A 101,500-nucleotide genomic window follows, 5' to 3' on the forward strand; every position below is an offset into this window, starting at 1 on the left:
GAAGATATTTGTTTTAGCTCATAAAATTTATACAAATTACCCGGCCAGAATATAATTTACATTGCTGGAATTCTTACAATTTGATGATCATTTTGAATATAAACATCATAGATTTTGCATTAAACATACAAATTTTAGATTAATGTAAGTATTTTGTTTACTCTGAATAAATATGTTATCTTTTGTGCAAAATATGACATTTATATTCAAAATATTCCTGGTCTTACAAGGAATTCAGCAATGTCAATTATATTATCCTAACTTTAATCTGAGGTATTATTTATTATTTACTAAATGTTAAAATTTAGTGGTTTTCCCCCCAAAATTTCTCAGAGAGGGAAGAGCCAGCGAGTGTAATGTGAGAAGAGGGGTAGGGAGTTGAGTCCATTATTTGAATGGACATTAACTTGGCGACTATATTTCTCTATTTCTCTTAAGTGTTAATTGTGTGCATGTACCATCATAAAATTAAGATGTTATTTTTACTAGAACATAGGTATTGTGTCGGAAAAAGTAGAGTTTGGGGGTCGGGCCAGTCTCTATTGGAATTAATCCCGTATGTTCTGTTGTTCACTTTACGCGGATTTCACTTAACACGGTACCCTGTGGGTTCAATTGACTGCGTAAATCGGGGTACTACTGTATGTATATATGTATATGTATATATATATATATATGTCTATATATATATATATATATATATATATATATATATATATATATATATATATATATATATATATATATATATATATATATATATATATATATATATATATATATATATATATATATATATATATAATAGACATGATTACCAGAAGATTAGACACCCCATCTTATTTCACCTGAAAATTAGATACTCGGAGGTTAGTTTAGCGGAAGGTTAATTCAGGTTAAAGTTAGATTAGGTTAAATTAGTGTAACATTAGGTTAGTTTAGCTTAGCGTTAAGTTAGTTTAGTACCGTATAGCGTTACCCAACCTAACTTACAGCTTATTCTACCTGAAGATTAGACACCCTGACATATCCCCAACCTAACTTAATGCTAACCTAACATCTTCAGGTAGTGTTAAGGTGTTTAATTAATCACAAGGCAAAATAAACTGGGGTGCCTGAACTTGGGCATAAATGGGACTGCCCAGTATGGGCCAATAGGCCCAATGCAGTTTCCTCCATTCTTATGTTCTTAACCCAGCAACTGACAGGTGAAACACACACATTTTCTTGAGGACACTTTGCTAGTGATGCTTGAGGATGTGCCCATTAGAATACATCAACTGTGGTACATGCATCATCGTGATCCAGCTCATTTTGCTCAAGTAACACAGTAAATCCTAAATGTTGGATATCCTGGCAGGTGGCTAGGGTGTGCCAGCCCTGTCCCATGGCCACCTTGATCCATTTGACTTCTTTTTGTGGGGCCACGTTAAAAGCAATGTGTATGCTACAGAGGTTCCGACTCATAGGGAATTGTGGAGCCGAGTACAACACAGTGCCACAAGCATTCACAATATGCCTGGAGTCATCAAACGTGTACAACAGCCACTTTTGCAACGGACTGAAGCCTGCATTCAGGAAGAGGGCTGGAACTTTGAGCATTTACTGTGAAAACCTTATTAGATTGCAAATGATTGTAAATAATTTGTACCGTACTAGCAACACTGGATATTTTATTTATACTCCGTAGATTTTATCACATTCCATCCCCAACTCAGCTTGTAGTACAAGCTGAGTCCTGCTGAAGTTACAGTGTACAGGCTTAAGTTACAGTGTACTGGATTATCAAGAGAATCGCCAGAATTTAAATTAATTATTTTCTCTATACTGTATGCATCACAACATAAGAGAGAAAGCATAAAATTTTTATCACAGAAAACTGCATCAGGTTACTTGTGCTCTACATGTAAACATACTTGTGACACTTTAAAGAAAGTGGGAAAGAAGGGTAGGTTGGATTAAGTCCCTCTCATACCTACTCTTCCATTTAAAGCCTCTACACACTCTAAAAATATTAAAATAGTTTTCAAAGTCTCTTTTGAAAATCACATTTATATGATAATGAAAATCCATTTTGTACTGAATCACACACCTTCACCTGAGGTCAGTTTAAGGAGTCATAATGTTCTTTACTGTTTTCAGAAACTTAACACCAGATCCACTCAGTTCTACTTCGTCAAGACATTCTCCCAGGTTTTCTTCTTGGCCGCTGTTAGGTCTTCTAATATTATCACCAATGTCACCAGGAACATTACTATCATTCAAACTTGAATTTATCGATTCTTCCAAGACATTCTTAACTTGAAAGAAGAACTCATCTGTAACATCTATTGTACTTGTGTCAGCATGGTTGGGTTCATCAGGTCCCCTTGGTGGTGGAGTGTCTTCAGGAGCTTCTACATAGTTCTCATTTACAGACTCACTGCTGGAGTGACTCTGAGCAGAACTGGAGGAATTCCTCCTGACTCTGTTTATGCTGACACTACTGGGACAATGTTGTTCCACCTGCCTGTCACCTGGCTTATATAGACTAACAGTGCTACTAGTCTCACTGGGAACAGGGCTCTTACTGCTACAACTTTCCTGCCTCAGTGACAAAACCTTCTTCCTGGGAGAACCTGTCAGTCGGTAGTGTATGACATCAGTAGATATATTGAGAGCTTTTGGATCTTCCTTTTTATCTCTTGCAACCACTTCCAAACTTGTCTTTACTTCCATGTTGTCCTGAGATAGATCATTTCTCAGAGGAGTTGATGTCACAGTGAAAACCCCAGAATCATTGTGGGTTGTTTCTTGATTACCAGGAGGGGGTTGTACTGCAGCCATGGAAGTAATACCTCCCGTGGGTATAAGGTTTGCCAACTTGGTGGAGATAAGATGCTCCAGCTGATTCTCCAGGATGCTGGATGACGTGAACATTAACGGCTGAATACCCCCCATCTGGAAAAATGAGAGGAGTATGAAGAGTTATAGATTACATAAATCCTTTTATTTAAATATTATTACTTAAAGCAGTGCACAACAAAAATAATTTCCTAAAAACAAGTACAACTAAGTCCTGCGACATCCTGTAGTTATGACCACAATAAAATTCCATTTTTAATTCAAATTGGTCCTTATTAGATCATAAGGCCTCTGGGGTTGTAATGGCTATTGGACAACAATATTACTGACACACTAGGATGTGGGTTCATTCTTTAAACTTACCCAAGACACAATGATATCTCTCTCTCTCTCGTATATTTATGGTTTAATTAAGTCAGGTTTAACTTGGTTTATGGTAAATTAATAATTTCACTTGACAAATCAAACAGATAATAACTTAATGCGAGAATTTTATATACTCCTGTAGTAAAATGTCATTTTCTTCTGACTGAAAAAAAAAAGATTCTGGGCGAGGTCTATGATATTTTGGAGTGAGACCGAGACACTAACAGACCACACAGCTGAGGAGGGCAGGTAGTGTCGGTGTTTACCTATACAGTACATAACTTGTCTGGTCACATCTACATTCTTAGTTTCTTGTGTTTGTGTTGTCATATTGTGCACAAAGTGGATACCATAAGGGTTAAAGCTCTGTAATGGACTGAAAGCATTATATATATAGATATATACAGTAATACCCCGCTTTACGCAGGGTTTTTTTACGCGTTTCTAAAATTACGTGGTACCCTGCCAGAACCGGAATTCCCACTTTACGCGGTGCATCTACTCATATACGCGGGTGAAGTATAATTTTTTTATTTAGCTCATAAAATTCATACAAATTACCCAGCCAGAATATAATTTACATTGCTGGAATTCTTACAATTTGATGATCATTTTGAATATAAACATCATAGATTTTGCATTAGACATACAAATTTTAGATCTAATGTAAGTACAGTCATGCGCCGGTTAACGTCCGACCGAACAACGTCCGATCGCATATACGTCCGTGGCCCCCCCCCACCAAACCAAAAAAAAAAAAAAAAAAGTGACGCCTGCTGGACCACCACTCCACGACCCCCTGACGGAGACATGATGATCCTCCCCATACTGGTCAGATATTATGTGCTAAAGGAATATACTTCCTTACTTAGGCTTTTTTAAGCATTTGCCTACAGGTGAAATGTTAACCTACATCTATTGAGGATAAAATCTTTCACCGACAAATTGACAATAACACATTTGCTGTAATCAGACATATCTAGTTGCCTCAACAATTGCAAGTTGCAATTGGGGTTGCAATTGGGGTTGCAATTTCAAATTCTGTGGCATTACTAAAAATAGTAAAGTTTCTCGTGCACTCTAAGATTAAGAGAGAAAACGGAGGACTCAGGCGTCCTGATGTGAGAGAAAACGGACTCGTATGACGGGGGACCAAATAAAAAAAGCATAGCTACATGTTTTGTGGACTACAGTATTAAGCGTACCCTTTTCATCACTTTGTAATAAACCTAGCCATGCCTATGTGTGTTTATGATATTTACCATAACATTATATATATATTTAGTGGGTCTAAATGGTCGTAAAATGGGAAACTTGGGGTTGGGTCTTGGGTAAATGAACCAATTAGAATAAATCCCATAGGTTCTGTACTTTCGTTATCGGCGGGGTCCCAATTAGGCGCGATAACCAAGGGATGACTGTACTGTACTGTATATACTTGTGACACTGGCCAGTTGCTTCTGGTGTTATGGTACAGGGGTACCAAGTGACAGCACTAGGATCCCGCTTCCTCTATCAAGGAATAAACAATTAAAATTTAAATTGAAAAAAAAAAAACATTCAAATAAATTACTATCTTACAAGAATCCCTCCAATGTAAGTTATATTCACCCAGGTCGTTTGGGTGGAAAATTATGAGAAGAGCTTAGTCACTCTTAAGTAATGATAAATAAACAAGCAGGCAGGCCTTCAGCGCCAACTGTCAAATCTTATCTCAAATAAATAAACAAACAAACGGCAGACATTCTGTCACCTCACCTCCCGCCCCCTCCCCCCGTCTTCCCATCACCCTCGTGTTCCAGATAAAAGATTGGTGATTTCTTTATGTTTATTTTATATAATATCTCAGACTAAAGTTAGGATAATATAATTTGCATTGCTGAAATCCTTGCAAGACAGATTAATTTGAATATAAGCGTCATATATTTTGCTCAAGATATAAAAAATGTAGTACATTAGTGTACAATACTGTAGTACATTTTATAAAAAAAAATTCTATTGTATTTTTGGGTAGATTTACATAAATTTCTTCATTTATTTTCATACATTTACATGCACACACCATACTAAAAGAAACATAAAAGAAATACTGTAAATGACTTTAGTGCAAAGCTGGAGTGCACATGTACTAATTTGATTACGGTACTAAAATTGTTATGTCTAGTGCGAATTACAACATGTTTATATTCAAATAAACCAGTATCTTACAAGAATCCCAGCTATATTAATTATATTCACCCAGGTCATTTCACTAGCTTTTTATAAGAGAGAAGCTTAGTCACCTAAGAACTGATAAATATACACGCGTTAGACCTGGGCCTGTGCCAACTGTCAAACGTACTACCTCACCTCCCCTTCCCCCACACCCCCTCGCTCGCTCCCACCCTCTCCCCCATCTGCTCGGCGTTGCTGGAATCCTTGTGAAACAGTGAATAATTTTAATATAAACGTCATGTATTTTGCACAAGAGATAAAAATTAATCACCTGTATCACATTACAGTAGTGATTTAACAGTAAAAGTGTATATGTACGTATATAGTATTCCACATACACATAAGTATAAATAAAAAGTTTATGTGATGCTCGGACAACGTCCATTTCGGTTAACGTCACGTTTCCAAGAACGTATCTAGGACATTAACCGGCGCATGACTGTATTTTGCTTACTCAGAGCAAATATGTTATCTTTTGTGCAAAATATATGACATGTATATTCAAAATATTCCTGGTCTTGCAAGGAATCCAGCAATGTCAATTATATTATCCTAACTTTAGTTTGAGGTATTATTTATTACTATACCTTAAAAGCTAGTGTTTTCCCCCAAACATTTCTCAGAGAGGGAGGAGCCAGCGAGTGTGAGAAGAGGAGGGGGGGGAGTTGAGTCCATTATTTGAATGGACATTAACTTGGCGACTGTATTTCTCTATTTCTCTTAAATATTAATTGTGTGTGCGTACCATCATAAAATTAAGATGTTATTTTTACTAGAACATAGGTATTGTGTCGGGAAAAAATGCAGTTTGGGGGTCGGCCCGATCTCTATTTCAATTAATCCCATATGTTATGTTGTTCACTTTATGCGTTTCTCACTTTACGCGGGCCTCCGTGGGTTCAATTGACCGCGTAAAGCGAGGGTTCACTGTATATGAAAGAGAGAGAGAGAGAGAGAGAGAGAGAGACCGGCCAATCATAGCATCACTTGAGTATCGGAATAAAGTGTATGTGTAAACTATGAGTTGGTCTGGCTTTGTATAAGTGTGTGTTTGTTTATGTTGCAGTAGGCAGCTATCAAACAGGGAGGTACTGCAGCCAGGGAAGATATTGGAAGCATAATGTGTTGTCTAATGGTAGACCCTGCTGCTATATGTGACCAAGTCCCAGGTTGATGATCTGACTTTTTGCCTCATTTACACACAATTGCAGGGTCTCAATTGTTTCTCTTACTTTGACAACACAACATACATATCTTTTTTTGTGCGTGTATTTATTTATTGTCCTTTATTAGTACAGGTACACCACCGATTATCTGGGAACTGATGGTCCGGCACCTCCTTTAGTCCGGACAAATGTATGAGAGGGACTTAACTTCCATCCCTCTCTCCCTCCCAGCCTGGGTGAAGGTAGTTTTAGGCTTAAAGTTTTTATCTTATAAAATGTAGCTGACTAGACTTAGCAGAATATAAATTGCATTGCTGGAATCCTTGTAAGATAGTAAATTAATTTAAGAATAAACATCACATAGTTTGCACAAGAGATAAAAAATGTAGTCTAGAGTAGTACATTTGAATACAAAATGTGTACAGTAATGTTGCTCAAAATTATGGCTTTTTCACATTTAATCTACATTTCATATTTGTTTAATTTAAGTTTCTAGCAGTCCATGATGCTTTAGAGACACAGTGGTGTATAATTAGTGGGCCAGAGGTGTATAGTTGAATTATTATTACCTAACCTCCACTGGTCCGACAAAATGGATAATCCAGCAAGGCTTTGGAACCAAGGGTGCCGGAAAATCGGTGATGTACCTATATTCTTCTTCTTATTATTATTATACTGTATTGTATTGTATTATTATACTGTATTGTATTATTAATATTTTTTTTAACTTTTTTACTAATTTGTATTATTATTATTATTTTCCCCCCAGACCTGTGCCCTGGTAGGCTAATCCCAATTAAAAAAAAAATAATAAAATAAAATGATGTAGTATAGATACAGTTGTAACTAACCATTCATGGATGTTGACTACCACCAAACAACTGGTTCGTGCACCACACACCCCCTCACAATCTATTACACTGTATAGTTACAAAAAAATTATCTTTACAAAATTGTGTTGAAAATAAATGACACAACAGATGAAGAATTTTGGCATCCCTACTGAGACAACAGGAGATGCCGTGTTCATTTTAAAATACATCAACTCCCCTAAGTAGACAGTTTTGGAGTAAATGTACATGGTCTTACACCTGGCTGCCTTGGTCATAAAATACAGTTAAATACCACATATTTTACAAAGATTTACCACAAACTGAATGTATGTACAGTCAGGGTCAAAAGTCCTGTCACCTCTCCTGCTGCTCCATGAACAAGATTCAGACTGTGAACCCAAAGCAGGAGACACTGATGCATTATTCTGACCAAGGAGGCTTCGGGTTCAAGAGTCTGAATCTTTGGGTTGGTGGAGCAGCAGGAGTGCTGACAGGACTTCTGACCCTGACTGTACAGTGTGGTAGTTATGGTCTCAGTGTTAAATCTGATGTTATTTGAGACAATATCTTGGTCTTTTAGTTAAGGTCAAAGAGTTAACCCAATTATTATATTTTTCACTGGTTAAGACTTGGTTAACTGGAGTCATTCTTTAAGAGCTTAATAGATTTTTGTAGCAGCTTAAACCGAGTAATGGAATCGGCACAACCAAGGTCAGTCTATCAGGTAATGCCCTTAAGAAACTGTCATGATATGGTGAGGGATGAATCCACACTACACTACTGTATTTACCGAGCTTAGTTTCCTTTACACCTCACCACTGCACTCAGTAATCAAGTCACTCTACAGCTTTGCACATATGAATATTTTCAAATGTATTTTTTGAGAAGCACATGAACAAATAAATTTAATGAGATCTCTATAGTATACAATGGACTGTGGGAGAGTGTAGTCCATTATATCAAGGTCCAAAAGATGTGACACCTCCATATAACACACTATGTGGGAAAGTGTAGTCCATTATATCAAGGTCCAATAGATATAACACCTGCGTACAACACATTATGTGAGAGAGTGTAGTCCATTATATCAGGGTCCAATAGATATGACACCTCCGTACAACACACTATGCCCAACAGAGAGGTGCCTGTTAAATGGAGGGTTTTCAGTATCAAATCCCATTGATTACTGGAGACAGAAGGACAAGATAACAAATAATAAAAACAATGAGGAACCACAGCTGAATATCGTGCAAGATGAAGCAAAAGCGATTAAGAATGTAAAAAATTAGCCATAATAAAAGATGAGAAGGAGAGACAAGGAGAAAGATAAATGTGTGATGGACCAACAATATTAGGGTGTGACAGTTGCCCCAACTTTGTCCTACAATGCTGTTCAAATTTTGGTGTTGCATATTGACATAAAAAATACCCACATGCAATTTTTGGAAGATTCATGCATATTTGAGTGAGCACCAGCAATTTGAAAAATAGCAATTTTGCTTATACGGCATATGCGCCGATATATGAGATTACACAACCATCATAAGGGATATTAACACAAATCATTTGCCTGTCTTAATTAAAAGCTGTTATCACTAACACAAAAAAGTTAATCATTCATATTCTCTCATGGTACATTAAGGGGTTTTATCATATATTCACAAGGTATTATTTCTCTAGAGCAAGAAACCGTGATTTCTGTTCGGAAACAGATGATCGTTTGCGCTGATTAGGAACGCGGAGTCTGTCATTTTCAACTACTTGAAGGACTTCTTGAAAGCACTCCTCATCCCTGGCAACATTAAGAAAGTCATGGCAAAGTTTTACACCACGGTCTGCAGCCTCATTGACGACCTGAAGCTTGTCCACAACCCGTTTCATGTTCAGGTAGTCGTTATGATCCGCCCATTCATTGGCTGGACTGTGGAGAAAGTGATAGGGCATGCCTAAAATGGTGAAGAACCGGCTTGAGTCAGGCCCAATTAGGTCCACCAGGGCAGTGCCACTTTCTGGGAAAGGGGGAAGATATGGCTTTCCATAGCCCCAATGATTGCGCCCCACTCTCTTAGTAACTTCAGTGCCTTCATGGCACTTGGGGTGAGAACAAAGCCAGTGGGGCCAACTCCTCAGTTAGGTACCAAGTGTGTCTACCGAGTGCCACACGTGCTTTGTCAACTATTGTGGCATCAAATGGGGCAAATTCGGCCAAGGTTTCGACCAAATTCAAGTCATTCAGTGGCTCACTTGCTGGAACGGGGCAAACAATCCACCATGGGACATATACAGCGACTGTGAACACAGCAAACCGTTCTAACTTGCTGATTTGACTTTTAGTCACAACCTCGGCTTTGGGAAACTGCTCTTTGATCTGGCCTGACAAAAGAACAATCTTGAGGGTATAGAGCAGTTTAGTCATCCACCTTGCTTTGTGAAGTGCGCCGGGGTAGACTATCGTGAAGTTCACTGGCTCGGATCCTTTAGTTACAAGCAGCAGACAAAGCTCTACCAGATCTTTGTAGTTGCCACGTGTAAATGGTTGGGCTAGAGATTCACGGAAGAAGTCAGCCATCTCCTGCTGGCGCTCCTCAAACACTCAAGGCATTGCGGGGTACAGTAGTAGTATTTCTTTTTTTCATTGTACGCCAGTTGAGAGAAATGGGTCTTGAACCTAGAAATGCAATTATTGGGATTATTGTATTTCGTACTAAACTATAATATTGTTTTAGGGGTATTAAGATTGATAAGATCGATCATTTGCTTGGTGGTAGTATATCTTATAAGTCTAATAAAAGAAATTCCACTAAATTTGTTCATTAGATAATAATATTCCTTGTTATTTTGTAAAGCCGACGGTGCTAGCTCAAACATGCACCGATCTTCAAGAAAATTTACAGGGGTGTTTCCAAGATAAATACACAACACTAAAACTTTGAACAGCATTGTAGGACCATTTTTTTTATTTTTGGAGGGCAACGGTCACACCCTAACCAACATGAAATAAAGAGAAGCAGTTTTATATTACATTACTTCACCATACACCCGGTAGGATAAACTGCACAACAAGATCGCACCTTCTGAATAAAGTGCTAGAATGGGAAGAGGTGACCCTTGTGAACACTAAGTCACGTACGACGCTCACTGAGCCACTTCCTGAAAAATCAGAAACCATATTGTCTCATGTGGTTACTTTTGCCACTAAGTCCTTTATTATATTCTGTGAGCCTTCAAAATGTTCATCTAATTCCTAAAAGATAATATAGAATATAAGTAAATTATACTTCAGGGAGCTACAGTGGGGTAGTGTTATATGAGAAAATTCCTTAGAAAAAATAATAAAGGATTTAGACACCATATTATTAGTTCCCAACAGCTGATGGAAAGGTGAAGCATTACTGTAGGATACACATGGAGAAATGGATGATGTAGCACAACTCTCTGGTCCATAGCACATTTTCCAAAAGCAAGTCCTGACACAACACAGGGCATAACAGAGTACCAAAGCCTCTTCCAGGAGTTAGAACCATGAGAAAGGATAACAAGAAGACCCTGTAAACTGAAAACATGAGAAGTGGTGCACACAGTTTGTGACCCATAATCTGACACACAAACCACTAGTTCATGGTCTCTGTTGTAACATCTCTTGAAGCACACAAGAAGAAGGACAGAGACTAAACTTACCCCAAGTACTACAGCCAAAACAGTGAGTCATTCTGTGGTACTAAACCTTCAACACTTCTAAAACTGTACAAGCCTGACAACTCTCAGGAATCCTTCATAATTTGCATCATCCTACAGCTGTTAGTAAGAATGGCTAAATTTATCAATCTCTCTTGATATTAATGAAGGAAAAATCTTCTTTGCAGTTGCTCCTTTTCTTCCTCTCACCTACTCACCAGGTACCCCTCTGTGTCACAATATTTCCTTAGTCTTCTCCACTAAAGTTAATATTTCACAAAGTAGAAATAACAATAATATTATAAGCTTTTTTTATTACTTGATTAATGTCTAAAAAACAATAGATTTCCATTTCTGAAATTCTAATTTCTTGGAATCCTGTAATCTTGTACAAATTGATTTTTAACATGCTGATACTTGGCCCACCTCTAATGTTTCTTATGGCCAAAACTAATTCAGAAGCAAGATTATCATATAATAAGCCATAAATTATTATTAACAATATAATATTGGCTAGTTTTTATTCATAGAAAGTTACTGCAACTGTCTCACCTGTGGGTAACATCGATGAAGTATAACTAATGTAACAGACACAGCCAAAGGGTTAAGGTCTTAATGCCTTCGCTAGGAGACGAGACCCTGAGCAAAATATCCAGACTACAACCGTACAACTCCCTAGTCTTTCCCTCTCATCCAGGATCTACTCTTTCCTTTATTTTATCATTACAGTCAACCCTCACTTTACGCGGTCCCACATTCCGCGTTTCCACGTTAACGCGGTGCCCTGCCAGAACCTAATGTGCTCACATTACGCGGTGCGTGAACCCCATTACGCGGAGAGTGTCCGGCGCGACGCTATTCTTAGATTCGCCCCACCCGCCTGCCTGCCTGTGCTCTCGCCTCTCCCTCCTCCTCCCTCCGTTTGGGCAAGCCGCGCGGTAAGGTTGCGCAGTGTGTGTCTTTGTTGCGTTATCACTGACGTCATATGACGTATCGGACTGTGATTGGCCATGCATCCCTACCCCCCTCTGCTGCTAGCTGTAATTGGCTTAAAGTATTATGACGTGTCCACCTGGGGGAGTGAGGGAGGGAGGGAGGGAGGGAGGAAAGACGATCCTTGACCTAGCCACGCCAGTTTCATCCCTCCACGCCAGACCGTGTAAACGTGCATCCATTGTTCTCTAAAATGGCTTCCGCCGGACCACCACCCCCAGAGAGAAACCTTTCCTTACCTGGACCCAGCGGCACTAAGCCAAAGAAGACACGACGTTCCTTAAGCTACAAGGTGAAGTATACCATCATCCAAGAGGTGGAGAAAGGAACAAGGCAGGTTGATTTGGCGCGCCAGCATGGTGTGAATGAATCTACGATTCGAACAATAAAGAAGGATGCAGCCAAGATAAAGGAGCACATGAAGATCACAAAGTCTACAGGTGCTTCTATGATCAAGTATTTTCACAACCAGGTGCTTCTCAAGACAGAAAAATTACTTGTGAGGTACTTGGTGCGTCAGGCGCAACGGAACATGGCGGTCGACACGCGCTCTGTTAAGGAGTACGCACGTGAACTGTACATTGCAGTGGCACGAAAGATGGGAATTACAGAGCCCAAACCCTTTAATGCTTCCTCTGGGTGGTTACAGAGGTTTAAGATCCGGAACAAGATCACCAATATAAACATTGGTGGTGAAGAAGCGAGTGCTGACCGTGCTGCGGCTAGGGAATTTCCTCCGTTTTTACGTGAGATTATGGAGGAAGGACAGTACAGTGACGACCAGGTGTTTAACATGGACGAATCTGGTCTTTTCTGGAAAAAGCTACCTTCCAAGTCCTTCGTTGTAAAGAATGCCAGCAAGATTCGGGGCCGGAAGATGCAGAAGGAACGCATCACCGTCCTGTTTACCACCAATGCCTCCGGTACCAGTAAGCTCAAGTTATCGGTGATCCACACAGCACGCAAGCCGCACGCCTACAAAACCATGGACATGACCAAGCTAAATGTCCACTGGCTGACTGCACGTAAGGCGTGGATGTTCTCTACACTGTCCCTCTCCTGGTTTGATGACTGTTTTGTTCCCGATGTAAAGAAATTCTGTGAGCGACAGAATGTGCCATTCAAGATTTTGTTGCTGCTGGACAACGCACCAGGACACTCGCCCCTACTGTTAGATCGTCACCCCAACGTAAAAGTGGTCTTCCTTCCTCCCAACACTACGTCTATATTACAGCCCATGGACCAAGAGTTAATCTGTAATGTAAAAGCTGCATTCTCTATGAAAAAATTCAAACTCCTGAACGACTACACCAACACCAGGGAAGAGTTGCGAACCTGAGTGACACCACCACCGATAGCAAGAGCGAAGAAGATGAGGATCAACAGTTGGCACAGCAAAAAATACTGTTCAAACAATTCTGGAGAGTATTTAACATCAAGAAAGCTGTGGACTTCTTGGTGGAGTCATGGGATCAGCTGTCTATTGCTACAATTCGTCACGCATGGAGACATGTGTTGCATGGAATACCAGGTGAGAGGAGGAGTCAATCTGTGACTGGTGAGGTTCAGACTGTTGCAGTAGCAGTGGACCTTGCCAGAGAAGCTGCGCAGACTGTTACAGTTCCAGGCTTCTCCGAGACCACCAATGACGACATCCTGGAGGTGATAATGGAACCTGCTGTGACTACCGACGAGATGGTAGATGATGATGACGACGTCAGTGAAGAGGCAGGTGGTGCGTCATCCCAAGAAGAACAACACTTATCCCATAGTAATGTTAGGGGTGCCATCGAGTGTATCGAGAAAGCCAAGCTCCTCCTTTCCGACGACCCTGACGCAAACAGGTATGAAATCTTCACTACCCAGCTGTTGCAGACTATGGAGCCCTACATCAAGGTGTATCACGATAACATCAACACCAGCCGTCAGCAAAGCATAACAGATTTCTTCGCCCGCAACCCACCACAGCCAGCCCAAGCCAGTGATAGTGACAGTGAAGATGACTTTGAGGGATTTGTCAGGGAAGCCCTGACAACTGTAAGTGACAGTGATGGTGATGCACCTAGTAATGGTGATTCACCTGAGGGCCAGTAGCCTGCCCTCTGCCTCAGAACCAGCCTCCATCCCCGTACGCCGACCCATCTCTTCTACTAACGTAAGTGTTCCACGAAACTTTTAGTTTTCCTAACCTAACCTTTATTTTTCCTATGTTAACCTTTATTTTTCCTAACCTAACCTCTTCTATATTACTTGTTTTTTCATACCATCATAAAGTTAAGATAAAATTTTTACTGCAACATAGTTGTGTGTCGTCAAAAAGTGGAGTTTGGGGGTCGGCCTGGACTCTATTTCAATTAATCCCATATGTTATGTTATTCACTTTACGCGTTCCTCACTTTCCGCGGGACCCTGCGGGTTACATTAACCGCGTAAAGTGAGGGTTGACTGTACATTATTAATCAACATTTGGATGGATATTCTTTAATCATTCGAGGAGCACCTTAATCGTCTAAGAGCCAATAACACCAGTATTTGACCCGTTTCCCACATTTACCCTTTAATAAAGATATCTTGCTTTTATTCACAAATAGACTGTCATAATGTAACAATCTAACAGTGTCTTCCCTGTCAGCTCACACTCCTCACACCTAGTACAGTTGCTGTAATAGCTAAGCCTCCTCCACCATAATATCTACAGGTCTTCAAGTGTACAGCTGAAGGTACTGTAGCTCCTAATATGTAGTATTATCAAAATTCTTTTCTCCAAGTTAAACAGCAAGCTGTACTTAAATGTAGATTAGTGTTAGCCACACCATTATGTAAGTCACTATAGTACTTATAGTCCATCTCCTACTACTACTACTTACTATCAAGAAAGCACCAAGTGTGCTTCCTGTTTCTGTTAACAGTACTGTACTGTATAGTGAAAGAGGTTATGGATGAAGGGGTTAAATCAATGGTAATGGTAAGTGATGTTACTGGATAATAAAGGTACCATGCAGTATACTTCCAGTTATTGGAGAATGTTATATAAAAGAAGAAGTAAGAAGATGAATCAAGTAAAGCGAACATTAAAAGGGTATAATGTACAGGTAAATAATACACTCCTCATGCTGGATGACTATAACTTAGGACACATAAAGCACAGCATAGTACTAGGTTTAGAGAGTGATAAGGATGACAACTGACAAGCTTAAAAACCTAAATATGTATCCTTGGGTTTAGTTTAAGGATCTCTCATCTATCTGAAGGTCTCCCCTGATCCATGTTGCTTCTTAACCCTTAGGCCCCGGGGGACGTTCCAGAACGTCCGTCTATTTTCCAGCCATTTTTTATGGAAAAGTTTATTTTTTTCTAGATTTAACCCCCCCTGGGGGGGGGGGGGTAGGGGTACTGCCAGCAGCATCCTAACCCGGGGCTTAAGGGTTAAACAGGTGAAGGTATGTAACTTGTCTTTATATTTCAATCAGTGTGTTTAATTTTAATACTATAAGGTATATTTTCACTACAGTTGAGTTACTTATGATGAAAACACATCTATCTAACATCAATAAAATACACAAACTACTGTACTGTAATGCTCCCTCTCTCTCACACACATGCATGCGCACACACACACACTTATATTACATCTTAGACAAAGTTCACCCCACCTGACTCTGAGTTGATATTGCCGCTCTGGTGATATCTGTCAGCATAGTGCGGGACTCTTGCAAGAACCTCTCCCGGTCCTGGTTCAGTTGTGCGATGGCCTGCAATAACTCAGTCATTAGCCTAAAAGAACTAAGGTACTATTCATAATCATTAGCCCCTTAAATTAATTAAATCTGGATGATAAACAAATACAGAGTGGGTGAGAGGCAGAAAAGCATATACAGTGGTCCCTCGATTAACGAGCACAATAGGTTCCACAGTCGTTCGTTAACCAAAAATTTTGTTCACTGAATCTATTATTTCAATGGGATATTGGGTAATTGGTTCCAACTCCCAGAAAAAGTACATACAAAGTACTGTATACTGGTAATAGAATTAACAAAACATTAAATATAAACTAAATACAGTTCTGTACTGTACAGTATACTGTACAATAATAAATAAAAAAACAATAGAATACTGTATTTTAACTTACTTTGAGGTGTGTATGTCATACTCCCAGCAGCTTTGTTTACATATCAAACACCTGATTGTGGAGGCAGTTGATGATGGCATGCCATATTCTTTACAGAATGCATTGGTTCTAATGCCTTCTTCATGTTTCATAATAATTTCTGCACTGTATATTATCAATATGTGAACTAAATTAGAATGACCAACAATTTTAATACAAAAAATGCAAAAATATTCAAGAGCACAACTTTCTTGATATTTACTCCACTGGAAACGAATGTAAACACAGAACCGATTACTGTATTGGCGGACTGGCCAATCAGTTGATGCGCACAACAAAGCGTACTTCTCGTAAGGCTTTCGTTAATTGAAGTTTTGTTCATTATTGGAATTGAAAATCATTATGGGAGTTAATTCGTCAACCGAAATTTTGTTAATCGAGGGACCACTATACTGTAATGAATGCATCTTGTGCCACACGTCCTCAACTAAAGCACCACGTGAAAAAAAATAAGTTTTCTTTATTATATCTCAATTCAGCCCCATGTTTATTATTATCCTTGTCTCCTATCTCTTATTTTCATCAACATAGTTCTTCTCTATTGCTTCATTAATTTATTAACATCATTAAAATGGCCATAAAGTAGTAATAATAATGATGATGATGATGATGATAATGATGATTTTCTGTATTAACCTTGCAAGTGTCACCTGAGTGAAACATAAATAATACAATTACATGGGGTAAATGATATAAAGACAAACCATTGGAAAACTCCCATGAAACCACCATCAAACACAATGGTAGGTCATATTGTTCAAAGTCGACACATAACTGAACCAAATGAAAACCTACTTTACTTCCTGTGATTAATTTCCTTGACAATAACTTATTTTTGTTTTGTAATTCTGTCGTGCAATAACCTGGGGTTATTGGTCAAGTGAGAGAAATAGAACGATACTGGCCATGAGACCCCACAAGAAAGACCATTAGCCACTCCCATCTCCTGAACCCTTCCACCCAGATTAGTTTCAGAGTGGTAAAACTTCACGCTACGGCTCAAAGCTTCCAATAAGCACTTGGAGTTAATCTTCTAGTTGAAAATTACCACTGGTCAGGTCTTGGCCACACCACTGGACAATGGGAGGAGAGTTATAGTCAATAATATAACCAACTTAATTATAACCAGTTGGAGCTACAGAACCACCAGATGATGTGCAGGTTATAACAGCAACAAAAAAGCAGAGGTCATTACAACAAAAATAATAATATGATGCAACAATAACAACAAGAGGCTACAACAATAACAAGAGGCTACAACAATAACTCATACAACAACGAGGTTAAAACAACAACAACAATAAGAGGCTACAGCAATAACATCAAGAGGCTTTAACAACAACAACAACAGCATGAGGCTACAACAACAATAACAACAACAACAACAACAAGAGGCTACAACAACAATGAGGCTACAACAATAATAACATGAGGCTACAACAATAATAAGAAGCTACAAAAACAAGAGGCTATAACAACATGAGGCTACAACAACAACAATAAGCTACAACAAGAGGCTATAACAACAACATGAGGCTACAACAACAACAAGAAGCTACAACAAGAGGCTATAACAACAACATGAGGCTACAACAACAAGAAGCTACAACAAGAGGCTATAACAACAACATGAGGCTACAACAATAACAAGAAGCTACAACAACAATAACAAGAGGCTACAACAACAACATGAAGCTACAGCAATAACAAGAAGCTACAACAACAATAACAAGAGGCTACAACAACAACATGAGGCTACAACAATAACAAGAAGCTACAACAACAATAACAAGAGGCTACAACAACAATAACAAGAAGCTACAACAACAATAACAAGAGGCTACAACAACAATAACAAGAGGCTACAACAATAACAAGAGGCTACAACAACAATAACAAGAGGCTACAACAACAATAACAAGAGGCTACAACAATAACAAGAGGCTACAACAATAACAAGAGGCTACAACAATAACAACAAACAATAACAAGGCTACAACAATAGCAACAGAGCTACAACAATAACAAGAAGAAGCTACAACAATAACAACAAGGGGCTACAACAACAAGAGGCTACAACAATAACAAGAAAAATTTCTATATAATAACAAGAAGGCTACAACAATAACAAGAAGAGGCTACAACAATAACAAGAAGAGGCTACAACCAGCCAACAAGAAGTACAACAATAACAAGAAGAGGCTACAACAATAACAAGGAGGCTACAACAATAACAACAAGAGGCTACAACAATAACAACAAGAGGCTACAACAATAACAACAAGAGGCTACAACAATAACAACAAGAGGCTACAACAATAACAACAAGAGGCTACAACAATAACAACAAGAGGCTACAACAATAACAACAAGAGGCTACAACAATAACAACAAGAGGCTACAACAATAACAACAAGAGGCTACAACAATAACAACAAGAGGCTACAACAATAACAACAAGAGGCTACAACAATAACAACAAGAGGCTACAACAATAACAATAAGAGGCTACAACAACAATAACAAGAGGCTACAACAATAACAACAAGAGGCTACAACAACAACAAGAGGCTACAACAATAACAACAAGAGGCTACAACAATAAAAAGAGGCTACAACAACAACAACAAGAGGCTACAACAATAACAAGAGGCTACAACAACAACAAGAGGCTACAGCACTAACAAGAGGCTACAACAATTACAAAAAAGGCTATAACAACAACAAGAGGCTATATGTTACCGCCGACGGGAAACCACTTGGACGGTGTTAATAACTTGTTAGAAAAAAGCTTTGGTTACAAGGTAGTGAAGATATGAGAGAGAGGAGTGAAGCAAACTCTGTGGCTGTTTACCCTGAGCTACCCTGGTATTTACTGAATACACGATTCTGCAGATGACATGGCCATGTCTGCGCAAAGGGATACACCGAGACTTCCCGGTCAGACTACTTCTTACAGAAATACTGTGAACAGCTAAGACCTCTGCTGGCATCAGACTCTTAACACATAGGTATGATTGTGATGTAATAAATATGTGTCTACAATAATTATGGTAAGACTTTATATCATGTGTTGAGGAATTGATTCATTGATAGCTTAATGTGGTTCTGTCAGGGTGATTAATGTGAAGATGAAATAAGCAGTAGGTTAGGTTAGGTTGAGATAGGTGTATGTTTATGTATGTATATTTTGTATGTATATTATGTATGTGCTCCATTTATATACTATTTATTCAGCCTAGCTAGTAGCGTGTGGCAATGTATTTATCAATGTCCCACATGCCTAATTAATGTGCCTGGCGACATATGGAAGCTGTTAATGTATCACTTACCATACGTCGCCTAGAGAGCAGTTGACCAGCAGACAGAGTAAGGAACGCTACTCCCCTTGTGTACATATCTCTTATCCAGTAAATAGAACCTACAAACTATACAGGTGTTTGTGTTCGCTCCTGTATACAGAACTTAATACCCAGAACACGAACATGGCGCAGTGTGTACTTTTACTGGATAATTACGAGTGAAGTGTAAAGTTTGTGGGAAGCGGGCTTATGGACGTCCTTCTCTGCGTCAACTCACCGCAGCTGTCTCCTCAAAGAATTTAGCAACTTTGAGCAGTGTCAGTGACAGTGATTTTCTGTGCAGTTTTTAGTGCATTGTGTGTTTCGTGCCATAAATGTGTGACCTTGTTCTAAAGGATTCCCAAGGTACAAGGCATGGTCTGGGCATTTGCAAGGAATAGACTTGAGTACACCTCCCCTCGCGAAGCCTGGAGGGTAACTGACGCTAGTCGTCGTCTCCACCCCCCTCACAGCGTCGTCTCCACACCCCTTCACAGCTCAAGGAGAGTGCTCTCGCCCGCCCAACACACACACACACACACTGACTGCGGCTATCCCTTTATTTATATTTTATATATATAATCTACTTATCTGTGTATTTAATTAATTTTTTGTCTGAGATCTTGTTGATACGACGGGCTGACCGGTCAACACTGATTTAAGACACAGTACACAGATGATGTAGTAATGTCTCGTGCCTTACGCAGTCGTGGAGCCAACGCCCGGATGAGTCAATCGGATGACAGCTCTACAGAGATGGATGACCAGGCTGACCATGACGCTCCAGCTCCCACCACATCGCGCAGCCCTTCACCTCGAAATTCAGCATTGTCGCCAGAGATAATTGCTTTAATGAAGTTTATGAGAGATGAACGGCGTCACGACTTTGCTAAAAGACGTGTGGAGGACGAAGAAAGAAGACAAGCAGAAGCAGAGAGAGACCACCAACGAAGATTGGAAGACAGTGCACGGTTTGAAGCTTTGATATCTCGCCTCACTGTTAACCAAGCCCCTGGCTCTAACACTGCCTCGGTACTGACTGGTTCAGATACCTCACGCCCCCCAGCCCCACCTAAAGCGGCTGCTCAAACACCGCCCGTTTTGAAGCCTGATGTGAATTTCCAGACTTTTCGTGAATGGAGGCGACGGTGGACTGATTATGCTACAATGGTGGATCTCCAGAGTTTGTCACAGCCTAAACAACTCATTCAGCTGCGCATGTGCCTGTCCTTGGAAACTCAGCGTGTCTTAGTACATACGTTGCAGGTACCTCCGACCTCTTCGTTGTCTGTAGAGGAGGTACTGGACATTCTACAACGGTACATCAAAGGGCAGCGGAATGAAGCTCTACGCAGGAGGGAATTGTTTAGCTGCAGACAGATGGAGGGCGAGACTTTTGATGCCTTTTATGTACGACTCAAGAGAGCCTCGGAAGAGGTACATATATGTCCAGGTAATCACCAGCAGTGCGAGGAGACCCAGTTGAAGCAGGTGATCCTGATGGGTGTTAAGGACGAGGAACTTGTCCAATGCCTCACCTCCCTCGACTCTTCCTCTTCTCTCTAGGATGTGTTGACGATATGTCGCTCCTATGAGGCTGCCAGGTGTGCCACCTCTGCCATCCGAGCTCCCCCTACAGTTGTACGCGCTGTGTCCCGGTACAAGAAGGACAAGAAGTCTGCTCCTACGCCTTCGCCCACCACGTCTACGCCCGGTTCATTTTGTAACAACTGTGGTAAGCAGCACGGAACACAGGTGTGTCCAGCTGCTGAGTCTACCTGCAACAGTTGTGACCGTAAGGGCCACTGGTCACTCACAGTACGGTGCCAAGCTAAACGCGTCCAGTGCAATGTGTGCGGTCGTCTGGGCCACTATGACAAGTGTTGCCCTACCAACAAACCCAAGGGACAGCGTCGGCGGAAGCTTCAGCGCCCTTCCACCAGTGAGGGCCGCCCACAGTCTTCCAATCAGAAGCATGACAACCCTGGACAACGCTCGAGCCACATTAGGAATGTGTGCTCCCCCTCGCGTCCCAGGACCAAAGTCCCCCAGTACATCAGTGTCATCGTGACCTACGGCAGTGTGTCATCCCGTCTTCAGATGTTGCCCGACACCGGCGCTGATGCTACAGTCATCGGTCCCCAGCATTTGCAATGCTTGGGGCTCTCTCCAAGTGATCTAGGGCCGCCCCCCAAGGATCTCCGCTTCACAGCAGATGGTTCACAGATGGCCCCAGCCCTAGGTTCACTCCAAGCACAAGTCACCTTTGGCAACAGGTCGTGTCAAGCCTGGATTGATGTGCATAACGGTGTCCCGACTCCTTTGCTGTCCTACAGACATTGTCAAGAGTTGGCCATCATCTCCCAGGGCTTCCCCAAACCTATTCTCGAGGTAAAACACGCCAACAGGGTGCAAGAAGGGAGCAGCAACGACCCTGCTGCCGCCCTACCCCTGCCTATTGCCAGTGACACCTCTCCTTCGGATGCTCGGAAGTACTTCCTGAAGGAATTCAGCGACGTTCTGGTTACCAAGTCTGCTCTGGAATCCAAGCCTCTCAAGAAGATGGTAGGCCCCCCCATGAGGATCCACTTGAGGGACGACGCGAAGCTCTTCGCTATCTACACCCCTCGACTGGTCCCCCTGGCCTTCTGCGAGGCGGTCAAAAACGAGCTGGACTCCATGGTCGCCCAAGAAATTATTGCACCAGCCGGCGATGACCCGTCTCCATGGTGTCACCCTATGGTAATCGTCACAAAACCCAAAGGTGGTGTTCGGGTCACCACTGACCTCTCCAAGCTCAACGGCCAGGTGTCTCGTCCTGTGCACCCTTCTCCCACGCCCTTTGCAGCTATACGCAGTGTGAACCCGAAGGCGCGCTTCTTCACGACGATGGACGCCCTGTGTGGATACTGGCAGATAGAGCTTGCCGAAGAAGACCGACCACTTACAACTTTCATTACCCCGCATGGACGTTACAGTTATTGCCGTGGCCCCATGGGATTCGCCGCTACAGGAGACGCTTTCTGTCTTCGAGGTGATATGGCTCTACAAGGTCTGGCAAACTGCGTGAAAGTGGTCGACGACATACTCGTGTACGATGAGGATTACATGGATCACCTCTGCCGTATCTACGAGGTACTCAACAGGTGCCGGAAGCACGGCATCACCCTAAATGCCGACAAGTTTGTTCTGGCCAGCTCTTCAGTGGACTTTTGTGGGTACACCCTCTCAGGGAATGGTATCGCAGCTGACACGGAAAAGGTCCGCGCCATCACGGATTTTCCCACCCCTGCTAACCTCACCTACTTGAGGTCCTTCATCGGTCTCGTCAACCAGTTAGCAGAATTTCGTCGGACATCTCCGCAGCTGCCCAATCACTTCGCCCCCTGATTAGCCCCAAGAGGACATTCCTGTGGACCCCAGACAACGACAAGGCCTTACAGCAAGTGAAACAGGCCCTGTCTAGTCCACCTGTCCTCGCCACGTTTGACCCAGCCTTGCCGACGGTTCTGCAGACAGATGCCTCACGCTTGTACGGCGTGGGATACGCCCTACTGCAGGATCATGGTGGAGGGCAGTTCCGGCTCGTCCAGTGTGGCTCGTGTTTCCTCTCTGACACCGAGACGCGCTACGCGACTATTGAGTTGGAGCTGTTGGCTGTGGTTTGGGCGATGTCCAAGTGCAGGTTTTACCTCATAGGCCTGCAACACTTTCACCTAGTGACCGACCATCGCCCGCTTGTTCCGATCCTCAACCACTACACGCTGGACGCCGTTGAGAACCCTCGCCTCCAGCGTCTGAAAGAGAAGCTCTCGGCGTACATCTTCACAGCAGTGTGGCGCACTGGCAAAGAGCTCTGCATCCCTGATGCCTTATCCTGCTCTCCTGTCAGCCGCCCTACTCCAGAAGACCATGTGCTCGACGCCGACCTCGCTCTTTCCGTCAGGACTGTGGTCACTCTACACGCCGTCCAATCCCTTCGTTCGGACCTGTCAACAGATGACGACAAGGCAATGGAGGACCTTCGAACAGCGGCCCGAGATGACCCTTCCTACGTCCGACTCGTCGAGTGTGTGAGGAATGGATTTCCTAGCAACCGCTACGACCTTCACAACACCCTGCTCCCGTATTGGAAACTCCGCGATGAACTCTACTGCGACGGAGACCTTGTTCTGTACGGAGCACGTGTAGTTGTCCCTGCTGCCTCACGTCCCCACGTCTTGGCTCGCCTTCACGACAATCACCGTGGAGCTGAGGCCACCAAACGACGTTCACTACAGACTGTGTTCTGGCCCGGCCTCGACTCCGACATCTCCAATGTTGTCCGTGCGTGTGAGCCCTGCCAAGTATTACAACCCAGCCAGCAGCAGGAACCCTTCATGAGTGACGACAACCCCACCCGCCCCTTTGGGTCTGTGTCGGCCGACTTTTTCTCTGTGTCAGGAAAGTCCTTACTTGTTATCGTCGACCGTCTCTCTGGTTGGCCGGTTGTCATCAAGTGCGGTAATGACACGACGTCTGCCGCCAGCATCAGCAAGTTCCGCCACTACTTCCGTGACGTGGGCATTCCTGTGCGCCTGGGAACCGACGGAGGGCCTCAGTTCACAAGCCGGGACTTTGCTGCGTTCCTTGACCGATGGGGAGTCCGGCATGTGCTGTCATCGCCCCATTACCCGCAGTCCAACGACCACGCTGAGGCTGCTGTCAAATCCTTGAAGCACCTCATCCTTAAGGTGGCCCCTTCTGGGAATATCGACTGCGAGGCCTTCGACCGGGGTCTTCTTGAACTCCGCAACACACCTAACTACACCGGACGCTCCCCTGCCGAGCCGCCGAACGTGTTCAGGACATTTTCGCCCGCTACAACGATCACGCCCGTTCTCTCCCCAGGTTGAGTGTCGGCACCCAAGTCCGTGTTCAGGACCCGACCTCCCTACGTTGGGACAAAGTAGGCGTAGTCATGGGTCTCGGTAGGTCATGGGACTACCAGGTGCGATTAGCCAGTGGTCGTGTGTGGTGGAGGAACCGCCGTTTTCTCCGCCCCGTAACAACGCCTTCTGCTGACCCCGCCACCAGTGTTGAGTCCCATACCCTTCCCAGTGATCAAGTCCCTCGACACTCAGAACGGATCCAAAAGAAAAGGTCCGCTCAAGACTTTGCTATGAGCGTACAGGGGGAAGGGAGGTGTATGTATATGTATGTATATTATGTATGTGCTCCATTTATATACTATTTATTCAGCCTAGCTAGTAGCGTGAGGCAATGTATTTATCAATGTCCCACATGCCTAATTAATGTGCCTGGCGACATATGGAAGCTGTTAATGTATCACTTACCATACGTCGCCTAGAGAGCAGTTGACCAGCGGACTGAGTAAGGAGCGCTACTCCCCTTGTGTACATATCTCTTATCCAGTAAATAGAACCTATAAAACTATACAGGTGTTTGTGTTCGCTCCTGTATATAGAACCAGATACCCAGAACACGAACAATAGGTTAGGTTTATGTAAGGTTGATTAATGTTTAGATGAAATAAGCTGTGGGTTAGGTTAAGTTAAGTTAATGTTAGGGTGATTAATGTTAAGATGAAATAAGCTGTGGGTTAGGTTAAGTTAAGTTAATGTTAGGGTGATTAATGGTAAGATGAAATTAGCGGGTGGGGGCAGCTAATCTTCAGGTGATCCATGGATTTTAATCTTGTGGTGTACAAAAGTAGAAGGTTGATTGAGGGAGAAGATCAATATTTACACTTCGGTCAGATCACATTACCTCTTTCACTGTTCCACTCGTAGCATGCAACTAAGCGTAAATAAATAAATTAATAACTACAGTACATTACAAAATAAAAGTATTTATTTTTAATCATCCAGGACTTGATGAGAAAAAGCACACACTTGTAACAATGAGGCAACAGCAGACATAACAAAGCAGCAGACATAACATACAGCAGCAGACATAAAATACAGCAGCAGACATAACACAGCAGCAGACATAACACAGCAGCAGACATAACATACAGCAGCAGACATAAAACAGCAGCAGACATAATAGTATACTACTACTTTTTTTTTTAAATACAATGGCCTCCAGCCTCCCCCAATAGCCACACCTTTGCCACCATTTAATTACCTTAATATTAAATATCCTATTACATAAGTAGCTATCCTATCTGTGTTAAATTAGTTGAGCCGCAGATCTATGCGGCATTCAGTGACAGTAGCCTCATAGTCAATATCTGCAGCAGTTGACGGAGTAGGGGCAGAAGCTCTCGTTCCCCTGAGGCAGAGCAAAGCCGACCGAAGGAGAAAGAAAGACAGTCGACATCTCATCCAGGCTGTAACATAACTTCTGGGCTGCTGCTTCTGTTCGGAGATCACCTCTGCGAGTCTGGCGTAGAAACATCTTGCACTTGGTCCCATCCCACCAGAGGTTGTGAACACTAGAGGAGTGAAGCTGCCTTGATCAACGTTTTGAATTCTCTCCCCATATACCCTTCTCTTGTCGTTCTCGTTCCTCCTATGTGCAGCATCGAGAGCTAGGTTACGGTGACATGCGGCCATGGGATAAAAAATCCTGATGTCGAAGAATGCTCGCTGTCCCCGCATCCAGAATCCTCGAGCACAGACGTCCACACGGGCTTCGTTAGATGTGTTTGAAATCCTGTGTTGGCAGATCTCACCATCCAATGGAAGGATGGTCGGTTCTACCATGACATCCCAGCAGATTTCCTTCAACATATTTGCTGTGAGGTCCCTTACCTCGTCATGCCTCATGCATATGAAGCCCCCTTTCTTGCACACCATGGCGTGATCGCCATCATAGGAAGAGCCACACACGCATTGGGAGGGCAAACCTTCTACTGGCCGACCGTACCTTCGAGCAATGGCATCTGTAAATTCTTGTTTATTAAGACTGAAACCATTTGCCCTTATCGGTAACGTAGTCAACCAGTTCGAGGTGCCCACCTCCTGCGCTATAGCTACTTTTTTTTTTAATTTTTTGGTGCCTGCAGCAACAGTTGCTGCAACTTATCATTTTGGCAGTGTTGTCGATCTGTCGTAATGGACCTACGAATCTTATTTACTTCACTGGTATCCACTACTACTACTACTACTACTAATAATAATAATAATAATAACAATAATACAGTGGGGTATGCAATAACGAACGGATCCAACTACGAATATTCCTATAACGAACGGTTTTACCTATAAAATTGAGAATGCTATAACGAACGCAACTCCTACAACGAACACAGATGAATATGGGACTATTTCGTCTGGCGCATGAATATTGTTGTACCGCGATCCACAACAAGAGCGTCAGGCGCCATCTTTGTCTCATTGCGTAGCCAGTGCAAAACTGTTATTGTTGAAATTTCGTCTTTTGATGTGGAAATAGAGTTATTTGTATAAATATTTTGTTATACAAGTGTACAATTGTGACAATAAATCGTCCAAAGCGAGTGAGAAAGCTCATAACTCTTGAAACTAATAAAGAAATCATAAAGAAACGTGAGAATGGAACAAGAATTGCGAAACTTAGTGATGAATATGGGATGGCTAAATCGACTATATGTACGATTTTGAAGAATAAAGAGGAGTTGAAAACTGTGCAAGTGGCTAAGGGAATCTCTAGACTTAGCAAAGCAAGGTGTAATGTGATTGAGGAGACGGAAAATTTACTCTGAGTGTGGATAAAGGAGAAAGAAATGGAAGGTGATAGCATTAGTGAAGCTAAAATTTGTGAGAAGGCCAGACAATTGTTTGAGGACCTTAAATCCAAGACTCCCAGTGGAAGTGATAGTGATGTGCCAGTGTTTAGGGGTACCAAGGGGTGGTTTACTGGTTTCAGAAGGAGAAATAAATTACACAGTGTTGTGAGACATGGTGATGCTGCTAGTGCAGATAAGGAAGCAGCTAAGGAACACCATGACATTTTTTTGAATGTGATTAAAGAGGGAGGCTTTGTTTCTCAGCAGGTATTCAACTGTGATGAAACTGGACTTTTTTGGAAAAAAATGCCTCGCCATACATACATTACCAGGGAGGAAACTTCTGTCCCTGGCCATAAGCCAATGAAAGACAGGCTTACCCTCCTTCTTTGTGCTAATGCTTCTGGTGACTGCAAAATAAAGCCACTCCTTGTGTACCATGCAGAAAACCCCAGAGCTTTCAAAAACATTAGGAAGACCCGCCTTGGTGTTATGTGGCGGTCAAACCCAAAGGCTTGGGTGACCAGGAGTTTATTCTCTGAGTGGGTGATTGAGGTGTTTGGACCCAGTGTTTGGGAATAACTCAGGGAGAATAATCTTCCACTGAAAGCTTTGTTGGTGATGGACAATGCACCAGCCCACCCTCCTAATTTGATGGTTGAATTGCCAGAGGAGTTCAACTTCATCACTGTGCACTTCTTGCCACCCAACACACCACCTCTCATCCAGCCCATGGATCAACAGGTAATTTCTAACTTTAAGAAGCTGTACACAAAGGCACTGTTTAGAAAATGTTTTGCGTCCACTTCTTCCAGTGATGTTAGTTTGAAGGAATTTTGGAAGAATCACTTCAATATAGCAGACGCTGTGTTTTTAATTGCGTCAGCCTGGAAAGAGGTTACTATGAGGTGTCTTTGTGCTGCTTGGAGGCCATTGTGGCCTGAATGTGTGCTTCAAAGAAACTTTGAAGGCTTCAAAGAGTTAGAGGAAGAGGCTGTTGTACATGAAATTGTGTCTCTGGGCAATTCCATGGGCCTGGAAGTGGATGATAATGATGTTGAGGAGTTGGTGGAAGAGCACAGTAAGGAGCTGTCCACTGAGGAGCTGCATGAGCTTCACAAAGAAGAAAATGAGACACTGAAGCGGAGCTTAACTTCTGAGGAGTCAGGGGAGGATGAGGACAAGGAGGAAAGCCGCATCATTCCAGCCAAAGATCTCAAGGATGCGTTCTTTTGCTGGAGCAAACTGTCTAAGCTTGCTGAGGATTATCATCCTGATGTTGGTTCTGTGGAAAAGGCCATCAGTGTGTTTAATGACACTGTGATGAACTACTTTTGGAAGGTCCAGAAATCAAGGTTGAAGCAGCCAACCCTGGATTCCTTCTTTAAAAAAGTAGCAAAAGACCCTACAGACAAAGTGCCTGTAAGACAGTCACCAAAGAGGGCTAGGAAGGATGACTCCTCTCCTTCCACCTCTTCTCCACAATTCTCTCCTCCCCCCTCCTCCTCTGCCTCCTGTCCTACATGCTGAACAACACTAAGGTAAGATAAAGTACCATATTCTTTACATTTTCCACAGAAAATTTTCAGTGTTAAGTGGTTGTATTTGGGGGCCTGGGACAGATTAATCCTATAACGAACGAATGCTATAACGAACGAGGTTCTAGAACCAATTAGATATGCTATAGCATACCCCACTGTATAGGCGGCCCCTAAGTTACGTACATCCGACTTATGAACATCTGCTGATACGAAGGAGGACTCAGCAAGTTACTTTAAATTTATTTGTTATTTATTTATTTTTTTACGGGGATAGGCTCACCGAGGCACATTAGACAACACATTATGCTTACAATATCTTCCCAAGCAGTAGTACCTCCCTGTTTGATAGTTGTTGACTTTTATTTGCTGTAGTACAGTCATGCGCCGGTTAACGTCCGTGGCCCCCACCCCCCCCCAAAAAAACAAAAAAAACACGTGACACCTGCTGGACCACCACTGCACGACCCCCTGACGGAGACACGATGATCCTCCCCATACTGGTCAGATATTATGTGTTAAAGGAATATGCTTCCTTCCTTAGGCTTTTCTAAGCATTTGCCTACAGGTGAAATGTTAACCTACATCTATTGAGGTTAAAATCTTTCGCCTACAAATTGACAATAACACATTTGCTGTAATCAGACATATCTAGTTGCCTCAACAATTGCAAGTTGCAATTGGGGTTGCAATTTCAAATTCTGTGGCATTACTAAAAATAGTAAAGTTTCTGGTGCACTCTAAGATTAAGAGAGAAAACGGAGGACTCAGGTGTCCTGGTGTGAGAAAAAACGGACTCGTATGACGGGGGACCAAATAAAAAAAGCATAGCTACATGTTTTGTGGACTTACAGTAAGCGTACCACTTTTCATCACTTTGTAATAAACCTAGCCATGCCTATGTGTGTTTATGGTATTTACCATAACATTATACAGTAAAAGTCAAAATCGGATGCCAGGAATCGGACCACCGGAAATCCGGACTTTTGAAAACTCAACTTTTTAAATTTAGGGGCTTTTGTGGGTTATGTGAATGAATGGAGTTGTTTTAAAAATTAATTTACATAATTCTAATAATAAAATTAATTGTAAATTATGGGTAGCTAATTTTGTTAGTTTTGTAATTAGCTTGAACTGAAATGTAAAATTTGAGGCACTATAAATCTTTTGTGTATGTGTGCATGTGTGAATACAGCTGCACAGTGACAACAAACGACCACCATTCATACTTTAAAACAAGCAATCAAACTGTGACAACGTATGTAATTTTGAGTCTACTCTTTCCATGTACAGAGTACAAGCTCATAATAATGGCTAAAGTAGATAAACCGTTGTGTGAAGAGAAAAGAAGAACACATTGGAATTGAGTGACAAACTTCAAATAATTAAGAAACTAGAATGTAATGTGAGCAATGCTGTTCTAATGGAAACATACAACATTGGAAAGCCTACAATTTATGATATAAAAAGGCAAAGAATAAAATTCTAGAATTCACAGCTTCTTCTGAGCCTTATATTAAAATTGCTGAAAAGAAAAAGTTTATATTGGCCAAAATTAGAAAATCTTGATAAAGTGTTGCAAGAATGGTTTTTGTTAAAAGCGATCAGAAGGTATGGCAATTTCTGGGCGATGCTTATTGCAAAGCAAAGTCTTTTAAGGAGCAAATGAACATTGAATCAGAGTGCGCATTTAGTGATGGATGGCTTAGGAATTTCAAGACTCGTCATGGTATTAGACAGTTTGTTTATATTTTGTCTAGTGTTGACTTTATTTTTCTTTAAAACTGCTCATTTTGATGAATGAAGCATGCTTTATTTGATAATGAATAAACTATCAAAATGTACCTGTTCATCTTTTCTTTATTCCTCCTTAAATTTTAATTTTAAAAGTACTGCCTGAGAATCAGGAAAATCCGAAATCGGACCGACCAATCCCCAAGCAGTAGGATTTTTGGACTTCTATATATATTTAGTGGGTCTAAATGGTAGTAAACTGGGTGATTGAACCAATTAGAGTAAATCCCATAGGTTCTGTACTTTCGTTATCGGCGGGGTCCCAATTAGGCATAATAACCGGGATGACTGTACAGTGGTCCCTCGGTTAATAACGCCTCAGATGCTGAAATTTAGGTTAACGAACTGCCTCCCATAAGATTCTTAAATTCGGTTAACGAATTTCTTACGAACCGACCTCAACATGTTTTCGCTTGCACTGACCGGGCAACCAGCTTTAGTATCAGTCCGCCAATACATTAATCGGTTCTAGGGCTTAAATTCCTTAATATTTTAGTAAATGTCAAGAAGTTTATACTATTCAATAATTTTAAAAGTTTAATATTAACTTTTTAGTCATTTTAACAATTATTGAACATAATTGAAGGTAAAGAAACTAGTTTCTGGCGTGCCATCCAGCCTGTTAACACACCAGACAGGCGTTAGTCTCTCTCTGTTTTCAGTGGAGGTAACATCTTGCTTGAGACTCTCTTCAACTAAATGCTTTTTTCTGTGTTCCCAAGCAAATTATTGGTCATTTTGAAATATATTTTACATATTGACAATATATAATGCAGTGCAGTGTTGATTTAAAGAAAATAATCTTGAAATACACCAAGAGAACTAAAATTTTATGGATGAAATGGTGCCATGGGGTGCCTTTTCTTCTTCCTTCTCCTCCACCCCCATTCTAATTCCCATCATCATCATCATCATCATCCAGGAGCCTTCTACATACACACCTCAAAGTAAGTGAACTTTTCTACCATTTTTGTTGAATTTAGGAAATTTTCGGTGAGCTGGAACCAATTACCCAAAATCCCATTGAAACGAACTTTTCGGTTAACGAACGGCCTTCTGGAACGGATTGAGTTCGTTAACCAAGGGGTCACTGTACATTAGTGTACAATACTGTAGTACATTTTATAAAAAGTTTTTCAACTGTATTTTTGGATAGATTTACATAAATTTCTTCATTACTTTCACCCATTCACATTCACACACCATACTAACATAAACGTAAAGTAAATTAGTGCAAAGCTGGACTGCACATGTACTAATTTGATTACCGGGCTAAAATTGTTATGTCTAGTGTGAATTACAACATGTTTATATTCAAATAAATCAGTATCTTACAAGGATCCCAGCTATGTTAATTCTATTCACCCAGGTCATATCACTGGCATTTTAAAATGAGAGAAGCTTAGTAGGACTGTTAAATAAACACACAGAGACCTTCGCCTCACTTTTCACCTCAACCCCCCACCCCCCCAACCCCCCGCTGGGTGGCGTGGCTGGTTCCATCAGTCCCTCCCTCCCGCCCCTCCAGCCAGGCTTTTAGGCTTACAGTTTTTATCTTATATAATATCTCAGACTAAAGTTAGGAGATTATAATTTGCATTGCTGGAATCCTTGCAAGACAGCCAATAATTTGAATATAAACATCATATATTTTGCTCAAGAGATAAAAAATTTTGTACATTAGTGTACAGTACTGTAGTACATTTTATAAAAAAGTTTTCAACTGTATTTTTTGGGTACATTTACAATGATTTCTTAGTGCAAAGCTGGAGTGTACATGTACTAACTTGATTACGGTACTAAAATTGTTTTGTCTAGTGCAAATTATAGCATGTTTATATTCAAATTAATCAGTATGTTACAAGAATCCCAGCTATGTTAATTATATTCACCCAGGTCATTTCACTGGCTATTTATAAGAGAGAAGTTTAGTCACCTAAGAACTGATAAATATACACGCGTTGGACCTGGGCCTGTGCCAACTGTCAAACGTACTACCTCACCTCCCCTTCCCCCACACCCCCTCGCTCGCTCCCACCCTCTCTCTCCCCATCTGCTGGCGTTGCTGGAATCCTTGTAAAACAGTGAATAATTTTAATATAAAGGTCAGGTATTTTGCACAAGAGATAAAAATTAATCACCTGTATCACATTACAGTAGTGATTTAAGAGTAAAAGTGTATATGTGCGTATATAGTATTCCACATACACGTAAGTATAAATAAAAAGTTTATGTGATGATCAGACAACGTCCATTTCGGTTAACGTCACATTTCCAAGAACGTATCTAGGACGTTAACCGGCCCATGACTGTATTTTGTAATTCTATTTATTCATTTCTTTTAAATGAAGTGATTTTAGATTTACAGTATATAAAGACTTAGGCTATAATAATAAAACCTCGATAAACCGGACCAACTGGTGCAGCCTCAAGTCCGAAAAATGCAAAAGTCCGAGAAAAAAGTATGAATATGGAGATAACAATAACAAAATTATATGAAACAACTCTCTGGCTTGAAAATCAGACACATGAGTATGGTTATCAACAGCTGTTGTCACTAAGATGAATGTTATTTACTGTAAAGTGTTATATAAGAGTAACCATAGAATTTGTCTTATGAATAAAGAGAAAACTGTATACTGTACTGTACAGTACTATAAAGATAAAAATAAGAACAAATAAATGTCGGAGTATATTCAGAGTTGTAAAATAACTAGATAAATATGCTCGAGTACAGTCGGCCCTTAACATACGCGGGTTTAACACACACGGATTTGCAAATATGCGGATTGCCGCCGGAGGAATATACAGTACATTCAAATCGCGCGCGACAACACACACTGCACACCGCCCGCCACGCCACCCTGCGTTCCCGCGCTCCCGGCAGTAGTGACGATGTGGAGGCGGAAGGATAGAGCGGGGACGAGTGGTGACGCTCTGGAGGCGGGAGCAGGGACGAGTGGAGATGCCAGCCAGTATATTATTAATTGTTTTTATAGCTCTTTTTGCATTTTAATATTACCGTATATACTCGTCTATAACCCTCCCTCGTTTATAGGTTGACCCAAATTTTTTGACCAAAAAATCGTTAATTTATAGTACAGCTAGACCCCGACTTACGACGGGGTTAGGGACCCAAATCCAGGTCGTAAGTCGAGATAATTACGTCAAGTCCGACATACATACATACATGCATATATGCAGCCATCACCACGACCTCATCTGCAAATTGGTAAAGAAGCTTCTACACTGCATCCCGACACACGGCTCCTACTACCACCTGAGATCCCTTGTCCGAGAATTGCTGTTCGACACCACAACCGCATCCAGCCCATACGTGCACGAACTGATCGCTATAAGAACAGTCCAGTCCCAACCATTGTAAAAATTATCAATAACTTGTAATAAATCAGTGTATTCACTCCCAGTAAACACTGCTCCTTACACTGTCACTATGTTGAAATGAACTGTAGTTTGAGCTTTTCCACATCTAGTTATTATATGTCTTATTTGTGTCACTTATGTTACTTATATATTATTTGTAATTCGTAACCCATTCCCCAAATATGTAACTGTATATTTTCAGCCTTCTGGCTGCCAAGCTCTTTCAATAAACCGTTAATTATTATTATTATTATTATTATTACATACATACATACATACATACACACACACACACACATATATATATATATATATATATATATATATATATATATATATATATATATATATATATATATATATATATATATATATAACTATATATATATATATATATATATATATATATATATATATATATATAGTGATGGGTTGTCAGACCACAGCTTACATCTCAGAAACAGTCCAGACTTGACCCGACATTAGGGGGGGTCAAATGTAAGGGTACCCCTCGCAACCACTCAAGGAGTTACAAATCAACTGGCTCCCCTCCCATGTCACACGGCCCCAACAAACATGTAAGAAGGCACCGGCCGACTCTCTCCCAATATACACAATAACCTACACCGCAGAAGAAGTCCAGACCTAACCTCACATTAGCCAGGTCAAATGTAACCCTCGAGCCCAAGTCAAGGGGCCACAAATCAACCAGGGCCTCTCATGTCACACGGCCCCATCTGAAGATTTCTCCAGAATATACAACTTATAGTCTCTGAAAAAGTCCAGACCTGACCCTACATTAGCGAGGGCAAATGTAAGGAGACCCTTCGCCGCCCCCCCGATCAGCTCAACCTGACGGCTCGCCTCCCAATATATAGGACGTCCTAGTCCTCCCTCTGCCCAGAGAGAGACAGAGAGAGAGTGTGTCTTGTAACCAAGAAGGGCCAGCTACCACGTCCCCAGTCCTGCTCGAGAGAAGTCAGGGGCCGGAGGCAAGCCGCCTCCGGTCGCCTCCGGTCGGGAGCGAGTTGCCCTCGACACACCGGTGCCCAGCTAAGCAGTCTCCCATAGAGACAACCCAGGACCACCTGCTAGGCCTCCCCTAGGTCACGTGAGTTTTTGTCAGAGCTTTCCATGGGATGAGTTACTTACGTGGGAAGTGTATTCATTTCATGTTCGTGTCCGAGAATCAGTGTCTAGTAACGTAATATGATGTCCTAGTAACGTAAATATAATGTCCTAGTAACTTCAATAGAAGGTGTTATTAATGTGTCCATGTCATGTTCGTAATTAATAAAGAGTTGTAACGAAGCGGTGTTTGAGAAGTCGCCCTTAAGACGTAATAGATGTGTATTGACGTATAAGATACGATAAGTGTAAGTCCAGAGAGTAAATAACTCTCACGGCCACGCTACCAAAATCTTCCTCTCTTTTATACTCTTATACTATCAATATTCTACCTATATGTAATCTTCTTATCAGAGTGCCTCATTATATTGGTGGCAGCGTACTATAACGTTAACTCACGCCCTCCTCGTCCCTTGTTATTGGTAACAGTGTACTTAACGTAAACCCATGCCCTCCCTCATTTAGCCATAACACCTGGCTCGTTGTTTGAGTATTGTTCGAAAGTGCGTGATAAGGAGTTCCTGCATAGTAGCGTGAAAAGTGTCCTAGTGTGTCACCGTTACAGCTCAAGTAAATGTCTCTCGTCGTGGTATGCGCGAATTTTTTCTAGAAATATGTTCAGTGCTTAACGTGATTTCTCAGTGTCCCCCGCGATCTGTGACATTCTCAGTAGCCCAAGTGCAGTTTGATTGTTGGTCAGTGTTGAACGTAGAAATTGTGTTTCAGTGATGAAAGCGGTGTCTGTACTAACTGTTATAACTTAACATGTCTTTTAACCTACATCCTCCTCCCTGTCCTAATCCTCACCTCACCCTCCTTACCCTTCCTCCCATCCCTGCCCCGCCCTGCCGTTCCGTGCCCCGCCGTTCCGTACCCCGCCCCGCAAAGCCCCGGCCTGGCCCGATCAACCACGCCTCGGCTCCTCCCCACTACACTTAACTACGCCTCACCCGCCCCGCCTCACCCGCCCTGCCTCACCCGCTCCGCCTCACCCGCCCCGCCTCCACCCGCCTCGCACCGTCCAGTGTGACCACCAATCCCCATATGTTTTGTCCTGTGAGTTATGCTTCGAAATCGGTGGTTAGTGTTACTTAATATTGCGATAATTACAGAGCTTCACTCAGTGTGTTTTTATGCTAGTATGATTTGTAATGTACTCTTTGATGCGTAGTGATAAATAATATTCAATGTAGTGAGCAGAGCTTTACTCCCCGATCCAGCCTAATGAGAATATTGTCGTGACGGAAACTATAGTTGCCAAACATTGACGTAACGTATAAAGTAAATATTTGATTTTCTTTACGGATACACTTCCAACTAATCCATCATCCCTTTCGGATTGTACATACATACATACTGTATATATATATATATATATATATATATATATATATATATATATATATATATATATATATATATATATATATATATATATATATATATATATATATATATATATATCTTGATAAAATCACACGGGAAAATGGAAACAACGGAGTACCTTAGCTTTTCTTTATTCAAGACATCTTCAGAGGCAACTAGATTACATGGACAGAGAGGCTTAAATATACAGGGTGACCTAAAAACATGAGGTCAGGTCATAATGATGACATCCACTAATCCCCACACACGGGGATTAGTGGATGTCATCATTATGACCTGACCTCATGTTTTTAGGTCACCCTGTATATTTAAGCCTCTCTGTCCATGTAATCTAGTTGCTCTGAAGATGTCTTGAATAAAGACGAAAGCTAAGGTATCGCTGTTTCCATTTTCCCGGTGATTTATCAAGATTTATCTTATCCACGCCATTGTGGATTTACATGAAATATATATATATATATATACAGTATTACCCCGCCTAACGCGGTTTCACTTAGCGCGTTTTACCGTATACGCGGTGCCTCGCCAGAGCTGAATTTTCACTTAACGCGGGTTTTTTCCACGTATACGCGGTGAGTGTCCGGCTCGAGAGCTATTTTTAGATTCGCCCCACCTCCCACCCGCCACCCTGCCTGACTGCCTGTTTTAGCTCATAAAATTCATACAAATTACCCAGCCAGAATATAATTTACATTGCTGGAATTCTTACAATATGATGATCATTTTGAATATAAACATCATAGATTTTGCATTAGACATACAAATTTTAGATATAAAGTTTATTCTGAGTAAATATGTTATTTTTTGTGCAAAATATATGACATATGTATTCAAAATATTCCTGGGCTTACAAGGAATCCAGCAATGTCAATTATATTATCCTAACTTTAGTTTGAGGTATTATTTATTACTAAAAAGGTAAATATTCTGGTTTTCCCACACATCTGGTGGGACGGTTGGTGGGGGGGAGGGAGGGACCGACCGACCATCTGTTACAGTGTGAAGAATACAGTATTTTTTTTATTTTATTAACTGAAGATATTTGTTTTAGCTCATAAAATTCATACAAATTACCCGGTCAGAATATAATTTACATTGCTGGAATTCTTATAATTTGATGATCATTTTGAATATAAACATCATAGATTTTGCATTAGATATACAAATTTTAGATGTAATGTTTACTCTTGAGTAAATATGTTATCTTTTGTGCAAAATATATGACATTTATATTCAAAATATTCCTGGTCTTACAAGGAATCCAGCAATGTCAATTATATTATCCTAACTTTAATCTGAGGTTTTATTTAATACTAAATTTTAAAATTTAGTTTTTCACCCAACATCTCTTGAAGGGAGGATTGGTGGGGGGTGGGGGGAGGGTTGGGACTGACCTTGTGGTTGGAAGAGGGGGGAAGGCAAGTTGGGGTACTTTGATTGACAGATAGTGTTGTGAAGAATATTTTTTTTTTTATTAACTGAAGATATTTGTTTTAGCTCATAAAATTCATACAAATTACCCGGCCAGAATATAATTTACATTGCTGGAATTCTTACAATTTGGTGATCATTTTGAATATAAACATCATAGATTTTGCATTAGACATACAAATTTTAGATATAAAGTTTACTCTGAGTAAATATGTTATTTTTTGTGCAAAATATATGACATTTGTATTCAAAATATTCCTGGTCTTACAAGGAATCCAGCAATGTCAATTGTATTATCCTAACTTTAGTTTGAGGTATTATTTATTAAAATTTAGTGGTTTTCCCCCAAAAATTTCTCAGAGAGGGAAGAGCCAGCAGTGTTGTGTGAGAAGAGGGGGAGGGAGTTGAGTCCATTATTTGAATGGACATTAACTTGGCGACTGTATTTCTCTATTTCTCTTAAGTATTAATTGTGTGCATGTACCATCATAAAATTAAGATGTTATTTTTACTAGGACATAGGTATTGTGTCGGAAAAAGTGGAGTTTGGGGATGGGCCAGTTTCTATTGGAATTAATCCCATATGTTCTGTTGTTCACTTAGCGCGGTTTTCACTTAACACGGTACCCTGTGGGTTTTATTGACCGCGTTAAGCGGGGTACTACTGTATATATATATATACAACAAAATATATGTACAAAAATTAAATGTTAAATGAATGAATTATTTATGGTGCATTAGGGTACCGGTACTGGTCACTTCAGACACAAAGACGGGCTATAAATAGCCCATCTCCCCCTCTTCTTACAGCTGCCAATGGGAAGCGTCTTGGTAATTAAATTTGATGTTTATTTTTATTGTCTAATTTATAATGTATCAAAGTAATATTACTAAAAATTGTGTAGGTAGTAGGCAGCTACCAAACAGGTAGATACTACCGCCTGGGAAGATATTGGAAGCATAATGTGTTGTCTAATGGTAGACCCTGCTGCCATATGGCATCACGAAAATTGTGACCAAGTCCCAGGTTCAGCGCTGACCTGACTTTCTGCCTCATTTACACACAATTGCAGTTTGAATTGTTCCTCTAACTTTGACAACACAACATACATACAGTATATTATTTCTCACTTTTGATCTTTTTTTACTTTTTGTATTTATTTATGGTTAGTTACTTAAAATAAGGCCAATTCACTTCAAGTAATGGCATCAAATGTTACCAGCTGGTGTAGTGTAAACACTAGTGACGTCACTTAAGCGTCTGTATTTAACTGTCAGTAGTTTCAAGAATTAATGCAGTCATTTACTGAATATTCCTTGTAAAAAAATAAATTTTAAATTAATTATTTATAGGAGAAGTATTATTATCAGTAAATATACCGATATGCATTACTGACCACCTCCACGGCTAAAAATAGCCCAATCTCGCGGTCACTTTTCCTTTCTTGTCTCCTCACTGGCAAATGGGGGGGGCGTGGGGAGGGGTGTGTGATGATAGCTGTGTTTATTACAGGGGTATAATTCTCTTTTACGGTATGTTAGACAGGTTTATAATACATTTTTATTATTTTAATATACCGGTAATCTTAATTTGAATCCAGCTTGCCAAACGTAAGTTTCAGTATAAAATAATTAGTGGTAAGACCTTGTGAGTGGCTTACGATGTTTTCATCACCACTCTTGACACACTAAACCACAATATTTAAGAGGTAAGAATTTTAAACTTGGTGGTTTAGACGACCCCCTAACTTTGGGCAGATTTTTTTAATGTTCAAATTTCGTCTTATAGGCCGTGATATACGGTATTCCTCGTTTATAGTTCGACCCACGTTTTTAAGGGTATTGGAACAACAAAACCTTCAGTAAAAACACTCTACGTCCTATAAACTGAAGCTCACCATGCCTGAAACACAGAGTGCCGAAGGCAAATTGTTTACCATTTATTCGACACTACACTGAAACGCGGGTAGTTTCAACAAAAATATTGTATATTTCCATTCAAGTATTTATTCAAGTCAATTAGGAGGGAATATTATTGTAATACAATAGTTTTTTAACTGAAAACCATTCGAAAAGCGATTCCGGTAACATCTTTTGAACGAAAGAAAGGGAAAGTCATTGTTTTCGTCACGATTTTATCCTACTTTCCACTGTAATACGTACGTCATTTCAGCAAAAAATATTACATTTCCGTGAATGTATTGTATCAAGCACAGTATGAATAGAATATCACTAATATAACAGTATTTTAACCGAAAACTACTAAAAAAACGAGTAACATATCTTGAACATCGGAAGGTTAGGTAAAGTCTTTTGTTTTCATGTAGTTTATCCTAATTTACATTGAAATGCATTACGTTTCAGCAAAACTACTATTTATTTCTGAGAATATGGAAATGTAATATTTTGCTGAAATGACGTACGTATTACAGTGGAAAGTGACGAAAGCAATGACTCGCTTTCTTTCGTTCAAAAGATGTTACCATAATCGCTTTTCGAATGGTTTTCAGTTAAAAAACTGTTGCATTACAATAATATTCTATCCTAATTCACTTGTGATGCAACAGTTTTTTAACTGAAAACGATTCGAAAAACACGTGTACCATCTAGCTGATACGGCAGAGCCCTGGTCGCCCTGGTCGCAATCAGACCAGAAATTGTGGTGAAATCTTTTAAGAAATGTGGCATTTCGAATGCTCTTGATGGAACAGAAGACGACTTGTTGTGGGATTATGAGGCTAATGAGAGCGTGATTGAGGATGAAGATATTGATGATCCTATGGCTGATGATGGTGTTGATCCATATGACGATACTGTTCAAGGAGAGGACTGGGAGTAGCTGTTTGGTGCTGATGACAAGGAAAATGATTTTGATGGATTTTAATGAAAATATTCAGAAATATGGTATCGTAGTATTTATTCAAGTGAATTAGGATAGAATATTATTGTAATACAGTACAACAATTTTTTAACTGAAAACCATTTGAAAAGCGATTATGGTAAAATCTTTTGAACAAGGAAAGAAAGCGAAAGTCATTGTTTTTGTCATGATTTTATCCCACTTTCCACTGTAATACGTACGTCATTTTAGCAAAAACATTACATTTCCATATTTATTTCTGAGAATATATTCATTCAGTCACAGCTAAGGTAAAATATACTTGTGATGTAATATTTTAATGAAAATTCCCGGTATTGAGAAATACGGTATCGTAGTTTTCTTTTGTTTCAAATTTAATTAACAAAGATTGATGTTTCAAATGTAATGAACAAAAATTTATGTATGTATAAATAAACTTTAAAAAATGAATACTTTATGTTTTACATAGTCCGGTGCTACCATACCATGCATTTGGCAACTTTGGGCTTGCTATGATGACGCAAGAGATCTGCCCTGGCACTTTACCAACACTCACAGCTGGTGGTGCGTCGTTTCCATTGTTTACTGGTAGTTACTGGTAAATATTTTTCAACCTAACGAAACTGTTACCCGTTTAGAGGTCGACCCCCAATTTTTTGCTAAAAAATTTGGTCTTCAAAACTAGAACTACACACAGGTATATACGGTAAATAAGGACATGGGGGGCCAGGGGTGTTTTCAGGGGGAGGGGCAGCAAAAATACGCGGATTCTTAACATTCACGGGTATCTCTGTTACCTAACCCCCGCGTATGTTAAGGGCCAACTGTATTTAATGTATTTTATGGGGCAAAGGGAGGCTGGGGAACGTAACTAGCATATTTTATCTATTTCTTATGGGGAAAATTGATTCCACTAACGTTGTGTTTTCAAGAACGTAACCATGACGTTATGCGGCAACTTACTGTACAATATGAAGAGCTAGTGAAATACTAACTAAAGTATAATAGTTGTGGATAATAAAGCATCCATATAAACTTAACATGGTAATGTTTGAGTCCTTTCACGTCTAATACTCGTGCGCCAAGGAAGAAATGGACAGGTATTTTCCTGAAAACATCGATCTCGGGAAGTATAGCTGGATCAAGAATGTGTTCAGTGAGAATGTCAGTGAAGTCAGAGAAAATATTCCAGGATTTCAAGAAGAACTTATAGACCTCCAGGAAAATCAAGTACAGAAGCAACCCTTTGAAAGCCTCCAGTACAGTCTCTCCTCGACTTACAACAGGGTTCCGTCCCGACGACCAGGTAGTAAGGCGATTTGGTCTTAAGTCGAAAAGGCGAAAATAATACATAGAAATTCTAAAATGAAATAAAGTACAGTAGTGCCCGATTTACGCGGTCAATTGAACCCATGGGGTACCGTGGAAAGTGAAATCCGCGTAAAGTGAACAACAGAACATATGGGATTAATTCCAATAGAGACTGGCCCGACCCCCAAACTCCACTTTTTCAGACAAAATACCTACGTTGTAGTAAAAATTACATCTTAATTTTATGATGGTATGCACACACAATTAATAATTAAGATAAATATCAATAATACAGTTGTACCTCGCTTTACGCGGTTTCACTTTACGCGATTTCTCATATACGCAGTGCCTCACCAGAACCGAACTTTCACTTTACGCGGTTCATCTACCCATATATGTGTGAAGTATAATTTTTTTTTTATATAGCTCATAAAATTCATACAAATTACCTGGCCAGAATATAATTTACATTGCTGAAATTCTTACAATTTGATGATCATTTTGAATATAAACATCATAGATTTAGCATTAGACATACAAATTTTAGATGTAATGTTTACTCTGAGTAAATATGTTATTTTTTGTGCAAAATATATGACATTTATATTCAAAATATTCCTGGTCTTACAAGGAATCCAGCAATGTCAATTATATTATCCTAACTTTAGTCTGAGGTATTATTTATTACTAAAAAGGTAAATATTCTGGTTTTCCCACACATTTATCTGGTAGGGAGGGTTGGTGGGGGGTGGGGGAGGGAGCGACCGACCAACTATGTGGCACGGTGTGAAGAATATATTCTTTTAATTAACTGAAGATATTTGTTTTATTTCATAAAATTCATACAAATTACCCGGCCAGAATATAATTTACATTGCTGGAATTCTTACAATTTGATGATCATTTTGAATATAAACATCATAGATTTTGCATTAGACATACAAATTTTAGATCTACTTTAAGTATTTTGTTTACTCTGAGTAAATGTTATCTTTTGTGCAAAATATATGACATTTATATTCAAAATATTCCTGGTCGTACAAGGAATCCAGCAATGTCAATTATATTATCCTAACTTTAGTCTGAGGTATTATTTATTACTAAAAAGGTAAATATTCTGGTTTCTCCCAAACATTTCTCTGGTAGGGAGAGTTGGTGGGGGGTGGGGGGGAGGGAGGGATCGACCGACCATCTGGCGAGGTTGGAAGAGGGGGGGAGGCAAGGTGGGGTACTTTGATTGACAGATAGTGTCGTGAAGAATATATTTTTTTTTTATTAACTGAAGATATTTGTTTTAGCTCATAAAATTCATACAAATTACCCGGCCAGAATATAATTTACATTGCTGGAATTCTTACAATTCGATGATCATTTTGAATATAAACATCATAGATTTTGCATTAGACATACAAATTTTAGATCTAATGTTTACTCTGAGTAAATGTGTTATCTTTTGTGCAAAATATATGACATTTATATTCAAAATGTTCCTGGTCTTACAAGGAATCCAGCAATGTCAATTATATTATCCTAACTTTAGTCTGAGGTATTATTTGTTACTAAAAGTTAAAATTAGTTTTTTCACCCAACATTTCTCTGGTAGGGAGGGAAGGTGGGGGTGGGGGGGGTAGGATTGGGACCGACCGACCATCTGGCGCGGTTGGAAGAGGGGGGGAGGCAAGTTGGGGTACTTTGATTGACAGATAGTGTCGTGAAGAATATTTTTTTTTTATTAACTGAAGATATTTGTTTTAGCTCATAAATTCATACAAATTACTGGACCAGAATATAATTTACATTGCTGGAATTCTTACAATATGATGAGCATTTTGAATATAAACATCATGAATTTTGCATTAGACATACAAATTTTAGATCTAATGTAATAATTTGGTTTACACAAAGCAAGTATTTTATCTTTTGCGCAAAATATATGAAGTTTACATTCAAAATATTCCCTGACCTGCAAGGAATCCAGAAATGTCAATTATATTATCCTAACTTTAGTCTGAGGTATTATTTATTACTAAACGTTAAAATCTAGTGTTTCACCCAATCATTTCTCAGAGAGGTAGGGGCCAGTGAGCTGGGAAGAGGTGGGGGGGGGGATTTGAGTCTATTATTTGAATGGACATTAACCTGGCGACTGTATTTCTCTTAAATATTACTTGTGTGAGCATACCATCATAAAATTTGGATGTTATTTTTACTACAACATAGGTATTGTGTCGGAAAAAGTGGAGTTTGGGGGTCGGGCCAGTCTCTATTGGAATTAATCCCATATGTTCTGTTGTTCCATTTACGCTGATTTCACTTAAGGCACTGTGGGTCTAATTGATCATGTAAATTGGGGTACTACTGTATTAGTTTTTTTAACATTTACATTAGTAGAAAAGATGGCTGGGCACACGGGGATGGGGGGGTTGGTTCCGAGGCAGAGGGCAGATTATTGGCCCTCACCTGTATCACTTGTATCAATTGTATCACTATCCACCACATAGGCTTGCAGGGCCTCTTTGTCAAACCCCTCAAAGTCCATATAAGTCCATATCCTCACTATCACTATCACTGACTTGGGCCGGCTGTGGTGGGTGACGGGTGAAGAACTCGGTAATGTTTTGATGACTAGGCGACCTTGTGCGCATCCTCCCCGCGCCGCTTCCCGCGTATATGAGTAGATGCACCGCGTAAAGTGAAAGTCCGGTTCTGGCGAAAATGCCGCGAACGCAAAAACGCGAGTGAAACCGCCAGAAAGCGGGCATTACTGTACAGTAAAAGTAATTTGGCCACGAAATGAATAGGGGCAAGTTACCATATTTTCGGGCTTGAAAGACGACTTTATGACAAAAATATACCTTGAAAATACCATGCGCCTTCCAGGACGCTTGTTGATAGTCAGGCAGGCCTCTTTAGGGTCACTGGAATCAGCCCTCAAAGACTGTTACCCCATTATGCATTTAGCAATTGCTAGAGTATTATAATACCCCGCTAACACGGTTTCGCTTAGCACGATTTCACGTATACGCGGCGCCTCGCCAGAGCTGAACTATCACTTAACGCGGGTTTTTTCCACATATACGCGCAGAGTGTCCGGCTCGAGAGCTATTTTTAGATTCCCCCCACCCGCCACCCTGCCCGCCTGCCTGTTTTAGCTCATAAATTTCATACAAATTACCCAGCCAGAATATAATTTACATTGCTGGAATTCTTATAATTTGATGATCATTTTGAATATAAACATCATAGATTTTGCATTAGACATACAAATTTTAGATATAATGTTTACTCTGAGTAAATATGTTATCTTTCGTGCAAAATATATGACATTTATATTCAAAATATTCCTGGTCTTACAAGGAATCCAGCAATGTCAATTTTATTATCCTAACTTTAAACTGAGGTATTATTTAATACTAAATGTTAAAATTTAGTTTTTTCACCCAACATCTCTTGCAGGGAGGATTGGTAGGGGGGGGAAGGGGACGGACTCTGCTGGTGGCTAAAGAGGGGAGTGTGGTGGGGGGTACTTTTGATTGACAGATAAAGTCGAAGAATAAGTTTTTTTTATTAACTGGAAGATATTTGTTTTAGCCTTCATAAAATTCATACAAATTGTCTTAATTAGAATATATTTACATTGCTGAATTCTTACACTTGGTGGACTATTTTAATATAACATCATAGATTTTGCATTAGACATACAAATTTTAGATATAATGTCAATTTGAGTAAATATGTTATCTTTGTGCAAAAAATATATGACATTTATATTCAAAATATTCCTGGTCTTACAAGGAATCCAGCAATGTCAATTATATTATCCTAACTTTAGTTTGAGGAATTATTTATTACTATACCTGGTTTTCCCCCAAAAATTTCTCAGAGGGAAGAGCCAGTGAGTGTAGTGTGAGAAGAGGGGGAGGGAGTTGAGTCCATTATTTGAATGGACATTAACTTGGCGACTGTATTTCTCTATTTCTCTAAAGTATTAATTGTGTGCATGTACCATCATAAAATTAAGATGTTATTTTTACTAGAACATAGGTATTGTGTCGGAAAAAGTGGAGTTTGGGGATCGGGCCAGTTTCTATTGGAATTAATCCCATATGTTCTGTTGTTCACTTAGCGTGGTTTTCACTTAACACGGTACCCTGTGGGTTTTATTGACCGTTGCTAAGCGGGCAATTACTGTACTAAAAATTATTGATTTAACTAATATTGTGATATATTGCAAAAAAAATAAAAATAAACCCTTGCTGCTGTGAGGTTTGTTTACTAATGGCAGTGGTGTGGCAGCGCCATCTATTGAGGAATTGCTAAAGGTTGTCTGCTGGTCTCAAAGCGCAGGAGTGTTTGTTCTTCATACGTAGGCTCTCATATTTGGACACCCATTTAAGACAGTAAAAACCTCGCAAAATTAAAATCTTCCAAATTTAAATACCTGTACAGTGGTCTCTCGGTTAATGAGCGACTCGGTTAACGAGATTTCAGTTAATGAGTTACCTTCCAAAAGATTCTTAACCTCGGTTAACGAGCAATCCCTCGATTAACGAGTTTCTTACGAGCCGACCTCAACATGTTTTCGCTTGCATTTGGTGGTCCACCAGCTGTAGTATTAGTCCGCCAATACAATAATCGGTTCTAGGGCTTATATTCCTTACCATTTTAGTAAATATCAATTAGTTTACAGTATTCAATAATTTTAAAAGTTTAATATTAATTTTTAAATAATTTTAACAATAATTGAACATAATTGAAGGTAAAGAAACTAGTTTTCTGGCGTGCCATCCAGCCTGGCAACACACCAAACAGGCGTTAGTCTCTCTTTTTAGTGGAGGTAACGTCTTGCTTGAGACTCTCTTCAACTAAGCACTTTTTTCTGCGTTTCCAAGCAAATTATTGGACATTTTGAAATTTATTTTACATATTGACAATATATAATGCAGTGCAGTGTTGATTTAAAGAAAATAATCTTGAATTACACCAAAAGAACTAAAATTTTATGGGTGAAATGGCACCATGGGGTGACTTCTCTTCCATCCCAATGCCTTCTCTCCTCCCTTCTCCTCCACCCCCTTTCTAATTCCCATCATCATCATCATCATCATCATCCAGGAGCCTTCTATATACACACCTCAAAGTAAGTATACTTTTCTACCCTTTTTGTTGAATTTAGGCAATTTTCGGTGAGCTGGAACCAATTACCCAAAAACCCATTGAAACAATGCTTTCGGGTAACGAGTTTTTCGGTTAACGAGCAACCTTCTAGAACGGATTGTGCTCGTTAACCGAGGGACCACTGTACAACTTCCTAATGGAGAAAATTAATTTGAGTCTGGTATTTTCGATGTTTGGCTAAATTTTGCCTTATTTACCTGACTTCTTTGGCGAATTACTACCTGTAATAAAGCAACATTCGAATAAACCAACGAAAATAACACAGATAAAGTTAAATAAAAACTAAAAACATCACAGAAAAGGCTTTATGTTCTACAGCTTCAGCTAGAGTTGAACCTGATGACTTGGCAACTTTGTCATCCGTGTAAAAACACATACAACAACATTGGCTGTCCTTATGTTTTCAACATTACCACCACTGGTAGGTAGAATTTTTGTTTTAAATTCAGAAACATTAATTAAAATATATATGAACAGTAAATAAGTGTTGCTTTCATATTCTAATGTAGAGTAATGACGATATGTTTTCACATGTGCTCACTTACAAACGCGATCTCACTTTTTTCTTTACCATTAATGGTTAGCTACTTCCATTGTTCCATTTATTAACATTAAATAACATTACTTAAAACAGCCATATTAATTTTTTTATATTAATTTTACTACAGCTACAATCAGGGTCTTATTTTCTTCAGCTTTATATGTAGAACCAATCAGTCATTGGTTTTGTAAAAATTAACAAAAACAATGCCGTCTCGTCTCTTCGTGTTTTAATATTCTACGTATTATTAATGAAGTGTATTGTTCATTTTCCATACAATTCAATCAAAAAGTAATTAAGTAATAAACAATAATGAATCTTTTGTTCATAAGAGAAATGCGTGCCGCTCAAACCCATTGAAATTCGAGTTTCTGCAGTCGAAATTTGAAATTGTGTAGTGTTTTGAGAACCTACTGTAGACTGTAAAAACTTCGCAAAATTCAAATTATCCAAATTTAAATACAACCACCTATGGAGAAAATTTATTTGGGTCTGGTACTTTCGATGTTTGGCAAAATTTTGCCTTATTTACCCTACAGTGCTTTTTTGGGAGAATTATTACCTGTAATAAAGCAACATCCTAATAAACCAGGATTTGAAGATGAATAAAATGCTTTTGACTGTTTTACTGGACATGATATTGAGAGATTTAAAGTTTTATGTGATTTTTATTGTTTGCTCACCAAATATTTGAATTCAACTGATTTTTACCGAGTTGTTTTTTACTTTTATTTTTTTGTTTTTAAATAAAGATTTTTTTGTTTTATTTAGACATTGATATACAGTGAGTTCTGCTATAATGGGGGTTTGAGAATGCGAATTGGCTCTAACGCGATTGATGAATAGAGGAACAATATTTGTAAAACGCGAACGCGTTTGCTCTAACGCGATTCCACTCGAACTGTTGTTATGGCTTGGCGCGGGGTTATGCAGTGTTTACAGATCACGTTCGACATCACATGTTCAATTGATTTATGTGTTTTGTTTGTGAACAATTGCAGAAATAATTTATGTAATATTTATGTATACAGTATACCTGTACAGTATATGTAAATTGTAAAATTTTAAATAAAATAGAAAATAAAATTACATAGCGTTTTACACCCACGCTCTGTTTACATCACACACAGTGTTTACAGTTCACGTTCGACATCACATGTTCAACTGATTTATGTGTTTTGTTTAAGAAGAATTGCAGAAATAATTTACCGTATATCTCGGCCTATAAGAAGGAATTTGAACCATAAAAAAATTAGCCCAAAATTAGGGGGTCGTCTTAAGAACCAGATATAAAATTCTTACCTCTTAAATATTGTGGTTTAGCATGTCAAAAGTGGTGATGGAAACATCGTAAACCACTCAAGGTCCTACCACTAATTATTTTATACTGAAACTTACGTTTGGGAAGCTGGATTAAAATGAAGATTACCGGTATATTAAAATAATAAAAATGTATTATAAACCAGTCTAACATACCGTAAAAGAACAATATACCCCGGTAATAAACACGGCTGCTATCATCACCACCGCCCCCCCCATTTGCCAGTGACAAGAAAGGGAAAGTGACCTTGACTGTGACCGCCTGTGGCTATTTTTAGCCGTCCTTGTGTTCGGAGGTGGTCGGTAATGCATATCTGTATATTTACTGATGATAATACTTATCTCCTATAAATAATTCATTTAAAATTTATTTTTTTACAAAGAATATTCAGTAAATGACTGCGTTAATTCTTGAAACTATAGACAGTGGTAAATTTAGGATATAAATGATGAACAGAAGTCACGTCATGGATTCAGAGTTTGGTCCTTAATGATCACCATGAATGTCTGGTCAACTTCACCTACCAGATATAATGGTAGCCTCCCTTTTTTGCGAAACAAGTACTATATAAATTAAAGAAAATACTTGCAGTATATTTAATATATTACAGTATATTATAAATAAATAAATAAACAAATAAATCGGCAAATCTATTTCAAGTAAATGGAAATATTTTGCTCACACCGACATTAGTTCCAGTTAAATAACTGACGCTTAAGTGAGTCACTAGTGTACACCAGCCGGTGCCAATACTTTAAGTGAATTGGCCTTATTTTAAATAACCAACCATAAATAAATGCAAAAAGGAAAAAAGATCAAAGGTGAGAAACATTATATTGTATGTATGTTGTGTTGTCAAAGGAAGAGAAACAATTGAAACTCTGCAATTGTGTGTAAATGAGGCAGAAAGATAGATCAGCAACCTAAGACTTGGTCACAATTTTCGTGATGCCATATGGAAGTAGGATCTACCATTAGACAATACTGTACATTATGCTTCCAATATCTTCCCGGGCGGTAGTATCTCCCTGTTTGGTAGCTGCCTACAACTTTTAGTAATATTACTTTGATACAACATGATAAATTAGACAAACAATGAAAATAAACAAACAAGAGTTATTTACCAAGACCTTCTCTCTGAGAACAGAGGGTAATAGATGGAGAGGAGATAAGAAGGCTATTTATAGCCCGTCTTTGTGTAGGAAGTCGACCACACTATAAATAATTCATTTAAAATTTGTATTTTTTACATAGAATATTCAGTACATGACTGCAATTATAAAATAGGCCGAGATATACGGTCTGTAATATATATGTGTGTGTGATGTAAATAGAGCGCTTGGCCTCTCTCTCTCTCTCTCTGTATGGGTGGAATTCGTGGTTTACAATGAGTGATACGAATGTCGTAACATTACTAGGCTGAAGGCGCCTGAATACTACTTAAACACATCAAAACTGTGTTAATTGATCACTGTATAATAAATTCATTCACTCATAATTTAAAATTCCCTTATCATCCTGTGTTATATACAGAAATACTTGAGTCCCTGAGTGAGTACACGAAAAGAAAACGGAGGACTAAGACATCCGGTAGTGGATAGAGAACGGACATCTCTACTGGGGGACTCAAACGTTTCTCATGTTTTGTGGGCGCTGTAGCATAATATGAAAAATATGTAAATTACAATTTACTTATATATACTGTATATGTAAATTGTAAAAATTTAAATAAAAGAAAAACTAAATACGTAGCGTTTAAAGTGTACTGTACAGTGTTGTGGCTTGGCGCTGGGTTATGCAGTGTTTACAGTTCACGTTCGACATCACATGTTCAATTGATTTATATGTTTTGTTTGTGAACAATTGCAGAAATAATTTATGTAATATTTATGTATACAGTATACCTGTACAGTACAGTCAACCCTCACTTTACGCGGTTAATGTAACCCACAGGGTACCGCGGAAAGTGAGAAACGCGTAAAGTGAATAACATAACATATGGGATTAATTGAAATGGAGTCCAGGCCGATCCCCAAACTCCACTTTTTGACGACACATACTATGTTGTAGTAAAAATAACATCTTAATTTTATGATGGTACATGCACACAATTAATACTTAAGAGAAATAGAGAAATACAGTCGCCAAGTTAATGTCCATTCAAATAATGGACACGACTCCCTCCCCCTCTTCTCACACTACACTGCTGGCTCTTCCCTCTGAGAAATTTTGGGGGGAAAACCAGGTATAGTAATAAATAATACCTCAAACTAAAGTTAGGATAATATAATTGACATTGCTGGATTCCTTGTAAGACCAGGAATATTTTGAATATAAATGTCATATATTTTTCACAAAAGATAACATATTTACTCAGATTAAACATTACATCTAAAATTTGTATGTCTAATGCAAAATCTATGATGTTTATATTCAAAATGATCATCAAATTGTAAGAATTCCAGCAATGTAAATTATATTCTGGCCGGGTAATTTGTTTGAATTTTATGAGCTAAAACAAATATCTTCAGTTAATAAAAAAAAAAAAAATATTCTTCACGACACTATCTGTCAATCAAAGTACCCCACCTTGCCTCCTCCCCCTCTTCCAACCGCGCGGTCAGTCCCAACCCTCCCCCCCACCCCCCACCAATCCTCCCTTCAAGAGAAAGGTTGGGTGAAAAAAATAAATTTTAACATTTTGTATTAAATAATACCTCAGATTAAAGTTAGGATAATATAATTGACATTGCTGGATTCCTTGTAAGACCAGGAATATTTTGAATATAAACGTCATATATTTTGCACAAAAGATAACATACTTACTCAGAGTGAACATTATATCTAAAAATTTTATGTCTAATGCAAAATATATGATGTTTATATTCAAAATGATCATCAAATTGTAAGAATTCCAGCAATGTAAATTATATTCTGGCCGGGTAATTTGTATGAATTTTATGAGCTAAAATAAAAATCTTCAGTTAATAAAAAAAAAAAATATTCTTCACACGGTAACAGATGGTCGGTCGCCGGTCCCTCCCTCCCTCCCCCCCACCCCCCACCAACGTCCCTACTAGATAAATGTGTGGGAATACCAGACTGTTTACCTTTTTAGTAATAAATAATAAATCAGACTAAAGTTAGGATAATATAATTGACATTGCTGGATTCCTTGTAAGACCAGGAATATTTTGAATATAAATATCATATATTTTGCACAAAAGATAACATATTTACTCAAGAGTAAACATTATATCTAAAATTTGTATGTCTAATGCAAAATCTATGATGTTTATATTCAAAATGATCATCAAATTGTAAGAATTCCAGCAATGTAAATTATATTCTGGCCGGATAATTTGTATGAATTTTATGAGCTAAATTAAAAAAAATTATACTTCACCGTGTAAAGGGGTACACCCACCGCGGAATGTGAGCATCCTGGGTTCTGGCAGGGCACCGCGTAAACGTGGAAACGCGGAATGTGGGACCGCGTAAAGTGAGGGTTGACTGTATACAGTATACCTGTACAGTATATGTAAATTGTAAAATTTTAAATGAGAAAAACAAAATACATAGCGTTTTAGACCCGCGCGCTCTGTTTACACCACACTTTCAGTTTGAAACACGTGTGAAGTTTTTAAGCGTCCTCAGTGATTTCTGATTACTGTTTCTCCAATTTTGTGATTATGGAAAAGAAGAATATCTCCGGGAAGCGTTCTGGTGATCGCATTTCCGGTGGTGATCGTAAAAGAAAGGCTATAACACTTGAAGAAAAGCTTGATGTTGTCAATTGTTTTGAAAATAAGGAAAGAACATGTGATATTGTGCGTGCAACGGGAATAAAGGAGTCTACTTTACGCACCATTAGAGACAATGCAGCAAAGATTAAAGCAAGCTGTATTGCTGGAAAAACCTTGAGTGCTAGCAAAAGTGTGAGATCACGGCCAAAGGAACTTGAGGAGATGGAATGGCTTCTAAGTGTTTGGATAGAAGATCAAACGAAAAAGCGATCTGGGACCAGCTTCCTCACCATTAAAGAGAAAGCCTTATCAATATATGAGGACCTAAAGAAAAATGCACCTGATGATGATGATACTGATGATGACAACTGTCAACTCCTGTCTGCATGACTCCTCAACATCAACCTTCTCCCCCATCAAGTTATATTCATATTTTTTCAAGGTAAAGTGTAACATTTGCTGTATGATTTCATTATTAGATATGAATGTAACATTTATTTAGACTGTGCTATCCTTTGTGTTAGGCTAACTACGAAATTTTTTTTCGATTTGGAGTAATCTGCACCTAACCCTATTTTCTCCATAAGCCTTGTTATTTCTATTACGAGAATTTCTATAACACGATGTTTTACAAGAACACAACTATCGCGTTATAGCAGAACTGACTGTACATGTTTACATTTGCTTACCTTCTACTGTTGGAAAATATTTCCCGTCGTTGTCATACCGACAAAAACAAGAGAAAGAATGTAAACACTACAGCCCCTAAGACGTGGAGGTGACCAGGTGTATAAAATGAGTGCTGTATTAAAGATTTCACCTTCTTATACAGATTTTTTTTTTAAATTGATGAAAATGACGACTGATAAGCAGTTCTAAGTGATGATATTCAAAGAGGTGTGTGTACTTGTGCCAAAAGGGCTGTACAGCCCTTCACATACGCGGGTTTAGCATACACGGATTCGCAAATAGCGGATTGCCCCGCCGGAGGAATATTCTGTACATTGAAGTAATTGAAGTACATTCAAATCGAGCACGGCACCGCACACCGCCCGCCACCCCACACACACACGCGTCACACCACCCCGCTCTCCCTCACTCAGTCAGTCTCGCTGTAACCACACTTGTGTTGACATCAGCATTGTAGGTCGACCCTGATTTTTTGACCAAAAAATCGTTAATTTATGATATTCCTTGTTTATAAGTCGACCCAAGTTTTTGAGGGTATTGGAACAACAAAACTTTCAGTAAAAACACTACGTCCTATAAACTGAGGCTCGCCGTGCCTGAAACACCGAGTGCCGAAGGCAAATTGTTTACCATTTATTATTACGACACTTTACACTGAAACACTGGTAGTTTCAACAAAAATATTGTATATTTCCATTCAAGTATTTATTCAAGTCTATTAGGAGGGAATATTATTGTAATACAACAGTTTTTAACTGAAAACCAGTATTGTTCACTAATGAACAACAATTTTTATCTCTTGAGCAAAATATATGACATTTATATTCAAATTATTGGCTGTCTTGCAAGGATTCCAGCAATGCAAATTATAATCTCCTAACTTTAGTTTGAGATATTATATAAGATAAAAACTGTAAGCCTAAATAAACCCCTGGCTGAGCAGATGGGGGAGGGAGGGAAGGACGGAGCCAGCCAGCCGGTGGGGGGTGGGGGGGAGGGGGTTGAGGTGATATGTTTGACAGTTTGAGCCGAAGGTCTCTGAGTGTTTATTTAACAGTCCTACTACGCTTCTCCCATTTTAAAATGCCAGTGAAATGACCTGAGAGAATATAATTAACATTGCTGGGATTCTTGTAAGACACTGATTAATTTGAATAGCAACATGCTCTAATTTGCACTAGACATAACAATTTTAGTACCGTAATGAAATTAGTACATGTACACTCCAGCTTTGCACTAAGGTCATTTATTTCTTTTACGTTTCTTTTAGTATGGTGTGTGTATGTAAATGGATGAAAATAAATGAAGAAATTTATGTAAATCTACCCAAAAATACAGTTGAAAACTTTATACTGTATTATAAAATGTACTACACAGTATTGTACGCTAATGTACTACATTTTTATATCTTGAGCAAAATATATGACGTTTATATTCAAATTATTGACTGTCTTACAAGGATTCCAGCAATGCAAATTATAATCTCCTAACTTTAGTCTGAAATATTATATAAAATAAACACCTTAAAGAATAAAGTTATCACCAATCTTTTGTCTGGGAACACAAGGAGGGAGCATGGGAGGGGAACAGGTGGGGGAGGTGAGGTGACAGAGTGTGGTGTTTGTTTATTTATTTGAGATAAGATGTGACAGTTGGCGTTGAAGGCCTACTGTTTATTTATCATTACTTAAGAGTGACTGAGCTCTTCTCATAATTTGCCACCCAAATGACCTGGGTGAATATAACTTACATTGCTGGGATTCTTGTAAGATAGTGATTTATTTGAATACCTGTATAAACAATCTATATTTGCAATAGACATAACAATTTAAGTACCATAATCATTTAGTACATGTACAGTACAGGTTTGTTCCACGGTAAAATCTTTTGAACAACGAAAGAAAGCGAAAGTCATTGTTTTCGTCATGATTATATCCCACTTTCCACTGTAATACGTACGTAATTTCAGCAAAAATATTACATTTCCATATTTATTTCTGAGAATATATTCATTCAGTCACAGTTAAGGTAAAATATACTTGTGATGTAATATTTTAATGAAAATACCCGGTATTTAGAAATACGGTATCGTAGTTTTCTTTTGCTTCAAATTTAATTAGCAAAGATTGATGTTTCAAATGTAATGAACAAAAATTTATGTACAGTATCTATAAATAAACTTTAAAAATGAATACTTTGTTTTACATCGTCCTGTGCATACCATACCATGCATTTGGCTACTTTGGGCTTGCTACGATGACGCATGAGATCTGCCCTGGCAACTGTACCGACACTCACAGCTGGTGGTGCGTTGGTGCGTCGTTTCCATTGTTTATTGGTAGTTAATGGTAAATATTTTTCAACCTAACGAAACTATTACCCGTTTAGAGGTCGACCCCCAATTATTTGGCAAAAAATTTGGTCTTAAAAACTCGAACTACACACAGGTATATAAGGTAAATAAAGACATGGGGGGGGCCAGGGGTTTTTTAGGGGGGGGGGCAGCAAAAGTACACGGATTCTTAACATTCACGGGAATCTCTGTTACCTAACCCCTGAGTATGTTAAGGGCCGACTGTATATCAAGCAACGGTTTCACTGGCGTCGGTTAGTAAGCATAAAATTTTTTTTTCCTAGAATTACATTTCCAAAATCAGGGTGCTTCTTCCACGATACAGCGACTTCCAAGTCGAAAAATACGGTACTGTGTACTTACCTTTAATGTAGCCACCTGAATGCATGCGGGACCTCCATAATATTTTAATTAAGCATGGAGAATACATTAACTGGATGAAGCAGAGGAGTAGACAGGGCTGGGTGGGTCATCAAGTTCGCTTTCTTCAGACAGGCAAACATACTTGCTTGTTGAATGTATTGGATCATCTTTACGGAGTGAAGAGGCAGCAGTGGTGGGGCGTGAGGAGACAGCAGTGGGGGACTTCTTAAAAAATATGTCCAATTTAGACTGCACAGTTTGCCTTTTCTTTTCACTGTAAATTTCCATGCAGCAAGCAAGTGCATCTTGGATCAGTCTGTCAGCTTTTGCACAATGCTCAACATTTTTATCCATTTCGTCAAACATTTCCATCCCCATATTAATAGTAGCAAATGCCTTTGCCATTTGTTTCACTGAAAACTTTTTGGGGGGTGCAGGTTCTTCTTCTACATTTAGACTCTCTTCTTCCTCTGCAAATTTCTGTGCCTCCCAATAAGATCCTCATTACTTAGCTCTTCTGCTACACTTTCCTCCAACTGCTCAACATCTTCATTATCAATTTCTAACTCCAGCTGTTTACCCAACTGCACTATCTTGTTACTAATCTCAGAAATTTTTTCATCTTCATTAAATCCTTTGAAATTGTTCACATATCTTCTCAGGACCTTCCATATTCCATTCATGCACTGACCTGTAACCTCATCCCATGCTGCAGCTATGTTCTTTGTACATTGCAAAATGTTGTAGTCCTTCAAAAACTCTCTGAGCGTTTTCTCAACTTCAGTAGCAGCAACAGCCTAAGCGCAGGTCGTACGTAAATAGTACGCTTTAAAAGCTTCAATAACACCTTGATCCATGGGTTGGATGATAGAGGTAGTGATAGGTGGAATGTAGACTACCTTAACATCAGGGTGCAGGTCGTCCAGGTGTGGTGGGTGTCCCGCAGCATTATCTAAAATTAATAATTCTTGAACGCAACCCCTTGTTGCAGACAATACCCCTTGGCTCGTGGAATGAAACAACTCAGGAACTAATCCTCAAATAGTGCTAGGGTCATCTATGCTTTCTTATTACTGCGATAAAACACTGGCAGTGTGTGCTTGCTGACATTTTTAAAAGCCCTTGGGTTCTCTGAATGATATGTCATGAAGGGTTTTACCTTGAAACCAGCTAAGCTCCTCCCCGACTTACGACCTACTCAACTTACGACCACCCGGACATACGACCGCCTCAGTCGTACCAAAATTTTGTTAAATTACGTATTTTCGAGTCCCAACGTCAGTGATTGCGCTTACAAAATTTTCGTTTGTAATTCACTTTAAAATGGCTGGCAAGCTTAAAAGTGAGAGTTTTGTGGTGCTGAGAAGAAAAAGAGACACCCATTTTAGATTTTCTATGTATTATTTAAGCATTTTTGACTTACGACCTGGATTTGGGTCCCTAACCCCGTCGTAAGTTGGGGAGGAGCTGTACATTCCCCCTCAACAGAAGTGTAATTCGGTCCTTGAATGCCTTGAATCCCGGCATGGTTTTCGCCTCTTTGTGAATGTATGTCCGTTCTGGCATGCGCTTCCAGAATAAGCCAGTTTCATCCACATTAAATATTTGCTCAGGCAAATAATTTCCCTCCATGATGACACGATCTAGCTCCTCCTTAAAAGCTTCAGCAGCACCCGCATCAGCACTTGCTGCCTCTCCACTCACCTTTACACTATGCAAACTGTAACGTTTCTTAAACCTTTGGAACCACCCATGACTTGCTGTGAAGTTTTGGTCGCACTCATCTCCTGCCTGCTGTTTCAGGCTTTCGAAAAGGCTTCTTACCTTAGCCTGTATGGTTAGAAGGCTTAAGGGTACACACTTTTGCAGATGATCTTCCATCCACATCACAAGTAATTTTTCCATCTAATGAAGAGGACCTTGTCTTTTTTCGTTATTATTGTTCCCTTTATAGGTGCTGATCCTTTCACTACCTCACGAATTTGTACCTTGTCTTTCAGAATTGTTGATATCGTCGAGTGAGAGAAACCAAGGTAGCGTGAAATGGTTGATACCGTTTTCCATTTTCATATTGCATTATGATTTCATTTTCATCTCAAAAGTAATTGACTGTCTCTTTTTCTTCTCAGCATCACGAGAAGTCCCACTTTTACGCTTGCCAGTCATTTTAAAGGGAATTACAAACGAAAATTTTGTCAGTACCAGTGCGATCACTAACAACAACGACGACGGCCAAACACCAACTGAGCGGGCTACAGCTTGGATGCTATACACCAAGAGGCGGCCCAGCCCACGCTGTCGTACGGGGTCACATTACGACCAAACGTTTCGGGACTCGAAAATACGTAATGTGAAAAATATTTTATACGACCAAGGAGGTTGTATGTCCGGGTTGTCATAAGTCCAATATGTCGTAAGTCGAAGAGAGAATGTATAGTAAAATACTGTAGATGATTATATATAAATATACTTTTCATTTGTCTAATTAAAAAAGTTACTGAAATTTATTCTTATAATTATTAAAATTTATCACCCTACAATCAAAACTCAAAAGCTCACCCCAAGAATAAAGCAGCAGCATGTCAGCCACTGAGAAATTCTGGTTTTATCACTCAGGTTACTGAATTGTGTAATAAAGTCACATTTTCGAGAAAATTTTTGTTTTCATTTTGTCCAATTAAAACATATTGAAATTCATTATGTGTTAGTAATTTAAATTAATTCAATAAAACTCTATGAACAAACACAACATATCAAAATGATTGGTACCCACATTTAAGGTCGTCAGGTCAGGATAAGATTGTATTTAGGGTCGCAACCAAAAAAATTTGGGAACTACTGAAGTATTATTGAGGATTGTCCTGCCTTTAAAGAAGCTCAGTCATTACTTAAAGTTTATAAGCAATTCTCCTAAACTTAGTAATAACAGTGAGAGCATTGTTGTGTTAGCTGTAGACTCAGGTGTGACTTGGGGCACTGTTTCAAGTCCTTTAACTCCTATGCTTTGGTTTCCGGCATATGATGGATCCTAACAGGGTTATGATTCTCGTTATATGACAGATTATTATTATGCAGTATTGTTTGAATCACCACTTGAGCCTGGCTAGATTATGCTGCCAAGTAGACATTTATCTTTTGTTTCATCACACCTGCGAGCCTCCAGGCCTCCCTCGAAAAACACACACCTTACCACATGTTTCTACCCCACAAGGACAAGTGTAGTTGGGCTCTTGACTACCAACAGACTCATGAAGGCAGTAATAAGTGTAATAAGATAATAAAACAAGTGTACTGTACCTCACGGTGCCTACAAATCAGTGTTGTGTACCTCGTGCTGCCAACCTGACCCCACTGCCTCACACACACACCACTTCTAGCGCATTCTTGACTCTTCCTAACCCTTATGATGCCAACCTGTGTTCGCATTCTTGATTCTTCCTAACCCTTATGATGCCAACCTGTGTTAAGTACAAATATTTCTTTACTGTTTATGATGCATGACCAGTTTGTATAGTTAGATTACCCCCCCCCCCCACCTCTAAATGTACCTGTGTAGGGGGTGAGTATGCCTGGGGGTTAAGCTGGGACCAGAGAAAGGATAACAATCATAAATGTTTAGTGTGGCTTCTTGACCATAAGTACAGTACTGTATATCACCAACACCTACAGACCTTACCTCTCTTGTTATTCTATCAGTCTGTGAGGTGTCTGCAGAATCAGTTCTATAGACAGGACGTATTCCTCCCATCCACAAGGGGAAGTCAATCCCATATCCAAATAAATAAAATAATACGATCACCAGCAAGACCACGAACAATATTGTGGCTGAAAGATGATAAACCACAGGAATGTTACCTGAAACAACAATAATGATTTAGAATCCAACCACAGAATACTACTAAGTATTTTTCACTAATTACTCAAAAGTTATAATAAGTTGAATTATTTTATAGTTCTTGTTCCCGTTTTACAACACATCCATCAGAAGCAGAGTTGAATATTGGAACTAACACAAATTTCTGTAGGGATTTATTTTACTATATGCCATCATAAGGGAAGCCACAAATACAGCTACCCACTAAGTACTGCACAGTTTAAGTAGGCCTAAACGAAGCTTATGCAAAATGATTAACATGTGCTTCAGCCATGTTTATATTTACTCAGCCAATGGTAACCACTTAGGACAGTTAGTTTCAACCCATGAAAAAAAAAGGAAGAAAATAACAAGAAAGGAAATAATACCCACCATAAAAATTGGTTATTAATTTTGCCATCTCTGAACCTAAATGTTGTAATGGCTGAAGGAAGAACTTTGCGAGTGTCTCAGCAATAACCATGGCTGGAGTGATCTCCTCTGTTGGGTCAATCATAATGTCTTCAAAGTATCTGTAAATTCAGCAGCAGTCATCAACATGTGGTCATGTCCAGGTGATTAATTATAACACAGCCAATTGATACCTTACAGTATAGTACAGTGACCCCTCGGTTAACGAACTCAATCCGTTCCAGACGGTCGTTCGTTAACCGAAAAGTTCGTTAACCGAAACCATTCTTTCAATCGGTTTTTGGGTAATTGGTTCCAGCTCACCGAAAATTTCCTAAATTCAACAAAAATGGTAGAAAAGTTCACTTACTTTGAGGTGTGTATGTAGAAGGCTCCTGGATGATGATGATGATGATGATGGGATTTAGAATGGGGTGGAGGAGAAGAAGAAGAGAAGTCACCCCATGGCGCCATTTCACCCATAAAATTTTAGCTCTCTTGGTGTAATTCAAGGTTATTTTCTTTAAATCAACACTGCACTGCATTATATATTGTCAATATGTAGAATATATTTCAAAATGACCAATAATTTGCTTGGAAACACAGAAAAAAAGCGTTTAGTTGAAGAGAGTCTCAAGCAAGATGTTACCTCCAGTGAAAACAGAGAGAGACTAACGATTGCTGTGTTAAGAGGCTGGATGCCGCGCATTAAACTAGTCACTTACCTTCAATTATGTTCAATAATTGTTAAAATTACTAAAATTGAATATTAAACTTTTAAAATTATTGAATAGTATAAACTTCTTGATATTTACTAAAATAGTAAGGAATTTAAGCCCTAGAACCGATTAATGTATTGGCGGACTGATACTAAAGCTGGTTGCCCGGTCAGTGCAAGCGAAAACATGTTGAGGTCGGTTCGTAAGAAATTCGTTAACCGAATTGAAGTTCCTTATGGAAGGCAGTTCGTTAACCGAAATTTCGTTAACCGAGGTGTTCGTTAAACGAGGGGTCACTGTACATAAACAAATATGTGAAATAATCCTCCATAAAACCAAGTAAACAGTACGATGAGACAGTGCTGAGACTCTTTCTATTTTGGGTAATTTTTTACTGATAAAAACTTGAAGGTACAGAAGGGAGCTATACTGTACTGTCTTCACTTTAACCTGAGAGCTTGGTCAACACTCACACAACCATCATTACCTCGAAGGAAGTACAACACTACCACTGAGGCTCACTGTAGTGTAGAGGAGTGTAGTTTACTGCACTGTACTCCACCACACTGTACAGTACTGTACTGTAGTGCAATGTACTGAACTGTAATGTACTGTACTGTACCATACTGCACTGTAGTGTACTGTACTGTACTGTAATGCACTGTACTGTACCATACTGCACTATACTGTAGGGTGGTCATCAAGCAGGCGCCTGTCACTCGTCCCTTATTTTTGTGTTATGGCGTCCCAATGGATTTTTATACATTTGTAGCTAGACATTACATGACAGCATACACTATATCAAAAGTTTAGTCAGTGTACAGAATTGTCTACAAAACATCACTCTCGTGCCTGTAGCTTTCAAACTTACCAGTTCCTATAAGAACTATTTTCCTACACTGTATTTCAATGAGAAAAATCAAATCATATATGAGAGATGACATTGTAAGTTGACATACAAGACTCAGTGAGAGCAATGACAAGGAAGAGATCTTGGCCCCAAGATCCTCTCCTAGGGGTACCATTACCCTGAGTAATGGGCCTCTGAGGAAGCTTTAACCAAAAAAAAAAAAAAAAAAAAAAGTGCTCAGGGTAGATAAGACTCTCGGGATAATGGATAAATAACAAAGCTAACTTGTTCATTTTGTTCCTACCTTTCACATACATCAGGAGATCCAAACACAGTGACCTTAACCCAGTCAAAGATATTTGCTGTGGCGCCTCTAGCTCCAGGCATACATTCTTCAGGGATGTCAGCATATCCTCTCTTCATCATCTGTGACTGACGACGAGACTCAGCCACCTACAATTATATCTCTAGTGTTAACCTGGCCTTTGTGTCAGCTTTTATTATCATTATACAGTAAGATTCATCAAGTTTTATTATTCATATAACATATTTCAATCCTGCTGCCTATTGTCACTAGTGTAGTGGATCAAGGGGACACAGGCACCCTAATGAGGAAATATAAGGGAGAGCGATGAAGTAAAAGTGTTGTAAGTGAGAGGAAATGGGTAAAAGAGTGAGGTACAGTAGTGTGCTGTGTAGTAAATGAGAACAATACAATACAGTAGTAGCGAATATGTACCTTGTGCATGTGTCTCCAGTGCCAGAGGCAACATATAAAGAAAACAATGACCATCATCATAGTGAGGACTCTACCCCATCTCAGTTCTTGCTGGATGTCCCGAATAAATAAATAAACAGCCCATATGGCCAACAGTAGGAACCCTATACACAGGGTGTACAGCCACATCTGCAATAACAACACCGATTAACATTTGTTTACAATCATCCGTCTCTACTCCTGAAATGCAGAAGCTTAACTGTTACAGACACAGATGGTTCATGAGGTTAATGAGGTTCCTGCACCTGATAATAAACTTGGCTGGGATTATTAACAATTAAATGAGAAAAATATAACTGACAGGATATTTATTTTCCTTAACTTTTAAGTGTTTAGTCTTAAATTCTTGGTCTTGGCTGTAATACTGTACAGCAGTGGTCCCCAACCTGTGGAACCATATTATGGACCCGGCAGAGGTTTATCAGAGAATTGTGAAATAAACATGGATTAACTTGAGAGAGAGAGAGAGAGAGAGCCAGCCTTCTCATTAAAGGTATACTATATATATATATATATATATATATATATATATATATATATATATATATATATATATATATATATATATATATATATATATATATATATATATATATATATATATATATATATGTTGCCTGGTTTGTGTAGAATGAAAGGATTTTTTAGCCCTTTTAAAACAATGATCAACAAACAATGAAGGGTACCCAAGTTTTTGTGCAATAGACTGAATGTGTTTCAGTTCTTCATAAATAAATTCGGCGTCACAAATACGCAATCATCTGAAAAACATAGCAGAAAAAAACTGACATTTTAGTAGATTCCAGGTGACTCGATAAAAAATGTGTGAAACTGTCTACCTGTGTAGGCTTTCTATACACCTTAAATTTATAGTTATGATCATTTCTAATGATAAGCATATCAAGAAATGGAAGGGATCCATTTATTTATCTTTCAATTTTGAATATAATACTAGGGACAAGATCATTAAACTTGTCTAAAAATTCCAGTGGGTCACTGTTTTTAAGCCAAAGACAAAGATCATCATCTACTGTACATATCTATACTATGGAGGAATAAAGTCCCGCTTATTGGGTAGTAATCTAGCCTCAAAAAACTCCATATAAATACAGGCTTAAGGAGCAAAAAGACAATTACCCATGCTCATGCCAAATATTTGCTTGTAAAACTTCCCATTTGCTCTAAACACATTATCAGTAACGCACAACTCTATCAATTTGAGAAAAGTATCATGTTCACTAGTCAAATCTAACAGTTGCAATTTATCTTTAAGAAATGAAAGTAGTTCTTTCACTGGTACTTAAGTGAAAAGTGAATTTACATCAAAACTTATTAATTCACATGGCTCATTGTGTTTCTTGAGTTTATCAATTAAATTACTACTGTTGTGTATATGTGAATTAGATATTTGGCCTGTAAGAGGGGATAGCATCCTAACCAACCACTTGGATAATTTGTACGTAACAGAACCCACAGAACTCACGATAGGACGTAATGGATTGCTAAGGTTATGTGTTTTGATCAATCCATACATATACGGTTAAGTGGGATTGATTTGAGAGAGCTGTTTGATGAGATCGGGGTTCTTTTTCAATAACACCTTCATTTTGGAATTAGATAACTTATTAATATTTTCCAGGGGATCTTTCGTAAGCTCACAATACGTGCTTTCATCACTAAGTAATGAATTCATCTTATCATTGTAGTCACTTCCATAGCGTCATCGCCATTGTCGCGGAAAGGACGGACTTAATTTTTTCTGCAAACTCTATGGCACCCTTAATATCACTATGACTTAACTTGTGTTCTTCGGAGAATGACGCACCTTCTTCCTCTTCACTGACATGCTCATCTTCCAACATCTCGTCGGCAGTCACTTCAGGATCTCTGATCACCTCCACGATGTCTTCGTTGGTCTCGGAGAAGCCTTCAGCTGTAATGTTGAGCGCAGCTTCTCTGGCAAGGTCCACTGCTACTGCAACAGTCTGAACTTCAACAGTCACAGGTTGACTCCTCCTCTCAGCTGGTGTGCCATGCAACACATATCTCCATGCGTGACGAATCGTAGCAATAGACAGCTGACCCCATGCCTCCACCAAGAAGTCTACAGCTTGTTTGACGTTAAACTTCTTCCAAAACTGTTTGACGAGTATTTTTTGCTGTTCTAACTGTTGATCCTCATCTTCTTCGCTTCATATCGGGTGGTGGTGTCACCTGTGTTACGTTAGAACTCATCCTTGGTGTTGGTAGAGTCGTTCAGGAGCTTGAACTTCTTTGCAGAGTACGCAGCTTTCACATTGCAGATCAACTCCTGGTCCATGGGCTGGATTAATGACGTAGTGTTGGGAGGAAGGAAGACCACTTTTACGTTGGGGTGACAATCCACAAGTAGGGGCGAGTGTCCAGGTGCGTTGTCAAGGAGCAACAAAATATTGAATGGAACATGCTGTTGCTCGCAGAATTTCTTCACGTCGGGAACAAAACAGTCATCAAACCAGAAGAGGGACAGAGAAGAGGACATCCACGCCTTACGTGCGGTTAGCCAGTGGACATTAAGCTTGTTCATGTCCATGGTTTTTAGGCGTCCAACATAGATAAAAAAAATAAAAATAAAATTCAATTTTTTCAAAAAAATTAAAAAATCTACATTAAAATCTACAATGAAATACAGTACTAAACGTAAAAATAATGAGGAATGGATACAGTACGATAAAAGTAATAAATAATGAGGAATGGATACAGTGTATTTGCAAGCACTTACCTTAAATGTAGTCAGCTGAATGCACAGAGCCCATAATTTTTCTATTTACAGGATACATGGAACTATATTAATTGGAAGAAGCAGAAGAGGAGACAGGGCTGGGTGGGTGTCAATGGCTTTTCTTCAGACAGGTTTATGTACAGGGTAACTTGCTGGTTGAAGGTATTGGATCATCTTGAGGGAGTGAAGAGGCAGCACTGGTGGGCGTGAGGAGCCAGTACTGGGACTTGAAATAGATGTCGAATTTAGACTGCACAGTTGCCTTTTTCTTTCATTATAAATTTCTCTGTAACGAGCAAGTGCATCTTGGATTATTCTGTCAACTGGCATAACGCTCATAATTTTGATCCATGCCATCAAACATTGCATTGCTTTACATTAATATAAATGCCTCTGCCATGTTTCACTGAAAACTTTTTGGGGGGTGCAGGTTCTTCATAGCCTACATTTGTCTCTTCTTCCTCTGCAACTTTCTGGCCATCTAGTTCAATAACATCTCCTCGTTCTGAGCTCTTCTACACTTTCAACCAACTGTCCAACACCTTCAGTATCAATTTCTAACTCCAGCTGTTTACCTAACTCCACTATCTTATTTACTAATATCCAAAAATAACTTCATTTTCATTAAATCCTTTGAAACTGTGCACATATCTTTCAGGATTTTCTTCCATATTCCCATTCATGCAATGTTTTGTAACCTGATCCCCATGCTACACTAATGTTCTTTATACATGACAAAATGGCACTCCTTCAAAAAAACTGTCTGGCGTTTCTCACCTTCAGTAGCAGCAACAGCCTGAGCGAAGGTGCGATGCGTAAATAATACGCTTTAAAAGGCATGTGCGCAACGATCCATGGAGTTGGATGATGGGGTAGTATTAGGTGGAATGTACACTACCTTAACATCAAGGTGCATATCGTCCAGGTGTGGTGGAGTCTGTCGGAGCATTATCAAAATCAGTAAAAATCTTGGAATGGAATCCTTTGTTCGCAGACAATACTCCTTGGCTAGTGGAGATGAAACAAGTCATGAACCAATCCTCAAACAGTACTAGGGTCATCCAGGCTTTCTTGTTACTGCGATGTCCAAACACTGGCAGTGTGTGCTTGCTGACATGTTTAAAAATCCCTGGGGTTCTCTGAATGATAGATCATGAAGGGCTTTGGCTTGAAACCAACATTCCCCCAACAGAAGTGTAATTCTGTCCTTAGATACTGTGAATCGGGCATTTTTTTGCCTCTTACAATGTGGATGTATGTCCGCTCAGGCATGCGTTTCACAATCAGTCTCATCCACATTGAATGTTGCTCAGGCAAATAATTCCCTTCCACAATCACATCATCTGCTCCTCCTTAAAAGCAGCAGCACCAACACTCGGCACTAGCCTCCCTCACCTTAACATTGCTGTGAATTTACTTAGCGTTTTTTTAATCCTATCAAACCACCCATGACTTCCTGTAAGGTTTGATCACATTCATCTCCTACCCTGCTCCTTCAGGCTTTGGAACCAGACTTCTTGCTTTAGCTGTATGGTTAGAACCTTGAAATTTTGCAGCTTCACCTTGTCTGGTCTTCTATCATATCACCAGCCATTTTTCCATATCGTGGATAGGACCTTGTCTTTCCTTTGATATTATAGTTCCTTTATAGGTGTTGTTCCTTTCACTACTTCACGAATACGTTCCTTGTCCTTCGAATAGTGGATATAGTCGGTGTGAAAACCTAGGTCGTGAGATTATTTGCTACTGTTTTTCCATTCTCATACTGTATTATTATCTTCAGTTTCATCTCAAAAGTAATTACTTATCTCCTTTTCCTTGGAGCACCACCAGCACTTTTCGCTTTCCAGTCATTATAGTCAATTAAATACGATAATAACGAAAGTTCACAATAGCGATCAGTATAGAGATCGATAGCCAAAAAAACACAAACAAAGCGCTCCACTGGTGGAAGTGTACCTGAGCGACCGAGGCAGCATACGCTCTCGCCCAGAATGAAACGTTTAAATTATAGAAAATGGTAGCGTCATTTGAAATATTTTAGTCCGCGACTCTGTCATGGTCAGATGTCCCGATGGTCGAGGGTCAGAGCAGCAGGTCAAGTCCATGGACTAAGTCCATGCAGTCGTAAGTCGGGGACTACCTGTATAACCACCAAACCCTGGCTGGGAGGAGGAGGGAGGAGGGGGAAGGGAGGTGACAGCAACATGTTTGACAGTTGGCACTGAAGGTCTAGTAAAGTATTTATTTGTTTATTCATGTCCTTTAGATTGAGTTGTTGTTTTTTGTTTATAAAATGTCACAGAAGTGACCAGGGAGAATAAGATAGTGATTAATTTGAGTATAATCATGCGATAGTTTGCACTAGACAAAAATTTTATTAATCATTTAGTACATTATTTTGAGTATGTATGTACAGTACAGCTTTGCCCTAAGGACAGTGTAGCATGCCCAAAGAAACATTAGGCGCGAATTTTAAATATGATGCGCCAGATTGACTCGCTAAAATAGGAAAGATTCACTTTAAATTAAAACATTGTCCTTAATTGTGGGTGTCGCTTTAAATGAATAATCTTAAATTTAATTGCTTTAAATTGACGTTCTACTGTATTTGCATCACTTATGTTATTTGTATATTATTGGTCAATCAAGTGAACCATTCCCCAATTATGCAACTGTATATTTTCAGCCTTCCGGCTGCCATGCTCTTTCAATAAACCGTTAATTATTATTATTATTATCACACACACACACTTACCTCCACTTTCTTTCCCACTTCAAAAATTCTTGTCATGAACATAACGAAGGACTGAACTATATGTGATGTTTCTTCCAGTGGAGGATCCTCTAACCTGAAGGCTCGCTCTAAGAATTCATCCACCTGAAAATACAATAAAGATAATTAATTACTGAAAGGTTAAAGTACGTTCACCTCCCTTGTCTTTCATTACATTTAAGAACTGTTAGAGTTTTTACAAAATGCAGGAGGCGCGGAGGAACAGAACGAGCTTTACTGAACTGAGTAAATTATTAGGGTATTCCAAAGAAGCAGATGTAGTATAATATAACAGTATGTGGCATAAAGTGGAGCATAACCTCTCATAATTCAACTACTAGGGATTTATACGCACACACCCACACATAAATGGTTGCCCCTCGTGTTCGAGGATAGCCGGCCCTAGGGCTTACCTAGGCAAGAATTTGTTTATGGTGTAGCTGTCGCCAACACAACAACCACACCCTGAGATAATGAGTTACATGACCCGTGTCAAGGAATAATCCGAGAAGACCGGACAACTTGCCAACTGCATTGGCTAACCATTACCCTGGAACACGATTCACAAATCGGTTAACATCTAGGTTCCCAATTACTGTTGGATAGACAGAGGCAAATGGCAAAAGAAACTGCCCATAGTTTTACCCTGCCTGGGGATTGAACTCAAGACCACTTGCTTGTGAGGCAATCATGCTGACCATTACACCACCAGAACAAAGCAGTGTAGGCTCATATAGACATACAAAGCAGTGATGGTAATAACACTACATCATAAAGAGTCTCACCTTGTACACATGTTGCTGGTGTTTCAGGTATTGTTGCAACACCTCCAGATCATCCTTAGTCACCCGTACACTTAAATGTCTGATCAAAGTAAAACTCTCATCCTTCAGAATTTGTTCAGCTTCCTGGTGGGTGACAAAAAGACAGTTAACTGTATCTGCCAGTATGTAAACAATACTGTAGTTGATACATAAAAGAGTGGCAGAGTTTTGGATGTATCTAATGTATTATTTCACCCAGCAGTAAACACCACTGAGTTCAATACAGTGTAATTAATTAACTTATAAAGGAGTTCACATTTGAGGCGTTCTGCATTAGATGGGATTGAAGTGCCTAATTCAAAAAGCCGAGACAAACGCGTTTAAAGTTTTTCAAAGTTCAAACAACCATAACATTTTTGTTTTTTAAGCTAGAGGGTTCATTTTTCTTATCGTGCAGCCAAATCCCTCTCCTAGCTTAAGTGTGAAAACTGGAAGTTAGTACTGTAAATAGTTATTATTTTATCGTGAGTTGAATGAGAATAACTACCCGTGACGTACAGTTGTTTGATCTTCAACCCCCCAAATGATATAATTATAAAAAACCCATCTGCCTATCAATATTTATCTTTCCGCCCCCATTATTAGCCAAAGATTTATAATATTGTTAAGTACTATCCCCCCACCATTAACCTCTCTTTCCCTCCCTAACGTAATTAACAAAGGCGGAGAAAGTTTGCATAATCTTTGGTAAAAACAGTATTATGATAATAGTACTACAATCTTACTTTGTTTAGTTCTCTGTTTTATTATCCCGACGATCGTAGTAACTTGAAGTTACGTAAATCCTGAGGAGGCGTGATAACTTAATGCCTTGGCTATAATCAATCATGTACTGATCTCATGCACATCACCTGCACCATCGCCAGTAGCACTTGTATCACAATAATGAACACTAAATTCACCACCAAAATCACTATCACCAAGCATTACTGGGTGTCCACGTGAACACTGGCATTAAACACACGCTCAGAAATAATGGGCTCCTGAACCCACAAACAAAGCCTGGCCTCTCTCAAGTCTTGCTCTAATATCTGGCAGATATTGCACAGCACTTCTCACACCCGTGGAACATGAATTACGTCAAAGTTACTGAAAAGTTATCAAAAATAGCAGAAGAATGTACACTAAACCTCCTTACGCTATAATATGCGCCAAAACTAAAAAGGAAGCAGCATCTGGGTGCTTTGATTGGCCGAGAACTGTGATGTAGCAAGGGAACCATTGTGATTGGCTGCATCAGGGTAAGGGTCCAAGGAGGCGCGCTGTCATTGGTTAGCGCTCCTCTCGCTCTGAACGGGATATTGCCACCTTCTTTGACTGAGCTCACAGACAAATACGTAGTTCCCAGCCTGAGGCGAAATCACACCTTAATTTTGAGGACTTTCTACCATATTTCTATTCCAGCTAGAGGGTTACATCCATCGCCAACATGTAGAGGATGGCATTTTGGCCGGGGTGTCGCTTCACCACCTTCTAATGCGGAGTGCCTCATTTATATTTACCATAAAATCAAAAGCCTTAAAATTAATAATTAAAAAACGTTTTGAAACTTTGGTGTAAAGTTCCTCTGTCGCACAATTGTGTATGTACGAGTCAGTTTCTCATTATCCCATATAACTACAGAACAGTACTAACATACCTCAAGGTCAAGAATACTCCACAAGTGGTGAATATATCTACTGTAGAAAGCTTGCATGTCGATGGATCCCTCTTGCAGCAACTTTTTCTGAAGACTTGATGTTTTCTGCAGTTCAGCCTGAGGATAATAACCATCTCTTCTTTAGTTCCTTTATGTGTTTGTCACTTGACTCCCTCACAACACACTGTACCGCAACTACCAACAATTGTAATGTATGTAAAACTTTTCTTCCATATTTTTTTAATATTCAGAATCTTGTGTTTTGTTCCTTATCTCATGAATGTGACCCAAATACTATTATTCTGAACATAATGAACTTAGGAAGAGTGAATATGACTGATTATAGAAAACTTAAGATATAAAATATCAATAAATGTATATATATATATATATATATATATATATATATAAAAATATATATATATATATATATATATATATATATATATATATATATATATATATATATATATATATATATATATATATATATATATATATATATATATATATATATATATATATATATATATTGTAGATATACTGTACTGTATTTTGTTTTGTCCTTAAATTGAAGTTTTTGTTATATTGTGGATAAACTTTCTGATATGTTATTAAGAAATAGTAATCATTATATATATATATATATATATATATATATATATATATATATATATATATATATACCTCAACCCGGCCAGGATTCGAACTCACGCCCACGAGCCCATGACTGTGACTGGAACAGCTAACTGACCACCCGATACTAAAAGAAGCCCTAGACTCTGTTATATTTCACACAAAGCCTGTTCAAGCAGCTTATGGCTGCGGAACCTCTAATGGGACTACCCGTATCACGTAGGTGGTCAGAGTAACGTTTACCAACCGCCTTAAACACGAGGATCCATATATATTTCATTAGCCCAATAAAGATGCTGACTTTACATACAATCAACACCTCAACCCGCCAGGATTCGACCCACGTCCAAGAGCCCATGACTGTGACCGGGAACGCTAACCGCTGGACATCGGATACTAAAAGCAGTCCTAGACTCTGTTATATTTCATGGGCTCGTGGGCGGGTTCAAATCCTGGCGGTTGAGGTGTTGATTGTTGAGTCCGCGTTTATTGCAATGATATATTGGATCTGTTTCGCTGGATTTGCAAACGTTACTCTGACCATTAGAGGTTCACGGCGCTAAGCTTGAACAGGCTTTGTGTGAAATATAACAGGTCTGGACTGTTTTAGTATCCTGTCGTTGTTCCGCACAGTGCTCGTGGTCGTGGGTTCAATCCCGGCGGTTGAGATGTTGATTGTATGAAGTCCTGTTTATTGGGTAATGAAATATATATACCTAGATCAATGCAACTACAGTGATTTACTTGCATATATTTATATATATATATATATATATATATATATATATATATATATATATATATATATATATATATATATATATATATATATATATATATATATATATATATATATATATATATATATATATATATATATATTTTTCATGTAGATCCACAATGAAACGTGATAAGATAAATCTTTGATAAAATCACCTAAGTGATGGTCAGTTTAAAACTGATAATATATTACATAAATTTATTTGTCAGTGGCCCAAGGTTAAAAATGCTTTGAAAACCTTTGATCTACAGTAGATGTATTATAGTTATTTAGTGGGTCCTTTATTTTGACCTGACCTGACTAGTCACATCACCCCTTTCTTAAGCTCCTCTACGGTGTTTTGGGTGTGGGGATTAGTGGATGACATCATTATGACCTGACCTCATGTTTAATAAGGTCACCCGTATATTTAAGCCTCTCTCTGTCCATGTAATCCAGTGTGCCTCTGAAGATGTCTTGAATAAAGACTAAAGCTAAGTGCTTCGTTGTTTCTTTCCGTGAGAGATTTTTATATATATATATATATATATATATATATATATATATATATATATATATATATATATATATATATATATATATATAAAAATATATAAAAAATGAGAGAGAGAGAGAGAGAGAGAGAGAGAGAGAGAGAGAGAGAGAGAGAGAGGGAGAGAGAGAGAGAGAGAGAGAGAGAGAGAGAGAGAGAGAGAGAGAGAGAGAGAGAGAGAGAGAGAGAGAGAGAGAGAGAGAGAGAGAGAGAGAGAGAGAGAGAGAGAGAGAGAGAGAGAGAGAGAGAGAGAGAGGAGAGAGAGAGAGAGAGAGAGAGAGAGAGAGAGAGAGAGAGAGAGAGAGAGAGAGAGAGAGAGAGAGAGAGAGAGAGAGAGAGAGAGAGAGAGAGAGAGAGAGAGAGAGAGAGAGAGAGAGAGAGAGAGAGAGAGAGAGAGAGAGAGAGAGAGAGAGAGAGAGAGAGAGAGAGAGAGAGAGAGAGAGAGAGAGAGAGAGAGAGAGAGAGAGAGAGAGAGAGAGAGAGAGAGAGAGAGAGAGAGAGAGAGAGAGAGAGAGAGAGAGAGAGAGAGAGAGAGAGAGAGAGAGAGAGAGAGAGAGAGAGAGAGGGGGGAGAGAGAGAGAGAGAGAGAGAGAGAGAGAGAGAGAGAGAGAGAGAGAGAGAGAGAGAGAGAGAGAGAGAGAGAGAGAGAGAGAGAGAGAGAGAGAGAGAGAGAGAGAGAGAGAGAGAGAGAGAGAGAGAGAGAGAGAGAGAGAGAGAGAGAGAGAGAGAGAGAGAGAGAGAGAGAGAGAGAGAGAGAGAGAGAGAGAGAGAGAGAGAGAGAGAGAGAGAGAGAGAGAGAGAGAGAGAGAGAGAGAGAGAGAGAGAGAGAGAGAGAGAGAGAGAGAGAGAGAGAGAGAGAGAGAGAGAGAGAGAGAGAGAGAGAGAGAGAGAGAGAGAGAGAGAGAGAGAGAGAGAGAGAGAGAGAGAGAGAGAGAGAGAGAGAGAGAGAGAGAGAGAGAGAGAGAGAGAGAGAGAGAGAGAGAGAGAGAGAGAGAGAGAGAGAGAGAGAGAGAGAGAGAGAGAGAGAGAGAGAGAGAGAGAGAGAGAGAGAGAGAGAGAGAGAGAGAGAGAGAGAGAGAGAGAGAGAGAGAGAGAGAGAGAGAGAGAAGAGAGAGAGAGAAAGGGCCCCCCGGCTGCCTGCCCCTCATCTTTACACACGTGGTGCCCCTGCAACCTGTCTACCCACCTCAAGCTCGGCCTGCTCCTGTGTCTGTGCGTTGCCCCACCAGGGCTACCTATTGACCTGAGGATTCCACCCTCGCTACCATACCCACCCCACATGCCGGCACCCAAGGCCCATCCTCGGCCCAAGTCAGGGTAATCAGTCTAATACACTACAATGGATAGCAACGCTACAGGACTGCAGGTACTCACCTGGAGACAAACGGCTTGCAAAAAGCAATTGGTGCCTCAAAACCCACGCTCAATTGAAGATCGCCAATGCGGTTGTGCCTCCAAGAAACGCGTGTGTTGTTGAAATTATGTGCTCTGGTTAGTGGTTATTGATGTTGGAGAGCCCATCCAATTCTGTTCTCCTGACGATGGACTACCACGGTTATGCACATGGACTAATGGATTCACGCCAAGAAGGATGTCCCTACCAACCTCTCGACGCCCCCTTGATGAATTTGCATAATTCAACGACGCACATGCCATCACAATCACACTAAAAGGTATGTCCCCTCAATATTGTCAATGTCTATGTGCCTCCCTCCACCCCTACTGTACCTGTCCTACCACACCATAGTCACCTCCACCCCCCACCCTCCTTGTGGGGGACCTAAATACCACCCTAGTCTCGCTCCTAGGGCCCCATCAAACTCCCTGTACCTTGCCTCCTACCTACAAACCAATCGATGACCCTGCACGCTCTCTCTGGGTTCTCCATTACCCACCCACATCGGGGAGGGAAACTTGACCACATAGCTCTCACTCTGACCTCACCGCCCACACCCACCAAGATCCTCCACTCCCCACAGTGACCATTTCCTATCCACTACCCTCCAGTATGTGAGAATGTTCTCCCACCTAAGGGATTCTAGGTCAGCCACTGCCAACATACCTGCCTCTATCACTTCCATTGCTGAATGAACAGGGTTACACTGTCACCACCGCAGACCAACTCTACCTTTGGATCTGTTCCAAACAATGCACTGACCTCTCCGCTTCTGTCCTAAAACACCGCCAAGCCTAACCGCCAGCCCAGGAGTCAGTGGAACGCTAACTGCGACCTCATGTTAAGTCTATCCTAGTATGGCAACGTGAATAGCAGCTCTAATTAGTGGGAAGAAATTCTCCCAGCTCTCTGACTTTCTACGCTCTCTGATGCACACAAATAGAGAGCCCAATTCGCCATCACTTTACATTTATAGCAGCAGTGTTTGATTTTGCTTTCCCATTGACCAGTTTACATCTATAGGTGACATATGGCGCACTATTAACCGCGTGCTCCGGGCACCAACGCTAGACCCGCGCTCAAACTCCAGACCAGCTGCCCGAGTTGAGGCGCCACAGACGGGCAGGAGTCAGCTTCATTGAGGCCACTACCCGCTGTACGAGACTCCTCACCTCAAGACTGCAAACTGGGGATAACGCCGACAGCAAGATCTTCGAGCAATTAAGACTTATTTGCAGACACTGACGTGCTCTTTCACATGCGTGTGAACTACTAATGCTGGTGTTAAGCGTGGTCACCACCGCCCCAGGCGGCACGGGTGTCACATATGATGTGTTAAATGCCTCTTATTGCCACCCCTGGTAACCCCCTCCTCTGTCTATTTAACTCCCCTTTTGATAATTGGTCAGCTGGCTCACTTATGGGAAGACTGCCACCACCATCCCAGTCCTAAACCAGGCACCCCTGACCTCTATGAGCCATTTTGAAAGAGTAATTGCCCACTGCATAGCTCACTACATGGCAAACACCTCCGCCAAAACCTCCCTCGTCAACTTCAAGGGTGCTTGATAAAGCCAACAGTGAAGTGATCCTTGAGGGCCTCACCTGGTGGATGTGAAGGGCAACTCCTCATCGGGATTGGGTTAACTACCTCCCATCGACAGGCCCGCAGGTCCGTTTTCAGGCTACTACCTAAGATCAGGGACCTTGATCTTGGCATGCCTCAGGAGGTGTGTACCCAGCCCCACCTTCAATGTTCTTGGCGAACTCCATCTGCCGCCTCAACGCTATCTTGCCGAGCGCTTCTAGACGGCAAGGTCATACTCATAGTTACGCTGATGATATTCTCCGCAAATTACTAAGGTGCAACATGAACAACCTATACCCACGCTTGTCTGAATCGTCAAACACTGCTAGTCATCTCACACACTAAACCAAGTTCATTCACGCCCGTGTCAGACACCACTGATTCTGCAAGGACAAGACATCGCATCAAGCACGCACCTACAGGTGTCTTTGGTCTACCTGTGGAGCCACTACCAGAGCCACGACTCCGCTTGTCGCCGCCCACGCCATCTCCCAGTGCCGCCCAAACCCAGGCCCCTCCAGTCCCTCACTCACGGCCTCAAAGAGCCTCTGTCAGGTCCTACGCCTCATGTACATTGCCATCACAGAGCTGTCATAGATTATGCTCTCCTTGGTCTCTTAGAAGTTGCCTCCCAGCCATGAAACAAAGCATGAGAAAATCCAAAACAGAGCTTATAAGACTCATCCTCGGGCTGCCCTAGCGACCACCAGAATAGAAGTCATGCAGCTAACTAATCCTGGGTTTCCCATCTGCATCGAATTACGTTTCCACTGCCATCCTCTTGTGTTAAATCCTTCGCAGTGAGCAAATCAATTTCGTCAAGGCCACTGAACTCACATATCTTACCAATTCTCCCCATGCGCCGCCTGTCCCCACATTTCTCCTCTCAACCTGGGTCTGCCCACACTGGGTTGCTGACATCCTACTGCTATCACCCTCTACACCCCTCGACCTCTCCTCCCGAATACACTCATCCGCCTACCGGTGGGACCTCCCCGTGTTGATGTTGTCGCCCACACTTTCCTGGTCAGAATCCAATCTAACTGAGTGTATAAGGCTCAAACTTAACCACTTTGAGCAGACCAATGATGTCGCCTTCCCAAAGACCTCCCACCCTCCTATCCTCACTGCATGGGTCTGTACACACGCTGGGCAGCGCTGGGGCAGCGTGTGGGATTCCTGAGCCAGGCCTACAGGAAAAATCAGGTCTTCTACTGCTTCTCCACTGTGCTGAAAGCATAGCCATCCTCACAAGTATTCATGAGGGGGCTTAATTCTATGTTCGCACTGAACGCCGGAACTCCTCCTTATAATCAGTGACAGCACTTCTGGCGCTTAGCGAGGCTCAAACTACCCTCCTCCTCCCCTGCCGCCCAACACACCCCAGTCAGCCATACGAAGCCAGAACAAACTGGATGACATCCGTGTCAAGTTTCTTTTTGGATCCCGCCACATATAGGAATAACTGTCAGGACACTGTTGATCGGCTTGCCAAAGAAGCTAACAGAAGAAGAAGATATTGAAGCACTTCGCCCTCCTGAATCATCTCAAATCTCGTGATACACGCACACAACGAGAGGTATCTAATTAAAATTGACACACCTGAAACAAAGGGTAGAAGCGCCACACTACCATGACGCCAACCGTGACGCCAACTGCCACTACAAAGCATATCAATCCTGACTCGATTCAACAGCTTATATACATGAGATGCTTAGGGTACAGGTGTGTACTATGGGAGCATTGGCAACCCTGAGCCCTCACCGCCTGTTTGTAAACTTTGTGGCCAACCCGACTCACACCCTCTCTCACTACATCCTCCCACTTGCCCTATGACCTCCTCCTATAGGTCCCCAGCCACATTAACACCTCTTCCTCCCAGACCAGATATCCCTCCTCCTAGTAAATAGGCTCCGGCATTTGACCTTATTAGGACCTGCCACACTCTTTGCCATAAATGATAAATGTACCGAACTTTCCCACACACCATCATTCTCTACTTATGTAACTTGGACAAAACCTATGACCAGGCTTTACGCCCACGTATCGAATCATAAAGGCAAGTATGAACTACATTTCCCTGTTACGCCAACGCTTCATGCCTACCTTGCACAGATGGGCAAGTACCATTGAACCAGCTCCTCGGGCAAATTTAATCTGAGTGTAAGAATTCCAGCAATGTAAATTATATTCTGGTCCAGTAATTTGTATAAATTTTATGAGCTAAAACAAATATCTTCAGTTAATAAAAAACTATTCTTCACTTACATTATCTGTCAATCAAAAATACCCCAACTTGCCTCCTTCCAACCGCTGCCAGATGGTAGGTCGGTCTCAACCCTCCCCCACCTTCCCTCCCTACCAGAGAAATGTTGGGTGAAACAAATTTTAACTTTTAGTAACAAATAATACCTCAGACTAAAGTTAGGATAATATAATTGACATTGCTGGATTCCTGGTAAGACAGGAACATTTTGAATAGAAATGTCATATATTTTGCACAAAAGATAACATATTTACTCAGAGTAAACATTAGATCTAAAATTTGTATGTCTAATGCAAAATCTATGATGTTTATATTCAAAATGATCATCAAATTGTAAGAATTCCAGCAATGTAAATTATATTCTGGGGGTAATTTGTATGAATTTTATGAGCTAAAAAAAAAATTATACTACACGATATGGGTAGATGAACCGATGGAAAGTGAAAGTTCGGTTCTGGCGAGGCACCGCTTATATGAGAAATCGCTAAGTGAAAAACCGTAAGTAATACTGTGTGTATATATGTATGTATATATATATATATATATATATATATATATATATATATATATATATATATATATATATATATATATATATATATATATATATATATATATATATATATATATATATATATATATATATATATATATATATATATATATATTAATAATATTATATATATATATATATATATATATATATATTATTTATTTTTAATAATAATAATATAATAATATATATATATATATATATATATATATTAATATATATATATATATATATATATATTTTTTTTTTTTCACACTATTTTAGAATCGCAGTCATGTACTGAATATTCTATGTAAAAAATAAATTTTAAATGAATTATTTCTAGTGTGGTCAACTTCTACACAAAGACAGGCTATAAATAGCCGGCTTATCTCCCCTCCCTCCATCCTCCTCTGTTCTCAGAGAGGTCTTGGTAAATAACTTTTGTTTGTTTATTTTCATTGTTTGTCTAATTTATCATGTTGTATCAAAGTAATATTACTAAAAGTTTTAGGCAGCTACCAAACAGGGAGATTCTACTGCCTGGGAAGATATTAGAAGCACAATGTACAGAATTGTCTAATGGTAGACTCATCTCCATACGCATCACTAAAATTGTGACCAAGTCTTAGGTTGCTGATTTATCTTTCTGTCTCATTTATACACAATGCAGAGTTTCAATTGTTTCTCTTCCTTTGACAACACAACATACATACAATATGATGTTTCACCTATGATCTTTTTTTCCATTTATTTATGGTTGGTTATTTAAAATAATGCCAATTCACTTCAATTATTGGCATCAAATTTTACCGCTGGTGTGTGTACACTAGTGACTCACTTAAGCGCCAGTTATTTAACTGGAACTAATGTTGGTGTGAGTAAAATATTTCCATTTACTTGAAATAGATTTGGATTTATTTGTTTATTTATTTATTTATAATATACTGTAATACATTAAACACACTGCAAGTATTTTCTTTAATTTATATACTTGTTTCGAAAAAGGAGGCTACCATTATACCTGGTAGGTGAAGTTGACCAGACATTTATGGTGATCATTATGACCAAAGTCCTAATCCAGAATTCATGATGTGACTTCTGTTCATCATTCTCATCCTAAATTTACCACTGTCGGTAGTTTCAAGAATTAACGCAGTCATTTACTGAATATTCTTTGTAAAAAAAAATTTAAATTAATTATTTATAGGAGATAAGTATTATGATCAGTAAATATACAGATATGCATTACTGACCACCTCCGTCACAAGGATGGCAAAAATAGCCACAGGCGTCACAGTCTAGGTCACTTTCCCTTTCTTGTCACTGGCAAATGGGAATGGGGTGATGATAGCAGCTGTGTTTATTACCGGGTATATTGTTCTTTTACGGTATGTTAGACTGGTTTATAATACATTTTATTATTTTAATATTCCGTAATCTTCATTTTAATCCAGCTTCCCAAACGAAAGTTTCAGTATAAAATAATTAGTGGTAGGACCTTGTGAGTGCTTTTACCATTTTTCCATCACTCAGTCTTGACACGCTAAACCGCAATATTTAAGAGGTAAGAATTTATCTCTGGTGCTTAAGACGACCCCTCAAATTTTGGGCTGATTTTTTTTTTTTCCCAAATTCGCCTTTGTAGGCCGAGATATATGGTATTTATTTTGAGAATATGGAAATGTAATATTTGCTGAATGACGACGATTCCAGTGGAAAGTGACGAAAGCAATGACTCGCTTTTGTTCAAAAGATGTTACCGTATCGCTTAATGGTTTACAGTTAAAAACTGTTGTATTACAATAATATTCTATCCTAATTCATGTGATGCAACAGTTTTTTTATGAAAACCATTCAAGCGATACGGTAACATCTTTTGAACGAAAGAAAGCCCAAGTCATCGTTACTACTTTCCACTGTAATACGACGCTATTTCACAAAAATATTATATTCGTGAATGTAGTATATGAAGCAGTATGAATATAATATCATTGTAATATAACAGTATTTTAACCGAAAACTATTAAAAAACGAGTAACATCTCTTGAACATTGGAAGGTTAGGTAAAGTCTTTTGTTTTCGCTATGTATTTTATCCTATTTTACATTGAAATACATCACGCTTTCAGCAAAACTACTATTTATTTCGAGAATATATTCATTCAGGCACAGTTTAGTAAAATATACATGTGCTGTAACATTTTTAATCGAAAACGATTCGAAAAACACGACTGAGCTGACCGAGGAGGATCTACAGGAGTTAGTAGACTCCAGGCGAAGAGGAAGCGAAAGGAAAGAGGATGAGGAAGATCACCAAGAAATAACGTTGGAGAAGTTGGGGAGATGACCAGAATATTGAGGCACTGAAAAACCTGGCCTATAGTATGGACCCTCCATGGTGCGGTCCTGGAAATCTATGCGAGGGATGGATGACGCTGCCTCCGCATAAAAACATCATGGAAGAAATGAAAGAAGAGACGACAACTCCCCATCACCATGTTCTTTGATCACCGAAGGAGAGATTTAACACCATCAATCACTGGGGCAGTGAGGAAGCAGCTGAATCCACCGTTGCCCCACTTCACCACCCATGGAATTGGAGTGACGATGAGCCAGATGACCCCGCTTCTTTTTTTTTTAATAGCTTTTTTGCCATGTTTATTGTTGTAAAATACAGCACAGTACAGTTCAGTACTGTACATAGGAAGTGGAGGTGCAGTTACTAACAAAACATTTGTGTTCATTGTCGGCAGTAGTGACGGGAGGAGGCAGAGGTGGAGGAGGCAGAGGAGGTAGAGGAGGCAGAGGAAGTGGAGGAGGTAGAGGAGGGGAGCGGAGGGAGCGAGTTGGGAGAGTGGTGACCTGGACGCGGGGAGCAGGGACGAGTGGAGATGCCAGCCAGTACATTATGGGTGTATTAATTGTTTTCATAGCTATTTTTGCATTTTAATATTAAATAATGTACATTACGCTTCAACAAAACTACCATTTATTTCCGAGAACATGGAAATGTAATATTTTTGCTGAAATGATGTACGACATACAGTGGAAAGTGGATAAAATTGTGACGAAAGCAATGGCTTTCATTCTTTCGCTCAAAAGATGTTACTGTAACGCCGAATGTTTTCAGTTGTGGGATTACAGTTGTACCCCACTTAACGCGGTCAATAAAACCAGGAGGGTACCGTTAAATGAAAACCGCTTAAGGAACAACAGAACATATGGGATTAATTCCAAGAGAAACCGCCCGACCCCCAAACTCCACTTTTGGACGACACATAACTATGTTGCAGTAAAATAACATCTTAATTTTATGATGGTACATGCACACAATTAATACTTAAGAGAAATAGAGAAATACAGTCGCAAGTTAATGTCCATTCAAATAATGGACTCAACTCCTCTTCTCACACTACACTGCTGGCTCTTCCTCTCTGAGAGAAATTTTTGGGGAAAACCACTAAATTTAATAAATAATACCAAACTAAAGTTAGATAATACAATTGACATTGCTGATTCCTTGTAAGACCAGAAATTTTTGAATATAAATCTCATATATTTTGCACAAAAGATAACATATTTACCAGAGGAAACATTTTATCTAAAATTTGTATGTCTAATGCAAAATATATGATGTTTATTCAAAAATGATCACCAAATTGAAGAATTTCAGCAATGTAAATTATATTCTGGCCGGTAATTTGTAGAATTTTATGAGCTAAACAAATACCGTGATATACCGCGGTATAGCAGCACGAGTTCTTAAGACCAAATTTTGGGGGCAAAAGTTGGGGTCGCACCTCTATAATGGGTAATAGTCATGGTTGAAAAATATTTCACCAGTAACTACCAGCAAACAATGGAAACGACGCACCAATCTAATCACCGGCTGTGAGACGGGTAATAGTTGCTAGCAGATTTCTTACACATCATAGCAAGCCCAAGCAGCTAAATGCATGGTATGGCGAGTATGGTATGGTATGCACAGGAGTATGTAAATCATAAAGTATCTTATTTTTAAAAGTTTATTTTATTTATACATAAATTTTGTTAATTAAATTTGAAACATCAATAAGGATGTGAGTCAGGCTCATTCCGGCTAATATTGAAGCTGCTTGTAATTTTCCTTTTAAAATTTTAAGTTACCGAAAGTATTTTTCCCCAAATCGCTTTACAATACTGTAGGTAAAACAGTATACTATTGTGCAAACCCCACAAGAAAAAAAATTAACAGTCGAGACACCAAAAAAAAAAAAAAAAAATGCTGTCTGACTTAAGTAAACACTGTTGGTAGGGTCAGGTGGTTCTAACAGTATCCTGCTGGTGTCCGTAATCAAATTCTGCAACAATATCTAACCTCAATTACTGTAGTTTATCTGATGTAGGCAATATGAAGTAAAAAAATAATTTTGAAGAAGTGTGAGAAATTGGAAGAGAATAAACAAGAAAGATAAAGGCTATTTTTGGGTAGGGCTGAGGAGAGAGTACCAGGCTGTTTGGTCTTTTTTGGCGGAGAGTCACGAAATATCCCTGCATTTCAGTATTTGTTTGTGTCTTCAGGCTTTTAAAAATGAATACTTGTAAATTAAAAGTACGTGTAACATTGTATTATATAAAAACTTGTCAGTATTTCTGGAAAATAAGAAGTAAGAAAATAAGAATACACCGTAAACACACTTAACGTAGACGCTAAAATTAAAAGCTGCTTTAAGAAGGGCCGATGCAAACACAAAGCTCTCCACGACTCAGGGTTTCTGCCGTATTGAAGCTAGACGGTTCACGTGTTTTTCTAATCGCTTTCAGTTAAAAAATCTTTACATCACAAGTGAATTAGGATAGAATATTATTGTAATATAACAGTTTATCTAAAACTATCTACAGTTACGTCTTTTGAATTTAAAGAGCGTAGTCATTAGCTTTTGTTTTATTCACTTTCATTTTATAATATATGCATGTTATTTTCAGCAAAAATATTACATTTCCATATTTCGTAGCAAATAGTAGTTTTGCTGGAAATGTAATGGTTTCAATGTAAATTAGATAACCATATGCAGAAAAACAAAAAGCTTCACCTAACCTGATGTTCAAAGATATAGCTCGCATTTTTAATAGTTTTCGTTAAAATACTGTTATATTAGTGATTTCTATTCATACTGTGGTTGATATATCTTCACGGAAATGTAATATTTTTGCTGAAATGACATACGTATTACAGTGGAAAGTGATAAAATTGTGATGAAAAACAATGACTTTCGCTTTGTTTTCGTTCAAAGATGTTACCGCAATCACTTTCGCTGAATGGTTTAGTTAAAAAACTGTTGTATTAGTATTACAATAATATCCTAATTGACTTGAATAAAGATATGATAACAGCTTCTGAATATTTTCATTAAAATCCATCAAAAATCATTTTCCTTGTCATCGTCTTCAACACCAAAATGCTTTCTCCCAGTCCTCCTTGAACAGGGCTAGAGGGTACACGTGTTTTTCGAATCGTTTTCAGTTAAAAACTATTACATCACACGTATATTTTTACCTAAACTGCGCCTGAATGAATATATTCCCGGAAATAATAGTAGTTTTAGCGAAACGTGATGTATTTCAATGTAAAATAGGATAAAATATATGTCGAAAACAAAAAGACTTTTACCTAAGCTTCCGATGTTCTTTGAGATGTTATCTTGCTCTTTTAATCGTTTTCGGGTTAAAATTTAAGAGGCCACAATGATATGCCCTATCTGTTTCGTGCTTGATATAATACATTCACGGAAATGTAATATTTTTTGCTGAAATGACGTACGATACAGTGGAAAGTGGATAAAATCGTGACGAAAACAATGACTTTGGCTTGTTTCCTGCTCAAAAAGATGTTACCGTAATCACTTTTCGCGAATGGTTTAGTTAAAAACCGTTGTATTACAATAATATTCTCCCAATTGACTTGGAATAAATACTTTTGAATGGAAATATACAATATTTTGTTGAAACCAAGGGCTTGCGTAAAGTGTCGTAATAATAAATGGTAAAATGTTTATAGGACGTAGTGTTTCTCTGAAGGTTTTATGTTCCTTTACCCTCAAAAAACTTGGGCCTAATCTATAAACGAGGAATATCATAAATTGAACGATTTCTTGGTCATAAAAACTGGCCCACTCAATATACCTAAGGGGGGTTAGACGAGTATATACTGTATCTTCAGTTAATAAAAAAAAAATATTTCAAGATTAATTATCTGTCAATCAAAGTACCCCACCTTGCCTCTTCCAAATCAACAAGGGGTCAGTCCAACCTCAATTTCACCAATCCTCCCTTCAAGAAAAGGTTGGGTGAAAAAACTAAATTTTAACATTTTGTATTAAATAATACCTCAGATTAAAGTTAGGATAATATAATTGACATTGCTGGATTCCTTGTAAGACCAGGAATATTTTGAATATAAATGTCATATATTTTGCACACAAGAGAACATATTTACTCAGAGTAAACATTTTATCTAAAATTTGTATGTCTAATGCAAAATCTATGATGTTTATATTCAAAATGATCATCACATTATAAGAATTCCGGCAATGTAAATTATATTCTGGCCGGGTAATTTGTATGAATTTTATGAGCTAAAACAAATATCTTCAGTTAATAAAAAAATAATAATATTCTTCACAGGGTAACAGATGGTGATCCCTCCCCACCCCAGCGTCCCAGGAGATGTGGGAAAAGCCAGAATATTTAGCTTTTTGAAAGTAATAAATAATACCTCAAACTAAAGTTAGGATAATATAATTGACATTGCTGGATTCCTTGTAAGACCAGGAATATTTTGAATATAAATGTCATATATTTTGCACAAAAGATAACATATTTACTCAGAGTAAACATTTTATCTAAAATTTGTATGTCTAATGCAAAATATATGATGTTTATATTCAAAATGATCACCAAATTGTAAGAATTCCAGCAATGTAAATTATATTCTGACCGGGTAATTTGTATGAATTTTATGAGCTAAAACAGGCAGTCTGGCAGGGTGGCGGGTGGGGCAAATCTAAAAATAGCGTCTCGAGCCGGACACTCACCGCGTATATGTGGAAAAAACCCGTGTTAAGTGAAAGTTCAGCTCTGGCGAGGCACCGCGTATACGGTAAAACGCGCTAAGTGAAACCGCGTTAGGCGGGGTAATACTGTATAAGGCTAATTATAGGATAGAATATTATTGTAATACAGTACGAGTACAACAGTTTTTTAACTGAAAACCATTCGAAAAGCGATTACGGTAAAACCTTTTGAATAACGAAAGAAAGCGAAAGTCATTGTTTTCGTCTTTCCACTGTAATATGTACAGTAAAAGTCCAAAAATCCGGACCACCCGAGAATCCGGACTTTTCGAAAACTCAACTTTTTAAATTTAGCGGGCTTTTGTGGGTTATGTGAATGAATGGAGTTGCTTTAAAAAATTAATTACATAATTCTAATAATAAAAGTAATTGTAAATTATAGGTAGCTAATTTTGTTAGTTTTGTAATTAGCTTGAACTGAAATGTAAAATTTGAGGCACTAAAAATCTTTTGTGTGCATGCGTGAATGCCACAGCTGCACAGCGACAACAAACAACCACACGATCGCCACTTTAAAACAAGCAATCAAACTGTGACAACGTATGTAATTTTGAGTCCTACTCTTTCCATGTACAGAGTACAAGCCCATAATAATGGCCCCTAAAGTAGATAAACTTCGTTGTGTGAAGAGAAAGAAGAACACATTGAAATTGAGTGACAAACTTGAAATAATTAAGAAACTAGAATGTAATGTGAGCAATGCTGTTCTAATGGAAACATACAACATTGGAAAGTCCACAATTTATGATATAAAAAAGGCAAAGAAAAAAATTCTAGAATTCACAGCTTCTTCTGAGCCTTACATTAAAATTGCTGAAAGAAAAAGTTTACATTGGCCCAAATTAGAAAATCTTTGCACGAATGGTTTTTGTTAAAACGATCAGAAGGTATGGCAATTTCTGGGCCGATGCTTATTGCCAAAGCAAAGTCTTTTAAGGAGCAAATGAACATTGAATCAGAGTGCGCATTTAGTGATGGATGGCTTAGGAATTTCAAGACTCGTCATGGTATTAGACAGTTTGTTTACATTTTTGTTTAGTGTTGACTTTATTTTTCTTTAAAACTGCTCGTTTTGATAAATGAAGCATGCTTTATTTGCTAATGAATAAACTATCAAAATGTACCTGTTCATCTCTTCTTTATTCCTCCTTAAATTTTAATTTTAAAAGTACTGCCTGAGAATCCGGAAAATCCGAAAATCCGGACCGACCCAATCCCCAAGCAGTCCAGATTTTTGGACTTCTACTGTACGTCATTCCAGCAAAAATATTATATTTCCATATTTATTTCTGAGAATACCTACATTCATTCAGTCACAGTTAAGGTAAAATATACTTGTAATGTAATATTTTAATGAAAATACGGTATCGTAGTTTTCTTTTGTTTCAAATTTAATTAACAAAGATTGATGTTTCAAATGTAATGAACAAAATTGTATGTACAGTATCTATAAATAAACTTTAATAAATGAATACTTTGTCTTACATCGTCCTGTGCTACCATACCATGCATTTGGCTACTTTGGGCTTGCTATGATGACGCAAGAGGTCTGCCCAGGCAACTGTACCGACACTCACAGCTGGTGGTGCGTTGGTGCGTCGTTTCCAGTGTTTACTGGTAGTTACTGGTAAATATTTTTCAACTTAACGAAACTATTACCCGTTTAGAGGTCGACCCCCAATTTTTTGCCAAATAATTTGGTCTTAAAAACTTGAACTACACACAGGTATATACGGTAAATAAGGACATGGGGGGACCAGGTTTTTTTTGGGGGGGGGGGGGCAGCACATATACGGGGATTTTTAACATCCACGGGTATCTCTATTCGTGGCAGCGTATGTTAAAGACGGGCTATTATATGTATATACAGGCTGTAAATATAACAAAGTCTAGGACTGCTTTTAATATCCTGGTGGTCCAGCGGTTAGCGTTCCCCGGTCACAGTCATAGGCTTGTGGGCCGTGGGTTCGAATCCTGGCGGGTTGAGGTGTTGATTGTATGTAGAAGTCCGCGTGCTTTATTGGCCTAATGAAATATATATGGATCCTCGTGTTTCGAAGCCGGATTTGGTAAAACGTTACTCTGACCACCTACGTGATACGGGTGGTCCCCATTAGAGGTTCTGGCATATAAGCTAGATTGGGCTGGAAACTTTATGTAAAATATAATGAGTCTAGGACTTTTAGTATCCTGGTGGTCAAAAGTTAGCGTTCTGGTCACAGTCATAAACATGGGCGTGGGTTGAATCTGTGGTTGAGGTGTTATTGTATGAAGTCTCGCGTGCTTTGTTGAGCTAATGGGAAATATGTATATATATATATATATATATATATATATATATATATATATATATATATATATATATATATATATATATATATATATATATATATATATATATATATATATATATATATATATATAAATATATATATAATGTATATCTCTCTACAATATAATAATTTAGAAATTTTAGGAGTGTTTCTGACTTTATGCATTTTTGGCTTTACTTTGTATATACTTTTCTGTGAGCTGGAACCAATTACCCAATATCCCATTGAAACAATGGTTTCGGTTAACGAATGACCCTCTGGAATGAATTAAGTTCGTTAACCGAGGGACCACATTATATACAGTATTGCATACCTCAATATTTTGTTCCAATTTAGATACTTGTTCCAGGCAACTGCTCAGCTGTTGTTGTACATGTGTCAACTGACCATTGTCTGAGTGACAACTTTCTGAAATAATAAAAAAATATATATGGATGATTCTTAACCCATAAACTGTGGCTACAGTAAGGGGAAACCTGGCTACCACTGTACAGTACAGTACAGTACACTACTGTCCTGTACTGTACTTAAACAAGAAAAACAAACTTGTAAAACATAGTACAGTATATTCTTACAAAATTAAAGATATGAAGCAAAAGCATAAAAAATCAAAAGATAAATCTCTTACCTTCCTTTATTTTGTTGTGATGGAGTGTTTAAAGTGAATATGTGGAGGGGGCAGGTGGTGGTGGTGGGAGCCAGTGGGTGGTGGTGGGGGCTTGGCAGGTGGTGAGTGGGGGAGGATTCAGTGGTGGTGGTAGGGAAGGGACCCAGTAGGTGGTGATGGAGGAGGAGGGACCCCACAATGGGTGGTGGGAGGAGGGACCCAGTGAGTGATGGTGGTGGGAGGAGCCAGTGGAGGTGATGGTGGTGGGAGGAGCCAGGTGTGGTGATGGTGAGAGGGCGACCCAGTGAAGGTGAGTGTGTGGGAGGAGGACCCAGTAGGTGGTGGTGGGGAGGAGGAGGACCCAGTGGGTGGAGTAGTGATGGGGAGGAGGGACCCAGTAGGTGGTGGTGGGGAGGAGGACCCAGTAGGTGGTGATGGGGAGGAGGACCCAGTAGGTGGTGGTGGTGGGGAGGAGGACCCAGTAGGTGATGGTGAGTGTAGATATATGAGACGAATATGGCTGTAATATGTAACTCTGTACTATTTACCATTATTGATTCAGGTCTCTGTATTATATGTTTTATAATCATACTCCCTCTTGTCACTGAGTGTTAGTTCAGGCTTTGGGCACATGCGCACTGTACGCGCAGAGAGATACCCAGAGAGATTCCAAGACAGGACGCTGTTTACCCGTCTTAACTCCTTTTTGTGTTTGTACCAGAAATAGAACTTACGGACTTGACATCAGTGTGTTTCCTTTACCCCTGAGTGTAAGGACCACCTGAGTCTCCCACATGGCGCAGTGTTTAGCTGGGACATCACATTATTCAGAATTGGAGTGGACACGGAATCTCTCTCGGAGCCGCCATCTTGTCAACTTCTCTTGTCGAGTGGATCTCGGCGCGTACCTCAACACGATATTCCTGGATTTACAGTGCAGTGTTGTGAAGTGCTTTTTCAGTGTTGTGTGTGCCCTTTAGTGTCTTTAAAGTGTTTCCCCGTGTTCCTGCACTTTTTACAAAAGAGGGAAGCCTTTTTAAGACCTATGGGAGAGCTCAAGTTTTGACATCCACCCCGTTCATGTCTCGACTGGCACTGACGCGCGCTAGCCAGCCCACCCCGAGTACACGCACGAACGAACGCACACACACACACACAGACGCTCGCAGATATCTTCCATTTAAAGACGATTGCTCTTCTGCTCACTTATTAATTACAGTAATTGTGAGAGAAATAAACCAGGCCATATGGAAGATCAGGAATTTATTGGGTTTTCTTCAGATACCCAACAAGCCCAACTTCAGACGGATGTCGGTGCAGTAAGTGGACTCCAAGTGGATCGGAAAGTGGATCAAGCGGCCCCACCCACCCTTAGCCCCCACTACACACGTCCGCAATCTGCCACAGGTGTCGACTTCCTTCATTTAATTCAGTTTTTGGAAGAAAACCGACGACAAGACGACATCAGGAGGCGACAGGAAGACGATGAACGAAGACGTGAAGAGGATCACAGGCGTCTAGATTGATTATGACACATTAACTCAAGCAGCTACTAGTCCACAGGTGCACCTGCAGGGTCCTCTTCAACTGCCCTCCCCACAGAAAGCACTTCGCTCAGGAGTCCGCCACTCAAGCTGATGCCGTCCAGGTATTCCGTGAATGGCATCGGAGGTGGGAACGATTATTCGATGATGGTCGATTTATCAAGGTTGCCTGAGGGAAAACAGCTGATCCAGATGAGGATGTGTCTCATCCTAGAGGCACGTATCCTGGGCACCCTGCAAATTCCCCACGACACAGACAAGAGTGTGAAGGACGTCTTGGATGCTTGAGAAGCTATCAGGGGCCTCAACGAAAGCTCTCCATGAAGAACTTCTCAGTTGTAAGCAGCTGGAGGGTGTCGTTTGTAATCGCTGAGAGGTTGACGTTTGTCCTGGGAACTCGTGGACTGGTGAAAACTAATTCTTCTCTACAGGATGTTGTCACCTGCCGCTCTGAAGCCACCAGTCGACTTCGTGGTCCATCTAACCAGCTGTGTGCCATCTCCATATAAGAAGAACAAGGGCGTGACCGGACTTCAGCTACATCGACTTCAGCCGCATCAATCTTCAGCATCACTTCAGACATCGGCCAGGGTCATTCCCTGCCAGTATTGTTGCCCTGTCGGCATGGTTCTGAATGCCCTGCACTGGCAGCACCTGCAATACTTGGCATTGCATTTCATCCGACTTCAGCTTCGCATCAATCTTCAGCATCACTTCAGACTTCGACGCCAGGTCATTCCTGCCAGTATTGTGCTCGTCGGCATGGTTCTGAATGCTCTGCCGCTGACAGCACCTGCAATAACTGTGGCCGTCGTGGCCATTGGGCTAGGACACTGAAGTGCCCTGCCAACAACGCTCAGTGCCGCTCCTGTAGCCGCATTGGACACTATGATAAATGCTGTCAGTCAAAGAAGAAGAATGATACTACTTGCAAGTCTCAGGCGGTGAAGAACAAGCACTGTCGTCGCGTGGGATCCTCTTCTTCCCCTGTCAGCAAGACACCTCAGCCCATCTGTGTTCACCTGTCATACGGCGACGTTACATCCCGTATCCAGATGCTTCCTGACACAGGTGCGGACGTCACAGTCATTGGCACAAGACACCTCGACATTCTGCGGATCCCTAGGAGCAGCTTGCAACCACCGTCAACTTCTACAACGCTCACCGCAGACGGTTCTACAATGGCACCTGCTCTGGGTACATTTCAGGCTACCCTCACCCTAGGTAAGCAGTCATGTTCTGCCAGGATTCAGGTCCACAAAGGTGTTCAGATGCCACTACTGTCTTATGGCCACTGTCAAGAGTTGGCCATAATATCTTCAGACTTCCCTAAGCCAATTCTGGAAATAAAACATGTCAACAGGTGCAAGGAGCTGCCCCTCCCACCCAATACGTCACCTTCTGCAGCCAGGGAGTTCTTCCTACTGCAATTCAAGGACGTGCTGGTTTCCAAGGAGGACCTCAAGACGGCTCCACTCAAGCCAATGGTTGGCTCCCCCATGAGAATTCACCTGAAGGATGACGCAGTACCTTTCGCCATCCACACACCGAGACAGATACCCTTCGCTTTTCAGAGCCAAGTTAAGAAGAAACTCGACTCTATGGTACCCCAGGGGATCATTAAGCCTGCTGGTGATGACCCCTCGGATTGGTGTCACCCCATGGGAACAGTCGCCAAGAACATTACTGGAGTTCGTATCACCGTCAACCTCACCAAGCTGAACAGCCAAGTTTCCCGCCCGACCCACCCTTCACCGACACCCTTCACCGCTATACGCAGTGTGGACCCGAAGGCAAGGTACTTTACTACAGCAGATGCCTTATGTGGGTACTGGCAGATGGAACTTGCGGAAGAAGATCAGCACCTCACGACGTTCATCACACCGTATGGCCGATTTCAGCACTGCAGAGGACCTATGGGTTTCGCGGCTACTGGCGATGCTTTCTGCCTCCGTGGTGACATGGCCCTTCAGGGTGTGGTGAACTGTGTCAAGGTCATCGACGACGTGCTCCTATATGACGAGGATTACTCCACGCATCTTGAGCGTATTCACCAGATGCTCACCAGGTGCCGCAAGTACGGGATCACCCTCAACAAGGATAAGTTTGTGGTCGCCGCACCTAGTGTGAACTTCTGTGGGTACACCCTCTCAGGCAAGGGCATCTCGGCTGATCCTGGAAAGGTCAGCGCGATCCGGGACTTCCCAACTCCTGCCAACCTGACCGACCTCCGCTCGTTCATGGGCCTGGTAAACCAGTTGGCTGAGTTCACCCCCGACATCGCCGCTGCAGCACAGCCCCTACGCCCCCTGATGAGCCCCAAGAGAACATTCACCTGGACAGCTGACCATGATGAGGCATTCCGTCGCGTCAAGACAGCTCTCCTTAGCCCACCTGTTCTCACTTCCTTCGACCCGGCCCTGCCAGTTGTCCTCCAGACTGATGCCTCTCGCCTCTACGGGATTGGATACGCTCTGCTACAGGACCACGGCAATGGACGCCTTCGTCTGGTTCAGTGTGGCTCTCGGTTTCTCACTGACGCCGAGACTCGCTACGCCACCATCGAACTGGAGCTGTTAGCCGCCGTCTGGGCCATGTCCAAATGTAGGTTGTATCTGATCGGCCTACAACACTTCAACCTCATGACGGATCATCGGCCACTCATCCCGATCCTGAACCACTACTCCTTGGATGCGGTCAAGAATCCCCGCCTCCAACGCCTTAAGGAGAAGATCTTGCCCTACCTCTTCACAGCTGTGTGGCGTGCTGGCAAGCTGCTCTGCATCCCTGATGCTTTGTCACGAGCCCCAGTCAGCCACCCCACACCAGAGGACGAGATCGCATGTGCTGATGCTACTGCACACCTCAGGACCGTAGTGACCGTGAACGCCGTCATCTCAGAAGAGTCTCCACCGCAGGACGCCGACAGGACTCTTCAGGAACTCCGAGCCGCGGCAAGAGCGGACCCTTCGTACATCCGCCTACTGAACTGCGTGACCTCGGGATTTCCCTCCAACCGGTACGACTTGCACAGCTCTTTACTCCCATACTGGAAGATGCGGGACGACCTCTATGCTGATGGCGACCTCGTCTTGTATGGAGCAAGAGTTGTGGTTCCTGCCGCCCTCCGCTGCCGCACCCTAGCCCACCTGCACGACAGCCAAAGGGGTGTGGAAGCTACGAAGCGCCGGGCGAGACAAGCTGTTTTTTGGCCAGGCATCGACTCCGACATCGCTAGTTCCGTTCAAGTCTGCGAGCCATGCCAGGTGCTGCAGCCTAGTCAGCAGCAGGAACCCCTGATGAACAACAACAACCCTACGAGGCCCTTTGAGTCCGTCTCTGCGGATTTCTTCGTTGTGGCGGGAAAGTCTTTTCTCGTCATCGCCGACCGGCTCTCAGGGTGGCCTGTTGTCGTTCCCTGCGGAGGCAACACTACGGCCTCTCATACAGTACGTATGTTCTGTCGCTACTTCCGGGAAGTTGGTGTCCCTCTCCACCTGAGGACTGACGGCGGGCCCCAGTTCACCAGCAACGACTTCCGGGACTGCATGGAGCGATGGGGAGTTCATCATGTGGTGCCCTCGCCACATTATCCCCAGTCCAATGGACATGCCGAGGCTGCCGTAAAGTCCGTCAAGCATCTCATCCTCAAGACGGCACCCTCAGGCAACATTGACTGTGAGAAGTTTGACCGGGGTTTATTTGAATTGCGGAATACCCCAAACTTCACAGGTCGCTCCCCAGCACAGATGTTATACGGCCACCCACTACGGTCATGTGTCCCTGCCCATCCTGAGTCCTTCTCGAGGGAGTGGCAGGCCAAGACCGAGGACTGCGATCGTCGTGCAGCCGCCCGTGCTGACCAGGTAAAGGCACAGTACGACCAGCACGCCCGACCCCTTCCCAGGTTGAGTATCGGGCAAACAGTTCGGGTTCAAGACCTGACGTCTCACCGCTGGGACAAGGTCGGGGTTGTCATGGGCTGTGGCAAGACCAGGGATTACGAGGTCCGTCTCCCTAGTGGTCGGGTATGGTGGCGGAATCGCCGCTTCCTTCATTCAGTACCGTCCTCTAGTGGTGAACCCCTCCCCCACATCCCTGTGAACCCTTGCTTGGACGAGAAAAGTAAGTCCTCATTCAGTGATCCCCCAGTTTTCCCACGTCACTCTCAAAGGCTCCTGGAAAAAGAGTCCGCTCGAGATTGCACTACGAGCGTGAGGGGGGAGGGAGGCGTAGATATATGAGACGAATATGGCTGTAATATGTAACTCTGTACTATTTACCATTATTGATTCAGGTCTCTGTATTATATGTTTTATAATCATTCTCCCTTTTGTCACCAAGTGTTAGTTCAGGTTTTGGGCACATGCGCGCTGTACGCGCAGATTAGAGATACCCAGAGAGATTCCTAGACAGGACGCTGTTTACCCCTGTCTTAACTCCTTTTTGTGTTTGTACCAGAAATAGAACTTATGGACTTGACATCAGTGTGTTTCCTTTACCCCTGAGTGTAAGGACCACCTGAGTATCCCACACATACATACATACATACATACATATATATATATATATATATATATATACATATACATACACACACACACATACATATATATATATATATATATATATATATATATATATATATATATATATATATATATATATATATATATATATATATATATATATATATATATATATATATATATACAACAAAATATATGGACAAAAAATAAATGTTAAATGAATTATTTATGGTGCATTAGGGTACTGGTCACTTCAGACACAAAGACGGGCTATAAATAGCATTCTTTATCTCCCCTCCATCTCACCCTGCGCCAGAGGGAAGGGTCTTGGTAAATAACATTTGTTTGCTTATTTTCCATTTACTTGAAATAGATTTACCGAATTATTTGTTTATTTATTTAAAAGTCATTTACTGAATATTCTATGTAAAAAATAAATTTTAAATTAATTATTTATAGGAGATAAGTATTATGATCAGTAAATATATGGTAATACTGGCCACTTCAGACACAAAGATGGGATAAAAATAGCCCATCTCCCCCTCTTCTTACAGCTGCCAATGGGAAGCGTCTTGGTAATTAAATTTGATGTTTATTTTCATTGTTTGTCTAATTTATCATGTATCAAAGTAATATTACTAAAAATTGTGTAGGTAGTAGGCAGCTACCAAACAGGTAGATACTACTGCCTGGGAAGATATTGGAAGCATAATGTGTTGTCTAATGGTAAACCCTTCTGCCATATGGCATCACGAAAATTTTGACCAAGTCCCAGGTTGCTGATCTGACTTTCTGCCTCATTTACACACAATTGCAGATTCAATTGTTCCTCTTACTTTGACAACACAACATACATACAGTATATTATTTCTCACTTTTCATCTTTTTTTTTAATTTTTGTATTTATTTATGGTTAGTTACTTAAAATAAGGCCAATTCACTTCAAGTAATGGCATCAAATGTTACCAGCTGGTGTAGTGTAAACACTAGTGACGTCACTTAAGCGTCTGTATTTAGCTGTCGGTAGTTTCAAGAATTAACGCAGTCATTTACTGAATATTCCTTGTAAAAAAATAAATTTTAAATGAATTATTTATAGGAGATAAGTATTATTATCAGTAAATATACTGGTATGCATTACTGACCACCTCCACGGCTAAAAATAGCCCAATCTCGCGGTCACTTTCCCTTTCTTGTCTCCTCACTGGCAAATGGGGGAGGGGGGGGGGGCGTGGAGAGGTGTGTGTGATGATAGCTGTGTTTATTACAGGGGTATAATGTTCTTTTACGGTATGTCAGACAGGTTTATAATACATTTTTATTATTTTAATATACCGGTAATCTTAATTTGAATCCAGCTTGCCAAACGTAAGTTTCAGTATAAAATAATTAGTCGTAGGACCTTGTGAGTGGCCTACGATGTTTCCATCACCATTCTTGACACACTAAACCACAATATTTAAGAGGTAAGAATTTTATACCTGGTGATTAAGACGACCCCCTAACTTTGGGCAGATTTTTTTAATGTTCAAATTCCGTCTTACAAGCCGAGATATACGGTATACTGTAATAATAATTGATATTCAGTAAATTTGACCAGGACTGCTAAAAAAGCCATGAAAGGTTTGTTTCCAGCAGATTCCTTATGCTGGTGTTTTTTAGAGCCAGACAGTCAACCAGCAGTCCCAACGGTGTTTCCAACGAGGTACTACTTGCTGCTTAATAAAAACTGCTTTCAAGAACTAGCAATAACTACATTAAATGCTTATTGTTTGCCATAAAGTGATGCGGTAGTTGAACATATATTTTCACATGTTATAAAGTAACATATGAAATAAACTCACTAGTTTTCAAGGACTTCTTGAATCAGGCGAGGCACTGTATACTTAAACCTTAAATACGGTAGTAGTTCAGGATTACCTACTCCACTCTCATATGCAACAAAAAATGGAACATAATTAACATGAAACATCCAATGATGATGACCACCATTCCTACAGCTGCCATTTAAGGTTTACTTCTTATTTCCTGTTAAAATTCTGAGGTTTGATTAATACAATTGTACTGACAAATTCATTTTATTGGCTTGGTAGAAAAGATATAATTTCCTCATTATATGCACTTTTAATAATAATCTTTACACCCTCACACCACAAGTTACTACTTTACTTTTAAACATTTATAAACTTTATATATGTATCATTGTCCTTCCCCTCCACCACCTGATATGATTTTCATGGAATAAAAAAAATTGATTTTTAACCACCCCTTCCCCCCCCCCAAAAAAAAAAAATAAAAATAAAATAAATAAATAAATAAAAATATAAAATTCTGAGCACTACAAATTCCTTTTCATAATAATGACATGATAAAGCATTTTTTTTTACAAATCTCTGAGGAGAGTAATGCAAATGTCATCATTTCTAGGACAGTCTCTCCAGCTGCATAAAAATACATTATCACAAATGCTATACAGTACAGTATTTAAAAAAAAAGTTACAATACCACTATTTAATTACACATAAAATACAGTTCTATCTAAAAACTTGAACATTTAAAAAATAAGATACACTTGCAACACGCCAAGGGAAGGACAGTGATACGTAATCAACTTGTCTTTGATAGCAACTAATTACAGGTGATGATGATATCTATGTACAAAACAAATTAGTAACACTATGATTTGTAATATCGATATATAATTATTACTCTGAATCCAATTTGCCAAAATTTTAATCACCCATATCTGATTTTATTACTCAAATAATTCCATGATTCCTGCTTTTTTATACCATGAAATGAGATATAACATCAGGGCTGGCTGAGTCCAGATTCTACAAGGTTTGTATGTTAAATTTATCCCCTTTGTGGATGTGAGAACACCTTTAACAATAAAACTTCACCCACAAAACAAATATAAATTCCAAAATGGCATAAAAATTGCTCCAAGACTATGACATAACTAGAAGTGTTCCTTTCTATCATTTTATGGGGGGTAGATTTAACATTCACATCTTTGAGAACCCGAATATTGGAATTCTTACTTTCTAGGGGTTAAGGTCGACTCATCCATGAACGCAAGACAAATACACATGAAACAACTTTACACAATTCGACTCCAGTTCTTTTTTTTTCTTTTACTTTTTTTTTTTAAAGTCTGAACCCCATGAGCAATCACGAGCTTTTTATATTAGGTATTGAAACAACGACATTCACGAACCTCTGGCTCCCCAAAATTGATGCCATCCTGCATCACCTTGAGGCATAAAATATATATTTGAGGGATTTTATCCTTACACAATAAAGGAAGCAAATAAAACCTTACACTAACTCAACTTACCTCTTAATAAAAACTAAATATCTGTGTAGGAAGAAATAGAACTTTACAATAAGAATCCCAGTACATAGTTGGAGGGATTGTAACTTTAGACAATAAAGCCTTATATTAACTCATGTTAACTATCAATAAAACTAAATATCTATGAATTAAGAGATATAACTTTACAATATGAATCCCACTACTGTACAGGTATTTGTGATTAACTGTCTTGCATCATGTGGTGACCTGGACCTACAGTATTTCATGATATACAGTACATGTACTATACTGTACTGTACTGGTACTGTAAAACTTACCCAGAAAGTTGCAAAATATAGGACAAGCTGACAGGCCACAAAATATTAAGAGAAAACTTAAAATGCTTCACATACGCAAGTACTGTACACTTAAGGGTGAGAAGACTTTCACCAGTGCAACGTCTAATATTCTGTTTCACATTTTTACCACTTCATGATTATTAACTTCCAGGTCTATAAACACAAGCTCTTTATTTGAAAAATTAAACTACAAGATACCCATTGTAAGCATTACTTTTACATGAGTTCATTTTGAGCATCATGATTGAGTTGGTCAATCTAACTTTTTTATAACTACGTACTGATGATATGGGTAAAATATTCTTGTGTACATATTTTACCTGTAAAGAGATATGGGGAAATTATTTTCATCCCATTTTGAAAATTGCCAATTCCCTCACCAATTATCAAAATACTGTACTGTACATTTACTACAGACATTGTAGCCCAAGTATAATCTTTTCCCCAAAATTTATGCTAAAGCATACAGTATTTAGACCACCAACGGTAGAGAAATTAATACAAACAATTCTTACGGACATTATGCTCTGTAAGATAGGAAACCTAACTATGGAAAAATGGAAATCAGGTGGCCTTATAAGCTAGGAAGCAGTAGTCACACCACTTCAATCAGAAATTCTTGTATTAAAGAATGGGTTGGATCAGCCATTTAAATGCAGTTTGACAACCTACTGCTAGTGATTGCAAATAACAGTGTTAAGATACTGTAGTAAAAAAAAAAATAAAAAAAAATTATATATATATGAGCCCTTTACCATTCTGTATTGCAGTGATGGAAACCAAGCATATAAACAGGCAAATTAAATAATACAATCATTGCAATCCATGTTTTGATAAGTCATGGGTGCAAAAATGGTTGACTTATATCTTCATCTACAACACTCATCAGTGCTGTGGGAAGACACAATAAACTTTCACAGAATGAAAGTATACCTCTTATTTATAGCCATCAAAACAATATGTCAAATGATTTACCATTTCAAAAGTCTATACCCATACACCAGTAACACAGACTGATATTAACAACATGATGAAAACCACTCACAATTATGAAAATAAGTATTTTCCTTAATGTGGATTTCAAGATGTACATAGATCAATACAGTATACATTACACTGAGAAAAAAGCCAATTATCAGATCCAATCACAAACATAAGTTAATGCCCACTTTTTGCCAACAAATAATTTTCTACTTCAGAACCACCTGTAATACTCTACTGTACTAAAGTCAGTGCTAGTGTCTGTATGAGCACACCTAATGGCTCAACTTATTCTGTATGTGTAGTAAACTGATAAGCAGCACTGTAATTGATGTAGTTACAGCATTATGGATTCACTTTGTATATGAGCTGAGGAAATATTATTAAGTTCTCCTATTTATTGTTTCAGCCCTTTCCGATTGCTTTCTTTACTTTTCTTGCACCAATCTCCCCAGTTGTTTTCCTTCCTGCCTTGAGGTTTGTTTTCCTCTGATCCACCCAACACATGGGAGCAAAGGAAAGATAAGAGATAGAAATTAATTCATATCAATCTTGCAATTACCTTCTGGTGCTGTACAGAATAACACATAAGCAAATATGAACACTAACATACAGATGGTAATACATAAACATAAGAATGTGGTTCTCATTGGGGAAAACTTCATAAACCAGTTAGCTTTTTTGGGGGGCACTGACTATAGAAAATTGCACTCTCTTAGTGTTAGGAGCATATGGCACTGGTGCTCCTCATTCTAATGTTTACCTAATAAAGTTGGTGCGCAAGACGATTTACTTTGATGATGCTGTTTCTGTGCATGTCATCCCTTGTGGCGAGTTATTTGAGAGAGGCTACAAAAAGATACTAATATAACCAAGGGTATTTTCTATCTTGTCTAAACATATTCACAAGTACTGTAACTGTAATCAAGAGCAGTCAAACCTGTCACAAGAGCTGGCCATTTTTTGCATCCTTTTTGCCATGCGGTGGGCATTCTCTAAGTTATTGCCAACGTAAGTATTGAGCAATGAATTAAAATTCCCAATGTGACACCTACAGTATAAGGTTATCTTTCATTTAAAATATGCAGAAAAATTAAAATACAAGCAGCATTTAAACAAACACACTGTTTAATAAATCAATGAAGTAAACATCATCCTGATTCCTGTTAAATATAAGTCCTGAGAAGATAATTATATCACCCTGTGGCTTATTACATAAAGGACCACAACTGTACAGTAGTAAATGCACATCACCCATGGATATAACATATCCTATTAACACTCAGTGGCATAGAATCTCAGATAGACAAATCATTACTGAATATCCTTATTCCACCTAGGCTGATTTTGATATTACAAATGTTCATGTCACTATCTACTCCTATAGTAATTCAATGCTAACCTGGCCCATAAGCCACGCCCCTCATCTATAGCTACAAATAGCCGATTGGTTCCCCTGAGCGCTTTACCTCCCCCTGCTCCTGCTGAGCAGCGGCCCCCCCTTGGCCAATGTTCGGCCCATTCCCCAAGTCCCTCTCCCTGACCCATCCTCACCACCGGGATATCTACATAATCAAGCGAGATAAGCACCCCTGGGAACTGACTGCCATCGTCTGACCAGGAGGTGCTAATCAGTCCACCATGGGAACACCAGTGGGTCAGCTTCACACCTGACTACAAGATAACACAACACCACCCAGCAGGGCGAGGTACTGTGACACCACCCGGTGTCCCCATGACCACTAAGATCCTTCATATCAACACCCGAGGACGAGTTACTGCACCACGTGAACACCACACCACCTAGTGTCTCCATGACCAGCCCAGGCCATCAACTGTAAACTATAATAATTTAGATGTTCAATCATTGTTTCTTCTTCTTTCAATAATGAAAGCTTTTGTTAAATGACCCACCCACCCCATGTCTTTGGATGTAATAAGTCATTTTTGTCCAATGTATATTTTCAGCCTTCGGACTGCAGAACTTTTTCAATAAGCAGTTAATTATTATTATTATATTTTATCGACCTTTTATGATAAATATTTAAAATTTTC

General features: G+C 39.7%; 1 protein-coding gene across 1 annotated transcript; it reads right to left on the reverse strand.

The window, feature by feature from the left end:
• Positions 1-1,655: 1,655 nt before the first annotated feature.
• Positions 1,656-88,531, reverse strand: LOC121875702. Its single transcript, XM_042380339.1, has 10 exons — positions 88,441-88,531; positions 70,950-71,066; positions 69,272-69,394; positions 68,469-68,591; positions 62,911-63,078; positions 62,476-62,624; positions 60,585-60,724; positions 60,015-60,193; positions 15,745-15,843; positions 1,656-2,940 (listed from the first exon to the last, which is right to left on the reverse strand). Exons 2-10 carry the CDS (start codon positions 71,004-71,006, stop codon positions 2,110-2,112), a joined length of 1,869 nt encoding a protein of 622 aa, XP_042236273.1. The 5' UTR covers positions 71,007-71,066; positions 88,441-88,531; the 3' UTR covers positions 1,656-2,109.
• Positions 88,532-101,500: the final 12,969 nt, after the last annotated feature.

The sequence above is a fragment of the Homarus americanus genome, unplaced genomic scaffold (assembly GCF_018991925.1).
Source record: "Homarus americanus isolate GMGI-L3 unplaced genomic scaffold, GMGI_Hamer_2.0 scaffold22250, whole genome shotgun sequence".
Taxonomy (NCBI): Eukaryota; Metazoa; Arthropoda; class Malacostraca; order Decapoda; family Nephropidae; genus Homarus; species Homarus americanus.

Coding starts and splice junctions, on each gene's coding strand:
- LOC121875702 (XM_042380339.1), bottom strand. CDS start 71,006: ATGCAAGCTTTCTACAGTAGATATATTCACCACTTGTGGAGTATTCTT. Junction 62,625..62,910: donor ACTGGAGACACATGCACAAG/GTACATATTCGC, acceptor ATATAATTGTAG/GTGGCTGAGTCTCGTCGTCA. Junction 2,941..15,744: donor CAATATCAACTCAGAGTCAG/GTGGGGTGAACT, acceptor TCATTTTTCCAG/ATGGGGGGTATTCAGCCGTT.